The sequence below is a fragment of the Paroedura picta genome, chromosome 5 (genome assembly GCF_049243985.1).
Source record: "Paroedura picta isolate Pp20150507F chromosome 5, Ppicta_v3.0, whole genome shotgun sequence".
NCBI classification, from domain to species: domain Eukaryota; kingdom Metazoa; phylum Chordata; class Lepidosauria; order Squamata; family Gekkonidae; genus Paroedura; species Paroedura picta.
In genome coordinates, this window is record NC_135373.1 from 100,311,281 (window position 1) to 100,450,964 (window position 139,684).

The following is a 139,684-nucleotide window of genomic DNA, read 5'->3' on the forward strand; positions in this document are numbered from 1 at the left end:
TTGTAGAGTCTCACAAGCAAACAGCCTTGGAGTGGCCCAGCAGCCCCTTCTGGGAGCCAACTCCTAGGAAGGACCGAGAAGCAAGCAGCAAGAATCAATATTATAGGACATCCCATAAAAACTGATGCATAGCAGCCTATGATGGTTGTTATTTAGCTCTCCTTTATAATCCCTATTCTAATCATGCTCACAACATTCCTTCAACAAAGACCACTGAGGCAGAAGGAGGGTGACTGTTCCACCGCAGTGGATACAAGCGAGGGTATGGATTTTATTCGCTTAACTTCAGGCTTTCTCAACCAAGATTTCATGAAACTCTGGGATTCCTTGTTGGCCCTGGAAGGACCATTTTCTGAATGGGTGTGAGTTAGTTAATGTTTAATATCTTTTTAAAAATTGTTAACATTTATCAGGTGATATGACCAAAAATGGTAATGTCAAGCCACCCACTCCCAAGATTGCCAATGATGGGCCTGAAGGGGGTGGGAAGGGGAGGGACCAGGTGGGCATGGACACAGCTATGCTTCCCAACCATATTCTGCATGATCGTGCCACTTCTACGGTTTCTCGAAACATGAAGAAAGTTTCACGGGTTCCTTGATGGCAAAAAATTCAAGAAAGGCTGTCTTACTTAGACATCATTTTTATCTCATCCCAAGGGCTCTGAACCAGGTATCACTGGATCCTTGTAATCACATCTAGCAAATGTAGACCTAGTCTGTAAAGTAGCTCACACTCAGACATAGTGGCTTGTCCAAGTCAATGTCATGGATGAGAAGCTATTTGCTTGGTCCCTGTATCTGAACTAGGGCTGTAAGCCCAGTCAATTGTACTCCCTGCAGAGCAGACAGGAGGGTCAATCATCACCTATAATATTGGCATAATTTGGCTTGACCCTGCCAACCACAGAACCCATCAACAACAGTAAAACTCTGCAGGCAAAAACCTACCACAGACCCTATGTAGGCAGCCATTTCTTTGTTGATTCATCTGAGTGTCAAGGCCAGGATCTCCACTTACTCACCCAGCTGGGAAAATCGGAATAGCTCATCCTCATTCTCAGTGGTGTGGTCCATGTTGAGCTGTGTTACTTGCAACCCATCCACTGTAGATTTGCACAAGAGGGCACGGTTCGTTCCTGTGGAGAAGAAATGCATGATGCGAAGGTGTTGAAAAGGGGAAAGAGAGCCAGCAGGGAAAAGATGCCCTCCATACAAACTACCATTATGGCTCTAGAGGAGCTTCAAGCCTTTCCCTCCCTTTCCCAGGAGGCTGCATTACTTGACAGAGGTACTTGCAGCCCGTTTCAGTATTTATTGTATTATTATTTATCACATGGCATATGCATGTAGTATAACCAGGAGTTCCTACAGTCCCTACAAGATTGTCTGGCAGCCAGGCAAGAGACATTTGGAGGTGATTTGCCATTGCTTGCCTCCACGTCATGACCCTCACTTTCCTTGGAAAGTACTAAATACTAACAGTGTGACCCTGCTTCACTTCTGAGGTCTGATGAGATTGGGTATGCCTGGGCTATCCAGGGCAGAGTCTGCATTTACTTTGTTTATTCCATTGTCAATCCTGTTGAATTCAGATCAATTTGAACTCGGGTCTTCCTCTTTGGCTTTGGCCAATCAGGGGTTCTCTACCACGGAGCAGAGCCCAGATTCAAAACAGCCTGCTTTCTCAATCCGAATCTTAAAATATTGAGATTTAAAAGCACTCTAAGATATCACACAATAAAGGTAGAGTCACTCCGGATCAATCCTGCTTGTTGCAGAAGGAAACTTTAAATTGCCCAAAATCAAAATGAAAATCGCAACAGGGACTGAATCGACCTGGGATTGGAATAAAAGCTCTGTGCAGTTTATACCCAGGTCAGGTCAGCCTGTTTCAGTGGCCCTTTAAGAGGTATATGTCTCATGTACAGAATAAAGTCATGAGAACAACTATGGGGGGGGGGGGGGAGAGTGTGAAACTTACAAAATGTCAAGCACTGAGAGAAAACTGGTATAAAATGTTTTATAGATGGTATGCAACACCAAAAGGAATTAGCAGAATGTCCAGTCATTCTAATGGAAAACGTTTGAGATGCTATGAAACAATAGGCTCCATTTATCATGTGGTGGCCGTGTGACAAAAGTTAAAAAAACTCTGGATTGGAATTCATGCTATATTAAAAAAGATATCAAATTTCCCATGATTATTTGCTGTTAAGTGTTTTCACTGAAAAACTACTAGAAAAACTAAATAAATTTTTTTCCACGCTATGGTGTAGACGAGAATATTAATCGCCCAACAGTGGAAACTTTCAGACTTACCTATGACTAGTGAGATAAAATTGGAGAACTCTGTAAAATGGCCAAGCTAACAAACTTGGTAAATGGAAGACCTTTTGAAGACTTCCAAGATCACTGGCATGATTATTTAGACTATATAAGTAAGTAGACCTTTAGATTTGTATTAGATAGGGCGATTGAGATTTTAATAAGGTGATGTTTATGTTTCCTTTTTGTAATGCAGTTTTCTTTTATCTTTTTCCTCCACTCTATTATTAATAGTAAATAAAACTTTAAAAAAAGAGAGAATCAAGTAATGCAACTGCCCTTTCCTTCATTGCTCAATGCTGCACTCCGAAAAGGCTCAATTCAAAACAGTGCTAAAGAGGCACACACCTACATTGGCGATGTAAAGCTTGCTGTTAAGAATGACCGCCACAATCGCCGTGGCTCCTCCAGAGATTTCCTTTTCTACAGCCTTCAACCGCTCCATGATTTTCTGGTACTGAGATGGCAGCTGGTGGTGAGACACCCCCTAGAACACAACGTTACGGGAGCCTGCTTGAAAATAATCAGGGGACCAATTGTGGTACATTCTTCATGCAGAAATCATAAAATGTTCTTGGTGCCTTCAGAAGGCTCATCTCTAAACAACTGCTGTACAGTGGTCCTTGGAGAGAACATTCAGGGAGCCAAATGTCATCTATAGCACATGAGTTGTTCATTTAAGTCCTTTTAGTGCAGGGGAGAGTCAAACTGCGGTCCTCCAGATGTCCATGAACTACAATTCCCACGAGCCCCTGCCAGCATTTGCTGGCAGAGGCTCATGGGAATTGTAATCCATGGACATCTGGAGGGCCACAGTTTGACTACCTTAGCGAATGAGTGAATCTCTTCTTCTGTATCATGTCTGGTGAAATGGGAATTCTGATTCCCCTTAGTCAAACTAGGGGGGTTGAATTTTGCCAGATTACTTAGAGGAGAAATCCAAGGTTCTAAATTTGTGCATATAGTACAAAGTGACTGAATAAGCTCCCGGTCCTCATGACATCTTTTAGCTCTCCCTAGCAAAGTTAAACCAACTCTGAATAGTAAGGACTTTAGCTATTCTGTCATGAAGAGCCTTAAAGGCCAACAATAAGTGGCACCAAATGAAGGTAGCAATTTGAAACATAAACACTGGAAATGGGCCAAGACTATGCCCCCTGTCTCTGGGCTCTACCAGTAGGTCTCAAGGATTCTCCAAGGAAGAAATATTACAGTTAAGGCTCCCTGTTTCCAGGATTGCTTCCTTAAGATCAAGAGGATGTGTTACCTCTGGAAGCTGGGACTGAAGGCTGGCCTTTTCTGCCAAAGCATCATCAATGGTCTCCAAGAAACTCCTCTCCACCACATCAAAAGCCTGAGGGTGTCCAGTAGAAGGTTAACATAAAAATACATTATTAAAAAAACAACATTTTTTGCACAATCATCTACAAGGAATCAATCAAAAGTATTTCTTCTTGCACAGTACTTATGAACTAGTATGAGTTTCACAAACTTTTTCAGGAGCTTTTACAACAGACCAATGGTCCCTCACTCACTCCAAAGAACTTTAATCCTTTTATGGATTAAAAACTGGTTAATTAACAGGAAACAGAGAATGAGTATAAGTGAGTAATTTTCACACTGGCAGGTGCTAAGCAGTGAGTAATGGAGGGCTCAGTACTCGATCCGGTGCTTTTTAACGTGTTCATTCGGAGTTGGGAGCAAAAAGTGAAATGGCTAAGTTTGTGGATAACACTAAATTGTTCTGGGTGGTGAGAACCAAGGAAAGCTGTGAGGTGCTCCAGAGGGAGCTACTGAGGCTGGGTGAGTGGGCATCAACACGACCAAATTGATTCACTATGAGCAACTGCAAAGTATTGCACACTGAAGCCAAAAATCCTAACTAGATATATGTTGATGGAGTCCAAACTGGTGGTAACTGACCAGCAGAGAGATCTTGGGAGTCGTAGTAGATAACTCATTGAAGATGTCAACTCAGTGTGCAACTGCTATGCTGGGGATTATTAGGAAGAGGATGGGAAACAAATTAGCCAGTTTCATAATGCTGCTGTATAAATCTATGATGCAGCCTCATTTGGAATACTATGTAGTGTTCTGGTTACCGCATTTCAAACGTTTTCATAGCACTGGAAAAGGTACAAAAAAGGGCAACTGAAATGATTAAGGGGATGGAACATCTTCCCTATGAAGGAAGGTTTTTAGCCTGGAGAAATGAGGACTGAGGTGTGACATGACAGCGGTTTACGAAATTCTGCACAAGATAAGGAAGGTTGAGAAAGAAGTACTTTCCCCCTTTTCTCGCAACACTATAACTTGCAAGCACTTAATGAGGAGTAGGTTTAGAACAGATAAAAAGAAGTACTTCTTTCCTCAAAGAGTAATTAACATGTGGAATTCACTGCTGCAGGAAGTGGTAGTGGCTACAAGCACAGACAGCTTTCAAGGGGATTAGACAAACATATGGAGCTGAGGTCTCTCAGCGGCTATTAGTCACAACATACAGGTGGAACACAAAGTCTGGGGCAGTGATGCTCGGTATTCTTGGTGCTTGGGGGACAACAGTGGGAGGACAAGAGTGTTGGTGGACCTTCTGATGGCACCTGGGCTTTGGATGAGCCACTGGCCTGACCCAATGTAAGTTTTTACAATATGTTAATTACAATTACTACTACAGTCCCATCTCCTCCTCATGCTTGACTTATCTATAATTCATGTTACTCTTGCTTTTCCACACCTGTCTGATCCATCATGGCGAGGCAAAGTGAAAACCTAATGCAGAACTGTCTTTACTGTTTTGCCAACAGCAACAACAATATACAGATGCAAGGTATGACATCAAACTGAGGATATTACCAGATTGTACTTTTTGCCACTTAATATACTGACTCCCCCCGCAACACAGATCCTCCTCTTTCTTATGTGGCAAAAGAGGGGCAGCAGTTTACTCCTGATACCTGCATAGACAGATTTCAAGTACCTGTAGCAGGACTTTGCGCACATCAGCATCATCATGATCTGCATTCAGCTGGCCCAAGAGGAGCTCTGCAGAAAGCCTCTCTCCCACAAAATTCGTGATCCGGTTACCATCATAGCCATTGAAGACTCCATACAGGTAGCAGTTGTTCTCACCCCTGCCAAAAGGGGTCAGGGTAGAGAGGATAAGACAGGGTCATTCACCACAAAGCCTAAGAAAAGCAACCAGACTCATAGGACCTTGTAATAAATGTGATCAGGTTAAAGTGAAGCTGTTAGAATGAATGGGCAAGGATCCAGACTGAAATGGCTGCAGAACCCCTTCCTCAGGTCTATTCTATTTATGGAATATTTAATCTAGATACAGCCTGCTAATATTGTCTTCAGGCAACTTACCTAAATTTCAGCCAGTTATCCTCCAAGGGGTGAGTTTCTGTTCCTTTTCCATCTGCAGTGTATGAACGGTTAGGGGATGAACCCACACCTGACAAGTGGCAGAGGGGCAAGTCATCTGTCCAACTTGATAGCTGCTCCTGAGTAACAGCAGGAAAGAGCTTCAGTACAGTTTCTAGTAAAGGCAGGAATCAGGATCACCCAGGTGGAGATTTCCTTTCAGTTGCCACTTAAAACAGGGGACTACAAAAAGGTGAAAAGACTTCTACTAATCCCACCCACGTTCAACCAGCATCTAATGCAGGCTTGCTCAACATTGGGTAAGGGTTAATTTATACATAGACATAGACATTTATTTATTTATATTTATTTATTTATTTAAATTAGAAATTATTTGTGGTATGTTAACACCCCCCCCCCCCATGGCCAATGATGGGCCTGGAAAGGGTGGAAAGAAGAGATACAAATCCTTGCTGGCTAAGGCTTGTCACACGTGGTAGCAACTGGAATACAGAGATGTAAGTACTGTCATTTTAACTTAACTGAGGAGAGGGCTGAGGGAGAGGTATAGGCCTGCTCCCGGCCCTCTTTCTGGCATTGGGGTGGAGGCGATGAAGCAGCATAAGCCTGCCTCAATCCTGTTTCTGCAGGCTCTTTGGTGAAGAAGAGCAAAGAGCTGATATGGTTCTGTTCGTAAATCCTCTGAACATATTTCTATGCTGTCACTTCCAGGGATGTAGCAGGAAAGTGTGACCTGCTAACATCAGTTCCAGAGTTTCCTGAAGCCTGAAGAATGTTTTCAAGGGATTCTCAATGGTACAAAGGTTGGGAAAGTCTAATTCAGGGGTAGTCAAACTGCAGCCCTCCAGATGTCCATGGACTACAATTCCCATGAGCTCCTGTCAGCGTTCGCTACAAGTACGGAAACCCCGCCCCTCCACTTCGCTTGCTGTCTATAGCAGCTAACTATCTGAAAATCCAAATGTCAAGAAATCCACCTTTCTTTGTTCCTGCAAGCATAAACTTCCTTCCCTGAGGAAATGAATTCATATTGCCAGGTTGCAACTTTTCCTTCCTTACAGCAGAACAACTGCCGGACGAGCTGCATTTCCCCGTTTCACTCCTCTGCCTGGCAACAGCGACCTTACGCGTATCCTACATCCCCAAAGCTAGCTAGGAAAGGAGCGAGGAGAAGACGAACCACCTCACTTTGCAGAGGCAATACTCACACTCACACACACACACGCACGCCACGACAAAACCGTGCCTACCAAAGGACTCGGCGCTGTCCTGCTGTCGGAAGTGCAGGTGGGGACACTGGTCTGGCAGCCCGAGGACCGGGCATCCCTCCTCCCCTTCTTACAGGCAACTGGGTGCCCTCTCCTACTCTCCCCCTCCCCACATCTTTCTAAGTCTCCCGCCCCCCGCCCAGAAGAAAAGACTCTGCACCCCACCCCCCTTGGGCTTTGAACCGGGGCATGCGTGGGGGGACATCTTCCTCTCTATGGTTCCCCCCTCCCCAGGGAAAGGGCTGGGTCGCTCACACTCTGCGGGAGGCTCCTCCTGGCCGCCGCCATCTTGGTGCAGGAGCGACATCCTCCGCCCGAGACAGCGAGACGCGGGGAGGGAAGGACAAGAGCGGCCAGCACGGCCTGGACTCCGTCCCAGCGCCCCCCTCTGGAAGGAGGGCAGTACCGCAGGCCCGGAATAGCCCCCGCCCCCTTTGCGTGCTAAGCTCTGCGGAAGGCTGGGGGGCCCGCGGGAAACGAGAGCCGCCTCGGAGGGTCTTCCTCCCTGCTTGGGAAAGATGGGGGTGGGAAATGGCGCCCTCCGCCTTAATGGCTTGCATGGCCCTCGTTTTTCCAGCTGTGCCTTAATTCTGTACTATTCGGCCTTTACACCGCCCCCCCCCGCAAGGATTACAGGCGGAAATTAAACAGGGGTAGCTCTCAGGTGAGGAGAGAGCAGTTTTATTTAGACTGGATGGATGATGAAGACAAGATAGGCTGTGACCATATAGTTTGAACACGTTTACACGTAGCCTAATATTTGTTTGTGCCTGCCCAGCACAGGAAACATATACAAACTGCCAGTAGACTCACTTCATTTTTACCCAGCCTTCCTTCCCAGTGGGGCTCCCAAGTGGCTGATGTGTCTCTCTCGTTCCCCATTTTATCCCCCCCCCTTAACTATGAAGTAGGTGAGGCAGGAAGTGTGTGTAACTGGGCCCAGGGGTGCCCAGAGGGGAGTCACATCTGGGGCTTCCACATCCCAACCATCACACCGCACTGGCTTACAGTCATACAAGGCTCTCCCATCCTCTATCCTGCTCCCCATGCCATAGTTTGAAAGTTGTGGGGACAGGACCTTTTGGTCTTTAGCTCATGGAGCTTGTAAATAGCCATACACAGGTAATGAACAAAAGCACTAAATCTCTGTAGCAGTTGCATTGTTGTGCCAGTGTCTGCCTATTCTTTGCACCTTAAAAATAAATTCCTCCCAGAATTGTTCTGCAAACACTTAATTTGCATGCTGCGGGCTGGTTCCAGGTTGACTGGGCAGATAGAGCTCCAAGGAATTCCATCTACTCACCACCTCATGCCTCCTTTTGCACACCCCACCTGTTCCAGTCCATCCTGTTGTTCATGCTCATGTGCTGCACCACTTGTATGGAGGGGTGAGTGCTGCTGAAATGGCCACCAGGACAGTCCTCACTGCCCACCATCCACATGCCCTCCCTCAAGGACACTGGGCAGTTGGGAAGGCAGGTGCTGGAGCAATTGAAGCAAACAGATAGGGGAGGACATGCAGGCAGGAGGCAGGGAAGAACACTGGTGAGCAGCAGTAGGACTGACCGACAGTCATGGGTCCTGGCAGGTGCCCCACCTCCAGGTATGCTGACGCCACCCCTGCGCATGCTGTTTTAAACCATGTGCTAACATCCTGGAGCTTTTGCTTTGTGCATAATTTTGCATTTCTGGCAAAGAACATCATCATGGGCTTGGGCTGTATATACAAACCAGTGTGAATGAATGGGCAGGAAAACATTACAGGTAATAGGGAACTATGCCAAAACTGTGCCAAAAGCTGTAGCCTTTGCAGATATTATGTAAGGACCAAATGATGTCGCATGCAAAGATGGCCCCTTTTAAAGAGGAAGAGCTGTTTATGTAACTCCTTCCCTACCGATTCTATTCTCCACAGGTTTCAAATGCACGTTTAATTCAATTCCTGGTAAGAAAGCTGCCTAAAGAACTATTCATAATGGTAGGCAAGGAAAGGGTTTTGCAATTTGTACTCTTCCCCATTTTCCAGCTTCTGATCTCCTCTGGCTTCCCCTCTTTAATGGGAATCCGTGAGTTGTAGCTTGCATGCAAAGGGTAGATTAGCTCTGGAGACTGTCCTTTCTCCCAGGAGAGGGAGCTCAAACTACTGCTAACTTGTTTATAGAGAACATTATTTCCCTTTTGCCAGAGGATGCTGGTCTCTGGAGTCCCAGCAGTATCCAGACTTGTCTCACATTCTATTCCATGTCTCCTTATTTTCTGATGTGCCTTTCATGCAGTCACCTATGCAGAGTTAAAACTGTGGTTCTATTTACATTGCACTAGTATCATATGCCATGTAAATGAAATCCAGCAATGCCTATCTGCAAAGGCAATGCCATATGATTATATTTATTTGGAAATTCCATTCAGTAAATGTCCCATTTTCCCATTTAATCTTTATTTAGTCTTTATTTCAGACTGGCAGTCCATCTAATCCAGCATCTCCTTTCACACAATGGCCAGCCAGTTGCCTCAAGGGCAAACAAGGCAGAGGCCAAACCCCTCCCCCCAATGTTGATTCCCAGTCTTGATATTTTAGAGGTTTAGTGCCCCTGATACGGAGACTCCCCAGTTCCTTGGGCTAGTAGCCACCTATGGCCCTCTTCTCCACAAATCTGTCTAGTTTCCTTTTAAAGCATAGTTGTGCTTAGACCATTGTTCAATTATATCACCATGGCATTCCTGAATGGATCCTTAACTAGTTCATTTTCTTAGAGATGCATCTTTATCTTTTTTATTTTCAGCCAAAGTGACCATTCGTTTTATTTGTAATGATTATACTTTTATTATTCTGTACTTAAATAACAAACAATGTTGATGAAATGTTAGGAAAAAGTGTAGTAATTAAGGCATCTTCCTCCCAAGAGAACAAGAGTTGATTAAAGGTCCATTTGGTGGAAGACATGTTCTTTACAGACCATTTCCTTTTTGGCCCACTGCAATGACTATCAAGGCAATCTTGCTTGGTACACCATCAAGGGGCAAACGGAAATGTGAAGTTAGCCAAAATATTACTTTTTTCCAAAGAGCTCACAGAGTATCCATCAGCTGCAGTACACACTTCACTTTTTCCTGCCTTCATAATTTCATTGACATTTCTGCCAACAAATTAGATGCCAGATCATGTGAGGCTTACCCATACGGTTGCCAGAAGGCCTGAAGAAGAACATCCTGTCCCTTTAATAAAGGTTAAATGTGGACAGTTGATGCTTTTCCTGGCATAACATCACCTGATGTTTCCTGTGGATGAAACTGACACTAAACAGTTTGCTTGTATGAGAGAGAATTGCCATCAAGCTGCTTCCGACTTATATCAACCCTATAAATATAATGTCCTCCAAAAAATCCTATTGTTAACAGGTCTTGTAACCTGTGGGCTTCTTTGTTGGTTGGTTTATTATATTTATAGACCACCCTCCTTTTTGGCTAATGGCAGTTTACACTGAAGTTTGTAATATAATACAAAGAAAAACATCATGACTGAACGTACAATATGTGTAACATTATAACTCGTAACAGTTGAACAGTTAACTTTTAACAGTAGAGTAATCTGGTTACTCCCATCTCTGTCTGGTCTTCCTCTTTTCCTGCTGCCTTCAACTTTTCCTAGCGATATTTAGGAGGAAGGACATTTCTCTCCAGGCCTGTTTGGTGATTCTATGTCTCTTCTTGGTGTGTCAAAAGGGTTGGTTCCCCCCCCCAAAAAAAAAATGTTTAAGAGGGTATGTGTGTGTACAATTCTTTCACTGTTTTTTTTAAATACAGTAATTGGTGGGAGATGGCTTCTAATGAAGTTGTGTAGTTGACTTTTGCAGAACTGTTTTCAACCCCACACATTCAACTCAACCCTGCAGAGGAAAGATCTGTCTGAATTAATTGCAATGAGGATACTTCTGAATTGGCCTGAACTTAAATTTGCATTCGCCTGTAGAGGACCATTTTATCTCCCTCTATATAACTTGGATTCAGGTGAGTAGCTGTCATGGTCTGAAGCAATACTGTAGAAAAATGCCCCAGCTCAACTGTCTCCTGAAAGCCATCCAAGCCTTGAAGTTAACCAACTTATATAGGTAGATTCACATGGGTAACCATGTTGGTCTGAAGTAGCACAACAAAATTTGAGTCCAATGGGATCTTTACGACCAATGAAGATTTCCTCAAGGCGTGAGCTTTTGTGTGCATGCACATGAAAGCTCACACCTTGAATAAATCTTTGTTGGTCTTAAAGGTGCCACTGGACTCTGATTTTGTTGTACAACTTATATAGAATGAAGCTTGAGTCCTGTGGCTGGCACTTTTAAGACAAAGTTTAATTTTAGGTATAAGCTTTGGTATGTCTCCACACTTTTTTCTGGTACATTAAATTGACTTCCTCAAGCATTACATATAGGTGTGGGTGGGGGACTAATAAGAGTCAAGATGCGTAAGTGTAACTAGTATTAGAATGACACCATTGGTAAGTTCTGTGAATAGTGGCAAATTAGCATGCAGATAATAAGAGTTAATAATAGATGTGAGAATAAGTTGGAGCACAGTAGTGCCTTTAAGATCAACAAAGTTTAATTCTTCGTAGAATTATAGAGTTGCAAGGGGACATACGGGCCAAATAGTCCACCCCCTTGCAGCTGATTCCATTGCAACTACTCTGATGATGAAATCTCCCCCCCCCCAATATTTAGGTAGTCTCCTTTAAAGCCATTACCACAGATCCTATTCTCTGTTGCCATCAGGAACCATGTCTTGCACTCTTCCAAGTGACCACCTTTCAGATATTTAAAAAGAGCAATCATGTGCCCTCTCAACCTCTTCTCCAGGCTGAACGTTCCCAAGACTCTCAGCATTTCCTCACAGAGTTTGGGCCCCATGCCATGGATCATCCTCATTGCTCTCCTCTGCACCTTCTCATTTTTGTCCACATCCCTTTTGAAGTGAGGACTCCAAAACTGCACCCAGTACTCCAGATGCAGTCTGACCAGTGCAGTATACAGAAGAAGAAGAGCTGGTTCTTTTATGTTGCCTTTCTCTACCCAAAGGAGTCTCAAAGCAGCTTACAGTCGTCTTCCCTTTCCTCTCCCCACAACAGACACCCTGAGAGGTAGGGGAGACTGATAGAGCCTTGATATTACTGCTCGGTCAGAACAGCTTTATCAGTGTTGTAGCCAGCCCAAGGTTACCCAGCTGGCTGCATTGGAGCAAGGAATCAAATCCAGCTCACCAGATTAGAAGTCGGCGCTCCTAACCCCTGCACCAAGATGGCTTTGTGCAGTGGGACTATGACCTCATGTGATTTTTCAATATGCCTCTGTTGATACAGCCCATGACTGTATAAGTGAGAACTGAATGATTTAGTATGTGTCATGAGATAACAGCCCTGGAGGTCCCATTGTTCTGAGTGTTGTAATACCTTTCTGCAATCTCCCATTTCTGTGCTTCTGAAATTCCTTTGCAGTAAAACAGCTACTATATCTGTGTGCTAATTTGCTGGTATTCACAGACCTCACCAACTGTGTTAATCCAGAACAAATTTAGAGTCCAGTGGGACCTTTAAGGCCAACAATGTTTTATTCAATAATTTTAAAAATCGAATAAAATGTGGTTAGCCTTAAAGGTACCACTGGCCTCTAAGTTTGTCTTGCTGCTTCAGATGGCTACCCACTTGTGTCATTCCAATCATAGCTGCACATATGCATCTTGACTCTAATTAGCTCTTCCTGGCCACTAACCCCCCCCCCCCAATATGTAATGCTTGAGAAAATCTGTTTTTATTGTATCTGAAGAAGTGCCTATCTACACATGCTAGGCCTCTCAGCTCTCACTTATACCCAGAATAGAACTTTGTTGGTCTTGGAAATGCCACCAGACTCAAACATGGTTCTTACATCTCTTTGTTAACTCTTGCATTTATATGCCAATTTGCTGATATTCACAGGTCTCACCAGCTGCCTTAATCCAAGTTCAGTGAAATTTACCACCCAGTTACTCATGTAACTTGACTCTAATTAGCCCTCCCTGGCAACTAACCCCCTACACACACACCCATGTAAAGCTTGAGGGAAACTATATTTATCTGAAGACGTGTGAATGAATATGAAACCTTATACCCAGAATGAAACTCTACTGGTCTTAAAGCTACTGTCAGACTCAAGCTTTGTTCTATATAAGCTGGTTAACTTCCAGGCCTGACTGAAAGTTTTATACAGTATCGGTGGGGGTATTTGGCATGATTTTTATGCTGGGTGTATCTATTATGTTGGGAGGGAGGAACATGTCCTTTGTTCACTACTTTGTAAAATTCAGACAGATGTAAAAGCCAGGAAGGAACAAACCCCACATCTGATTACATTTTGTTTTGAATGTAATAACTTTATTGATAAGACACACCAGTAGTTACCACCTTCACTTTTTAAAACCACAAATATACAGGACATTGTAAACACAGGTGCCAAGAAGGCAGGATTTATGTTAGTTGACTTGGGAAAGAACAGACTAAAGAGAAGAGAGCGGGTTGGTTGGGAACTGGACATCTGGGGATCCTGGATAGAGCAGGGCACCCTTTTCATTGTCACATATGTATAAATATATATGAATAGTATCTTTATATATAATATATATACTATACACAGGCAGTAATGCTGCGCACAAGGGGTGCAGAGATCCCCAATGAAGTTGTCACAGGAGCTGTAAAATTGTCAGAAGAGAAAGTCGGTGTGGCGCATGAGGCAAAATGAACTGTGATTCAGCTTCTCAATTATGTTCCAGTTCTGTGTCCTGGCATCTGAAATTGCAGCTGTACACTTGGAAGGTTCTGGGGGAACTGGTAGGATCAAGCATGGAGGTGACATGAATGAGGTAAGTATATGTGCATGTCTGAGAGTCAAGGGGAGACCTCACTGTGCCTACAACAGCTAAGGAACTGGAACGACAAACAAGATGGTGGGCATTGCTGCCTGTTGACTTGCACGTGAAAACAGCATCTAGCTTAAAACGTGTGGATAAGGGCGTACATTTGTTCCCATCACTACCCTCTCTCCTTCCCAGCATGGCACTTAGGAGTCTACAGATCACCTGCTCAACCTGTGACCACCAATTCAAATCTGGGTCACATCTGGCCACCCACCATTTCTGGTCTTCACTGCTCTGGCCTTGCAACCTACAGAGGAGGGATTGAGCAGCTGGCCTTTCTCAGTGCCCGACTAGGGGCTGTGCTTGGCTCAGTGGCTCACAAATTGTGCAGATCCTTGTCTGTTGTACTGTTTGGCAGAGCTCAGTCCCTGATGCTGGTAATGCTGTTTAACCTTCATTCTGTTTGTGTGTTCACTTTCTATTTTCTCCATCTGAGTATATCATAACTAGAGCTTTGCATTCACACAAGAGAAGGCAATAACTTACAGTACAGTTAAGTGCTTCTGAATCTCACATCAAAGCTGCTTCACCTTTCAGGAGTAGGCGAGGGAAAAGGAAGTTTCCCATAGTAGACGCAGAAAGTGGGATAGAAAGCACATAAACCTTGGGGATATGCACTTGGGACGGATACTGAGCTGCACTTGGTGCATGCCTACTATATGTGAAAGTCAATCATTTGTCTTTAACACTTGATAAATTGCTGGAAGTGTTTCAGGCAACACATTTATCAAGGGGACTCAAAATATTTTACATCATTGTCCTGTTCTCCATTTTATCCTCACAAGAACTCTGTGAGGTAGGTTAAGTTGAGAATGTGACTCGCCCAAGGTCACTCAGCAAGCTTCCATGGTGGAGTGGGGAATATGAACTAGGGTCTTCCAGATCCAACTCCAGCTGTTAAACTATAGTTGTTTTGATGCTATATCCCTGTTTAGCTTCACAACTGCAAAGCTGCTTCCAATGGAACTATTAAAAAGCAATTACCTCACTGCAGTTTAGAATTATGGAAGGGACCTTCAGGATCATCTAGCTCAACCCCATGCACAATGCAGGAAACTCACAACTACCTGCCCACTCACAGTGACCCTCCACTTTCATGTCCAGATGATGCCCCCCACCCAAGAAAACCAGAATCCTTGGCCAGTCTGACCTGGGGAAAATTCACCTCCTGACCTCAAAGTGGCAACTGGCATTTCTCTGGGCATGGAAGAAAGGGCCACAAGAGCCAAGCCAGAATATCTGCTTTGCCTCACTTAGTGGTGGGTTATCTGAAGGTTGCCATTTTACTGAGATGAATTATGTCTCATGTTATCATGTACACTGTCCACCCAGAAGGATACCCTCCCCTACTGATTAAAACCCCCAAAAAAAACCCCTAGAATGAATGCATCACAAACAACAATGCATCACAAACAACAACTATAAATAATGAAACAAAAAGAAAACATGAGCAAGGAATTGCTTTGAAGCTTGATGTGGACTAAGAAGGTAAACAGAGGCTATCAACTGAGATATGACCAGGATGTTTCTTTCTGTGTGAATTCCCCTTCCCCCAGTAATGGAGGTTTGCATAAACTGCAATCAATGATTTCAAATATACTTAGCTGTTGGATTCTGGACAATGAATTTTTCAAAGCTGGCTATGCACAAGTGATGTCCTGGGAGTGGCATGGCATGTAACTAGGAAAAATATTCCTGTTTGGATTTAGGAATCTGTACATATGTGACAGTAAATGGGGTGTCTTGTAAAAAAGGGGCAGAGGGGGAATAATCTGTTTGCATGCATCTAGTTGGAAAGTCTTGGCCTACCTCTCCTCTCCCAATAAAATCTGTGCAAGGAGAACAAATGTTGAGGAGTAGAACATCTCCTGTTCCACCACAACACATGAAAGCATGCAGTCAACACCAATGAAACTTTACAACAGCACTGGATTTTCCACCAGTCTTTTCTGCCCTCCAGTCCCATGATTCGTTCCCTCCAGGGAGACAGATTAATATGAAGGGCCACTCTCTGACCTCAGTCATTTTTAAAAACTCACTTAGTACTCACCCACAAGCCTAAATATTAGGCCATCCAATTACAAGAGTGAGATGCTTTGGGGGTGGAGACTAGGGATGTGCAAAAAAACAAACAACCCATCCTGTATTTTTTAGGTTCAGGTATACTGAACACAAAAAAATTGGTATTTCCCAGTATTCCTGAATCCCAATATTGGGATGGTATTCAGATTCAGGAATGCTGGATTTTTTCATCTCCATCATAGCTCCATCATAACCAATGATCCTCACAGGCTATAATAGAGAATCAATCTGGGGAGCCTGTATTTTGAGGTAGAAGCACCAAAATAGCAGAATAGCTGCTGGTGCCTCTCCTCAAAATACTCCCCAATTTTGAAAAAGATTGGACCAGGGGATCCAGTTCTATGGGCCTCCAAAGAAAGTCCCACCATCCTCCATTGTTTCTCATAGAGAAGGGGAAAAGGCATTTAAACATTAAAGGGAACACAGTCCTTTTAAAATAGAAATATTTTTTGCATGCCACTGCCACACAGTGAATGCTGAAGTAATTTAAAGGGCTTGCAGTCCTTCTAAATGCCTTCTCCAAACTGAGAGTTCACTGCAAAGACATTCAAAGGGACTGAGAACCCTTTACATTCATTTTAACTGCAAATATCTGGCGGTCCCAGAAATTCTGGAAAGTAGTTCAGCCATTTCAGATAGCTGAAAAATAGCAAAAATAAAATTTGACTGAATTTTTTCCAGCTTGATTAGCTGAATGCACACCTTTATGGAAAACCCTTCCACCTCCCTCAAGCACTACACAGTATTGTTTTCTATTAGGACCAGACAAATGAGGATTTAGTTTCTTCCTATGTGCAACAGAAAGTGCTATCCTTACTCTCCTTCCCCACTAGCTTCTAGCTACTCACCAAATAAAGCAAGTCTCTAGCAAGGAGCCTCCAATGGGACCAGCTCTGCTTTTAGTTACATCATCATAGCAAAATGGTCAGCATTTAGCCAAGACTTGGGTCCCCAACAGGGTGCTCACAGATGCCATGGTGCCCACAGACACCAGTGCTTTTGCTCAGCAAGGCTTCTGATTAGCTAAGCAGTTTTTTTTGTTTGTTTTTTTGCAATGCTGCTTTGGCAGTAAATGCCACCTTAGTCCCAGGATCTTCACTAAGCGGAAGGTGCAGCATCCATTTTGTTGCTGTCTCTGCCTTCTGCAACACGGTGTCAGAATTCCAAAGGTATCTGCAGTCTCAAAAAGACTTGGCCTAAAGTCATACCACAAACTCTGTCTGTGTAATACCTTATTTTGGGATGCACTGGTGTAACATTAATGGATCTGACCTTAAATCATTTTTACACATTTACTTTCCTGTAGAATGCATGAAACTCTTAAGGCCTCAGCTCCTGACCCCAAAGTACATAGATCCAGAAAGGCACAGGGGCCAGACCACTAACCTCGAGAGGCCATGAAATTAGGAACTGGGATATAGGATCAGGCACTAAGCCCAGAGTAATGCAGCAGTTCACCAGGTTAATCCTTTGGATCACGTCCAAGATTACATTTCCCTCCTCAGGGGTAAGCAAGGGACCAGAAGCTCAAGTGGCATTGGGTAGGAGCAGACACACAGCTGAGTAACTGTGTTTTTCCACCTGATCTTTCAATGCACATCTTTTCACTGAGGGATCACTGTTATTTAGAGTGCCATTCTAAGATGCTACAGCCTTCTGGGTTTATTAATTTCACTGGTGGAACAGCGAATATGAGTAGGTTACCGATATTCCAAACTGATTAATCCCAAAGAATATGATTTTTTGGAACTGTGCTCCAGTAGGGTTTTTTTTTTTTTTAAGAGGCAGGGGGTGATATTAAGCATGGTAGCTGACTTTGGCCAACACAAGAAGCTGCCTGAGCAAATATTCACAGCAGGAATTCCAGCTGGTCCTTGATCATGTGTGACATGATTTGTTCTGCACTCGAACTAAATTGGCTTCTCCCTCAACTCCAGGAAAGCAAGAGAATTTACTGAATGGGACACGGCTCTGTCCCACTGAGTAAATTCCACAGGGTTGAACGGTGAGATTTAACCATGTTTAGAGCTAGCTTTTCCTGCAAGTCAGCCCAGTTGCTCTTCATTATCAACAACACTGGGATGTGGCAAGGTAGCAAGTGGTCAAGAGTTTGGTTTCACCACTTAGTACACAAAGCAAATTCACTGTCCTCTTGATAGAGCCTGGCTAATGCTGCAAATGTATCTTCCAGGATGTTTTCTACTAGGGTTGTGCGCTTCGGTGTCCGAAGTGGCCATTCCAGCCCGAAGCAACGAGCACCACGGCGTTGGGGGGGGGGGAGGGTGGCTAGTGTGCCAGTCGGCATACACGTGCAGATGCAGAGCTCTGTGCATCCGTGCAGGCGCTGGGTTGTGCACCACCACCGGCACCTCCCCTCCCCCCCCCGCGCCACTTGCTGCTTTGGGCTGGACTGGCCGCTGGAATGGGCTGGAACGCCGAAGCGCACAACCCTTTTTTCTACCCCAACATCTCTCTTAAGTCTTATAGTGTGAAAGCAAACATCTCATTTCTACAATCCTATATAAATCCTCTCTCGGGAGTAAACCCAGCTGAACTGAATGGGTCATACCTTTGACTGATCTTGGGAAGGATTGGACTGCATAACAATTCCCAGTGACCTGTGTGGAGTATGATTAATTACTTGGAATCATTGTAATTATTATTTCCCTTTCAGTGTATTAATTTATTGACTACACAAGTCAAACTCTATTTGGACATGATTTTATTTTGGGGGGGGGAGTAATTACATTGGTGTGCCTTGGTATACTCGGAGTAATTCTGTTCCATGGAGGCTTGACTTGCATAGCCAAGATACTTTACGATTTGCAGAGTGTTTCAGCATGTTAGGCCACTCTTGCAAATGTACCGATAAAGTTCATCCCATGTTGAGCAAAGATTCTGCCTGTTGAACAGACCATAGGTGTCCATATCTAAACCTGATGAAAGCCTTATTTAACTGAGCATCTAAATCTGAAAACAGCCTCTCTTTTGGTTTGGGATTCCATGCAATTACAGCTCAACACTGTGTCCTGTAATGAACAGGTCACATGTTGGAGCATTTATAAGCCAGAGCTCCACATGCCAAAAAAACACTGAGGGAAAAATACATGTTGTTTTCACTGTGTAAAAACAATCAGTTTCTTTGGTGGACACTGACATGTCCCTGCTCATGTTGATAAGTGACAGCAAGTTCTCTCCTAGACCCCCAAAACACACACATACTCTCAGCACCTTTTCTCAGTACAGTGATAATTAAAAACTGGTCAGTACATTAGCTTGTGTGACAGAGGTGTGGCGGAGGAGGAGTTTTTCTCCCCTCCTTTCCCTACAAACCAATACCCCATAGCCAACGCACATCCTCTAGCTCTTCTTCCTGTCCCTGCTCAGCCTGCCATTCTGTTCACAGCAAGGAGGTCATTCAATACGTCCGCCACATGCTCACAATGCTGCTGAGCACTTTGAAGAGAGAAAGACTGGCCAACACTGCAGTTCACACTTATGACAGAAGCTGTCCGGGGCAGATTTTCCATGGGGAAAAAATGCCGATAAAGATATCTGTGATAAAAAAAAAAATAACCTAACATGGAGAAAAGAGCCATAAGCATTAACTAGATTTGAGAGAAGCCAAAGTCTTCTTTTTTAGTTTAGAACTGTCAAGTTGGTGTCGGTGCAGGCCCTAAAGCCGAACTTGGTGAAAAGGTAATTGCAGGCCTACTCAACATCTCTCCCTCCATGCATATCATGTTCTCCCTCCACTGTCTTCTGCCACACTCACGCCTTAGCCTGATTGCAGGCCCACACACTGACTGACCCCCTGCATATCATACAGATTGGTCTGCTCACCCAAGACCTGTTCTTTCTTTGCTGCTTGCACTTCCACGAAGACTCTGGCCTGTCACCCATTCCAACCTAGCTGTTGTGCCTTCAGGTCCTTCCCCTCTTTTCCCCGTACAGACTCTTTCCCCACGGCAGCTTTCTATAGAAAGGGAAAGAAGATTCTCTCTTTAAACGTAGACAGTGAAACGTTTCAGATTCAACAATTCAATCTCGGTAGAGAATTCAGAGGAGCAGCGAGGCATTAGGTTTTCCAGTTTAAAAATTTACTAAATTAAAAACAAAGACCCTAGAAGGCTGGAGGGTGGCCCAGAGCCACCTGTTGCTCCAAAACACACGTGTCTGTTTTGCACCTTGGCTTGTTGGTGGCAGAGAAGAGTGGGCAGAGGGGAGGGAAAAGGAGAGGGGCTCCTCGACAGCTCTCAGTAGTTCTGTGCTTGGTACCCCTGTGTGTCAGCATCAAAAGCATCCACCGAAGGAGGCTGCTGGTACGTCCCCATGCTAGCTGTAGTGTCATCCTCATTCGTGTAGGGCGCATAAGGCATGCCGGCCTCCTGGCTTGGGTCCATGTAGTCCTGGGAGAAGAGAGCCGAATCGGCACCAAGCAGGTATCGCTGGAATGCCAGAAAGGACTGGCCCACCTTTAAAAGGAGGATGTGGCAGTGCGGGGAGGACGGTTTTTTAGGAAGGGGAACGAGAAGGAGAAAGACATGGGAGGGAGGAAGAAAGAGAGGGGAAACGTACCAAGAAGAAACAAAAGTAGAATTAGAAGTGGTTAGTGCACAAGACATCATTAGTACATGAGACACTGGAATTATTAACAAGTTGAACACAAGGACATTCCAAAACAGTAAGAAGGTTTTGACAGACTTCACAGAGAGCACAAGTCAGGGAAGAAACCAGAATGCACCCAAGCAACTCTTCCCTTGACCACGGCATTAAGAAAATGACGGCAGGCAAAAGATGTGCATTATGCAGGCTTGGGCCTTGTACAATCCCTTGCTCATTCCAGTGGCTGTGAAGGACGGCTGTGGGCTCAGTGAAGAACATGCTTTGTTGTGCTAGCATTAGAATGGCCTGGGAGAAAAGGTTTCGGCTCCTTTTCCAGGGGGCCCTGCACACGCAGACCCACCTACAGTAGTTCTTGGGGAGGCTCGGTATGCTGGCAGACTGGGGACCAAGGCAAGAAGCTCATTTTCCACACACAAGAATCCTCAAAGCAGTGGTCAAGAGGCTCAGCCTCATCACTAAAAGTTCTTGTGCTCTGTTCTTTGGCAAAACCTGGATGGAAAAAAGCTCAGAGATCACCAGCCACCTTCCGAACACCATTAAGTTGTGCTGGGGAAACAGCCTACCAGAAAGACACAAGAATGAGTAGAAGCAGAAGGTGTATTTTGGCACTGACCCATGGCAGTTAAATAATATTAAGGCTGAGAGAAAGGTACATTGGTGTGTTATTTGGCATTAGTCAGGGAGAGGGGCACAGAGGCATGGGGAGGAGAACACAAACAGGACATGTTCTATTTTCAGCTATTAAGCACTAAAGGGCAGGTAGAGGCTCTCCCAAATTCCAAGGCATCTTGGTGTCCTCATTCGCCTCACCACATCACTCTCTATAAACGTTTTCTGCCTCTTATCTTCCTTCCTGCTCCTCAGCATGGAGCTGTAAACACTTTCACTCCAACAATTTCGTCCCTGCTGTGTCCAACCTTTCTGGACACTGGCATTAGGGCAGCAGTGGTGGAGAGGCAGGGAATAAAGTGTGGTATTCTTCCTGAAAGGTAATTTCTCCAAGTCTCCGATGAGCCAGAACTGTCAGAGTGCTCTGTAGGGAGAGAACAGGACGTAACAAGGGGCATTAATGAGGGAGAGGATTTGGCAAGATCCCCTTGGGTAAAATAAGGCATCCGATACAATAAAAGAAGACAGGGAACACTGGGGTCCCAACGAAGGAATGACCCTCCATTTTCAAAGGAAAAATGCCTCCTTCAGGACCACTGCACTCTGGCTAGAAAGGCCTCAATACCAGCTGAAGGTCAAAAGCTACATTTAAGAGAAAGAAATGGGCAAAACTAGGAAAATAACAGAAAGTGTGCTCAGGATGCAGAAGTTTTGTGACCAAAGAAAAAAAAAATGATCCATTTGCCTGCACAAAATATGTGCTAGACAGCGGAATATCTCCTATGCTACAGATAAATATTGGATACTGTGTCAATTAAAAAAAAAATTTAGTGGACAGACTGAAGTTGTCTGTTTTTGTCAATGAGAAACTTCTAGTGAGTCTACATTTAAGTGTACATATGCAAATGAGTAGCAGATGGACCTTAACTCTACAGGGTAACAAATTTCCTGGAAATTCCTGCCAGTTTTGATGATGCGTATGAAAGTGTATTATGGACATGGGATCAGAGGGACCCTAGATTAATTGGAATGAACAGGGCCCAGAGGCATGACAATTGGGCCCTGGAGGTGAATGCATATGCATGATACATTCCAGGTTATTTATGTCTGTCTTTGGCCTAAGATGGCCCAAGCTGGGGTTCATCTCTGGCTGTGCTAGCTCTTCTTGGGATGCTTTGGTAAAAGAGACACAGAAGAAAGATCTGTGGATTAGATGTGGTATTTGATTTTTAGGGGCTAATTTTAATTGGGGATTTTATGTATATGGTATTTACTGTCACCCGCCACGAGCTTTGTGGAATTGGTGGGATAGAAATTCAAATCATCATCATCATCATCTGCACAAACAACCAAATATTCAAGTTAAATGAAATATGGCACATATGACTGTCAGGTAAGTTTTGGCCGTAGTCTGTCCCCCATGATCAATTTGGATATATGTGAAGACCTTTTGGATTGTGAAACCTGCAGGAAGGAAGCTCCACTGCATGTCATAGTTCTGGCATCTGAAGTGACAGGACCGAACCTCCATTGCTTAGCTGCATTACTTACCCAGGTGAAGATGGAGAAAAAAGAGAATGCGATGGCTGCCCGGGCTGCATCGGTTCCTTCGTTCATCGGATTGTCTTCTGGCTTCGAAACTCGCCACTGATCAGCCAGGAAACAAAAACTGACAAACCAGAGGAATGCCCATAAGCCTTAGAGAGAGGCCACCATCAAAATGAAGAGCAGGAGCAGGAGGAGGAAGAAGAGGAAAAAACAATGTATGTGTAAGTATCCATTCTTTCATTTCCCTAGCAAACACTAATATATGGCATCCCAAAGCAATTTACAGACTGGAGAACATTTGTGGAAGGATCACAAGGATCGTTTATGCACTGAAGTTTTCATGCCGGGCTGCAGGCTGGAGTTTTAGTCGTGGCAGGTTGCTCCACTACTTCCTGAACCCACAGGAAGGAGTATTTGGCCCGGTGCGCCTCATCTGTGCCCGATTTGTGCTAATGCACAGGAGCTGGGGCAGTGAAGTTCCCAGTGCATAAACAGTCAAGGTGACACAGGGGGAAAGGCAGGTGAGAAGGTAGATGCCCTTCCCACCCCCCACACCCCCTTGGTGGCTGTTTTTATTAGTAGATGTCTTGTACCAGCCATTTTTTTAGCTTAAAATCCCCCACCCCTACTGAGAGACCTTAGCTGAACCCAGCTCAGGGCAAAATGACATTGGTGAATGGTATGCACAGGGAAGACAATCAGTATGCGTGGGTTAACTGTGTCTCCCAACGACCCTTGCATTTGTGTTCCCTTAGTGAATGGAGATTGAGAAACATGCCATAGCTCTGCTCCTAAGTAAGGAAAAATAGACATTCTGTGACATGGGGAAGGAAAGACAGATCAGCAGCACTGAGTCTGTAGTTTAATTCACTGAGCCCCACTGAAGTGGTGTCACTTGCTCATTTATTCCTGTAATGCAGGCCTTCTGCAGAATTAAGCCATATTGTAAAGCACTGTCCTGGAAAGCACAGCTGAAGGACAAATGCCTCCAAAATCATCTGCAGAGGTATTACAGCAAGACTGCATACACAGCAGCTGGAATCTTGCCAAAATTGTGGAACTAGTTTCCTTATTCTTAAAAGAAGAAAACTGCAACAGAATCATTAATAGTCTTGATTGGTTTCTGGTATGACTGGATGCTTTTGACAGGTGGTTATGACAAACAGTAATTGGAGACACAAGAAGAGACAGACAGAAACATTTCACACATAAAAATCCAAACTCCAGAAATATAAGCACAGAACCAGAACTCTGCAGGAGAAGAGACAAATTGTCTTCCCCACCCAGTACTGCAATTATTCTGAAAAAGGAATGGCTCTTTGCAGTGCATAAACTCATCCTGCTTTCACCTCTGGTAAAAAATGGTTTTGCATGTGTTCATACTGATTAGAAACCCTACAAAACCTGCCAGACCAGTTGAAATGGTGAAATAAATGAAGCACATGAATCCACTGTGGGAAGCAGAACCTGAGCTACTTCCAATTCTCCTAGAACTATCACCTCCCATAAGAGGAAAACACATCATGAAAGCACAGGGGAGTGTGGGACAGCATTTTAAGTGGGAAGTAGAGCCTAATTTGGAACTATCTGGTTATCTAACTTCTTCCTCAGGGAGTTTCCTTTGCTGCATTTTGATGTGGAAATATTTTTTTAAATTTCAGCCAAACCAGGCTTGACACCGAGAATTTCATATTATCATAGAGAAGCAAGTTCAAACCTTCCTTCCTCCCTTTCACCCAGTCTGAATCAGCTCCACAGAACTACATGAGGAAACAAGAAACAAACAAGAACCAATATGGTTCTGCAATCCTGATCCAAATCAAGTCCCTAAATACTTGCTGGTGTCTCCCCCCCCCCCAATGAACTCCAAGGAACTCCATCCACAAATCTCCCAGTGTAACACCACACCAGGCTTTGACTCCTTTAAAAAAACATGGGAGAGTGACATGAAGAAGCTCTCCCTTGCTATAAACACATACAGGGCAACATCTCAAGTGTCTGCCTATATTGGCTTCTGTGACATCCATCTACACTGTTGTCTCTGGCCTTTTCCTAACCCTTGCCACTGAAGACGCTTCAGCCAGAGTTTTCAGGGTCTGGACTATGGGACCTTCTGCTTATGCTGTATCACTGGGCCACAGCCCTTTCCAGTTCTCCCAGAGAAATAATCAGGGCATCCATCCACTTGTGCTAGACTTCGACCAGAGTTGCAAGCATCATCATCCTGTTTAGCAACCACACATTGCTTGGAAACACTGAAAGAGCTTTATGCACATTATCTCTGTAATCATGACAACCACCTGGTAAGACAGGTCTAGGACGGCCCTTCCCAGATTCCAGATCCCTAAACAGAGATACAGAATCATTTATTGAATGCTGCCTAATAAGTTCTGCCACAAATTCACTGTTGCAGGGCACGCCTCTCCTCAGCTCATGGAGAGCTACAGTCACCATCGGCAGCAATCAAAAAGGGCTGCATGAATACTGTACGGCATGTGCACCATCTCAAACCACATATACAAGAATCTAAGATAAAACAATATTAAATTTGTAACTAACTTTCTGCTCGCTGTGTGTAGGGTTGCCCCTCCCTGCTACTGTTGAATGTTTAGCCAGGCCTTGTGCTTCTGGCATTAGGGGAAGGACTGCCCACTCTGCCTCTCGCTCAGCAGATTGGGGCAAGGGGGGATTGCCCAGTACCAGGAGGAGGGCCAGCAGGCTGTGGAGAAAGGTGAGCTAACCACTGCCGCCCCAGTGTGGCCAGTTTGCTCTTTTTTAAGGTAGCTGCCCAGATTCTGGAATGAAGAAGAAGAGCCTGCTTTTTACTACCCAAAGCAGCTTACAATCCCTCTTCTTCACACAATGGACACCCTGTGAGGGAGGTGGGGTTGAGAGAGCTCTGAGAGAACTGAGACTGGTCCAAGGTCACCCAGCTGACTTCATGTGGAGAAGAAGTGGGGAATCAAAACTGGTGCTACAGATTAGAGGCCACTGCTTTTAACCACTACACCAAGGTGGCTACAGGGGAGGCAGGGTTGTTAGAGAGCACCTTCCCTATAAGGAAAGGCTGAGGAGTCTGGGACTTTTCAGTTCAGAAAAGAGGCAACTAAGGAAGGGACATGATAGAAGTTTATAAAATTATGTATTGGGTATAGAGACCTGACAAAGAGAAATTGTTTTCCCTCTCTCAAAATACTAGAACTCAGTATCCAATAAAACTGATGGGCAGTAGGTTCAGGACAGACAAAAGGAAATACTACTTTACACAGAGCGTGATTAAAATGCAGAATTTGCTGCCAGAGTCTGTAGTGATAGCCATAGGAATAAATAACTTTAAAAGGGGATGATATAGATTCATTGAGGATAAGCCTATCAATGGCTACTAGCTAAGGTGACTATGGGGTACTTACAAATTCAGAGGCACTAACCTCTGACTCTCAGACAGGAGGCAACATCAGGAGAAGGCCTTGGTCTCTCTGCCCTATTGTTGGCCTTCCAGAGAAACTGGTTGTCCACTGTGTGAGACAGGATGCTGGGCTGGATTGGTCTGAACCAGCAGAGCTCTTCTTATATTCCTATGGCAGGCTCTTTACTTCCATCCCTAAAACGAGGCTCATACCTCGCGGAGACTCACCTTTTACCCACCACTACATTACATGACTTCTCATTCATATTACATCCCAGCTGTTCCCATACGTACAACAGAATTTGTCCGGCGGGAAGAAATTTCTCCCCAAACAGATGTAAGTTTAATTACAAAGCCAAGCAACGCAAAGCAAACGATCACTGACCCAAAGGCCCCCTTGGACTATTCTGCTGCTCACCAGCATCACCAACTACAGGAGAGCACAGTCATGCCCGCAACTGACACTTGAGTGCCTTTAGAATCAAACTCATAGAGCAGGGGTAGTCAAACTGCGTCCCTCCAGATGTCCATGGACTACAATTCCCAGGAGCCCCTGCCAGCATCTGTTTGCCAGACGCAGTTTGACTACCCCTGTCATAGAGTGTCATGAGCATATGAAGAATGAATGGGTGGTTTACTTTAAGGGGGAGCAGGGGAAAGGCTTTGCTGCACTAATGAAAGGAAGTACGAGCAACCGAACAGTCATGGTAGTAACTGAACAAGCAGGAAGATTTACTTCTCCCGAGGAACCTTGCTTCACTGCAGACCAAATGTCCCCTACAAATCATTTTTAAGCCTGAAAGTGTCACTTGAGAAGGTTTAATAGAAGCTGTTATTCATCTCGAGGAAGTGCCAAGCTGTTCCTGGATCTTTAAGTAGCGCGATCTGCTCCGCTCCCCGGTGGAGAATTAATAATGTGACCTAGCCTTCCTCACTCCTACACGGGCTGCATTTCTCGTTCTCTCATGGACAGGAGGGAGGGGGCTTCCAGAATGACACTTGCCATTCTTGGTATTATAAATGTATTAAAATATATTTTTAATTATATCAGCTGCGCAATTTATTAGGGGCATTTTTTTAGACAATCAAAATTCTCCTTAACTGATTAATCATCTAAGTCTAGTAGATCCAAGTTTCTGTAAAATAGGGTCACATAGGAATAGGGAAAATGTTTCTATAAACCTGCAGAAAAATTCAGGTTTGCAGCAAAAAAACAATAACCAAATTTGGTTTAAGGAGGTGGCACTGAAAGGGCTTGTGGTTTGATTCCCCTTCAATATCTTTTTAGCCCCCTTCTGCTCTTCTTCTGCGAAGCAGGGAGAGAGGCATTGGTATTCGGCTGTGCCACTGTTGGCTGTCATTCTGGGGTGGCATTCCCCACCACCTATCAAATCCCCCAAAGTGCACCACGGCTGAAAAAGTATAGAAACCCCTGCCTTAGACTATGCCGCAGAATCCTCTACTACATTTATTACCATTTTCACACAAGGAACATTTTGCGTCACAGTCCACTAATGTTGTCGGCTTACTGAGCCCCCTCCAAATGATGTCAACAACATTCCAAGGCTATTTTGTGATGTGGCCATTTTTAAAGCACGATGTGGTAAGTGCAGGAAAGTGGACTGACCACCCTCTATCGTGCATCCCAGGGATGAGCAAGCAACCAGCAGCCAAGGATAGGAACATATGGAGGGAGAAACGCGCTCTAGTCTGTTGAGCGCTGCACTACCCTCCCTGCTTACTCACCATTTCCTGTTCAGCCACCATCTTTATCTAAGTAACAGCTGTTGCCGTGTCCATCTCATCGGCCAAGCTGTCAAACCCCCATCCCTTCCGCTCCTTTTCTCACCCCCCACCCACCCACCCACCCCACCAGGCTGTGTGCCTGCCATTCAGCCTTCCCCACTTGCTTTGGCCTCTTCTTCCAGGAACACTTCTGAAGCATGGGCTGCTGCTGCTGCCCCCCGGGACATGTGCAAAAAGTTTTTGCTTTTCATTGTGTGTGCAAACTTGCACTGGAGCTGCCCAAGAGGGAGAAAACTGAAGATAGTGAGAAAGCATAAATGGAGCGGGGACCAGCATAGGAAAAGTAGTTGGAAAAGAAGAGAGAGAAGCCAGGTATCAATGAAGCGTGGGCTATGACCACAAGGTTTTTCTGCTGAAGATATCAGACATGCCACACAGATTGCGACGACTCTAAATATCTGCAAACATTCCACTGATTTCCTTAGCTTGCAGCTAACAGATTCACCGGCATATAATGCTGGTAAATAGCAGCCTCATGAGGTATGCAGCAGCCTCCAGAAGGTTCATGCTCTGGAAGTGAGAGTGGTCAATCTTGGGTGCTCTAGGATTTTCTTAATACTAATAATATCCCTACAGAATCTGGAGCAGAGTCAATCCACAGAGAAACTCACCAGACACACCAATATCGGAGAGCACAACTTTCTTGCGATCTTTGACACTGCTGATCTGCGGAAAGTAGACGTCTAGTGCCAAGTAAAGAAGGCAGCTGAGGAAGGCAAGAACTCCCACGGTGATACCATAACCACAGGCCTCCTGGTTGCGATTGAAGATGCAAAACTCTTCTGATTCATCTTGATGGTTAAGGTAGCCTTCATTCACAATGGAGCCAAAAACAACAATGGAGAAAAGCTAGGTACAAGGAGGCAAGAAAAGGGTTAAAAAAAGGACTCCCTCTACAATAAGAATCTACTTTCAAGGCATAATCCAACCATAGCCAAGCCCTGCAAACTTTAATGGATTTTGATAGAAGGAGGTTACACACACACATGCAGGCTTAACTCTCTCATTTAAATAAATGGGAATTTATCATGTTTCACCGTTTTTGGCCCATACAGCAGGTATTGCAATCTAGCACCTAGATCTGTGTGGACCCCAGTATGCTTTCTGTTTAACCTATTCAATGAAAAAGCAAGGGTTTATTTTTGAGTGACAAAAATCTAGTACTCATTTACCGCTATGATTCATTCACCCACCCAATCTTCCACCTGCCATCTCATTGCAATGTATTTTCCCCATCTGTTAACTCATTTTCTCCACCCCCTGCTTCCTTTTGTCTCTCCAACAGCAAGTATCCCACTTTCCATTAATTCTCCTGCTGCCTTATATTTCACTCTCCGTTCATCAGCAATCCATCTGTTCTTATTTCTTTACCTTTCCCACTATTCTTTTGGATTGCTACATCTATCTCTTCTGTACCATTATCCATTGCCCATTATCTTTCATGATTCAGAGATATACACATGGCCAAACAGCAGGCTGGCTAGTCAGCTTTAGAAGGAACTGAATTCTCAAATGAAGATTTGTCCAAAAAGGTTCCAAGACTATCACCTATAGCTCCTTGTCCCTTTACTATGATAATTATTTCTAAACTATTAGTACTATAAGGTGAATACTGCATGTTGTGTATGTGACTCAGCAGAAGGCTGAGCTTGGGGTCTGGAACAGGATCCAAGCTGCCCCGTTGAGCAGCCAATGAGTTTAAACTAATCAGGCGCGGCTGAGCCAATCAAGGTTCAGCCTAGGGCGTGTCCACCTCTGCCCTGTGTATATATTCAGGGGCTTGTCCAGGCAAGCCCCAGTCAACGTGGTTGCTTCCATCTGAAATCACTTCTTAAACAAAAAGAGCTGTTCTGCACGACTGCGTCTCGCTTGTTCCTGTTCGAACTCACTATTTTACACTGGCGACGAAGGTGGGATTCTAAGGAAACGAAGCTGCTCCTGCACGCATCTGGACAGAGCCCGCCATCCTTGGGGACCCTCTGCCAGCTAACAAGCGTGAGTCCAGCAGCACCCGACCGGCATCACGAGCCACTGGAGTGGAGCCCAGCCGTCTGAAGGGGGGAACCAGCTGCCAGCTGAATCGCTCAAGCCGGGCCGACAAGCACCGAGATCGCACGCCGCAGCATGGCTACCTTGGGCCAGATCGAGCAGTTTGACTCCAGCCGCCCGAGCCACTGGAGAAGCTATGAGAAGCGCTTCCGCCACTTCCTCACGGCCAACGAGATCACCGGGGCCGCAAGAAGACGGGCGGTCTTCTTGAGCACGTGCGGGGCCGCCACGTTCGACCTGGCGCAGGACCTCTTTGCGCCCGACGATGTGGACGCTGCGGACCTGGACGAGATCCTCCGCCGCCTCCAAGAACACTACGATCCACAGCCAGGGGAGATCGCGTGCCGGTATGTTTTCTACCAGCGTGGACAGCGAGAAGGCGAGTCCATTGCAGAATTCACCGCCGCACTCCGCAACCTCGCCCGTGACTGCCAATTCTCCAATCTGGAAGAGGCACTCCGGGATCGTTTTGTGTGCGGCCTCAGGGACGAGGCCACCCAGCGCCGGCTTTTCGGAAAGAAGGGGCTGACCTTCAAAGAGGCGCTGGAAGACGCGGCCAACGCGGAGGCCGCCAACCGCAGCGCCAGGACCGTCCGCGGACACGAGGCGTCGAGGCACCCACCGGTGGAGAAGCCAACGACGGCCGTCCACCACGAGGACCTGGGCGGAGACCTCGCGGAAGAGGAGGCCGAGGTGGACCACAACGTGGCCCGACCGCACCGCCGTCCAGCAACCTCAACGGGGCCCTGCGCTGGCTGTGCAGGCCCGCATGTACGCAGCATGTGCCGATTCCGCGACGCGACTTGCCGGGTCTGCGGAAAGAAAGGGCACATCGCCCGGGCATGCCGCTCAGAGCCGGATTCCGCGTCCCACCCCGTGGCCGGCGAAATTGCCTACCGCCAACCGAGGGCGGCCCAAGGCAACAGAGGTCAGCGTGAGGTGACCAGCCGCCAGCGTCGCCTGGAGACAAACAGCACCCGGACCGTCATCCTAAACTCCACGAGGAACGGACCCAAGGAGAAGATACGGCTGAGGGTAAGCATAGAGGGGGCCCCTTGCACCATGGAACTGGACACAGGGTCGTCGCTCTCTATAATTTCAAACGCGACCCTCAAGCGACTTTGCCCGCACGGGGGACCCCCTCTCCGCCCCTTGCCCTACATAGTCAAGGATTACATGGGAGGGCGAGTGCCGATCAAGGGGGTGGGGGATTTTCATGTTTGCTTCCGGGACTTTGCGGGAAAATTGCCCCTTGTAATAGTGGAAGGGGAGCGCACCAGCCTGTTGGGGTTAGACTGGGTCGAGCCGCTGGGAATCACGATCGGCGGTATTACTCAAATCCAGCGGCTCCAGACCACCGCGCTAGAGGACATCTGCGGGGAATTCCCAACAGTCTTTGACGCGTCGCTCGGTCGCTACACCGGGCCACCAATCTCGTTGGCCCTCGACCCCCAGGTGGCACCCATTCGCCTCAAGGCCCGGCGGGTCCCGTTCGCCCTGAAGCCCCGGATAGACGCGGAGCTGGACAAACTCCAGGCGCAAGGCGTGCTCGAGCCGGTTCCGAACGCGCGTTGGGAGACCCCGATCGTGACGCCCATCAAGGCAAACGGGGACATACGAATCTGTGCGGACTACAAGTGCACGCTGAACAAGGCGTTGCAGCAGCACGCGTACCCAGTACCGGTGATCAGCCACCTCCTCGCGTCCCTAGCAGGGGGTAAGGTTTTCGCCAAACTTGACTTGGCCCAAGCGTATCAGCAGCTGCCCGTTGACACGGCAGCCGCGGAAGCGCAGACAATCGTCACTCACCGGGGGGCGTTTAGAGTTAAGCGTTTGCAATTCGGGGTCAGCGTGGCCCCCGGAATTTTCCAGAACCTAATGGAGGACCTTCTCAAGGGGATTCCGGGGGTGATCCCATATTTTGACGACGTCCTCCTGGCCGGGAGAACCGTCCCGGAACTCGCCAGCCGACTCCGGGAGGTCCTGCACCGATTCTCCGGGGCCGGGCTGAAGGTGAAGCGGGAGAAATGTCGTTTGGGCGTCCCCAAGGTGGAGTTCCTGGGTTTCCTTATCGACGCGGAAGGGGTCCACCCGACCGAAGACAAGGTGAAGGCCATCCAGAACGCGCCACCGCCGAAAACCAAGCACGACCTCCAAGCCTTCCTGGGCCTCCTGAATTTCTATCATTCCTTCTTGCCCAACAAGGCCACCGTGGCAGAGCCTTTGCACAGGCTCCTCGACAAGAAAACTCCCTGGGTCTGGGGTCCCTCACAGAAGGCCGCGTTCGCCTCGGTCAAGCGACTCCTCACGTCCGACAGTGTACTGGCACACTTCGACGAGGCGCAGCCGGTCGTCTTGGCCTGTGACGCATCGCAACATGGCATCGGCGCCGTCCTAGGTCACCGCCTGCCCGACGGCCGCGAGGCCCCGGTGTCCTTCTACTCGCGGACCTTGTCATCGGCTGAGCGGAACTACGCACAGATCGACAAGGAGGCGCTCGCTATCGTCGCTGGAATTAAGAAATTCCACGACTACCTCTACGGCCGCCGGTTTACGATCGTCACGGATCACAAGCCCTTGCTCGGCCTCTTCACGACGGACCGCCAGACGCCCCAGATCCTGTCCCCGCGGATGCTGCGCTGGTCCATTTTTTTGCATGGATATGACTTCAGCCTCGTTCATCGGCCTGGCAAGTCCATCGGGCACGCCGACGCACTCAGCCGACTGCCGCTACCACAGGTCGACGCAGACCCGGCCCCTGCTGCTGAGGTGTTGCTGATCGACTCCCTGCCTCAGCAACCCCTGCGATCGGCGGACATCGCCGCGCACTCGGCCAAAGACCGCCTCATCGCCCGAGTGCTCAACTGGGTGTGGAGGGGATGGCCAGCGGGCAAACAGGACCCAGATTTTGCCCCTTTTACCGCCAGGCAAACGGAGCTATCGGCACACAAGGGGTGCCTGCTGTGGGGACACCGAGTGGTGGTGCCGCCCAAGCTACGCCAGCGGGTCATGGAGGCGCTGCACGATGGCCATCCTGGCATTGTGCATATGAAGGCACTGGCTCGCAGCTACGTTTGGTGGCCGGGGCTGGACAAGAACATCGAGTCCTGGATAAGCGGCTGTCGGACCTGCCAGGAGAACCGCCCAGAGGCGCCGCGAGCACCGCCGCGGACATGGGAGTCGGCCATGAAGCCTTGGTCCCGCCTGCACATCGACTTTGCGGGGCCATTCCAAGGGCACACATTCTTGGTCGTCGTGGACTCCTTCTCGAAATGGCTGGAGGTTGTTCCGGTCTCGGCCATGACGTCGGCCGTGGTCATCAGGAGCCTCCAACGCCTGTTCGCGACCCACGGGCTCCCCGACACGATAGTCTCCGACAACGGAGCCCAGTTCACGTCCGCTGAATTCCGGGCGTACTTGGGGCAGCACCTGATCCGCCAGGTGACCTCAGCACCATTCCATCCGTCAACTAACGGGCAGGCTGAACGGATGGTCCGGACAACCAAGGACGCGTTGTCAAAACTCCCCCAAGGAGATTGGCAGACGCGCCTCACGCAGTTCGTCGCCCGCCAGCACACCACGCCATCCTCGGCAACCGGGAAGAGCCCGGCGGAACTACTAATGGGCCGGAGACTCCGAACCCTCCTGGATCGTCTACACCCCGACCATGACGAAACCCGGGAGAAGGGCCACGAGAATCCCTCCGCGCCACGCGCCTTTGCCCCAGACGATCCGGTTTACGTCCGGAACTACAGCGACGGGCCCAGTTGGATCCCTGCAACCGTCACACACGCGACGGGACCCGTGTCCTACGGGGTCCAGGGCGAGGACGGCCGGATCCTCCGGCGACACGTGGACCAGGTGCGCCGCCGGGACAACTCCGTGCATCGGGAAGGCGACACCGCCAACCCCGTCCCTGACGCTACCCCCGGCGGGAGACCACCACTCTGCAGTCCAGCGGCTGAGCCGAGGGCACCCAGCACGGAGCCCGCAATAGCCGACGCGGCGGCGGACCCTGGGAGCGCGGCAGTACGGACTGAGGTCAGTCAACCCGTGCCGCCTCCAGAGCCGCGCCGGTCGGGGCGGAACCGCGTGCCCCCCAGATACCTACAGGACTTTATTCACCACCTCCTGAGTGACTATCTAAGGGGGGAGGGGTGTTGTGTATGTGACTCAGCAGAAGGCTGAGCTTGGGGTCTGGAACAGGATCCAAGCTGCCCCGTTGAGCAGCCAATGAGTTTAAACTAATCAGGCGCGGCTGAGCCAATCAAGGTTCAGCCTAGGGCGTGTCCACCTCTGCCCTGTGTATATATTCAGGGGCTTGTCCAGGCAAGCCCCAGTCAACGTGGTTGCTTCCATCTGAAATCACTTCTTAAATAAAAAGAGCTGTTCTGCACGACTGCGTCTCGCTTGTTCCTGTTCGAACTCACTATTTTACACTGCATATGCATATTTAAATTGCTGTTTTATGAAAAGAGAGGGATGACACATGGCCCCTGATTGGCTGCAGCTCCAGTGTATTTAAGGCTATACACTTGTCTTTCCTGCTTCAATGTTTAATGCATTAAACACTAGTACACACTGTCACAGTCATGGTAAACATAAGTGTTTCATATAGAATAAAGCAGCTCTCAGGCTCCTAAATATTCTATCTCTACAGTGTATGTTCTCTTTCTGCATCTAGATTTCTTTTTAAAATCAACTATACAGATTTATGTATGCAGTATATTTTAATAATAATCAAACTTAAGTATGAACATTTTGGTGTGTACACATCAACTGCATATTTTCTTATTTCCCGTTTTGTTTTGTCTAGTTTTGTTTTACCCTGTCCAAATAGAATTTCTAGGTGGTTTATAATTTTAAAAAGCAGTCAAATTAAAACAAATTCAAATGTCCTAAACAAATAAAAGCCAACACATTGAAATTTACAAAAGATCTGATTTTAAAAGTTTTCATCTGTATCCAGAGGACTATCTCAGTAGCTGACAGGCAGATGTGTTTGTCCATGGATCTCCTAAACTGGGGTGCTACAACAGAATTGACCCCTTTCTTTGGTAGCCACCAAAGTAGCTACTGAAGGCAGAGGCTCAGAAAGCAGGAACTCAGTAGAAGAGAAGCCTTCAGATACACTGATCACAACCAATTTATTTGTCATAATCAGCCATTTCCATCACAAATCAGAAGAATGAGAAGATAGAAAGAACTGTTTTAACACTAGCAAAATACAATCACAACTGGAGGTACCAGGGAACACCACAGCTATGTCGTAAATCACATGTAGTTTGCAAACTGCACATGTTCCCTGCTTTGGTATATTTTATTAATTTATAATTTTATTTTTATATGTAATGACTGTGGCTTTTGATCACCAGCAGTCTACCCTACATGACACAATAATGTTTTCTCAGCAGCTTAACAGTTCTGCATACCCCACTCTACAGCTGCTAATGGCTCTGGTAAAGCAGCCTCTTATGGCTGAAGGGAGCTGGTGGGTGTGTGTCTCCACGGGAACCCTGATGAGAGTGTCAGGCCAGGATCTGCAAGACCAAAGCTCCACTCTACCACAGAAGCTCACTGGGTGAGCCAGTCACACACACATACTTAGCCTAAGCTACCTCACAGGATTGTTGTCAGGATAAAATGGAGAAGGGAAGAATGCTGTTAGTCACTTTGGGGGAAACAGTGGTAGAGAGATAAAATATTTTGGATATTGGAGGGTGGGGGGCAGAAAGCTACAGCTGTGAATTGGCTGAAGGGAGTTCAGGATGGAGATCTCTCTCTCTCTCTCTCTCTCTCTCTCTCTCTCTCTCTCTCTCTCTCTCTTTCCCCCCGCCCCTCTGAGGATCTGATCTGAGGCAGTGCATTTGCCAGTATGCAAGAGTACCTCTGTGCCTCCCCTTGGGCTCTATCTATACATGTGTAAATAAGGCAAAAAGCTATAAGACAGCACAAACCCTCCGCAGTGCTCTCTATTCCAAAGCAGACAAACCCTGGTAAGCATTAAGCTTACTACTTTAGAAAAGAGGGGCTGAACTGTTTTTAAAGCACTCCACTTTACTTATTTTTCCAAGTGTGCTTTGTTTTCATGACAAGAGAGGAGAAACAGACAGCCAAAAGGGTTATGGACTGAGGGAAGAGAAGAAATGGAAGCCATGGACAAAGTTAAACATTGCATAAGACAAGCTGCAAGCCCAGTCCGCTGGAAATGTTGGTTAGACCTCATCAAATTTATAAATCTTGAGTGGACACCTTGCCCTAACCTGGATGGCCCAGGCTAGTCTCATAAGCCAAGCAGGGTTAGCCCTAGTTACTATTTGGAAGGAGACCACTAAGGAATTCCAGGGTCACTGTATAGGGGGAGGCCATGGCAAGTCACTTCTGAACATCCCTTGCCTTGAAAACCCCATGCGGGTCGCCATAAGTCTGCTGAATCTTGGCAGCACACAGATACTTTTTTCACTGAATCACATTTCAGCAGTCAAGAATTCAGCAGCTCAGGAATTCCTTTCCAGGCCCCACAGTAAGCTGAACGGAGGAGGAGGGATCATCGGTACCACAGACCATGTGATGCCCTTGTCTTGCCATCTATTATACCCTCCTGAGTATCATGTGACATCTCCACAACTTAGCCCATTAGCGTTTCTTGAACACCATACAAGGAAAACTGTCACAGTGCCTCAGCATCTTACTACTTAATTTAGGAAGCTCCTCTTGTTTTCAACTAAAGAATGTACATGCTTTGCTCTAAACTGCTAGGCCTTCAACTCCCCATGATCTCTCCAGTCACGAGGCGGCTATACTGCGTCTCTTGCTCTCTCCTGCTCCTTTTTAAATTCAGTTATAAAAAGGAAATTGTTCTGTTACATAATATTCCTCACAGGATTTCTACTTCAGAAAGAATGAAGCAAAAGCTCTTCTTGCATTTGAGGGACCAACTGCCAAATATAAAAGGGAAGCCAGTGGGGGATAAGGAGAAATCTTTTGAAATCCACAGGAAAAAAATTCAACTAGCCTTTTGGTAAAGATTATCCGACTCTCATTTTATTTGAATACAGCCATTTACCACTGCAAATTTGGAATATTGTTGGAGATCTAGGAGTTGATTTTTTCCTAAATACATTTTTACTATTGCATTTGTAGTTCATTATTACTGTTATTTGAATTTCTCTATCCTTAGGGGGATCCTAAGCATATTCTGGCAGACATCCTATGGCCCAACTTTCAAGACTGAGGAGAAACAACCAATCATTTTGATTGGTGAGCTCCACTATGTGTGGTGACAAGACATGATATTTACCACCACTACCCTTGGACAAATATACATTTTCAAGTCTACAAACGAGCACTAGAGGATTTTGGTTTAGCTTTAAAAGGAGAAAGCGAACTGTGGAGGTCACCAATTCTAGCACACACATCATTTGTGCATCCCTCTTCCACAATCTCAAAAGTCATTTGCAAGTTATTTTTAAAAGTTTGTTACTTTTTGGTACAGAACAAAATTAGAATCCACCTATAAGACCAATAAAGTTTTATTCAATGTATATGCTTTTTTGTGTGCACGCATGCTTCGTTAGATACATTGAAATGGAAGTTACCATTTCTACATAGGTAGAAGGCAAGCAGCAAATTAGGAAACAACTTAATGAAGACATTCAACAAATGCAAGGACCAAACAGGAATAACATGTATGGAGGTTAACTAACTCTATTCTAAGAACCTATGCCAGGCTTTTGCAACAGGGGGTTTGTGAAACCCTGGGGTTTCTTGACCACCCTGGAAAGGTTTCTACAGTTGGGTAGGAGTTAATTAACTTTAATATATATATATTAAAAATATTGGGTGATTTGACCATATATAATCATGTTGACCGCCTCATGGCCAATGATGGGCCTGGAGGGGTTGGAAATGGGAGGGGCCCGCAGTTATAAAAAATTTTGTTGGCCGAGGCTTCTCATATTAGCAACTGGAGTTCAGAGAGGTAAGTAGTCTCACGTTAACCTAACTGCACTGGGGGGGATGGCTGTCCAAGTCTTCTTCCAACCCCAATGGAGTAGGCTGCCAGGCCATTTCTGATGTTGTGGAGGCAGGGGGCAACATCTGGTGGGTGTGTCTGGGTGACGGCACTTCTGGTGACATGTGACTTTCAGGAGTGTGGCAGGGAAGTGTGGCCTGTCCATATCACTTTTGGGGTTTCTTGAAGCCTGAAGAATGTTTTCAGAGGTTTCTTAATGGTAAAAAGTTTGAGAAAGCCTGTCCTATGCCATTAATGCTCCTTGTTATGTATGCAACAGCACAGATATCTTGAGGTAAATACAATCTTTGAATAGCCCTCCAGAGGATTCCATGGATGTGGAATCTTTGTACACCAACACCCCAAACAAAGATGAATTACCAGCCATAAGAAACATGATTTCTGACAACACCACAGCTGACAGCTGGGAGGTGGGCTGGACTGGATGGTCCTTTGTGGTCTCTTTTAGCTCTGTGTGATTCTAACCTTGCCATCAAACTCTGCTATTTTGTTCTCATCCACAACTACTTCAAATTTGGGAACAACCTGTACCTTCAGATTAATGGGCACTTCTATAGCACCATAATATGCTAACAACTTCATGGCTCAGTTGCAGCAATACTTCCTAAACATCTGTCCACTCACACCTTTCCTATACCTGTGTTACACTGATGACATTTTTATTGTCTGGGCACGTGGTAAAGCAACCTTGGACATATTCCACCAAGCATTCAATGACTTTCATCTCACTATCAACCTGACAATGAACCAGCCTATGCAAGAAATACATTTTCCAGGCACACATGACAGACCAACTTATACCAGAAACCTACTGATCGACAAATATATTTACATGCATCCAGCTCTCATCCTAAACAAACTAATCAATTTTCTGTAGCCAACTGCATCTGTTTCAATCCTACAGATAGAGATTCTCACTTGAGGGATCTACAACAAACCTTTTTGAAATTAAAATATCTACCTGATGAAGTCAAGAAACACTAACAAAACCAGAATGATATCCAGAGAAAGCCTGTAAGAAGGCAAACATGCAAGAGGCAATAGCAGAACACCACAAGTAGTCACATACAGCTCTCAACTCAAAACAGTTCAACACATCACCAATTACTTAAAACTGCTACTGAATAACGACAGTTCTCTTGCACAGGCAAAATTCCCAATGTGCCCACAGCCTCAAAAAGGCTGAGGACCCCTAAAATAAGCATGCTCATGCTCTTAAAAAAGGGAAGGACAGTGCCTGTCAGAAATGACTGCAGATATTTGACCATTTGGCTTATAAGATTAGTCAAATAAGTTTCAACAAATGACTATCCTCTGATTTGGAGCTGGTTCCTAATGTGACATGGCCGGCCAGGCAAGCAACACCCCAACATGGCTGCAATCTGTAATTACAATGGGAGGTTGGAACTTATCAGGGAGCCCATCCAACCTATGCCTATAACCAGAGCCCTAAGAAGGCCCTAGTCTGTAGGACCATGGTCACATACAGTTTTAGAACTGGTTAGATAAAGCTACACAATTTAGTATCAGTATACTGGAAGTTCCCCTGAATCAAAAATTCTACACAATCTTATCCATGAAGCAACACAGTATAATCTAAGAAGTCCAGATCCTGTCTCAACTTTTGTAAAGGAATTTCTAAGGGACTACATCTCCCAACAGTAATAACACATTGCTGAAAGATCTAATAGAATCAACATGGTGCAATTTCCCCTAATATTCTGTCATTTGTAGATGGCTGATTACATCTCCCAAAGGAGGTCAATAAGTACCGTACCCAAGTCATAAGCCAAAGTATTCGAGAAAGTCTGAAGCTGTAAACCATTCATCAATAGACCTGCCTTATCATTGAAGATTAGAAGCCAGGCAAGGACTCTGCAGTAAAAGTGGATTTGCTGGACTTGAATAAATGGTGGTCAACCACTGAAATAAAGCTATTTGGCACTTTACTGAAAGTATACACTGGTTATCCGGCCAAGATACAAATCCAGCTCACAGTTGGTTGCCTACATCTCTTTTCTCTTGTGACACTAACTGAAACTGATTGAAACAAACACCAGTGATGCCGCATTACCACAAGTTCCATCTGTTACCAAATACCAAAGCAAGAAGCAGTACTGCCCCAGCACAGATAGCTTCCGAGATAGGAAGCATCATTCCTTATGGCAATTAAATGCTTTGGCAACACTGAATGCCTCTTTTATATTCCTCTCAGAAACCAATCACAACATCCGTTGCCTAAGGAACAGCAAATGATGAAAAGGTTCAAACTGCTTCCTAATTCAGTTCCTCTGCTCTTTCCTTCCCTTTGAATGGTACTCCAGAGCTGCTGCATCTTGCCCCTATCTGCTGCCCACTCCCCAGCTTAATCATGAATCCCACAGTATTAACTGATTTCCCTCCTACTGAAATAGCTCAGGATCAATGAAGCAAGCCATAATTCTGTTTCCTTGGAGACTCCCTGTCTGGAACCTTGATAGGATTCTATTATAGTGCCCCCCTCAAAGGCCAAGCTTACACAAGCAGTTGACAGTCAGTCTGAGCAAACCTCATCACACTCTCGCCTGTCCTAGAAAAAGACTGAAAATGAGAAGAGAGTAAGGAGTTCAGGTCCTGACTATTCTTGTACCTTTATAAATTGCACAGAAGGGATGAGACTCTTCCTATGACTGCAATGCTGAGAAGAGACACATCTAGGAAAAACTGCCCTTCCTGGGCAATTCTTAAACCCATAAGAGTGTTTTCAGCGTCTGGGTCTGGCAACCAAAGAACAAGAAAACATACAAAGAGGACCTGGCCAGCCTATTTCCTTCCCATGGAGAGGACTTGCATCTTTATGTGCTCTATGGCATGCAGATGAAGATTTCCCCAGCATATCTATCCAAGGAAAAACATTACCTGATTTCAAGTTGTATTAAGTAGTGTTTGTTCTTGAACACTGAAAAAACACAGAACCTTCCCAAGGACGCTCATCATCGCCCGAGAATAACTATTTCCACATCTCTTGAAATCTCTCTCTTGTGATTCTATAGAACGGATGAGCAGAAGAAATGTAATTTCCCCTGAATCATTCCTACAACAGGACTTAATTCTATTTTGTCATTGTGCGTGTGTACACAACCTCTGCATTTGGACAGTCCGTGCCTGCTTCGGAGCACTTCCTCTTCCCCCTATTTCATCTTTCCAATCTCTGCATGGCCTGTTTAAATGTCAGCAGTAAGAGCTGTTTCACTGTTTTTTTCTTACAAATGTACGAAGGGGCACTTCAAAGCATGTAAAAACCAACACAAAAACAGAACACTGACATGCCCCTCCAGGTAAGTTTAAAATAAAAATAACAGTTTAATATACCATCTCTGGTTTCACACATGCAACATCACAGAGAATCCATACAGGCCATTTCTGTATCACAGGGCAGTTCATATATGAAAAACTGACAGGTATTATTTCTTAGCTGTGTGTGGAAAGGTTTTCTTTGCTAACTCATGCTCAGTTTTTTGTCTCTGGACTGGCAGCAGCAGGAGACACACAGCTGGCAAAATGCTTTGGAAAGGCCAGGTAGGTTCCACTGTTGCTATGGATGCTAAGTGGCCTCACACACCTGCCTTGGGCCGTCCTTAAGGATATTAACTGCCCAGAGACGAAGAAATATTGTTCTACCTGATTTCACTAAAACAAGACTCTCTCTCTTCCCTCCCCGCCCCCCCCCCCCCCACTTAGTTTTGGTGCACATTTCTTCACTGATGTTAAACGTTGAGCACATTTTGTTTTGCTTTGCTTTTCAACCAGAGAACCATTAAGGCTTTTTGTATCTGAGACTGCATCTGGGAAGATGGTTTATGCTCTTGAACGCAGCGACAAAAAATGGCTGAGATTCAGAGAAAGGTCTTGAAGCACAGGAAAAAAATCACAGAAGGCTCAGGTGCTCATGTCATGACAATTTAAGTGCAGGCAAAGTAACTTCTAATAAATTGCTGGCTTCTAAGCTGCACCACTGAAGACCGGGGGGGGGGGGGGAGGATGTGTGGGGGAGAGGGTGTCCCCATCTAGTCTGGGCCTATGGTTGCCCAATTCAAGGTGGGGTCTCTCCAATAATTACAACTGACCTCCAGATTGTAGAGGAAGGGACCCCCCCCCCCAGCACCATTCCCAACGTTCCAGGAATTTCCAAGGCCAGAGTTGGCAATCCTAGGTTGTGCCTCAAATCAGACATTTGTAACTTTGTTTTGGCCTTTGAATTTATGTGCATCCTTATCAAATGTTTGTGTGCATCCTTGTCAGACTAAAACATGACATATTCTCTCCTCTTAGACTTGCAAAGTAATGATATAATTTGGCAGAAGGTTCATTATGGAACAAGAACATTTGACTGGGTTTGACATGTTCCATATCAATTGTCATGTTGCACATAGTGGCCCCAATAAGTGGTGCACTTGCAGAGAAAGAGGTCATGTTGGGTCAGGCCAATGGGCCATCCAATCCAACACTCTAGTGTCATATAGAGGCCAAACCCCAAATTCCATCAGTAGGCCCACTAACAGGGCCAGAATTCAAATCATGGTATATTTGTATTGTATATTTGCTTTGATGTGTCATATTTATTATTATTATTATTATTATTATTATTATTTTATTTATTATATATTACAGCTATAAGTAGCTTAAAGGCTGATGTTGACCCAGGCCTCTCTAAACCTCTGAGAAGACCTGCTTCTAAGGTACAACAGCAATCTCATGCTTTAGACCTGGAAATCATATCCTAAAGAAATACTTCGTTCAAATACTCTTATTTCTGTTATATTTTATTCAAATTCAAAAGAGTATTTATTATGCATACCAATAGTCCTGAATTATTTTAGCATTTCATCCGGGAAATATTGTGGATTTTCTCTTTTCCTTTTTTGCCTCAGAATAATCTGCTGACACACTATTAGTACAGAAACATCTAAAATAGTCTTCTGATAAAAATGTTATTCATTTTATGCTAGATATGCTAGAGCACAAAGTTGCTTAAAAGAATAAAATAGTTTTATTAGCAAGAGAAACAACTTTGTATAGAAAGTGAGAAGAGACCAAGTCCTAACTGTTGTCCTGCATTCATTCTGTCTGTTTTTCGGGAGGCAAGCAGAAAGGAAGTATGCTCAAAGGAACAGGAAGTCTCCCACTCAGCCAATCAGGACACTGAAGGAGATTATTTGAAAAAAAAGATATTAGGAAGTTCCTATTCTAACTATGCATCTCCCCTAATGCCTCGTGTAGGATATTCTTCATATGCTTTTGAATCACGCACCATACAGATCTTGTATATTCCAACATATTGGTCTCTGCATCTATTAGAATAATCATTATTCTCTGCCGCAGTGAGATTTCTGTGCCCCAGCATACAGATCACAGCTAATTATCTTTGATGCTTTCTTTATAAAGGGGATGAGTCATAAGATTATTACATAGATTTCAGATGGGTAGATGTGTTAGACTGCAGCAGGAAATAGGGCCAGTGCGGTACAGTCGTTAAAGTGTCAGACTAGGATCTGGGAGACTAAACCTTGAATACCCACTTTGCTGCAGAAGTTCATTGGGTGACCTTGGGCCAGCCTAACCTACCTCACAGGTTTGTTTGTGAGGATAAAATGCAGGAGAAAGGAATGATGTAAGCCGCTTTGGGTCCCCACTGGAGATAAAGTCTGGGTATAAATTAAATAAATAGAACAGGAGTCCACTGGCACCTCAGGAACAAGCAAAATGTATTCCATATGAGTCATAACTAACTTCTTCAGGTGTACGGATGTATAAATCCATCAGGCTCAATTTATATTCACAAAGGGGGGGGGGGTGAAAAAGAGGGGCTGGTCCAAAACAGGACCCCATCAGAATGGTTATCAGAACTGATTACTCAGTCTGAAACAAGATGCCATCCAAAGGCCCATCAATTCTGATATTTCTTAGAGATGGAATCTTGTTTGAACCAGCCTTACTCTGTGACACGTCCCCCATCTGTTGTGTATATGAAATGAATGTTATGGATTCCTAAGTATCTGAGACCATATGCACCTTTTATTAAGAAAAGGATATGCTGGAATACATTTTGTTAGTCTTTAAAGTGCCACCAAACTCCTGTTTTATAAGATCTGTAAGCAAGACTGGTCTTGTTTACAATGCATGCCCATTTACTGGTACGCTGTTTTTAAGAGGCAGTTCAGGGGGAACCCACCATTCCTAGTCTACATAGATTAACCTTTTTCACTCCATCTCTGCCTATAGGCATATATATGTTGCTTAAAGTAAATGGGGCTTGCCTTGCTACAACTCACATGTAATTCACAGTATAGCTGCCTCCTCAGATTTTTCACAGCCTTTCAGCTTTATATATAATCTATCATTTTTGGAAAAAAATTATCAGAGAAACACCTTCACTGCAACCCACCACCATTCAGTGTAAACCTGCTTGCAACTTCTATGTACTGCACAGAGCCAGGTCTGCTTCTTTACATACTGCTTCATATTCCTAGTCCCAGACTAAAAGGCCCATTTTAAATGCATCTTAACTTTTAAACAAACCCAGTTGTTCAAAATTAATCAGGATAGCACAGTTTATTTATGCTTTCAATTACTAGCATACAGTTACTAAGATTTCCAGTCAGCTTCTTCCTGCTCACATGACAGTTCCTATCAAAGAGCATATTTTTAAAGTCAGGAGTAAGATCTCATGACAGCATGTAATAGTGTCAAAATGGGAATGCATGACATATATTGCTGTTGTCCTACTAACAGTCTTATCAGTGGCAGATTAAGTGATATATAAATAGAAACAAAATACACAAGCAACATAAAAGAGTAAAACTGCCAACTTTTCTTCTGGGAGGGCTGTTGTGTTCTAAAGAGATGAATCTCCTATTTGTGGCATAAAGATGCAGAGAAAGCACCCCCCCCCCACATCTCCATCCATTTCGGCCAGTGAATATCTGCTTATCTCCGATTTTACAGGAGCCCTGCCAATAATAAAGGAACTAGTACCTCTATCCTTGCACTGCAATTCTATGCATGTTTACTTATGTTCCACCAAAGGGCCATGCTTATTTTTAAATTATCTATTCCCAAGTAAGTGAAAAGGCAAGACTCACTGGAAAACAAAATAAAGCTAGGCAGTAGGAAAAGAGGAAGAGCCAACATGAGATGGATTGACTCATGTTATGGAAGCCAAGGCCCCCAGGTTGCAAGATCTGAGCAAGGCTGTTAACAAAAGGGCATTTGGGAGGTCATGAATTCATAAGGTCTCCATTAAGTCAGAAGCAATTTTATGGCACATGACATAACAGACACATGTACATGCATGCGTGTGTGTGCGTACAGGCTTGAAGCTTTTGTGCTGAAGAAGCCATGGGAGCTAGCCAATGAAAAACAGTGGTAACTTTATTCCCCTATAAGTCTGGGTTCATGTTGCATTTGTTCTTTATTCTCATGCAATTGTCTTATTTTCTAGTTTTCTTTAGCATATGCCATTTCAAAAGCCCTTATTGTTAAAACAAAAAACAGCCTGGAGCTGTTTGTTTAAAATGGAAAAGTGCAGCTGTCTATGGAATAAACTGCTCCCAAGGCAATCTGGAAAACAGATTAAACATGCAACAGGCACATCTCATAACAATAAAGTTTGAATCCAATGGCACCTTTAAGATCAGCAAAGATTTATTCACGGTATAAGCTTCCATGTTCACACACACTTCTTCAGATACAATGAAATGGAAATTACCAGTCCATATATATGGGCAGAAGTTGACCAGTAAATTAGCATACAACACAATGATGGTGATTAACAGATCCAAGGAACAAACAGGGATAACAAGCTTAGTTTATATGGTTGCCATCCGTTTATGTTTAATGCCAGGGGAATACATAGTGAAAGAAAGAAATATGTCAAAACTAGTAAATAAGCCTGCTGCATGCTTAATGTAGCGGGCGCTAGCGAGGCTGGGGAGTCTGGCGGGGCGCGGCGGGGCAGGGGCGGCTCGGGCTGGGCCCTTGAGACCGGCTGCACGGCCTACCTTGGCCCAGGCGACTCCCGAACTGGCTGTGGGTGTCGGCGGCAAGGTGATGAGCGGCGGGGCCGGGCGGGTCGGCAGAAGCATGGTCAGAGGGTGTGAGGCCAGTCAGGCTGTAGGCACGTGGGGCAGAGGGCGGCAGCGCAGTGGCGGCCGCGGCCGGGTGCAGGCGCGGCGGGTGGCGGCACGTGGTGGTGGTAGCCGTGTGGGCCATGCACGGGCGTCTCGGAGGCGGCGGCAGTGCCGCGGCGGGCAACCGTCGGAGGGCACGCCGCGAGGCAGGAACCGGCCGGGCGGAGTGGCGGCGAGGGAATGCCAGCGGCCGGTCGGGCAGAGGCAAGGTGCGCGTGGCGGTGGCGGCTGTATGGGGCGTCTGCAGGCATTTCGGAGGCAGGGGGAGCGGCGGCAGCGGCGGCAGACCGTAGCAGGGCTTTGCGCCTCCCGATTCGTCAGTCCGGTGGGAAGGGACTAATCGTGCAGCGCGCTGCGTGCGCCTCGCAATTGGTCCCTTGCGGCTGGACTGACAATCGGAGGGCCCAATTGGCAGGCCAGTCATGATTGCCAGTCATGAGGAAGGGGCCTATTGGCACCCTTCCTCATCACGGACAGGGCCCTCCTTAGGTGGCCTTAACTGATTATTTTATCCGCTCCACAGGAGCAGTTAAAGATTGGAGATTGATGGACAGATGTATCCTTAACTGTGGACACCCACAACAAGGCTACCCACCGGAATCTATCTCATTACAATTATTGTTTCATTTGCTGATAAGATGAGAGGCTTGTTTTAAAGCTTACAGGTCACACTTTGCTTTTCAGACTTCATATCATCAAGAGGAAGACTATAAAAGAGAATGATCTTCCCATGGCTGCAGTCATTATTCAGCTGCTGGTGAGTTAAGTGTGAAAAATGTAGCCTCATACACAACATTTTACAAATAAATCTCCTAATGCCTCTTAGAAGTACAAATGTCCATTTGCTTATGCCAATATATATGGCTGATCTCCTTTCTCCAGGGTGGTGGACAGAGAGTAGCAATAAGAGAGAGAACATCAAACCACCAACAACTTGCTTATGGAGTCCCACAGGGAGTGGCCCTCTATCCTATTTTATTCAACATCTTCATGCGCCCTCTTGCCCAACTGGCATGAAATTTTGGGCTGGGTTGTCATCAGTATGCAGATGACACCCAGCTCTCCCCCCTGATGGATGACCACCCTATCTCTCCTCCAGAAGTATTAGCCAGCTGCCTGGAAGCAGTAACAAGATGGCTGAAGCAGAGTTGTCTGGAGCTCAACTGTTCAAAGTCCTGTGGCTGGGTAAGAAGGGCCCATGCAAGGAGGTGCACCTGCCCACCCTGGATGGTGTGCAGCTCTCAATGGTCACTCCACCAGGAACCTGGATATGATCCTGGATGCTTCCCTCACAATGGAAGCCCAGGTCACAAAGGCAGCACAGCTGGCATTTTACCATCTCCACCAGGCCAAGCTACTAGCACCCTACTTGGCCCCAGAACACTTAGTCACAGTGATCCATGCGACAGTCACGTCTAGACTGGACTTCTGCAACTTGCTCTACACAGGCCTGCCCTTAACCTTGATCTGGAAACTACAGCTGGTCCAAAATGCAGCAGCCAGGGTCCTTACATCAACACTACTGAGGTCCCACATTCTGCCCATCTTCCATCAACTGCAATGGCTACCAGTCAAATTCCAGATCAGGCTAATGGTTCTGGTAATTACCTTTAAGGCCATACACAGTCAGGGCCCAGTGTACCTTATGGACCGCCCCTCTGCTTATGCCCCCCTAAGAGCCCTTTGCTCTGCCACCACCAACTGGCCCAAAAGAAGCCCACTTGGCCTCAACCAGGGCCAGAGCCTTCTCCGTCCTGGCCCCCACCTGGTGGAATGAACTGCTGGAGGAGATCAGGGTCCTGACAGATCTAAAACAGTTCGACAGGATCTGCAAAAGGGAGCTCTTCCACCAGGCATTTGGTTGAGGTCGACCAGAATCAGTATCATCTGCAGGGCCCCTGGTCCTCCCTCCCAAGAACTGTTATGTTCAGTTAAGGTTGTTGTTATTATTATTGTTACAGTCTACTTATATGTCATGTTATGAAGAAACAAGTTCCATGTTCCAAGTGAATCACCCTGAGCCTCAGGGGAGGGTGGTATACAATATAATAAACAAACAAATAAAACTGTGTGTACAGGGTGGCTGGCAAGTGCATGTATAATGAATATGCTCCCATTACACTTGGTCTTCATATTGACCGAATAGGAGCACCAAGCATATTTTGCATGATGTCCTATAGCATGCGTGAACAAGAACACTGGGAAAACTCAGTGGTCAGTTTGCATGAAACTTATACACGCTTACAAAATACCCTCTTGATAAATTGTTGGCTTCCGAGTACCCATGGACATACCATCTAAAAATGGCTTATGATGGGGGAGGCAGAAAGGTGGGGTACAAATTCTGTACATAAATAAAAATAAATGCGCTTCAAGAGTCACACACAACATGGTAAGCTGCCAATAACCCGTAAAAAGGACAGGAAAAAAGGAAGAAAATCCTGAAATGGAAAGGTTCTGAAGTTGCTCCCCTTCCTGCAATCTCTCACAAGCTCGAAACAGCTACTCCTTTGGCAAATAAGATTCATTTTCAGACAACCAGGCAATCAAGCTTTTTCAAATAGGTGAAATACGCGTATTGAAAAGCAGAATGAAACAGCAGATTCACTAGAATTAAGATGAGTTGTCTCAGGGTTATTTTACTTGCATGAGGATAAAAGTAGTAAACTACTCTTCCTTGTACCTTCAATAGACATTGCAGGTGAGTGCAAGGCAATCTACAATGTAAACATTGGCAGTGGAGATTCCCTTCACAATTACCACCAATTGAAAAAGCCACATAACTAATGTATGGCCTATGCACCACACCACCTAACACTTGCACATGATAAGATGTATAGCTATTAATATTATACACATAATAATAACCTTTTAAATTACTAGAATACCTCTGTGCATGTCGCTCCCTGTCACTGCTGAACCTTAGCCACTCCCTATGTGTCTGGAGTCAGCTTCCCACAAGAGGCACAGCAGGTTAGGTGAGACCGTGCCCAAGACCTTACTCACTTCTTCAGAGCATGCAGTGTGTGGCACATTGGGAAACAGTGCTGAGAAGAGCCACAGGTGGTGTGGCAATTAGACACATGTAACTCCTTGTTTCAGGTATCGATCAATTAATTTTCTCTTTGAGGCCTAGTACCTGGAGCAAGGAATAACTTTACCTGCTCACTGTGCAACCTTTACTTATCAGTACTTTTAAAAGAACTACAAGGGGTGGGGGGAGCTGTACTGCTTCCCGGTTCAGAGCAAGCAAAGAAGTTCTAAGCTGCTCTCTCACAAGAATTACACTTGTTTTCCCATTAATCTGAAAATGGATGTTGCAACACACTCACAAATTTGCATAGTGGATCCCTAGTTATAACATGCAAAGGAACTAATTCCCAGGACTATCAAGTAAACTACTTTTGATTCATTCCAAATGCTTTTATAATCCAGTGGACAAGTATACATCCTTAGTTAGGAATAAATCCCACTGAACCGAGTGACACTTCTGAGTAAGCGTACATAGCGTAGGCTGCAGACCTTGGGAATAAATCTCAGCATGGATTATTTGCAAGTAAAGATGCACATGACTGGGAGCTCTTGAGACTGGCAAATATCTGAAGAAATATGCCACGTTATACCTTATCATATTATTTACAACCTTTTTGTCTTTCCAAAGCAGAACAAGCTGAATAGCACAATAGCACAGAAAATCTACAAATACTATCCTGTCTTTACCACCTGCTGAGATGGATGCTCCTGGACTCTGGACATAACAGGGCTGAAAGTCACTTCCAAGGTCAAGATGCAATAGACGGCTGGTACTCTGGGGAAACAGGAGCACATCCAAGAATATTTTGGATGCTGGCTATCTTTCGGGAGCTGAAATGGCATCTGACCTCATAAAGAATTCAATAAAGTGGCATTCTGAAGAAAAAAGGAGCACACACTGCTGAAACCCTCTCCCCACTCTTGTACTCAGGAAACCCTGCAGCAACAGAATGAAGTCACAGCTTCAGAAAGGGGAGAACATTCTGTCCCAGTTTATTAAGGACAAAAATGTCCATCTACTGTCACCTCATGGGCATCATAAATTGAAAGGTGTTGCATTACTGCCAGTGCTCAATTCAAATTTAAACCATTCATGCAACAAAAAGGTTCTTCCAGCATGTCACGACGGATTGCAGAGCCGGATATGTACTGGGAGAATATCAGTCGAGTGCCTTCTGCCCTCTGGTAAAGAAACTCTAGCGTAATGTGCTATGCTGCAAAATAAGCTCAGGAGATGCTAACTCATCCTGAATTCTCAAGGCCCTGCTCGAATTCTGTAGGGCTCACCCCCTTTATCCAAACACGAGTTCCAAAGGGAAGGACACAGCATTGGACAAAAGTGGGTGGGGACAAATGGATGGTGCTCATGAAATAAGAAACCCCAGAGCAAAAATTTCTGTTGGCTTAATCTTATCAATTTTAACAGGCTAAACGACATTCACGCCCCAATCTCCCCCTATCTAGCCCAACTTTTTTCATATCTCTTCTCCTTAGCCAGCACCACCGCACAGCACCCTCCTCCTCTCTTAGGAAACAAATCCTTCTGTAGCTTCAAGGTTTGCAGCCTGCTGCCTTAATCCCAATGACCTTCTTGCTTATGCTACGAGCACATAGGCGGCCATGGCAAGAGTGTCACAAGATAAGCAACCTTTCCCCCACTACAGCTATCCCAAGGGAAAGACAGGGGGGGAGGGACCCCTTGCTGCCTGGTCCCATGAACTGCATCTTTTCACGAACATAAACAAGACCTGCTATTATGTGAGGACTATTGCACGTTAAAGTGGGAGTAAATACGCTGCAGATTTGGAATGGGTGAAAGCTGGGAGAGCCCGCATTTTACCCAACCCAACATCTCCCTTGTTTCCTTGCCCCCATCCTGACCTAAGCAAAGTGTTAACGGTACAGTTATAAAAAGAGTCATGATGCAGAATCACATTGGTAATTCTCTCCTACTTCCTCCAATTATACAGCTTTATATTTAAAGATTAAAACAAAAGGTTTAGTCGTTCCCTAAAAAAAAAAACAACCTTGTATTTTGGGGGGAGGTCACAACACAGAAAGCAAAAGGGGCCCCTTGCTGTACATTATAATTTCACCCCTGTCGACATGTGAGGAAGGGCAGGGGCCTGGTCATGCGCTGCTTCTTCGCTGGCTTCTCCCGCGGCCACCCCACCGGCACCAGCACCAGCACCACCCGCGCAGCCCGGGCTGGTAGGGCGGGCATGGAGCTCGCAACCAGCGGCGGCAGGAAACCGAGCCGGGAGAAGCAACCCGAGCCGGGGGCACCATGAGGGCCACCGCCTCGCTCCCATTTTAGAGGTCATTGTGGGCAGGCGCTTAGTGGCCCCCGGCCAGCCCCCGGCCAGGGAGAGGCGACAGAGGTCCAAGCCCCGCCGAACGTCGCCTCCCGCTCGAGGGCCACCGCCAGCATCCGCATCGCCCCCCCCCCCCGCTCGGCCAGCACCCTTCCCTTCCCTTCCCACCCAAGTGTCCTCCTCCCTTGCTGCGCTTGCCGTCGCCGGGCAGACGCGGAGCCGCCGGGGACGCGTCCTCCTTACCCAAGAAACCATCCGGAGGACGGTGTGAGGCTGCCGGACGAAGGTCTGCACGTCGAAAGCGCCCCCGGCTTTGCCGGCTCCGTACGCGGCGCCCGCTTCCATCCTCCGAGGAGCCCCGCCGCAAGACCCGCCGCCGCGCTGCCTTCTGCTCGCCCTCCCGGCGGCTCACGAGCGGCAAAGTTGACGGCGGCGAGGGAGGGGGGGGGGCGAGAGCCCCGCCGACGCGCGCCGCGGAGGGGGGGGCGTGTTAGGCGCGGGGGCTAGCAGGGCATGGCAGCGGCGGCTTGGCCGCGGCTCTCCCTCGACGACGCCCGGTGGGCTGCAGGACGAGAGGAAAACACGACCCCGAGACGGAGCAGCGGGCTCGACCTGGCGCGCTCCCGCCTCGCAGCAGCCGAGAGGCGGGCGCGAGCAGCCGAGCGGGGAAGGGGTGGGGGGGAGAGCGCGCCCGCGTGCGCGTCCGGCCCCGGCGGCTTCGAGGGGGCGGGGAAGGCGAGCCCTTGACAGGCCACTGCAGAGCGAAGAGGCTCCGGAGGACCCCGCGCCTGCTGTGGACAGCTACCGGGGCGGCCAATTCCCCCCCCCCCCTCTGTGGAAACTCCCCGGAGCGCCTGCACGTCAAGCCAAAGGCAGGACTTTCGACATTTGCCCGGTCACAGGCCACGCGGCCTTCACTCTAGGAGTCCAGAGGCACCCGGGAGACATCCGAGGGAGAGTCCGGCCGAAGCCTTCCAGAGGCAGAGCGTCTGCTGAAGGGAGTCCTCAGGGCAAGCTCAGGTGCTGCTCTTGAAGGCCCCGTTAGTGGGCTCCTGCTTCATTCTGCTCAAGCAGGCCCACACAACCAACCCGCTGCAGTCCTCTCCTGTGGTGGTTCCTGGCCTGATTGCTAGGAATGGACCAATGGGACTGTCGCTATGGCTTTGGGCATGCCTAGGCAACTGACTGTCTGCTGGGGACCAGGGCCTGAGGGCAGAAGGATGTTCAGCAGGTGGTAATTGCAGAGAGATGACTTCCTGATAGTGAAGTAGGGCAGGGGTAGTCAACCTGTGGTCCTCCAGATGTCCATGGACTACAATTTCCATGAGCCCCTGCCAGCATTGTAGTCCATGGACATCTGGAGGACCACAGGTTGACTACCCCTAAAGTAGGGTACCCGTCAGAGCCTAGGACAGGCTGTCTGTGTCCCTGGGTTTAAAAGAAAAAGGGTTGAGTTCAAGAAATGCAAAGACTGCTGTGGGGTGAAGCGTCTTGGGGGACAAAATCTCTCCCAAAGTCTGTTCTGAGGTTGCAGATCTTGGCCTTCCCCTACACTACACTTGTGAATAAAGCAAGTAGGAACATGCCACGTTTCTGTATTGCATTCTTCCTCCAACGGCAATCCGCAGAAATAGCTCTCCTCTAGAGCTTCTCACCACCCATAGTAAGGAACCTGCACTGGGCTTCAGTTCACAAGGTTATGTCTTCACCAAAATATTATTATTATTATTATTATTATTATTATTATTATTATTATTATTATTATTATATTTATACCCTGCCTCCCCCCGAAGGCTTGAGGCGGCTTTTTTTTCTTAATAATAATGCAAAAGCTATTAAATATACTCATACAACACAGATGGATGCTACTCTAGTCTATACATATACATGGGACTTCCACTAAACAAGGTGAGGCAGGCCAACTCAGGAAGCACATCATTAAAGAACATTTATTTAACTTTATATTTTTACCATACTGTGCCTCCATATTTGGATTTTCTGCCCCCCAGCTTTCACAGGCAGCCTCTAGGGTAGATAGCTATTTTAAAATGTTTGAAAAGTAGGGCTAACCACAGTGGCTTGGGACTTTTCTGGAGATTTGGGGGAAATGCCTGGGGAGAGCAGAGATGGAAGAGGCTTAGTGGGGATGTGATGCAGCATTCTGCCCCTGAAAACTGCCATTTCCTCCAGGGAACACTGGGTTCTGTTGTTTGTAGACTAGGGACTTGCAAGAGTCTTCTCCAGCACAAAAAACTCTATGGCTAGTACCAAAAACTGTTTTAGATAAATCTAACTGGCAGAAAAAATCAGAATAGGGTATAGGTTTGCCAGCTGGGGAGGTCATGGTTTGGGCCTCAGCAGAGTGTAATGCCGTCCAGTCTGGAGATCAGTTGAAATTCCAGGAGATTATTAGCCAATACCTGAAAGTTGAGTGATGAATGACCTGTCAGCTACATGTGGCAATGAAGAGAAAGAAGCTGATGAGGTGGCTACTGCTTTCAAACAAAACTTTCTTTAATAAATAAGAGGCATAATGTGTTCTGGATACACCCTCGTTTTCAAAATAACAATTTTTCTTCAGTGGCTCTTTAGAGTTGAAATATAAGATTTGTTGGATTTGTAAAGGCAGACTGCTTAGGAAGAATATATAAGATGAAGAAGATTTTGTCTGAAAGTAGTAGCTGTCTTGTCAGGTCCCTTCTTTTCAATACCATGTGGAAGTTGGCAAGCCTGGTAGGGTGGGGGGAAGGGAACTGCATGTTTTCACCTTCTGTTTCCTTGTTGAACATGAAATGAATGAACAGACCACATTATTCATTAAACTTCCTTACATTTTAAATGCTCTAAGTCTGATCTGTCAATAAACACGTCTATTATTATTATTATTACTAGTAAAAGAGCCCATTGTATCCTAAATACAATGGGCGCTAGGAGGCAGTGGGAGAGTAAAAGATTACTTACCCGGCGCTGATTTTGGTGTCTGGCGGCGAGTTTTAGCGGCGGCTTGATCGGCGGCGGCGGAGGCGGCTTAAGGGCGGAGGCGAGGGCTTGATCAGCGGCAGCAGAGGCTTGAGGGCGGAGGCGGCTTTACAGTGAAGGCTGGCGGCCATTTTGAGCGGCGGCTTGATGGCGGCGGCGGCTTGATCGGCGGAGGCAGAAGCGGCTTAAGAGCGGAGGCGAGGGCTAGATCGGCGGCAGCAGAGGCTTGAGGGCGGAGGCGGCTTTACCGCGGCGAGGCGGCTTTACCGAGGCTTGAGGGCGGAGGCGGCTTTTTGAGCGGCGGCTTGATGCGGCGAGAGGCGCTTCGCGCCTCTCGCCGCGCCAAGCCGCCGGGCAGGGAGCCCCCGGCAGCTGCGCTTCGCGCGACTGCCGGGGGCTCCCTGGGCGGCGGGCTGACGCGTTGGAGGTGCTTCGCGCCTCCGACGCATCAGCCCGCCAGCAAGGAAGCAACTGCGAGCCGCGCTTTGCGCGGCTCGCAGTTGCTTCCTTGTGAGTGGGGTGGGAATCGACCGATGGTCCGTCAAGAGGAAGGGGCCAATCGGCACCCTTCCTCATCCCGGACCGAGCCCGCCCTAACTCCTCCTACACAGCCCTTACGGCTTTATTTAGTCCGTGGCGCCCGTGGCGCCACGGGCGGTGTAAAGATTATTTAATTTTTAGACCGCCCTTCTCCAAATAGGTTTCAGGGCGGTTTACAACATAAACAGTTAAAACACAATAAAATCCCCATAAAAACCCCAATTAACATCAACAACAAGTTACATATAACATATAAGCGGCGGTGGTCACAATTCTGATCGTAGTTACCCGACTTCCCCCCAAGTTCAGCCTGGTGGGGAGAATTTGATTTGGTCTATTTGATTTGGTCTTGCTAACTGAAGCACGATAATGTGGGGGGGGGGGAGTGGAGATGGTCACTATCCCTGGAGCTTCACAGCTTGAATGTACAGAGTTGCAGTAGATCAACCTGGAGTGGTTTGTGGAGCGAAATGCCTTACATGCACACCAGGTACAGAATGCTAGACATAGGACTCCATCAGGAGGGTGATACTGTCAAGGAAGAATCCTGTGCAGGACCCCATGGGTTTTCAAGGTAGTACGTGCAAATCATCAAAACATTTGCTTAAAAATAATAGGAAAAAAAGAATACCTAGGTAAGTATTTTAATCAATATAATACAGTACACAAAAGACCAACAACATAAAATACGAAAAAACCAACTTCCTGCTTGACACTTGATGTATCAGAAGCATGATGTTATTCGCCCAGAAGCCCCAATTCAAAGTCTACCCTAGTGGAAAGGGGGCAATGGCGCATTCTTTTGTCCCGGCTCCTCCACTTTTGAGCAAGGATGGAGAGGTATGCTGTGCCTTCTTGGGCACAATCCCAGCCCCTTCCAGCTGCTCTTGGGGAAGTTAAAGAGGAAGCACCGCAGCCACCCCATTCACAGCATGGCCATGAGAGGGAAAGAGATGGAGACTGGCCTGACTTTGTTTTTCAGAAGACACCACTGCAGGCTTCCTTTGGGGAACAGAGCAAACCGGCAGCCAGCCCAGAGTGCAAAAATGGTTCACAAACCATCTCAAAATATTTCTGTGCTGTCACTTCCTATGCTGTGGGCGTGGCCTGGTGAAGTCACATCTGGTGGAAGTGTGTGTGATGCTGCTGTCGGTGACATGTGACTTCTGGGGGGTGTATCATGGAGGCGTGTCCTGCTAATATCACTTCCAGGCTTTCTCAAAGCCTGAAAAATGTTTCAGGGGTTTTTCAAAAGTAAAAAGGTTGAGAAAGGCTGGATTAGGTACACCAGAAGGCTGAGGGGGAAAAAGACAAACTGTAGAAATATAAAAACAGATTTCTTTAAACACAAAACGCCCCTACATCTAAGGAAGTCTGTGTGTACTGTAAGCACCCTGCTACAAAATACTCATATGTAAATGCAACACCTACAAATGGTACAAAATATGCACATTTTGTATAAATACTTCTAATCAGATATAATATCTCATGATTCAGTAATCATCTCTGTATAATATGCCTCATGGTAATCTAAATGATACTGATTACAGTTACTTGTGTGTAAGCATACCACCACCACCTGTAAAGCTTCAGAACCATAACTCAAGGTACTTTGCAAGGTTTTTAAATGCTCATATATCACTCCTTGTCATCTGCAAATATATAAGTCCAGTAACAGAATATTCTGAGATAAGATTAAAACAGCCTTTGGCAGTTGTTTTTCAGAATAAAAGAACGTGTTTAAAAAGTGTTTTCCATGATACCGCTAAAGCGCTCGCATTCCCATTAAGTATTTCTTTATTTCAGTAGTTTTTCAAAAGATTAATGCTAAATTTGATCAGGGCATGCTTGAAGATTAAAGAGTTTTCGTTTTGCTTGGAGTAAAGTCATGGCTGTATGAACAATGCATTTTTGAGGATGTCAGAATGCTTTTCTTTGTTTTGTTGTGTAAGATAAGCATGTGTATTGTTAATGTTGTATGACCATCATAGTGAAGTGCTTTCCAGGGTTTCTGTAGTAACAAAGCAAGTACCTGCAGAGACATGAAACAAAACCTTTAGATGCACCACTAAGGATGCTGAAACGAAGCAAAACAGTCAACTCTGAGATACAGTCATGAACCTCTTTTATGTACTTAAAATATTTATATCTCAACTTTCAATTTTGCAGGACTCATAAACCAGCTTGTGAAGGAACAGACCCACAGGCCATCCTTATTCCTTCTTGTTGGCCCCTGAAAAGTGAGAAAATCCCATCTCAAGTCTCTGCTTGGTGGCTCTAAAGGAATGTTCAAACTGACTCCATCCAGTGACTCTTGTCTGTCGAGCGCAGCCATCTCAGTCCCTCCTCCCAAGGGTTTATGCCCTGCAGAGTGGTTCTATCTTGCAGGTGTTCATGATTAGTTGACCTGGGCCTTTTATTGCTTGAAGAACACCCATCCTGTTTTGTGGAATTGCTTAGGAGGGAAACCTGTGGTTTTGGGAAGGGAGGAGGGTGGGTGGAAGGATGAGGTAACCTTCTGGAGAGTTTCACCAAGATGAGTTCTGATTAGCTAGGCTCATTGTCTCACTACAGCATGCCTTAAACTAGCGATCCCCAACCTGTGGGTTGCGGACCACATGTGGTCCTTTGACCCCCCCCCCTGGCCCTTTACTTCATCCCCCCCCCGGCCCTTTACAACACACTTCAGGTGTCATTGTCTCCCATCACTCCCAGATGGGACTATCTCGTTGCAGAGAAACAAGCTCAGGGTTCCCATTGATTTGTCATTGTCATGAGTTAAAATTTCCATGAAAATAAAATGTTCCTTATATTCATTGTTGTGGCATATCTGTATCTTATTTCGAAGGGATGTTTAAACATTACCATAGCAATCAGAGAGCGTTAGGGCAGTGGTTGAGAGTAGAGGAGTAAACTAACACCCCCCCACCGGGCCTCAGTAAAAGGCGTTGACTGGTCCCTGGCGTTGAGTGGTCCCCGGTGATAAAAAGGTTGGGGACCACCGCCTTAAACTATACCTGAGTCTAGTGATTAAGAAAGTTTATGCTAGCTTGGATTCTACAAGCCTCACATCTATGAACTGCTGCAGCTATCCTAGGGTAGACTTCAAAACCAGAGTTCAAAAGCCTCAGTTCTTTGACGCTCGACCTTCCTTACGGTCCAACTTTCACAGCCATATATTGCAACTGGGAAGACCGTAGCCTTGACTAGACGCACTTTTGCTGGCAGGGTGATGTCTCTGCTTTTTAGGATGCTGTCTAGATTTGCCACAGTTTTCCTCCCCAGCGTCTTTTAATTTCTTTGCTGCAGTCCCCATCTGCAGTGATCTTGGAGCCCAGGAAAATAAAATCTATCATTTCCTCCATTTCTTCTCCATCTATTTGCCAGGAATTGAGAGGGCCAGATCTTCGTTTTCTTAATGTTGAGTTTCAAGCCAACTTTTGCACTCTCCTCCTTCACCCGCATCAAGAGGCTCTTTAGTTCCTCTTCACTTTCTGCCATTAGAGTAGTATCATCTGCATATCTGAGGTTGTTGATATTTCTCCCTGCAATCTTGATCCCAATTTGTGACTCATCTAACCCCGCCTTTCTCATGATGTGCTCCGCATACAAGTTAAATAGGCAAGGCAACGGTATACAGCCTTGCCGAACTCCTTTCTCAATTTTGAACCAATCAGTGATTCCATACCCAGTTCTCACTGTTGCTTCTTGATCTGCATAAAGGTTTCTCAAGAGACAGATATTAATTAAATGTATAAAATTAATTCCCAATATGGGGCTGTTGAGAAAACGCATAGCTCCCGATGAAGCTTCAGGGAAGCCCACTTGCTACTGTTTCCACTTCTTCTTGATATTCTGCTTAGGTGCAGCCTATCACCTGGGAGGCATGCTGAGTCAGGTTTAAATGCTTGCACCTGACATCCCCTTATTAGTAAGTTAATTGATCCTGCAGCTACTTAGATGGCGCCTAGCTGCCAATATGCTCTAAAGCTCATGTAAGTTTCCCTACAGCACCATTCCTTATACCTCTTCAAAGGATTCTTTGTCTATAGCAATATATCCCCCTTTTCTTATGGCCTTGGAAATACCAGATTAACTAGTTATTAAATCAACAACACTGTTTTGCAGAAAGATGTGCTGGCAACGTTACAATATTTGGAGAGAAGCCAACCTGCTTCTTTTAAAATCTACTCACTCTGTGTTCTTTAAATACAAAACCTCCTCTGTAGAAGGATATTGCAAGGGAGGTAATCTCTAATCTGCTCCAGTCTGAAAATTAAAATGAATTTCAGAGAGACTTCTGGAACACGTTTTGTGCTGCACAGCAAGATTAATGCCCCTAGATTTCACTGGCTTGTTTTTAATTAAACATTCTGCATTAGTTTATGAACTGCATTACAGGTGCAATTTCATGTGTGAAAACAGAAATTATTCCCCCCCAGCAAAGGGTTATAAAGTTTTACTATTAATAGCAGCATTCAAACAGTGCAGTCCCCTTTACCTATTCCCAGATCTGGAAAAGTTTCACCTACTGAGAGCTAGTTTGGTGTAGTGGTTAGGAGTGTGGACTTCTAATCTGGCATGCTGGGTTCGATTCTGCGCTCCCCCACATGCAACCAGCTGGGTGACCTTGGGCTCGCCACGGCACTGATAAAACTGTTCTGACCGGGCAGTGATATCAGCGCTCTCTCAGCCTCACCCACCCCACAGGGTGTCTGTTGTGGGGAGAGGAATGGGAAGGCGACTGTAAGCCGCTTTGAGCCTCCTTCGGGTAGGGAAAAGCGGCATATAAGAACCAACTCTTCTTCTTCTTCTACTAAATTTTTGTATGTTGGTCTGCTAAGCCGAGCCAATAGGTATGTTCTATTGTCTCTGAAAGGAGACAAAACTGACACCTTTATGTAGCTCCATCAAAAGCAATGTCCTTCAAACACTGTCAGCTGCTGCTAAGAAGAAAGCTGAAAAATGAGACATGGAATGAAACCAGTCTTAATAAAAGAAGGAGCTCCAACACCACCACATATGGCAAGTTAAAAGGTCCCATATGCTACACCCCTTCCCTTTAGCTAACACACGTCTGCAGATACCATGGCTGAACTCTATCATGCTGTGGGCAACCTTGGTTCCGTAATGGGGTTGATGTAACCTTAGATGTGACCTATGATGTTTCAGTGGCTTCTAGCTCATCTTGGAATTCAGACTCCATATCATTCATTTATTTATAGTCACTGACCAGCATCAAAACAAAGGTTAAAGGCTCCATATCAACATGTCCTGAGCAGAAGTCAACTCAACCATTTTCACTGCTGAGACCTAATGGCCTTTTAGCTTCTGTCCTAGTATGGATCCATGCTGAACCAGTACCATAATTCCTGTAAAAACAACAAATACAGTCATAAAATCAGTAATAATATTATTAAACGGTGAATCATTAATCTGATGGATGCCTGTAATTGTAATCCGCAGAGGCTCAAACCAGTACAAACCAAGGAGGCTGGTACAATGACCATACATAGCCAGTAGATGTAAAGTCCCACTAAAAGCATATTTATTCAAGACTAGGTTCCTCCCCTGCTTGTTATACCATCCCCCAAGGGTAGTCATAAGTTTTCATACAAGTTACAGTTTCCAGTTATAAAAACCTTTTCGTGCAGGGGTCGTCAACCCCTGGTCCGTGGCCCGGTACCGGGCTGTGAAGGCCTTGGTACCAGGCCGCCGGCAGCCACGCCTGCCTCTTCCGCCCCCCCTTGCAGCAAGAACCTTGCCAGGCCCCGAGCGAAGCGGCCGCCAAAGCGGCCACTTCGCTCGTGACCCGGCTAGCTTCTTGCTGGGGGGTGGGGGGGGAGGTGCGGCCTCCAGCACACCAGTGGACCCAAACGCACATGCCCGGAGCTGCTGTGCATGCATGTTAGCGCCACCTGCTGGCAAAAACGTGTGTGTGCGGCGCCCGGGCCAGCAGCTCTCCCCCACCCCCAGAGGCAGTCCTCAACCGGAAAAAGGTTGGTGTGTAACATCTTCAAGTAAATACAGTATTAGCTGCAGTGCATAGTTGCTAATCTGAGAAATCTCTGGACATACTAGTAGTCTACTCAGTAGCCTACTGAGGAAATTACTAGTAGTCTACTCAGGAAATAATAGGAATACCATTATTTAGCAAAGGCTTGCTGCTGAGGTCAGCTTTTGGCCCATTTACTGTAAAGAACAACATGCCTCAGGAAGCTGTTGTGCATACTGATCAAAGGAAAGGGAAAATCACTTCTTAAAATAAAAAATGAAATTAGCTCTAGGATCAGGAAAAAAGTGATGTGCTAACTTTCCAAAACAGGGGAAGAAATTAGTTCAAACCAAAGATTTTTCATTGAAATATGGCGCATTATTAATATAACACTAGGCTGTAGAATACTAGATTTCTCTTACCCCTGGTGGTGGTAGCTTTGGGGTTTCCTTTTTAGATTGAGTGAAACAGCTAGATCACAAATAAAGGTAAAAGTAGGCTTGCCAGTCTCCAGGTGGAGCATGGAGTTTTCCCAGAATTACAACTGATCCCCAGACTACAGAAATCTGTTCCCCAGAAGTAAATGGCTGCTTTAGAGAGTGGAGTCTAGTTCTAATTATAGAATCATAGAGTTGGAAGGGGCCATACAGACCATCTAGTCCAACCCCTGCGGCATTACATCCTAGCTGAACTCCCTCCTTAAGTCAGACTCCAGGGAATGGTAAGGGATAGGAAGGCCTGAAGGCCTTGTCCATTGGGCTGCGATGGGTTGGACATGACTTTGCAACTAACAACAACAAAGTCACCTCACCAAAATCTCCCATCGCAAAAATCTGGAATGGGGCAACCTGATATCTAAAGTGACTGAGCATGCATCCAATATCATAATACAAAATTAACACAGTAATGGCAGATCTGTTATAAGAGATGGACAGCCTTAGGGCCAACTAGACTCATTCCTGAACCCACCATGGGGAATGTGGTGCCATTTTACCTCAGTTTCCAACTTTTTCAAAATGCCATGGGGGGCTGTCTCCTGCTGGAAACCATGATGCAGGAGATGAAAGGTATTCTCCTCCCCTCCTGTGGATGTTTTACTATACCTACTTTCCCCCCAACACCAGAGGTTTTTCGGGGAAGCTTTTAAAAAAATAATGGGAAATGCTAAATCGTTCCACGATCCATTAACAATCCATTAACACAATCTCCCAGTGATCAGCTTTAACTCTAGCGCCTTTCTAATATATATTTATTCTTAAGAACAAGATATTAAAATATTAATATCTAAAAGACACAAAAGTAAAAAACAGGAAATACATAACAAATCACATATATCAAAAATCATTATGTACTACCAGGTATAGAACAGTAAATATTTCTCCTCAACCTTTATTACAATCCTCTAAACAGATTCAAGTGGGTAGCCGTGGGTAGTCTGAAGTAGCACAACGAAATTTGAGTCCAGTAGTACCTTTAAGACCAACAAAAAAAAATCTTTGTTGGACTTAAAGGTGCTATTGGACTCAAATTTTGTTGAATACCTAAGACATTCATTAAATTCTCATGAAAGTCTCTACAAAATACAGTTGTCCTTATTTCAAACATTTTAAAGTTCAAATTTCATAACCAATGAATTTTATATTAATTTCATCATAACTACATATCCTATGTTACACATTTCATCATTTTTCATACACTAGCCACAGCTAGAAATATAAAGATATTTTTGTTCAAAATCCACTTTCATATAACTTCAGAATCAAAAATTCTCACCCTGCTTCCATATCATCAAATACTAACAGCTTTAGGATAGTTTAGGGAGTAATTCTAAGCAGGTCTACTCAAAAATAAATTCCACATCATTCAATAGGAAAGTGTTTTAGGACTGTGCTGTATGATGCTTGCACAGCTTCAAATCCAGATGGCCTTAAGACCAATATACCTTCAACATGATCTTCTGTTTGCCAAGAGTTAATAATTCATCACTGATCTTCTAGCTTTCTGTTAATACCTGTTCAGGTTGCAGTTCTGATCTACTTAGCCAACATTATACACAGTGCCCTATCAGAAAATTCTGGTTTAAATCTGTGAATGACATTTTGTTCATTGTGTGGAATACGATAAGACAATACTATGGTATTGTTTATATTTTATATTGTAGTGTAGCCTTGTCATGACTGCTAAAGCAGTTTTTCAAACTGAGCTTTATATAGTAACTTTTGCCATCTCATCCTTACAAAATACCAGGAGCCAGTCATATTTTGAAGAGAAACTAATATCTGTATGAGAGCTGGGACCATGGGTCAGGACCCTTAAGTCGATCCAGCAGTGTTCCTTAGAGCTCCTATAGATGGTCCTGAAAGTATTTCACAATATGAAAGCCATTCCGCACCTGTAAAATATAGCGTGCACAGTGCAGCTTACCATTAGTAGACACTATATTTTTGTCATTTTGAACAACGTTGTCCATATCCTGCAAAACTCTCACTACATCCACCACTTTGTAGCGAAAGTCGGGGTATGCTGTATGTGCCTGCTATGGTTCTGACAAGACTGACCTGTGGAACATCATCAGATTGTATCAGAGCCTTGAATAATTGTTGGTTTTAATCACCACTTGTGTTTTACGGCATACCTTGCATTTCGTTCCCATGGGATCCTTTCTGGATATATAAGAAGGTTGGGGGAAACATACTAACAGACAAAGCAGAACTGTCAGACCTTCCTCCTAGTTTCAGAGCAGGTCTGCACAAAAGACCTCACTAGTCTGCCCTGTTCCATCTTCACTGAATAAGCCCTGAGATGAGGGATCAAACATGCAGCAGCTACTGTTTTTATGACGGAATGACTGCTTCATAGCATGCAATTATATCTTCTGAGGGCAAACATGTTATATAGAAGATCCACACTTAAATCTCCTAACATTGTTGTTTCAAGCACTGGATTCAAATGGAACAGTGGTGTTAGAGAAAGGAGAATTTCATCCTCCCACCATTTTCCCAGTCTAAATCATTACCTCAAAAAACTATTCAGAAGGATGGGATGGACCTCAATTTTCCCCTCCAGAGCTAACACTAGCTTCACTGTGTGTTTAATCAAGGAAAATTATTTGTGTGTTGGGGAAGGAATGCCTCATGCCACCTCCCACAAGTGCCAATGTTCCAATCAAATTCCCACAACTTTAAAATACCAACAAAAATGCCAGAAGTTTCAATATAGAGCTCCTTTGTAATATGTAGTTCAGATGTGAGCCCCATCTTATGAACACTTATTTGATTTCCCAGGCCACGCTCCATATTTGGAAGGTCACAAAACGGGGATACCCCACATGCATTTTTGGCCCTGGAAGATCCTATGCTTTCATCATTTCCATTATTATAATTTGTCATACAAATCAGGGAGGGACTCTTCTGGACAAGACCACCCTTAATTGTGCAAAACCACCATGGTGATGCCAGTTTTTTTTCCCCTAACAAAAATTCAGCATCTCAGAAGTAGCACATCCTAACTTTTTATTTGACCATCTTCATGATGATGGAGAGCACAGAAAGGTAGAAAGTAGTAAAGACCACACTGGCGTTCTTCATCTGCTTCACAGCTGGGTTGGTACCAAGTTTTGATATTGCATTTCTCATTCTGCTGTTGTTCTGGAATCTCACATGTAAAGGGGTGGCTGTGACCTCTAAGCCATACTTTCCTGGTCCCGTGATGATGTGCTCACTTGCCACAACAAACTTAAGCATGGCAGTGGATCGGGGTATGTCTTCAAGGGTACAAGGAGCAGAACCCTTGAAACGGTTGCACAAAGGGATGCGGGTAAGTGGGAGGCAACAAGTGATGTCATCTAAGATGTTTTCTTTGTATGCTGGACAGTGTGTAGTCCTGATGCTTTTAAAAAATTGGGTTATTTCATCTTTCACTGCTGTAACTGACTGACGGAATGCTTCCTGTAGCCCGTCAAGGAGCCCAAGGAAGAGCGCAATGGCTATTTGTTGCATGACTGGCCGCAACGCTGTCTGGTAGCTTTCACTGTTGTACTGGAGAAAGGAATCCAGGCAGGGGTGGGATGGGTGTGCTGTTGATGATGTGGATGGCAAGACTGGTTGTCTCAGGAGTTCCAGAGTCCGTCTGGCAACACAATACAGCAAGGCATTGGCCAAATAAAAGCAGCAGCTCTGGACAGCCAACTGGGATTGCCAGATGATTTGGACCACAGGGAGCAGCACTTCCCTCCCAAGTTTCCTAAACAAAACTGAAAGCATCATGCTCGACATCTTTAGGCTGCACTGCCAAAGGATGATGATCCCAGCCACATAGACAGAGACACAACAGAAGATGAACCTTGTTATAGTGCTAAGAGGATGCAGCAGTGTCCTGAAGACCTTCTGACAGAGATTATACATTAAGAAAAGTGCTATCAGATGGGCTTGGGGCAGCCCCCATGTCTGTTCTGCCCTCATCGAAGTCTGTTTCCCAGATGGCTAGAAAACTGCAGGTTCTTTCTTGGTAACATTGATGTAAAGTAACACTTATCCTACCACAAATCCTTTGACTTCTCTTCTAGCCCCAGCTTCAATGTTGGACACTTCTCCTCATAGGCTGAGTGATATCATCACAGTTGATTACATCAGAAAGAGGACTAAATTGTCATATTGAAGCAGAGTGACCATCTTCTGTGTCCAGACTTTCCTGGATACCTGAACATAACAGTTCCAAAAAGACATGGGACCCCACTTGCATCACTGCCAAGAGATGAATGCTGCTATAATGTCATAGCTTCAGAGCCCATAGTGGAGGCATTCCTACAAGGAAGATCAGCTGTGGAAAGCACTGTTTGTCTTGAGCATATGAATATGAGAAAAGTGATAGCATCATGCATAAAGAGGTCTATGCAACAGAACAGATTGGGTTTTGAAATGATTAGATAAATTAATGGAATCTATGAAGTCTAAAGGTCTTGAACCTATGGATTTCAGATCATTTACGTGGTCTATTCTAATTGCTGTCATTGTCATTATAAAACTTTGACAAAAAATGGGTCAGGAATAGAGAAAAAAGTACATGGGCAATTGGATGCAAAGAGAAAATTTGTGGGTGCAAACAGAAAGAACTATACAACTAGAAAGCCTGCACATGCTGGATATTTTTAGTCCACAAATGATAGTGCACACTATTATTAATGTATTGCTATGCATGACATTCTAGGTCAACAATGGCTTCATGAGCTCTGACTTCATGAAGATTCATTAAATAAATGTTGTTAGTCTTTCAAGCGCCACGGGACTTCTGGGTTGGTTTTTTTAATGTCAGAAAGTCATGCCATTGACAATCATTCATTTAGGGCCTCCTCTCTAGTTCCTAGAGCCTCTTGTGGCGCAGAGTGGTAAGGCAGCAGACATGCAGTCTGAAAGCTCTGCCCATGAGGCTGGGAGTTCAATCTCAGCAGCCGGCTCAAGGTTGACTCAGCCTTCCATCCTTCCGAGGTCGGTAAAATGAGTACCCAGCTTGCTGGGGGGTAAACGGTAATGACTGGGGAAAGCACTGGCAAACCACCCCGTATTGAGTCTGCCATGAAAACGCTAGAGGGCGTCAACCCCAAGGATCAGACATGACTTGGTGCTTGCACAGGGGATACCTTTACCCTAGTTCCTATGACTATAAAAATATTGGCTCAAAACAGTCTCATATGTTGCTTACTTCAGCTCCCATGGATTTACTACCCTAACACGGCATAAATATATTTATTCTTGTATTTATAGTCCACTTTTCTTGCTGAAACTCCAGCCAGATAAAAAGGAAGCTGGCAACTTACAGGTTTTGAGTCTAGTATTTTAAGTTTGCATTAACTAGGTCAGCTGTGTAAGAAATAACATCGAAAACAGCTATGGTTCAAGAGCCATGAAATCCAGGATATGTAATTATACACCTTTAAGACCAACAAAGTTGATCAATAATAAAACAAAACTTTGTTGGTCTTAAAGGTACCACTAGACTCGAACTTTGTTCAGCAGTACCTACTCGTGTCTCTAGTTTTACGAAGCTATTAAACTCAAGAGTTCCATGTCCTTTATTATACTCGGAATTCTTAAATCGTCACATTTGTTTAATAGCTTCCTTTATTATACTCACAAGAAATGGCATGAAAGTACTTGATAAAGTCCAGTGCGTGGAGTGTTCTTTTACAGTTCTTTTACGGGGCTTATTTCTTCATAGCAAGCACACTGACTCTATTATCCCTGTTTACTCAGAAGTTACTCCTACCTAGTTGTTCCCAATTTGTATAACGCCGCTACAACTATAGACTTAATTTAAAAAGTGCGCCTTTCGGAGATGTTTGAGCACCGCCGGCAACCGTACTTCATAGATTAATTATCGGTTCTCAGGTTGCGACGTTTCAGTTTTAAGATCTCGCGAGTTCGAACGCGGCTGGAAGCTTTGAAAGGCGCATGCGTTAGTACGGCGCGCCGACGTGTCTGCGTACGAGGGCGAGGGCATAAATAGCGCGTGCGCGGGCCCTTCGGTCTCTTCTGCGTCGGCTCGGACTCAAAATGGTGAGTTGTATTTCGAGGGTGGAGAAAGCGTTATCCGTCGCCATCGCTGATGTGGTCGTTTCGGCCAAGTGGGGCCCTATCTCTTCTTGTTGCAGGGCTTTTGTTTTCGCTAATTTGACGGCAATTTGGGGTTTTTCCTACTCCGCATTCGATGAGGGCACGCTAGGCCTCCCCCGAAGCCTAGGCCTATTTGGTGCAGCGAGGGATCTCCCCTTTATTTGTGTAAAAACTATGTTGTTCCTGAAGCTTCTAAAAGTGCTTAGGCTGGAACGTATTGGCAGTGGTCCCGCTTAGTCGCTGCCCCATCCCTTAATAACGATTTGGAAATTGGAATGCGTGAAGGATAATCTTTTTAGCCTTTTCATTCACAAGGTCCACCCTCCGAAAAAACATCAGTGGGGTAGAACATAGGCCTCTAACTCCAGGAAGGGGCCTGCCTATCTAGAATTGTTAATGCCATCCTATGAGAATGCTCTCTTAATAGGACGTTATGGGTTACAATGTGGTGGATAGCACATATAGCTAGTGGATAGCTAGGCCGTAGGGGGAAGCTGTTTATTAAGTAGGAGATGAGTAGTCTCCAGTGGTGTTTGGCTATATTATTGATGGGTGGTTGTTGTAGAAGGGGAATTGATTTTTATACGAGCATAATAAACTTTAGGTAAGCAGGGTGTAGCCTGGTTGAGGCAGAAGTTGTAAAGTGGCATTAACGTGACCCTGTGTAAATTGTGCAGTGATTTAGCTTCAATTCCAAAATGAGCTTATAGTGTTATCATTCTAAAAATTTGGTTGTGTATTTGATAAGTAGACTGTGTAGATGTAGAAGCACGTGGTGGCTTGCACTTCAGGAAACTGATGGTGATTGGAGGAATGAGTTCTTGAAAAAATTGTGTCCTAGCCTTTTCCTAGGGGTCTTAGAACATCTTATCCTCACAAGAATCCTGATTTGAGATAGGGCATGATCTGGCTGCAGCTACCTACTGAGTAGTAACATACATATTTCTTTCTAGTCCCATCGCAAGTTCTCGGCTCCCAGGCATGGGTCTTTGGGCTTTCTGCCTCGCAAGCGCAGCCGTCGCCATCGGGGCAAAGTGAAGAGCTTTCCAAAGGATGACCCCAACAAGCCCATCCACCTCACAGCATTTCTGGGGTACAAGGCTGGCATGACCCACATTGTCCGTGAAGTTGACAGGCCTGGATCCAGTACGTATTTATCAGTCTGAGGTGGGAGGCGGTTGGGAGGGAGGGACCTGAAATTAATACTAGACCCTTCTTTATTGCTTAAGAGTGCTTCTCAAATGCACCCAGTACACCTTAGTCCTCTGATAAGCTATTGCCATCTCAGTGTCGCAGATGAGTCAGAGCCTGAAGGATGTTGGTGTGCAGAGGCAAGAGTTGCACCAGACAGTTTCCAGTTTGATTTTATGCTACACTAATTCATAGAAGATGGTGGAAAGCTATAGTTGCTAGTTTACTTTGACCTGCATTAAAAGGTTGGACACAGGGCAAATGCCTATTACTGTCTGTTCCTAGCTCACATCTTGGATACTTCTGTGGCTTTTCAGAATAGTGGCCTGCTTCCAAGTTTGGTGTTATTGTGCTAGAGAGCCAGTTTGGTGTAGTGGTTAGGAGCACATGGAACCAGCTTGGGTGACCTTGTGCTCACCACAGCACTGATAAAGCTGTTCTGACTGAGCAAGTAATATCAGAGCTCTCTCAGCCTCACCTACCTCACAGGGTGTCTGTTGTGGGGAAAGGGAAGGTGTTCATAAGCTGCTTTGAGACTCCTGGTAGAGAAAAGCAGCATATAAAACAACTTTTTCTTCGAAGCAAGTAGCATGTCCCTTTAATCTGACTGTTAAGACTTTATTGCTAAAGTTGCTTTTGAGCATAGGATTTAAGGTTTCCTTCAAATGGAGCCTTGTGTTTTAAAATTGGGCTGATGCCACTTAATCAGCTCCACAAAATTCCTTCCCCCCCCCCCCAGTAAATAGGCTAATATTTAAAATGCCACAAGGCTTCTGTTCATGTTTGCTGCAACTAGCTTATTTTGCTGTGTCCCCGGAATTTGTTATTTTAGAAGGTTCCCTCACTTCTAACAAAGTATAGATTTGTTACTGGGTATTGACATTAACTGTCCCATGTATTTGTATTTCCACAGAGGTGAACAAGAAGGAAGTTGTAGAAGCAGTTACTATAGTGGAAACCCCTCCCATGGTCATTGTGGGGATTGTGAGCTATGTGCAAACTCCCCGGGGCCTTCGCACCTTCAAGACCATCTTTGCTGAGCACATCAGCGATGAGTGTAAACGTCGCTTCTACAAGAACTGGTATGAAGGCAGCCATTAATTTTTCTGTTCAGAAAGATGTGTTATGAAGATGATGCCTAGGTAATATAAACTGTTCTAGAAACATTTCAGAATTCAGAATTTCCACATTGCAGACATGAGGGAAATAATTGAAAGAGCAAGCCCTAAGGTTCAAGCTCAGCATTGGTACCAGGACAGTCTTTTGAAGTTTCTTAATAGAAACTGTACAGAGTTAAGATAAAGATGACAGTAGCCCTCTACGATTTGTAGATGAACACTACACATGATGATCTCCTCGACGGGCGGGCATAAGAAAATCGCCTTTGGCGCTTGTTGCTGATTGTCGAGTACTGAGTGTAGTAGGCTATCTTCAAGGGGTGTATCCTGTTATCACTTTTGCTGGCGGGAAATAGACTTTCAGATGGCACAAAAGTTGTGTTTCTCCTGTAAATGGAGTCCAGAACACTGCAGTGTTAGCTTAAAAGGGAAATATTGTGTTAAAGAGCTTCACTTGCACGTAGCTATCAAATATGAGGAATTGTTAAATACTGCAGTTTTTTGTCTCTGTTCAGCACAGAGTATATTAACATTCTTTGCCTGCATTTATGGCAGCTCCGCTCAGCTTTGGCAGCTTTGCCTTTGTCTGATGAGCTCCAGGCTCCGCTTGTCGGTGGAAAAGTCCGTAGAAGCCGGCAATGAGCCAGACCCGACCTTGTGTGGCACAGCGTCTTCCACTCAGCCACCTCCCTGGGTGGGTTGATGAAGGGCTGTGTCAATCCCCCTCTCTGCTCCTCCTTGAAGGCATAAGTCCAAGAAGAAGGCTTTTACCAAGTACTGCAAGAAGTGGCAGGATGATGAAGGCAAAAAGCAATTGGAGAAGGACTTCAACAGCATGAAGAAGTACTGCCAGGTCATCAGAGTCATAGCGCACACCCAGGTCAGTAATGGGGCCAAGTTACTGAGGGAAGAAGGCTGAATGGAATGGGGACTGTTATATGGTACTTGGTGCCCCCTAGTCCAGATGCTGCAAGCGCTACATTTTGGGCAGGGCCCTATCTAAAGCCAGCTCTTTGACTGTTGAATTTGACCGTTTTCATGCTGGAATCCCCAATGTGAGAGTGAGGCAGCTGCTATCTGAAAGACTGCCAATCCTTGCACTGTGTTTCTGTGCTTTGTCCTATTTCTTCATTAACATTGAAGTCACTGCAAAGCATTGTTGTTCACTTTATTCAGCAAGATCTGTGAAATCTCTGGAAAAATTGCTATAGTTTGGGAAGGGTATTATTTTTTCTAATAATAGCATTTGATTCCCAAATCCGATTTATTAATCTTTGGCAGTGAAGCCACGCATTAAAATTGCAGAAACAATTAAAAGGCAGCATACATTGGGGTTGCGCTTGAAATATTGACTTGATGCAGGAAATTTCTGAAACTGCAACCATGGTGCATAAAACACAGTTTTAAAAAATACCTGTTTTCTGGGCCCTCAGATGCGCATGCTTCCTTTGCGGCAAAAGAAGTCTCACCTGATGGAGATCCAGGTGAATGGTGGCACAGTGGCTCAAAAAGTAGACTGGGCCCGGGAGAAGCTGGAACAGCAGGTGCCTGTAGCGACAGTCTTTGGCCAAGATGAAATGATAGACGTCATTGGTGTCACCAAGGGCAAGGGGTACAAAGGTAATTTACTTTCCATCTGGCGCTGTGGCAAATACGACTTCCCACTGACTTTGTATATGTGCCCTGGGCATTGGGAGGGGGGATACATGTGCCGTTACTTAGTAGAAGCTGTTCAGTGATGAGATCATGGAATATGCACTGGGCACAGTGCCTGATACCTGTGAGGAATCATTCCATGCTGCCTTCCTTCTGAGATCAGCTTTAGAACCAATGGCTGGGAATGAGCTTTGCTCACTCAAAAATACTTTGTGTATGTGTATGTGAGAGAGACTTGTGCTTAAGTCCCGCAAAAAGGGAGCCATCAGATCCTACTGGTGATAAGTGTACGGGTATAGGATAGGTAGCGAAAGCTCTGTCAGCTGCTCCTCGATAGAATTAGGCTTCCCCTATATTAACATGTTCATTTCTTCCATCTTGTTCCTAGGGGTTACCAGCCGATGGCACACCAAAAAGCTGCCCCGCAAGACTCATAGAGGTCTGCGCAAAGTGGCCTGCATTGGCGCATGGCACCCTGCTCGTGTGGCCTTCTCTGTAGCTCGAGCGGGTCAGAAGGGCTACCACCACCGCACGGAAATCAATAAGAAGGTATGGGTGTGCTATGCAGTGTACAGCTGTAAACTGGGATGTGAGTATATGTGCTCCATAGAAGTTACTGCATGGATGCAGAGGAGCAGGAACCTTTGAAGCAGAGAGAGCTGGATTTAAACCTGCAGACAATTTTGGGACTTACTTGCTAAGCTTATTTGCAGGACTGTTGGCTTCAGTTAACATCTTCCCTGCAGTTCATACAAGAAATGCAGAGCCTCTGAAAGGCAGGTTTATCTTCACTAAGAATAAGAGCAAATCTCTCGAAGGTTCTATGATAGTGTTGGGACAATCTACTTGTGTTCCAGTAGGTGGCAGTGTTACTTTATTCCTCCTCCGCATTCATTCTGAGGGAATAAACCTCAATACCAGCACTGGGAGGCAGCACTTTGAAAGCTTTGGTCTCTCTGCCATGCTTCCAGGCTTCCAGAGTAATTGATGAGCCACTGTGCAAGTTAGTGCTAGACTAGAGAGACAACTGGTCAGATCTAGCAGGGCAGTTCTTATGTTCTCATTGCAGTGGTCCTTTATACTGTGGGAAATTCTGCTTTGTAAGACCCTTGCTGGCCTCAGAATTTTTAGAGCAAACAAGCTGCTTGGGAAGAAGGATCCTTGCTGACAGTTCCTGAATTCAGATCTAAATATGTCCCTTAGTTATGAGTGGTTGTTGCTCTTTTTGCCCATACAAGAATGAGCTAAAGCTGTTTTGTAAGAGTGATAAATCATGGAAAAGACAATAACTGTAGTTGAGAATGCAAATTAGAACAAAATTACTTCCTTATAATTTATTTATTATATTTATATTAATCATAGTTGTAAGGGAAACATATTAGATCAGTACTAGTCCAGGTGTAGAAAGTGCTGGCATGCTAATGATCTGCTGGTAACCCTCACATTTGGGAGATGTTGGGAGGAATTTGGTTCCTTAGTGGTAAAGCTCATTTTTAGAGGGTGGAAATTGAGGTTTGGTTATCATCTTTCCATAGTTCATTAAGAGCAACTCTTCTCCCCTGTTTTGACTATGTAGATCTACAAGATTGGCCAGGGATACCAAATCAAGGATGGCAAATTGATCAAAAACAATGCTTCCACTGAGTATGATCAGTCTGTCAAAAGCATCAACCCTCTGGTAAGTGGTTCCCTTGGGAAAAAATGTGGGTTGTGGGTAGAATATTTTTAGCAGTAGCCTTTGCATTGTGTGTAGGCCAGGGCTTGAAGGCCTGCTTCATGAAATTCTAGTACTTGAGTTATTAATAGCCCTGGCAGCTCCTTTGCTTCAACATACAAGCAGATTCCCTAGACTATTTTTTTGCTGTAAATCCTGCATGGGGTGAAGTTAATAACTTCTGGCGCCGTAGTTTGCCGTTGCTGCTAGGAGATGGCAGAATTAATTAGGGACACTTAGTATTAAGAACTGCCTTCTACATTGACTTGCTGTTCTCATCATACAGGGCGGGTTTGTTCATTATGGTGAAGTGACCAATGACTTTATCATGTTGAAAGGCTGTGTTGTTGGGACCAAGAAGAGAGTTCTCACTCTGCGCAAGGTGAGCAGTTCCAGGGTACTTTTGGGTCACACTGGATCCCTATTGCCGAGTCATTCTTCTAGTCACATTTTTTTAAGGTGGCGGTATTGTGTGTGTCTGTCTTCCTGGGTATTGTGAACTTGTGCTGCTGTACGTGAGAGTTTTCAGGATGAGGGGAAAGCTCTAGAATAGGCTGTGACTCTCCTACCCTGTCTCCAGTGTTTCCATGTGACACTCTGAAAAGTTGTAGTCATTATGGTTGCCAATTCATTCTAATGCCCTTCTTTCCCCTTAGTCTTTACTTGTACAGACCAAGCGTCGGGCCCTGGAGAAGATTGACTTGAAATTTATTGACACGACTTCCAAGTTTGGTCATGGCCGCTTCCAGACAGCAGAGGAAAAGAAGGCTTTCATGGTAAGGTTACTTCCTTGTACTTTCACTTGCTACATGCATCCTTAAAAGCAGTGTTGATATGCTCCTTGTGTTGAATTGGGCCTGTGTGTGGTGGCTGAGCTGCTTTGAAGCAGGAGAGCAGGGATATATTCCCCTAAGTGTGAAGGGGGAGGCATCAGAACAGTGTTTTTCCTGCCAAGTGTTGGTTACCTGCAGAAGACCTGTTCTGGAGATTCCAGCTAAATAAGGACTGTAAGAGTAAAGAATGCAAGTTATAGCTGCTAGAACAGCCTTTTTCAATCTTTTGACTGGAGGAACCTCAGAAGTGGTGACATGCCCCTTCCAGAGAAGTGGGTGTGGCAGTAAAATGCAGGAGCCAGCCAGTTGATCAATCGTTTACTGTTTCCATGTTGGCGGAGGAGACTAGTCCTGTAGAGCAGAGGTAACCAACCTGTGGCCCTTCAGATGTTCATGGACTACAATTCCCATGAGCCCCTGCCATAGTTTTCTAGCAGGGGCCCATGGGAATTGTAGTCCATGAACATTTAGAAGACCACATGTTGACTACCCCTGCTGTAGAGCAACTGGGGAAGTGGAATCCAATGATGTCAGCGGCCATCCAAACATCTGGGAAAGGCCACATAACCTCTGGGGAGTTCTTGTGTAACTCCAGGGTTCCCAGGAATCCTGGTTGGGAATCCCTGTCCTGGAACGATGCAATTAAATGATCTTCAGATAGCATTAGCAAAGTTAGATACAAAGATAGCAAATGATAGTACTGCCTTAAACATTTGGTTTCCAGCCCTGACCCTGTTGTAAAACATGAATGTCTTAAGGGTTAGAACAAGCCTTTCTCAGATTTTGAGAAAGTCCAGGAGTGGCACTATCATCTAGAACAGGGGTATTCTCTGGCAGGGGCTCATGGGAATTGTAGTCCATGGACATCTGGAGGACCGCAGTTTGACTACCCCTGATCTAAAATATGGTTGAGAAGCATAGCTGTGTACATACCCATCCAGGGTCCCTTCCCACACCCTCCAGGCCCATCATTGGCCATTTTGGAAGGTGGGGAAAATTGACATAACATAACACCTGATATAAAAAAATTAACTCCCACCCATTTGGGAAAGTCTTCCAGAGCTGTCAAGAAGCCCAGGGGTTCACAAAACCCTGCTTTGAGAAAGCCTGGATTAGAATCACACATAAAGTAGAGTTGTTGAATGTGGGGAGAACTGTGGGATGTAGTAGCTGTTAATGGATGAGCTTTTCTCATATAATGTGCTTGAAAACTTCTTTTTAAGGCGTGGTACATTTTAGATTAAATTTGAGGGGCTTTTACGTGCATTTGACAAAAGGCTGTCTTAGATTTTACTCAAAAGTTTCAGTTTATTCAGATGTTCCCAAGGAAATTATACTTCCCGTTCCAGGAGTGTTGAATTTATAAATCCTACTCAGGGCTGCAGTAGTTAAGGCATAACTAATTTAAGTAATCATAAGTTGGCACTGTTTACATAAGTGCTTTGTTAGGGCACATCAAGATCCATCTTGTCCAGCATGTTTTGTTAATCAGCAACTAACGGGCAGGTCGCCAGTAATGTAGTCAGCACTCCATCTTCATTGGGGTTTTCCTACTGTGTAAGTCTTAGTTGCTATGTCTTTTATGACCAGTGGATGGCAGCACAGTAGTTTGAATGATCCTGTGTTATTCTCCTGCTGCCTCTTAAAGAAGCAGGAAAAACCCTGGCCTGAACTATCCTCCTTGATTAGTGTGATGAGGTGGAGGGTCTGTCTTGTACAATGACATGTTTGCAACATTTTTTTTTTCAGGGACCACTCAAGAAAGACCGTATTGCCAAAGAAGAAGCAGCATAGTGTGTGGAAAGTTGTGGCAGTCTGGCTTGTAGTCTCTAATAAAGCTACAGATATTTTCCAGAAACACTTCCTGGCTTGTGCTTTATGAATTATTGTTGCTGTAACCAACTAGGGCTTTACAGTGGGTTGGGCTTACATCCCATGGGTATGTACAGGTAGGATGTTAGACAACAAAAGTTCTCTTTTCAGTAGAAGAAAATAGGTTTTCATACCCTTGTTTTTCACTACCCGAAGGGAGTCTAAGCAGCTTACAATCCCCCTCCTCTTCCCCCACAACAGGATACCCTGTGAGGTAGGTGGGGCTGAGAGAGCTCAGATTGAGCTGCTCTTTGAGAATCGCTCTAACAGGATTGTTGACTAGCTCAAGGCTAGCCACCTGGCTACTGTCAGACTGGATTGGCCCTTTCTACTGGCTAAAACCAATAGGGGCCCTCCAGCTGTAGATGCTCTTGGTCCGGGGACTTCATGCATGTTAACCATCTTTACCCTGCTAGTGGTTGTCCCTGTGGGACAAGTTTGGAGACAGTGCATTTTATTTTATTTACAGGCTTAATTTGTACTATGCGTTCCTCCCCAGTGGGGACTCAGAAGTGGCTTTCCCATATTCTCCCCTCTTCCATTTTGTCCTTACAACTGTTTGAGAGAGGTTAGGCTGAGAGCGTTTGACCAGCCCAGGTTACACAGTGAGCTTCCATGGCAGAGCAGGGATTTGAATCTGAGTCTCAGATTTGGGGCAACGCTTCAACCACTACACTGCCTCTATAATAGATGGACCTGTGAATACTGCTGAACTCTCATTTTTTCTCTCTAGTGCCCAGTGACCACAGATCTTTGTTCTTACCTGCCTGAACAGATACATTTCCATGATAACAGGTTGCACTGTGGCACCACCCAAATTTGAACACAGCAGGCTGTGCTGTACACTCTGTTTCAGGGTACTGCGTATTCCTTCCCTGTGCCATGATTGTTTATTTGGTAAACATATGTCCCTACTTCCTAGTCTAAAAATACCCATAGTGGCTTACAACAGCAGTCTCTGAGCATGTCTACTCATTCAGCAGGGCTTACTCCCAGGGAAGCACTCTTGGGGCTGCACTGTTAGTGTGGGCAGTCATGCACACGATGCAATACATGCGTTGGATAAATCTGAATTCAAATATATGTAGCTCTTGAGCTAGAGTTGAATATGGGGCATTAATCCATTGCAAGGTTCTCTTCAGTCTTAAGCGTTGTAACTGTTTGGTGTTGATCTTGTGTTGCAGCTTCAGAGACACCTCAGTAGCCTAAGTGCCTGCTGTTAGTGTTGAGGCCAGTGGTTAAAAATGAGACTTCAAAGGAAGCAAGTCAGGTTGGCTGTTCTGCTTAAGACTTGCGTCTTTGGTACACGGGGACAGGAGTGGAGATGGCACGCTCTTTTCTTTTGAAATGTCCGGACAAAACCGTAACTAGAGGTTATAGAACTACATGGACCATTTCATGAGCCTGTATTCAGAACCTTGAATGGAAATAGTCTTCAGTTTGGGGCAAATGGGCAGCTGAGTTGCTTTTGGACAGTGGTCCATGGTAGAAACCTGATTACAAAATTCACTAGCCTTAGAGATTGCTTTGATCACTTCTGCAGTCCCCACTTGTGCTGGCATGGTTTCAGAAGAAAAGGCAGAAGGAAAATATCAGACCTTGACAAATTTTTCGGTGGCTTTGTATCTAGCCTCATATTTCAGCCTTCAAGGTTATATGTATGATGATCATATTCTCTTCAGAATTGCTTCTACAAACATGCTCAGCTCCACAATGTCATCTTCTGGCAACCTGGGATCTGCCAAGATCTGCCCAGGTTCACAAATTCACAGCTGAGTTTGAGGGGCTCTTCGCTTGGTTTCATTGCTCTGGTGTGGCAGGTCCTCTTATCTAAATACCAAACAATGGGCATCTTCAGGGAATTCTGTGTTTCTGAGCTTAGTTCGTAGTAGGTTCTTGAAATGTAAAATACAACTTTTAGATTAGAAGGGCTGGTGACAGCATAATGTTCAATACCATGAATAAAGTCCCACCTTCAAATGCCTTCTATTTATCTGGACCATAAACCTATAATGTAGTACTAAATAAATTTCAGAGTATTTCTGTTTTGCAGAGTCATTTATGGCCCTTTGGGGGTTGTGGAGAGGTTTGAACCAAGGGCAGCCTACCTTGGAGTTCACTTTAACTGCTATTTATCATTGGGCGTGCATGTAGTGAGATCCTACAAATGTACGATTATCTGGCAGCCCAGCAAGAGATGTTGGGTGGGTGGTTTGCCTCTACGTCATGAGATGTTTTCTTGGAGGTCTCTCATCCAAATGTTAACCAAGCTTGACCCAGCTCAGCTTATGAAATCTGTTGAGATCATGCATGCCTGGGCTAGCCACTGCTTGCCTTTGAGGCTCCCCATAGGGGTAATTTAAAGTATAGGAGGCACTTTGGTTAGTTAAAACTTCATGCCTGCACCCTCCTCTCTGCTGCTGCCCTCAGGTTCCCAGAACCTGCTTGCTTGTAACGCATGGGAAAGATGGATACCCGTGCGAGGTAGTAACCGAGTACTATTATTCCTTCATGGCTTTTTCTACTCCCTGGACTTTGCTGTCTGTTGCCTCCCCCCACACTGGAACACTACAGCAGGGGTAGTCAACCTGTGGTCCTCCAGATGTCCATGGACTGCAATTCCCACGAGCTCCTGCCAGCAAATGCTGGCAGGGGCTCATGGGAATTGTAGTCCATGGACACCTGGAGGACCACAGGTTGACTACCCCTGCACTAGAGGACAAGTGTCTCCAACGAGGTTGGGGCAAGGGAGCGAGATGCCCTGGCTCAGTGGCAGGCCATCTCCGACACAGCGTCACTTGCTGGCATCTTTGGGTTAAAGGAATAAGGAAGGGGTGGAATGAAAAACCTGTCCGAGACCCTGGAGAGCCACTGCAAGTCTCAGTCGACTGAGGTCTTCAAATTGGTCTCAGTATTCCATGGAGGCATCACTTGAAAATCTGAAGGCTGCAATCTTGGGGAATTAGTAAATTCTACTCCGTTAAATGGTATTTTCCTTAGGAAGTGTTGACTTGGACAGTAGGAAACTTTAAGGATCATCTTGTTACTAGCTTCAGCCTTTCAAATAGCAAAATAGATCAAGACAAGATGGCAAATTCGGCAGCAACCCCTTGAAAGCCAGCCTGGTGAAGAGCGGAAGCCTCTAATCCGGAGCACCAGGTTTGATTCCCCACCGCTGCACATGCAGCCCCCTGGGGGACCTTGGGCAGTCACTGTTCTCAGAACTCTCAGCCTCATGCTCCTCACAGGGTGTTTGTTGTGGGGAGAGGAAAGGAAGGCGATGGGAAGCCGCTTTGAGACTCCTTGGGGTTAAAACAGGAAACGCAGGGTTCCCAAACCAGCTCCTGTCAGCCTCAGCACAGGGATCAGCAGTAGCTATGGGTAGACAGTGGGTTGCATATGATGCACAGAATCCTCAGATGGAAGAACACATTGTAAGCATGTTAAAGATCCCTTCAGTTTGTGACTGGAAAGAAAGACAACATTCTTGTTCTGCCTAAGCATTGATCCAGAGGTCAATCTAGGCAGCTCAGGCCTCAATAAGTACAGATGGCCAAGGGAGAAGCCCTGCTGCTACAAACTCAATGTGCCATTAGGTGGTGGTGCGCTCTGCTTTCAGTGCCGTTGGTGGCCTTGTGCTTTTCTTCACAGCCTTTCCGTGGCTGCTGCGGATTCGGCATCCTGTGTTTAGCACACAGTCTCCACAGCAACAGGAGCAATCAGCTGAGGTCAGGGCTCAGGACTTTGCTGTGAGCTCAGCCTGGAAGAGCCTGGCCGGGGAGGACCAGCGGCTTCTTTCCAAGAGCCGGAGATCTCAGCAAAGGGGGCAGAGAGCCAAGTGGTCTTTCCTCTGTTTCAGTAATTTGCTGGCTGCATGCACTCGCCTTTTGTGGACATGATGCTGTTGAAACACCGGCAGCCATCGTGATGACAAGCTCTGCAGAGTGGGGTTTGGACATACCCCTATCCCTGCATCTGACAGTGAACTTGAGCATCGGGAAGGTTTTGCTATCTCCGATCAGTTTCGCCCCCCTTGTTCTTTCTGCAGTCAGATTTGCAAAGTTGCCCAGGATGGACGTGGATCCTGAAATACGATTTGACATCTGTGACTCCTTATGCTCAGGACCTCCTATTCTTCAGTGAAGGAGTCCAGTGTGGCACACTTGAGGCTTCCAGGAGCATTTTACAACCGTTCTTGTAAGAGGTTCGCTGGAGAGTGGATGTATCTACCAGGAATTTAGGATAAAACACCCATAGCCAGAATTGCAGGCTTCTACTTCAGTGGGGAAGTCATCCACAGATGGTTCGGTCACGCCTCTGCTCCCTCAGGTAGGGTAGGGCTATTCATACTCAAATTATTGAGTGGCCTTAATGGGTGACCATGGGCTGGCCTTACAGTTTCTAGTGGCCCTCTGCTCAGTTAGCAGGCTCCTGGCTAGCTCCACTCACCCACCCATGATAAACCTTTTCCTAATATTTAATCACAAGAAGAGTGAAGGAAAAGTTTCAGGGGCTGTGCCCCCAGTGCAACAGCCCTGAAGACTACAAAAAGGGACTTCAAGTAGTCAGCTGAGAGCCTGCCCAAGGTCTTTGGGCTGGGGCCTCAGACTAAGAAGGATCTCAAGGAGGTGGCTGACTCCCTGCCTGAGGCTTCCAGGCTGGGGACTCAGAAGCTGGCGTACACAGATGTGCAATCAGCAGCCTCTGCAGAGAGCCCCCCTGAGATCTGAAGGGGTGCATTTCTCTGCCACGACCCAGGACTGGAATGCGGACACCACAGAGCACTATGGGTGTTACAAGGGGCCAGCATGCCCTAGTGGTGAGATTGCTCTAGTCCCTAGGAATCCCTAGCTATGGGGCGGAGCCCATGCAGAAGCTGAGACCACCTCATGAGTGGGGGGATTCTCCAAGGGGCCAGGCAGGAAAGGGGCCAGGTCAAGTACTCCACACCTGGGCACAAGAGGAAGTGTGTGTGAGGACAGAAGGCAGCCTGTGAGTCACCATCCGCCATAATGGTGGCACCCAACTTCTCCCATCATGGGGCTGATTGTAGCTTTCAACATAGGGGCCCCCACAGATGGTGGCTTGGGCAGGCTCTGTCCAAGCAATTGTGCCTCTGGCTGCGACGCATCTAGCCTGTCATCCAGGCCACCATCCACCTAGATTTTCTCACAGCTCCCAGGCCAGTGAGCAATCACGATGGCTGGCCCCACCAGCCACCCAGTTTTCACACTTCTTCTAGGACAGGGAGCAACCTCAATGGCCACTCCTGTGCCTCAGCCCTTCCCAGGGACCTTCCTGCATGTCCAGGGCAGCAGAGCACATCCTTTCATAGGCTGTTGGCGGCAGCATACGGGGGACATGGTCCTTCCTGCTAATAGGAGCAATGCAACCCACTCGGGGCCACTGGTCTCCACATGCCTTCTGTCAGGCTCCTTACTTGAGGCCTGCTGTTTGTGCAATAGATCTCTGGAGGAGGGGAGGCAGGAGGAAGCTGGTCATTGCTACGCAACATCACTTGCCAATCAACGGCTCCTGCGTTAGATCTGACTTCAGACATGGTGGATGGCAGGTGGTCAGGGAACAAAACCCAGCCACGGGAATGCAAACCACTCAGGGCAACTGGTCTCCCCATTTCATAGGGGAAAGTAGCATCAGATTGCTGTGAAAGTAGGCCCCCAAAACCTGGAGTAACTTTAGAAACGGGTTCTACAAAGCTAAAGAAACAGTACTCCTCAGAGAAGTATAATGACCTCTTGAGAAGGAAGGACTCCCTGGAGAAGAGCCTAATGCTGGGAGTGATTGAGGGCAAAAGAAGAAGGGGATGACAGAGAATGAGGTGGCTGGATGGAGTCACTGAAGCAGTCGGTGTGAGCTTAAATGGTCTCCAGGGAATGGTGGAGGACAGGAAGGCTGGAGGATCATTGTCCAAGGGGTTGCGATGGGTCGGACACGACTTCGCACCTAACAACAACAACGGCCCTACCTGAGTGAACAGAGGTGTGATCTGATCATCTGAAGAAACCTCATGTAGCATCTGACCTAAGACATTCTATTGTGATTGTGGGAGGTCCCTGGTAAGACCTATGTTTCATTCTAGCCCAATAATATACAGGGTTGGGTACCAAGCCTTTTGGGGCTAGTGCCCCCATACCCTTGTTCAAAATGCCATGAGTGCCCACAAGCATAGTCAAGTTAGAGGGCTCTTCTAGTCACAGTACAGCAATGGTGTCTTTTTCTGACAGGTTATGACGCCCCATTGCAGTGTTGTCTGACTAGCTGAGGCTTTCTGGGACAAGTCGTTCCTTGCAGAACCCCTGCAGTCTTTTAGCTTCAAAAGGCCCGGGTCTGAACCTGGTTACTTTCTACATGACACACCTGGGACCTTTCGGCATCACTGAGTCATTATCCTTCTCTGCGGAGTACTGTTTCTCTAGCTTTGTAGAACCCATTTCTAAAGTTACTCCAGGTTTTATGGGCCTACTTTCACAGCAATCTGATGCTGCTTTCCCCTCTTCCAACAAGAATTGGAGCTATTAATCTTTCACCTGTGTTTATAAATATTAAACAACCAGTGATATTTCACAGTTGTTTTGCACCTTTCTCAGGGTCTCTCCCTAGTCTGTTTGCCTTCCTGCCTTCTGGAATCATGGCTTGCCTGCAAGGAATATTTCACGCTCTTCAGGGTCCTGACCCATAGGCTGAGAACCCCTGTCCTAGAATCACAGCACAAAAGTGCTGGGTCATGAAAGCGCTTGGAGAGCATGATCATAAAATCACGGATGGGATCATTGTGGGACTGGCAAACCTTACATGCTTCACAAAGATGTCTTTCTTCAAAGAGTAAAAGAATGGGAATGGTTTTGTCTTTTGGCACCTTGAAGGTTTAACAGGAGTTAGTTTTTGGTTTGCCACAAGATGCAAGCACAACTCACCCCGCTACAATCTCCATATTCTGAATCTGAGGACCAGAAGCTGGATGGCTGTGGAAACAGGTTCGAACTTTAATTTTCAAGGAAATGGGCATCTACCCTCTAGGAAAGCCTTTCTCAACTGTTTTACTGTTAAGGAACACCTGAAATATTCTTCAGGCTTCGAGAAACCCCAGAAATGGCACAGGCATATGCCAAATGTGGTTGGGAAGCATCCTGGGCCCCTCCCCTTTCTACTCCCTCAAGGCCCATCATTGGCCATTTGGGAGGGTGGCTTGACATGTAGGTCATATTACCTGATAAATGTTTAATAAATGTTAAAAATATAAACAAATAGCCCTACCTGAGCGAGCAGAGGTGTGACCTAACCCTCTGAAGAGAAGGGGAATATATATATATACTCCCACCCATTCAGGAAACTCTTCTACGGCTGTCAAGAAACCCTAGGATTTCAGGAAGCCCTGGTTGAGAAAGCCTGTTCTAGGAGTTCCACAGTCCTTTAGAAAAATCAACCGCTGCCACTTAGTTTAAGTGAATGCAGAGTGCCTTTCTGGACACAATCGTTTATCTTGGGTAATATGTGAAGCATGCTTAATTCTTCAGCATGTGTCTAGTGGCTTTACTGAGCAGTGTTAAAAGCACTGGAACCCAAAGCTTGAAGACTGGCAGCAAATATCATAATGCCAACCAGGCTTTGCCTGTGGGGCTCTTTCCTCTCCTCAACGAGCAATAAATTGGGGCATCCATTTTCAGGTGGATTCAGTCCTGGGACTTCTTATGTTTCGAATTGCACTGATTGCTCATGACCACATGCTAACGGATAACCAGTGATGATATCTAACTCACCACTTCTTGGAGAGAGGAGCAGAAGAGTGCTTTTCCTTCATGGACCTGCTGGGTATTATGGTCTAGGCCAGGGGTAGTCAACCTGTGGCCCTCCAGATGTTCATGGACTGTGACTACCCATGGTCTAGGCTTCATTTCTCTTTGCAGGGGCTGCTCTAGAACTGTCAGCCTGGGCCCTCTTGCTCTGGCACCCGTCAGTCCTTCACTGTCTCACAATCATGAGACCATGGTTGTGGCTCTGATCTGCATGGAGAGCCTTCCCCCCCATCCAGTCCTGTTAACATTTAAGTCAAGGGAGCAAGCTTGCAAAATGAACCAGCAGTAAGGTAGAGCTGCCTAGACATCCCCACCATGGGGGCTATTGATGTCTGTGCATACGTTTGCCTAGGAAACCTGATGCCTGGGAGGGACCCGTCCTCTCTCCTGCCTAGCAACTGAAATGGTAGCAGCGGGACCTTCTCGGTGAAGGCTTTACACTATGTTCAAGACTGCCTCTGGCACATGAAGGGGGGAGGAGGGGGTTGAGGTTCTGAGTTTTCCATTGCCACAATTAGCTTCACAAGTACCTCCTCTGACACTACTGCATTGAATCAGTCTTCTAACTTTGATCAGAGGGACAGGTGGAATGCTCCAAGTATGCTTAACATGGAAAAGGAGTTTATTAATATGCCCAAGGGTGGTGGTGCTGCCTTGAGCAGCCCGTGGCAGTTCTCCCGGGCCTTGGCTCCCCTTACTTTTTGGGAAACGTGTCATTACTCTCATCCTGTCCCCCCCCCTTGTTATTTGATGCTGCAGATCTTGTGTGTGTTTGACGCTAGGCTTGTTTTTGGTGTGTGTGTGCACACACATTTTAATAGTAGCTTGGTTTGACTTGTGAGTCAGGCAAGTTTAAAACTGCTGCTTTTCCGTCGCCTTAATTATTATTTATTGGTCTCTGACAGTAGCTACCTAGAGGCCTCCACCAAGCTGATTAAACACTAAACTGGAGCTGGGAGATATTCCTTTCTTCACTTGGTACATTGACAAGGTGGAGTGAAGATGCCATTCTGATTTCCACAAAGGCTTGAATGATTTTGCCCAAGGCCAAGCGTGTTGTAATCTTTGCAACTTGATGGACGGACAGGCTCCTCCCATCAGCTCCTTGGTTACTTTTGGCTGTATTAGAGTCCTTTTCCACTCCCCCCCCCAAAAAAAAATTAAAAGGTGAGCAGCCAACGAGAGAGTTCAGTGATGCACCTTGCCTCAAGGAAACAGCCGGTCCTTATAGCTGCGCTCTCCCGTAGACTTAGGCTGGCCCGAAACCCATCAGAAGTGGGCTCTGGATGCTCTTAGGCCATGTGCTGCTCTGATACGGCAGAGGTGAGGAGGGCAGTGAAGCTCTGCCACACCGAGCCAAGATTCTAGATCATCTTGAACTAACAATTTCCTTCCAATCTTCACAAAGGCTTTTTCATCTGCGCTAATCGCCCTCATTCGTATTTATACATTTTGTTCCTCCAGAATAATCATCCAGAGCAAGGTGTGGATTGAAGTTGGTTTCCATTAAGATGCCAGGTTGGGGCAGCTGGGCCAACCCTCTGGACTGAAATTATGTATTTTTCCCTTGTGAACGTAGCCTGTAATCCTTTCAGTAAATCGGGCCATGAGTCATTGGGTGGGGGAGAACTGGAAGAAAACAGAACGAGCTCCACAGTCTTCAGCGGGTTTATTCTGATTCTTGCAGCCAGGTGCCATCCTGGGTAGAGCTCCTGTTAAAGAGTCTGGAGGCTGAGAGAGGCAAGGTGAAGCCATATCTGCGAAATCCAGCCTGAAGCTGTTCAAATCACACATGTCCAATGTAGGCTCCAACTGACGGATGCCGTTTGCTCAGGACAGAACGGTGCCCCTTTTACTGTTTGTTTTGGGTGATTTCTGTTTCTAGGCACACGCAAAAAGAAATCCACCTGCCAGAGGCTGTGTCCATAGCATGAGGGAGCCATCGGCAGAATATTATCCACCATGGGCCAATCCTCCCTCTTTGATGCAGCAAAGTCTAAATATGTGGATGGGAACTGAATGGATATTCTTCCTGTGGCGTATCCTGTTTCCGTTTTTCTTTGTTCCCTTGCTTGCTTCCCAAGTGTTAAATTGTAGAGGGTAAACTTGTGGAGGCAACAAGTATATTAAGTATATCATATAGTGTCATGCTGCATGGCCATGCACAAAGACATTACAGAACATGAATAAGGGGGCAGTGTCCTCATGTGCCACAGGGTGTTAAAGTTGCAAATGGGGGTCCAGAATTCCACCCATGGCTAATCCAAACATGCAAACAAAAATGAATGCAACGGATATTCTAGTTGTATTTCTATACTTCAAAGCGGGGGGATGGGGGGGCTTAGAGGGTGGCCTTAGATGCAGGGAGAGGAATTGGACATGTGGATAGGGGTGAGAGAAAAGAATAAAGAAATCTGCTGATTGTTAATGAAGGCGTTTAATTCCTGAGGAGGTAAGCATTTGTGTGTTAATGAGACAATTTTTTTTTGCTCTGGGTTTGTTTGAAAACATCTCAATTTCCTAGAAAAGTTCCCTGTTTCAGCAGTCTTCATGTGACTGTGGTTTGAGGAAGCTTCTCTTCTTTCTTTCTTCAATTGAATGTCATGAGTTCCTTTGCAGTCATTGTCAAAATGCTGGTTAGACTTCCCCAAAATGGTACTATTGATACCGCCTGCCTGAGCAGGGACTTGGGCGGTCATGGGGGATTTTTCTGGAGTTTCCAAGTGTGGCGTCACCATCGATAATTGTTTCCTTCCATATTACCATTGCTGGATTGTGTCTCTTCCACACAGGGGTGACCATAAACCTATACAATACCAGTAAGAAATTGGCCAATGTACATCCAAACCCTTGTTTCTTTGCTTGAAATCCAACAATCTAGCCATACCAAGACTTCTTGGAGTGACAGGTGTGTGGCAGCAAGTTCAGCAACCAGTGGCTGAAACCCTTTGGTGCCCGGGTATTCATAAAATGTTAAAAGGTCATATATGCATACCCAAAAGAGATGCTCCGCTTGAGTTATACAGTCCCTGTCTCCTCCATGAGGATCATCTACAAATCCTAGTGGACATTCAGCACTTGGAGAGGGGAACACATAGGCATATGGGATTTTAGATAGCTCTCTTCTCCCCATAAAATAAATAAAATTTGCAATGGTTTTCAAGGGCTTTTGTCTGTTGTTGGAGGAGAGTTTGCACTGCGCACTCTGCCGCAAGGATGAACTCACAGCCTAGATTTTTCCCCGGGTGCTTAAAGGAGCACGTGGCAAACTGGAATAAAACCTAACATTAAAGCGTTGGCTGTTGGCCATCAGGCACAAGGGTGTCATTGAATGTGTGCTTGAAATGTGTGCATATCATAAATAATACCTATATAAATAAAGTTGCCTTGGGTGGAGTGCTCCTATTTTTTTTTTCTTGTGGATGGGGGAGGTATTTGATGACAGAGTAGTAGGGTTACCAGTATCCAGGTGGGGCTTAGACGTGTCCCTGAATTGCACTTGATCTCCGCACAACGGAAGCCAGTCCCTCTGGAGGAAAGCTCGACTTGAGTCCAGACAAAGAAGACCTTTGGGGCTCTAAACTTCTGGGTGTGTCAAGGAACTTTGACTCCCCACAGCTTATGCTTGTTGGGTCTCTAAGGTGCTATGGTCTTGCATCTACCTGTTCTTCTGTAGACCAAGACAGCTACTGTCTGCCTCTTTCTGAAGGAAACTGCTCTTGTGTTTCCATTTAGTGCCTTCGGCACTGCCTCTACAGCCCCAGGACTTTCTCAGGTTGAGGTTCGCAACTCAAGGTGTACTCCTAAATGGCTGTATTGTATTAATGGCTAACATAAATCCACAAGGTACATGAAGCTCCCATAATCGGAGTTCCAGAGCATTGGTCTATGGAGGTGATAGTCCAAAGGCTCAGGGTGAGGTTTACACATCTCCTTCCTGGGCCTCTGTTAACTGGAGATGCCCAGGACTGAACCTGGGCCTTTTTCCATGCAAACAACGTGCTCCAAAACCGAGCCAGGGCCCTACCTCTAACTATGGGTAGAGCTTATGCAGCCTTGGTTTCCCAGTCAACAGTTACCAAAATAAAACAAATTCACGCCTTCTTTGGGATGTGCTTAGAGTTGCTTGAACACCAGCTGGTTTGGATCCTATCCTGATTGCCAATGGCAGATGATTTTTGGATGACTGGTTCAATTGCTTATAACCAATTTGCAGCAGTTTAAAGGACTGCTGTATTCCTCGGGAGCACAGCACACTCGGCTTGCACACTTGTGGGTTGTGTCACAGCCCAGTGGAATCCCCCCTGCTGTGGACTACTGTGTTCTGCAGCCAAGAAACAGAGTTAAAACAATAATCAAGCACATACATTGCGGCAAATCAACACTCCTCCCTCCCAGTGCTACCCTTTGTGGTTCCTTTCTGTGTTCTCCTAGTCACTTGCCAATCTGTTTGGAGTGGGGGTTTTTCACAGAAGCAGTTCTGTCAAGTACTATCGGAGTTGTGTCCCCTCACTTCTGTTTTTTACATCTTAGAAAATCAAATCAAAAACGTAAAAGTGTGATACATAGTGCAAATTATCCCAAAATAATATTTTGAAATGGAGCTCACCCTGGTAGTACTGGGCAGAAAAGTTACCCTAAGCTCCCTGTAATGGAGGCTGCATTGTTCCAGGAAAGCCCATTTTCTACTAGGCATGGACAGTTCTGCTGCACGTGAAGGCAGCTGTCTAAATGTTTCAAGAACGGTTATGGCACAACTACAACCATCCTTTGAGGGCATTCAAGTTGCTTGCTGTTGAACCCAAGAAATCTGCAGGTGGGCTTACCCTGACTACAGCTGTCAGGTAAACTTAGCTGTGAGCACAGTCACTGCAAAATTCACAGCATCCCTAGATGTACACTCCTTCTTCCCTTAATCATGACCTTACAGTAGTTCTTCTAGGAAGGGCCAGTCTCCTTGGTTGTGCTCAACCCATTGACCTACCTTTCTTCCACTGCACCTTGGTTCTTTGTGAGCAGCTCCTTTTCCTTGCAGGCTACTGATGATCTGAGGAGTTTGTTCTGGGGTTGCCTAGCAACCTCTGTGTGTGTTCTCCCATCTCCAGGCTGATGCTTAAGCTGAGTGGGAGCCACTTTGCTATGGTCAACTCCCACACAACATTAGCAGCATCTCGAAACAGGAACCAAATAGGCTTGGTTGGTAACATGGCTTTCCAAACTACAGCCCCTCTTCCTTGAGCAATGGATGGTGAGTCCAGGCAGCACTAACAGTCCCATACGCTTCCTTCTTCCGCTTCAACAGCCTTTTGAACCTATTGGCATTCCTGGAATTTTGTGAAAGCTTAGCGGGTGCCACCTCAAAATGGTTGCCACAGAGGCAGGGCTAATTTCAAATACTGATAGGTTCAAACCCCGGTGTTGCCCTACAATGGAAGCAATGTAGGTTCCCCTGCAAACAATATATTTCCCCAAGGAGGTGGAGGAAAGCCCCAGATCAGCTCATTTATTTGGGAAAGACATGTTTGCTTTGAGTTTCTAAATAAAGAGAAGACTTTGATCTTGGGGTAAGCATACAGAGAGGCTTCCAAGCTCAGAGATGTAAGGGAAAGGGATGGGCACAAACTGGCTCACAAACTAAAATTTGGCATGCATTTTAGCTGGTTCATGTTTTGTGAAGCAATGTTTATCAACTGAGGAGCCGTCACAAATGTCCATAAACATTTATGTATGTTGTGTTTTTTTTGCAGGGATCAGAAAGCAGGAGTTCAAATGGAGCTATTTAAGCCCCTGATTTCTGTTCTTCATGAAAAAGAGCTGTTTCAGCTTTCTGTCACTCTTTCTGTGGAGATGAGAGATTTCCACAGAATTCTCTCTTCTCCCTTGAATTCTTATATCCTGTCCCAAACATACATATTTTTGTTCCTTAGAATGTGGTCATCCTGTCCTGCGGAGGGGGGGGGGAGTCCCTCAAAGTTTGCTTTAGGATGCTTTAGGATGCTTAGGGCTAATCCTGCGTTGAGCAGGGGGTTGGACTAGATGGCCTGTATGGCCCCTTCCAACTCTATGACTCTATGATTCTATGAAAGTGGTAACTCTAGCCAATAAAAGAGATCATTTCTGAAGGGGGATTGTCTTTTTTGTAGAATCGGAAGTTAAAGATGCAGCAATGCATTGTATGTGGTAGGGGACAAGGGGACACTGTTTCCTTTTTCTATTGCTGAAACAGACCCCTTAAGCTCCTCTGCCTGATCTTTTTTCTTTGTTCTGGGCTCTTAGTATTAATTTCAATTTCTGGTCTACCCTTCTCTGTCTCTAAGATGCAGTGTGCATAGCAACAGAGAAATTCCTGAAGATGCTCTGTACTGATCCACTACCTAAAAGTATCAGAATTGTCCCTCAAGGGACAGGAGAGCTGGCAAATGCTGACTAAGACACTGTGGTTACTACAAAAGTCTGAAAATGGAACAGTTGCACATCTTGCCTCCAGATTGGGGTTTGGAAGTATGTTTGGGGTTAATTTAATATTTGCAAGTGTGGCAAAATGTGGAAAACTTCTGCACTCCCGGATTCAGTCCTGTGGTGCCTTGGTCTGAATGAGGGTGCCTGCTGTTACCATGAAGAAGGTTTTGTGGTTGGGTTTTGAAAGAGAGAGGTAGAATTTTCTTGTCAGTAATTATACCCTAGTAACCAGGGTGGGTAGATTTATGTGTAAACTGGTTTTTGGTTGGTGTTTTTTTTTCATTTTTATAAACAGAGATGTATTTTACACACTTGCAAAAACAGTGGCATGACCTGACACATTGCAGTAGTTAATTTTGCCTGGTAGAGTCTCATCATGAAGACTTGTAGGACAGCTTGTTTTTCCCCAACCGTTAACATCAAGGTGTTCCTACATCATGTCTTCAAACCGATTAGAATTCAACAATAGCCCACAATGGATCTCAAGTAACAAGTACACAGGTGTCAATGGGAGAGGATTAGAAATATACAGGAATACGTTTGCAACAGCATGGAACCTGTGGCATTAGTTGGGTTGTTTGTGTGTGTGTGTGTGTACAACAGAGCAAAAATGCAGTGAGATCAGTTCTTGAATCTGGGCTGGGTTCATTCTTCCACTGAGTTCTCTTGTGCAAGTCCCAGTAAACATTGTACCCCAACTGGAACACGGGAGATGAAGGGGATTGGAGAGAAGAACTTATTGCAGTATAATAGATGCTGGAAGGCTCCTCAAGATCCAATCCATGGCAACTTCAATGAAATAATTTCACCACAAGCCACAAGATGCATGAGATGTCTGCCCAAGATCCTGAAGAGAGGTGTTGGTTTGAGTGAGAAATAGGACTATTCTCTCTACAGCAATAGGTGGAAGTTCATTGCGTCTGAGTAGATGTGCCTGCAAATAACATCACATAAAGCAGTGCACTGCAATACAGATAGATTTGGGGATTCCTTCCCACCCTGTTGTTCTATACTTCCTCTAAGCAGACCTAAGTTCCAAAAGAATGCCCAATGTGTTGCTAGTATCATGAACACGGTTTTCAAAGGGAGGGAAGTGAAAATATACAGAATGTGTCTACAACAGCATGGAACTGCTATTAGCCGGCACATGGATGAGGTGGAACTCATCTGGCCAAGGCAGGTTCAAGCCTTCGTGACTGTTCATTGCTGTCCTTTCCATATCTGCTTTGTAATCCACAGCTGCCCAGAGTCCTGTTTTGGAGAGGAAGCAGGATATAAATTTGATAAATAAAATCAATGTGCAGCACTTTGCATTTTGGACAGAGCCTGCAGCTCCCTCATGGGTCCTTCCATCTTCCCACAGACGCTCCTCTAATTTACCCAGGCACTACTGTCAGGTTTTCTTCCCCATGTTGACCACAGTTCCCGTTCCCTGAGAGAAGGGAGAAGGCATGCAAATGCTGAAGGCACCAGGTGGCTCAGTGCTCCCTCTTCAGCTGATGAGTCCCTCTCCAGCCCTGTTTGGCTTATGTCCCACAGCTGCCTCTTGGAAGCAGAGTTCAGAGCAGCCCTGACGTGTGTTCACTGCTGCTATTGCCTGAACAGGCTTCTTCTCTGAAGCAGGGCCAGAAATTCTTCACACCCATTTCCAACAGGCCCCAAAGGAGGGGAGAGAGGGAGGGAGGCAGCAGCTTTGACCTGGGATGAGGGAGCACCGATCTGCAAGATCTACAGAGGACGAGCAAGACACATTTTCCTTAAAACCTCTCCTGTCTTAAGTCTGGACACAGGGAATTGTCAGAGCAGAAAAGGACCCAGATGCCTTCCGGGTTCACCGCTTGCCACCAAATATCAGGGATACCTGCCCTTCTAGCCCTTCACTGATCAAACCATGAAATACAAGTCACAGGGTGCCACAGGCAGAGAGCATGGCCAAAGTCAAGAAGGGCACATACGAGTTACAGAAGGGAATAGACTAGTCACCCTCTTAGCCCTTATCCCATATTGCCTGAGATGTTCCTTCCTGAGCTGGATAATGTTACTATTGTCAAACAAAGGGGAGCCAATGGTGCCTATAATGCTGACGGCTTGTTAATGATGAAATTGCTAGGGCAAAAAGGGCTTTAGAGCTCTAACACTTCAAAGATCATTTCTCCCTGCAAAGATCAGCTTTATCACGGTGAGCAGCAAAGTATTCATGGAGACAAGACAGCAATCTCTAGGGACTCTGCACAGAGCTACACTAGAGATATATTCAGATTGAGCAGTTGTCCCACGGCTCAGGGATGGGCAAGTGAAGCATATTTAGCATCGAGGAGAAAATGCTCAGCTCCTTCATTCACACTATTATGATTCTCAGGATCATATGACAGTTAGACAATAACGTCCTTTTATTGCATGTAATTCATTTGAATATTACACAGGAGCCTCATGAAAGCATTGGCAGATACTGTCCCCCTCTCATTTTTTCCTTCACAACAATCCAATGAGGTACATGATGCTAAGGCTGCCTGGCTGGGAGCTACTCAGGGAACTTCATAGCTGGACACACTTTGCAATTGGTGCCTGTCCTGTCTTCTGTCCACTGCCTCCCACTGCAGTAGTTGCATGGAATGGGGTAGAGATGCTTCCCCCACCTGCCAAGAAGCCAGTGTGCTCTCTGCACCGAGACAAAGAATCAAATCAAAATGCTCACCATAAAACTTCTGTTATGGAGCCGACAGGCACAATCTGAGATGCTTCATTATTCTTTGTTTACAATTGGCCTGAGCCTTCGGGGAGGGTGCTATATAAGTATAATTAATAAATGAATAAAAACCATCAGGATGTGACAGAGCAAAAAATGAGTGTTGCCAACTCAAGGTTAGAAAATCCCAGAGATTTGGAGATCAAGAATGAGTTTGGGGAAGGGGAGGGACCTCAGCCATGTTTCTGCCTATTGAGGGGAGCAGTTCACCTCCTGAGCAGAATAGAACTGCTGTACTCCTGAAATGGGCTATGGGCAGTGGTAGGACCCTACAGGGTTCCAGACTGCTGCTGAGCAGGGCTTCCCCTGTTAATGAGCAGCTGCTTGTGCCCTCAGCTGAGGGGGAACACTGGACCTCAGTGGTGTATAAACACTTTCCAGTGCAGAGATTTTTCTCCATGGGAACAGATCTCTGTATTCTGGAGGTCAGTTGGAATTCCAGGAGATCTCCAGGCCCCAATGGATTGTTGACAACCCCAGGTGAGACCGGCACAAGCAAATAGCCTGCCTGTTGGGCTCAGTTCCTCCTGGGTCCTTTAGAAATTTAGACGAAAAACAGCAACAGTCGTTGCCTGAAAGCAGTGAGTGTTGTTGGATTGTGGTTTTTTAAAATCAAAATCTGCTCTACAGTGACCCTAGTATTGCATTATTTCAGTGTGGTCCTGTGTTAATTGATATTTGGTATCATTTTAAATTACTGTGTCATTTTAAATTGTGTGCTTGTTTAATGAGTTAATTGTTGACCGTTTATTATCTGTTAACCCCCGGGCAGCATCAGTGGGAAAATGAGGCAGAATCAATCAACGAGTGCATATATAATTGAATCAAAATGCTGCAAAACTGGAGTATTTGTGCCATGAAGCAGAGTGCTGAATAACAAAGTGACCCACAACAGTATACCAGTGAAAATGATTTGTTTATCCTTCCTTCCATATAACTGTGTATGTGCTTGTATCTGCTACATGTGGAAACAGCTAGAGCCTGAAGACACTGTCCACTGGAACACTTCCTCAGTGTAATGAAAATCCAGGTTTGGCGTGCCTTACACAGATAACTCCTCGCCCATTCCTACAACAACTAGCAGGAGCAAAATGCACAGCTAATATGTATAATTTGTATAATTCATGCAAATTGCAAGATCCGGCTTTTCTTGAAACACAAAGGTTGTTACCATAAAACAAGAGGTTTGATTTATGTGTGTGAAACATTTAGAATAAGAACAAGACATGAACAGAAAGAAAAGGAAATATTGCTCATTTCAATAGGAATTAAGAACCCCATGGATGTGTGTGTGAGTGTGTGTGTGTGTGTGTGTGTATGTGAGAGAGAGACCCCCTGTCTGGAATAATTTGTTACATGACTACATTGGCTCTGTTTCTGCCCCTGAAAACTGCCTCTTCACATTCACACACATACACATGCGGGGAACTGAGAGATGCCTTTCCCAGGTGTCCCAGTTACCATGGAAGCGTTCCGCTATGGCTGAAGCTCTTGTGGAATTGGGCCTATGGGCAAGAGCAGACTGTTTCTTTTCATAGGGCCCTTGTATCCTAGCCCCTCTCTATCACCAGATTCCCATTTTGTCACGGAGCAATTAAAGGTGTCAGGTTCCGGGCAGGCAAGAGGGAGTGGGGAGAGGGGTAGATCACGGAGAAGGAAGGCCTAGTTGGAATAGAACAGTAAACTTTTTTGAGTAGGGATTCTGAAGCGGAGGCCAGGGAAACCTTATCCAGAGGCAAGGAAAGAATCCCGCCACACAATTCTGAGGGAATGGCTGCACTCAAGCGGTTAGTTTCATATAATGTGAAACATACACTGATTATATCTGTTCGAAGTTACGCATTTTGTACCATAATTGTGTGATGGCTTTCACAGCACAAGTTGCAGGTCAATAAACTTTCACTGCACCTGCTTGACTTTACTAATTTTAATGTGGGTTGTTTGGTTTTTTGCCCTATCTTCTCCTATATTCAGAGCGATTTGCCTCATAAAACCATTAAAACATCATCACAAAGCAGTCACAAAAGTGTCCTCTATATCTTCTCTTGTGGCAGGAGCCTCTTGTGGCGCAGAGTGGTAAGGCAGCTGTCTGAAAGCTTTGCCCATGAGGCTGGGAGTTCAATCCCAGCAGCCGGCTCAAGGTTGACTCAGCCTTCCATCCTTCCGAGGTCGGTAAAATGAGTACCCAGCTTGCTGGGGGATAATGACTGGGGAAGGCACTGGCAAACTACCTCGTATTGAGTCTGCCATGAAAACGCTGGAGGGCGTCACCCCAAGGGTCAGACATGACTCGGTGCTTGCACAGGGGATACCTTTACCTTTATATCTTCTTAAATAGTGTTACTGAAGCAAGTGACTGAATTTGTGGGGCTTCTGGCACTGAACTACATGAAATAGTGTAGTCAAGACAACATTTGGGGGCTGCCAGTCTCCTAGGGCCTAGGGATCTCCTGAATTGGAGCCCCCCCCCCATTTTCAGTCTCAGAAATCAGGAGAACTTACCAGGCGCTGGGAGGGAAGAAGCATCAAGTAAACATGATGTGCTGATGTCACCTGGAAGCAACTCAGGCTCATTGGTGATATTGGGAGCAGCGCTCTGGTTTTAGACAAAGCTCAATGGTAAGGAGCTAATTCTACCAGCATATATCATTAATTTTTGGAGGTTCTTCCCACAACCATGTCATTAGTACACTCAAGTTTGAGTTATCTGTAACCATAGTTGGGTGTCATGATAAACTGTGGCTTGATCAAACCCCAGTTAGTGAATTGTATAATTATTGGAGTTGTTGTTGATAGGTGCAAAGTCGTGTCCGACCCATCGCGACCCCATAGACAATAATTATTGGAGTAGCACTGTCTATTCTGGCCACCTGGACAGCAGTATGGGAGGTACAGATGAGAGTTTCCAGACTACAGAGATCACTTGCCCGGGAGAAAATGACAGTGGATTCTCTGGCATCCCTGCTGAGCTGCCTCCCCTTGCCAAACACTTCCCTAGGGTCCACCCCCCAGCCCAGATCTCTAGGAAATCCCCATGCCAGAGCTGGCAACCCTAATGAGGAGGCCACCCTCCTTACTGGGTGGCAAGAATCTGTCAAACTGGGGTCTGTCTGCACAGATCAGGATGTGTTACTTATGCCTTGTAGACGAAGCAGAGTTTGTTGCCCAAACCTCAGTTGAAACAAATAATGGTTTAACACAACATCTAAATTCAGCCTCTTTGTTTTCTGAGTCCCCACCGGAACTGAAAAGACTTTGCATTGTCTTTGCTTTAAGATCTCTTTGTAAATACAGAACTCTTTTGGAGAATGGGCAGCTGAAGTGAGTCAGTTGGGGGGGGGAGCTGAATGCCGCCTTCACTCTGCTTAAGTCCCAGGGCCACAAAGTTAAGAAGCAACTGTCCAAGAGGAAGGAAGGAGAGAGGAGATATGCCCAGAAGGAGAAAACTCACATTCCCAGACGTCTCCGTACATTTTTCCAGATGAGTGATGTGAGGTATAATGGCCAACAACAGAAAGGAAATACCCTTCTCCCAAGGGCAGGCAGGCTGGCTGGCTGGCTGGCTTGTCCCTATTAAGCAGCTTGCATGAACTTCTGTGTTGTGCCATTTCCTCATGCAGGTGGATGTTGATTCATTATTTAAGGAGATTAGAATCCCACCTGTGTGCACAACGGCCAGCAGGGGCTGCCATGACTCAGCATTAACGAATGACTGTTCTTGCCTCTAGCTTCCCTTCCTGCTGGAAGGGAAGGAAGCCAGAATGCCGGTGCTTACTTGGTAAAAAGTTGGGAATAGTCTCCCTTGCTTCTAGGGTTGCTAGCCTCCATGTAGCTGCTGGATAGGTCCCACTATTACAACTAGGGCTCCCAGGTCTGTCAATGCTGCCAGCAGGGAAAGAGGGGGAATGTTCTGGGAACTTAACCCAAAGCCAGAAGGACTCTGGAAATTAACCAAGATGTTGACATCATCTGGAAGTGATGTTGTCACACCACGGGGGGGGGGGGTGATTTCTGGCTTTTGAGCAAAACTCTATGGTAGAATTTGCTTCTAACCATAGAGTTTTGCCTCCCGATGGATCCAATGTGCCGACATCACTTCTGGGCCAGGTTAATTTTGGGAGTCCTTCTGGCTTGGGTTATGTCTGGGGGGACCCCCGGCAAGACCAGGGAACCTGGCAACCCTCATTATACTTCATCCTTCGGTCTGCATCCCCAAAACTCCATGTATTTTCCTGCCCAGAGCGGACCACCCTACATACTTCAAAAGACTGTCTTTGTTATGGAAGTGCCTTTCTCTGTAATTCCAAGCTTCATTTTTCAGAAAACAAAGGATGAGCCCAGGATGGCTCTTCATGCCCCTGATTTACTTCTGATATGGTCCTTACTACTGAAAAGATCGCCTCTAGGCACCTTTGCCTAGACAATTGTGCTTGTGCTGATGATACTGAATGAAACAGGGATTAAAGTTTGAGTCCAGTGGCACCTTTCAGACCAACACAGTTTTACTCAAGTGATAAGCTTTCATGCACACAAAATTTATCTTGAATAAAACTTTGTTGGCCTGAAAAGTAACACTGGACTTAAACTTTGTTCTTCTGTTTCAGACCAGTGTGGCTACCCACCTGAAACAGAGATTAGTTACGGCAACTGGCAGCAGCCAAAGTACAAACTATAATGTGTGGACAAGGCTTTCTGTCAAGGGTCTCCAATCTTGGCGAGACTGTAGGTATTTTTGGAATGCTGGCACTGAAGAGGAAGCAGGACCACAAAATGGCTGCCATAGGGCCATTGGGAGGCAGCAGTTTCAGAAAGGGTGCTCCCTGCAGGCACCAAAGTAGTCTGACTCTTCCCTTCCTTCAAGAAGATGAAGGAAAGCCAGGGCTGGCTAGTCACTCTGGGGGAGAGCTGCTTTAGGGAAGAAGAAGGCAACAACAGCAACAACAGGTGCCAAGAAACACACTGGTAGACGCCCCGGTACCCAGAGGCACCACACCGAGAAATAACTGTTCACAGTTATATGTGGGCTTGGAGTCGTTTAAATATTGGGGATGAATTTGTTTTCTAATTGACAGCCCAAGGTTATATATATTTTCCTCCCTGAAGCACTTTCATTACAAGTGTATTGACTTATTGCCATTGCTATGGCACCAATTAATGGTGCCTGAGAAAACTTTCCTATAGAATCGCCGAGGGTCGGACATGACTGAATGGATGGCATCATCATCAACCTGAGAAAAACCCCATTGCTCTAAGCATTTCCATGCTACGATTTACTGTAATGTAGCATGCACAGGGCAATTTAATTCTTTTTTTCCCCTCTGATGCACAACCCTGTGAACGCACAGCAATGAGGTTGCTGGTTAGGATACATCAGCGTTCCAAAGGCGAGAGGAAGTGGTGGGGCTGTTAGAAAGCAAGACCACCTTATCAAGCTGGTCAGAGTGATGAAATTGATGAAGTGAAGTAGTTTTGCATGTCGCAAGACACACAATGTTTTCAGCATCTTCCATGGGCACACAAAGTTGCCCTCTTTCAAGGCTTTTGTGCCATCTGCTAGCTGAAAATTGGCCTTGATAGTTGGTGGCCACCAGCTAGTTCCTTTATCTGTGTGAGACGGGATGGGAAGAATCAGAGAGAGAGCTGGCATGTAGTTGGCAAAGTGGCCAGAAGCAGTCATTTTGCAGCGGGCAAAAAGCAGGAGAGCATGCGGATTGCTTGTGGGGCATTGATATCATTTTTTAAGGTTTCTGCTCCCTTGTGCTCAGTTTAGAGTTGCCAATCTCTGGGCAGTGGCTAGAAATCTTCCACTATTTCAACTGATCTCCATGTGACAAAAATAATGTCAACTGGAGAAAATGGAAGGTGGATTCTATGCCTCCCTGAAGTCCCTCCCCTCCCCAACTCCTGCCTTCTCCAGGCTCCACCCCCAAAATCTCCAGGTAATTCCCAATCCAAAACCAGTTTAGCGCGTACACTTGTTACAAAATATCCATCTGGGATGTTCTCTCCTCACAAAGGAGCCAACCGTACTGAGGGCCATCTCTACCTTAAAAGCGTTTTGAAAAGTAGGGGACTCAAAACAGCCGGAAAAGGGGTGCCGAGTGGTTTGTCTTTCTGTTTCCTGGCACTTTCTGTAAACCACCCACAGTCTCAGACTCACACTTCCCTGTGAAAATTCAGCTCCACCGCAGAATGCCTTCACCGACTGATTTCATCTCTTCTGGACCTCGTTTTGTTTGCTAGCTGCCTGTGAAAGGAATGCAGCTCACGTGAGGGTTTGGGGTGGATAGTAGTTGAAGAAATCTGAAAAGTACCCTGGCTTGAGGTGCTCTCAACAAAAGGTGTGGATGGCTGAATGTGGTGATTGGTGGGGATGTTCTTTTGGCCCAGATTCCTTTCCAGTTGTCTGGCAGCCATGCCTGTGCTCTCCCTCTCCGTCTCCCTCTCCCTCTCTCACACAGAGAACAACATGGAACTTGCTTTGGTGGTGACATCATGGCTACAGTCCGAACACTTCTCCTGCCTGCAGCTGTTCCTCTTTTGCACACGGACCAGGCAAGCCAGGACCCAACCCCACCTGACTAAAAATATACTTGCATCCCCCTTCATTCTTCCCCCCAGGGAAAGAACAGCCTGGCTTTGGGCCTACAGTGCTAAAATTACACACGCACACACTCGCACTGGCTATAAGGCTGTACACTGAGCTCAGTCCCACATTTATAAAAGAAAACAGGTCCTGGAGTTTGGCCAGGTTTTTGGAAGCTGATGACACCCCATCCTCTGCTCTGGTGAAAAGAATGCTGGATCATCAAGTTTCAAGTTTCAGCTGAGCAATAGCAAAAAGGGCCTCTGGAGTTCTGTTAAGGAAACGGGAACTTGAACCTGATTCAGAGGGACAAATCTCCCCTCCTTTAGAAATGACATTTGTGTTTTTTGCTTTCCAGGTCCAGTTATGAGCTGAGCTTGAGGTTTGCAAGCGGCAGTTCAGAAGGAACCCTCTCAGCACCCAAAGTGACTGGACTCACTTGGGGGAGACATCCATAGTTCCTAGGAGATAAAGAATTATTGGGGATCCAGTTCAGCATTTTAGGTGCAAAAGGTTTTGCTTGCGATGAGCATCAACCTAGTTTTCTTGTTAGGCTTGTCGGGCTCTCTCCTGACTCTCCCAGGATTCAAGAGGGAGAAATGTTCTCATGGAGCTCCAGTTTGCCAACCCACCTGGGAAACAGGCACTTCCTTTACTTATTGAGACTCTCCCACCCCCCTTGGTTATCAGGACTGTTAATACAGCTGCCAGCTCCAGGTTGAGAAAGATGGGGGGGGGGGGTGGAGCCTGAGCAGGGCAGGGATTGGGGAGGGGACGGACTTGAGTGGGTTATAATGCCACAGAGTTCCCCTTCCAAAGTGACCATTTTTTCCAGGTGATTTCTGTCATCTGGGGATCAGTTGTGATTCCAGGAGATATCCAGGCACCACTTGGAGGTTGGCACCCTAATTGTTAACTGGGGTTAGTGCCTGGCTGAACCTTGCAGTCACCAGAAAAGAAAACAATGGGTTAAGGAGCCTTTGAGTAGACGCTGAAGGAAGGAGGTGCTCGTTCCCATTCCCATTTTTCAGTTCGACACCTAAAGCAGCAAAGGACAGGGGATGACAGAGGTGGGAGAAAGAGGCCACCATGTTGTACAAAGCTCAGCATTAATATCCAGGCACTTCGATCCCGTTTCTTCCATGCAACAATGGATGAACTCTCTGCACACCTATCAAATAGACAGTTTTTACACAGAATTTGAGGTTTTGGTAGATGGATCCAAGTTTTAAAAGTTTGAGAAACAACCTGGCTCAGTGTCCTACCCAAGAAAAAAACAAAGCAATCTATCTACCTGGAGAGCTGACTTCTACTATGGCCTTCTACAGAGATTCTCACCTGAGTAATTATCTGGATGGATTGAAGAAGACGCATTTGGCCAAACCGCAAGAGGAAATCAGGGAGACAACGGTATGGCCTAAGGTGAAGAGGTGTCTGTGTGAGCCCATCTCTTGCCCTGATGTTCAGGTGTTCAGGCAGGAAGGCCTGACTCACCCAGTGGAGAAAGTGCTTCTTTCCTCTGACAGCGCAGCCTGGAGCCTCAGGCATCTAGAAGGGGGCATTCTCTGTGAATTCTTGCTAGGAAACAAGAACGTCATGTTAATCACGACATGATTTTGGGTGGAACGGCCATTGCAGTTCCCCCCTTCCAAACATAAATGACATAGCCTGCCAGGGTCAGCAATTCATCCACAGCCTCCTGCCATTCCAAGTAAAGTATTGCAGTAGTTAATATACCGAGCAAGGTATATTTTTTTTTGGGGGGGGGGTGTTTTAGTAGAAAATCGAGCAGAAAGAAAGAGCCTAACTTGTTTTCAGAGTGCTGCAATTCCTGTTGAAGTCTTCTCCTTTCATAGCCATTCATGGGCCCACTGTTGATTCTGGGAAATGAGGCCAATGTGGGTCAGACATTGAGCTCATCAGGAGCAACCAGCTGGGGTGGTGAAAAGTAGGGCCTGCACAACCGATACGTTCTTGCCCATGCTTCCAAGCAATAAAATGAGTATACAAATGACCTGGCCAAGATCAGGGTGATGTATGAGCCCAGGGGCTTCTCAACTGGAATCTAAAGGCTCATTCCCAGATGCCCTGCTACTCATCTCCTCACAGGGAATGACTCACAGTAGAACCTGTGAGTTGTGTTAACTGAGAAATGTTGCGTCTGAAGTGATGTCAGGAGGTATGAAAGTTCTGTCTCTGGTGTCTGATGCGTGACGACTAACTCACACTTGCCACTCACTGCTTGAGCTTCAAGTAATTCAGCAAGGAGCACTGCATCATAACTCTCCATCCACCCAAAATATTTTTCGGTGGTACAGTCTTATCAGGTCACAGAATCAAAGAGTTGGAAGGGGCCTTACAGGCCATCTAGTTCAAGCCCCTGCTCAATGCAGGATCAGCCTAAAATATCTAGAATAAATATCTGTCCAGCAGCTGCTTAAAGGCTGCCAGTGAGGGGGAGCTCACCACCTCCTGAGGCAACCTGTTCCATGACTGATCTACTCTGACTGCAAATTTTCCTGATATCTAGCCGGTACCATTCCACACATAGTTTAAACCCATTACTGGGGGCCCTTATCCTCTGCTGCCAACAGGAACCTTTCCCTGCCCTCCTCTGACAATCTTTCAAATACTTAAAGGCTGAACATTCCCAAGCCCCTCTGCCTGTCCTCATAGGGCTTGGTCCCCTGGCCTTGGATTGTAATATAGGATTTATTGGGGTTTTCTTATCCTGTTCTTCCACCAAGGAGCTCAAGGAGGCATACATAGTTCTCTTCCTCATTTTATTCCCCCAAAAGACCTTGGGGTGAAAGACAGCAATTGACCCAAGGCCACCCAAGGCCATTCATACCAGTGTAGGAGATTTGAACTCTGCACTTCTCTCATGCTAGTCCAGCACTCTGCCCTCTGTGCCATACTAGTTTGGATCATCTATTCTATCCAAACAAGAAGGATTCTTGAAATGAGGGGTCTCTAAGGCTGCTTTTCAATAAAAGAAAAATGTCTTCTCAATAAACTTTGGCCCATCCTATAGCTTCCTTATACAAGTTGCCAAATCACTTTTAAAGTTAGTTGAACAGATAATGCATGTGTTTCTCCTCCACTTGGCAGTATTGAGTTAGTCTAGTCTAGAGGCAGGGATTCCCAACCAGGTGCCAGGAAATCCCGGCGTTCTTCCATGATCAAAAGGTTGAAAGAGGTCCAGAGGGCCACAACTTCTGGGATCAAATGTAGCTCTTAAGAAAATCAACAAGTATATCAGAGGATAGGTGGGAGGGTGGAATAATCAGTATGTGAAAGGAACTGTAGGCAAAGATTTTGATGGGACTAAAGAGTGTCTTAGAGATGATAAACCATTTTATGCTAGTGCCCTAAAGCATGTATATATTATCTTATTGTACGCACTAAAGATAAAGGTAAAGGTATCCCCTGTGCAAGCACCGAGTCATGTCTGACCCTTGGGGTGATGCCCTCTCGCGTTTTCATGACAGACTCAATACCAGTTTGCCAGTGCCTTCCCCAGTCATTACCGTTTACCCCCCAGCAAGCTGGGTACTCATTTTACTGACCTCGGAAGGATGGAAGGCTGAGTCAACCTTGAGCTGGCTGAACTCCCAGCCTCATGGGCAGAGCTTCAGACTGCATGTCTGCTGCATTACCACTCTGCGCCACAAGAGGCTCTTATTGTATGCACTACTTCCTCTTAAAGGACTTGCAACAACCAGTGTTTCGGCTGCAGAAACTTTATGGATTAAAAATCAATATGTCAATTATCAGGGGCTTTCCGCACCGGGATCCATGTAGCAAATTATTTGCTGAACGGAAAATCGCCATTTAAAATAGTGGAATTCGTCATTATGCATACCTGCCTTTGTAGTGGAATCCAGTTGCATTTCTATCGTTTCCCATAGACTTCCGGTCTCAGCAAAAATCGCTAGCCAGGAACCGCTCTTGCCAAGCTCGTCCCGCCCCTGGCCATCAAGCAGCCAATGGGTGGCCGTTAGCATGCTCCCAAACAGCCCCTTTCCCTTTAAGAAAGGTTTTTTAAAAAAAAAACACACACCCGTTGCAACGAATATGCGTTGATTCGTTGCAACGGAGAGACCCATCCAGCTAGCAGGTGGTTTTTGAGCTGCTGTTTCACCGTTGCCACGCTCCCCCTGAGTGAAAAAAAAAATCCCCCCCCCACAGGCACGATTTTCTGCCGAAAACAGTGTGAAAAATAAAGGGAAAATAAATCAGCAAACGGGCTTCTGTGTTGCTTGTGCTTAGTGACTGTAAACAGAGGGACTGCAGACGGGGAAGCCTCACTGGCTAAACGGAGGCTCGCCGGTGCATTGATCTCCACTCGCTCGGAGAAAAAAAAATGGCGATCGCTTCGCCCGAAGATCAGACTTTGTAGAAACCACAACAATGGTAATGCACAGAACTTTCCCGCTAGTGTTGCAGATTGGTTGCAGGAGTGTAGCGCTTTCCGGAGGGTGATTCCACTTTTTGGGATTTCCCTGAAAGCGCTACAACGAAGCGCTTTTTGCGATCCGTTTCAGGAGTGTTGCAGACTGTCAACGACGTTGTGCATAACGGCAAAACTGTAGCGTTTTCAATTAGTAATCATTGTGCAATTTTGAAGGAGTGCAGAAAGCCCCTCAGTATTATTAAGTTTATATATATTTATATATCTTATATCATTTAGGCAAATGGGTGTTCTTTTGCTGACCCCTGGTTGACCTCTTGCTCTGAATTGTATGGAATCCAGCTTTTTAATTGTGGATACTTTCTGTCCCCTGTTCTAGGGGATCTTTTGCCAAGGGTGGGGAATGAAGTACTCAATGGGAATGGCAAGTTTTGCAACATGGGTCAAAGTTGTGTTCTGGGACAGAAGCCCTGCAAACTCCCCCCCCCCCCAAAAAAAGTGGCCACCCGAGAGTGTGCTCTTGAACGCTGCAGCTGTCCACATGCTTGGTCTTGTGGGGCCCACATGTGTATGCGCTGTACTTTCTGGCTCCTGTTATGTATGTGGACAATATAGTTCTAATCACCACTAAGTGAATGAAGGGTCCAATCCAACCAATAAGAGACTCACAAACCTATGGACCAATGAGAGGGCTCCGTTAAGGACCAATCAGATTCCTTGGCAGGCCAGTGCGTGTATACAAGTTCAGTGGGTTCCATTGCTTACTGTCTGGTGTTTCTGGTTGGAACTGAAGTTAATAAAGAGCTGATTGTTTCCAAGATCTGTGTCTGTGACTACCGAACCCGCAGACTTATTAGCTCCCTCCCTGCTTTCACATATCAGCTTCAAACTCACACCCATTTCCTCTATCAGGTTTTGTGAATGAAGCATATTGTGCAGTGAAAACAACTAGGGGAACTGATCTCTTTCGTCTGGAGATGAGCTCTAATTCCAGGGGATTTCCTGGAACAGCTCTCAGGTGGATAGGCAGCACTGGGAACAGTGGCGATCCAGGCCTGCAGTCGACATGTTCTATATTTATGTTCAAGGGAAAAACAGATTAGGCCTCTCAGCATGGCCCCAGTGACCGAATGGTGGTTCCCCTGCTGGAACGGAGGCTGGGAAGCGCCACCCGCAGTCTGGGCTGGTGCCCTCATGGCATCCTTTTCCAGGAGCCCAAGCCTCATAGCTGAAGTGCCAGCAGATTTGAAGTGTGTCGGCTTGTCGAGAGAAGACTATTGCAATTGCTTCTCCTTGACAGACCCTTTGCCTTGCTTGAGGGTTGCCAGGGACAATTAGGGCCAAATCTCTCACTGCTGCATTTGCAATGGTGACTTCAGCTGCAGTAGCTTCTCTCATTCTAGCACGGCTGTGGTTGGAGAAGCTGCGACCGTTGACATTCTCTCTTATGGCCATCTTTTAAGCAATGCCAATGCCCTTTCTAGTCATGAATCTAGAAACACTTCACATCAGAATTTGCAAAAACGGAGTGGAAGCTTAGGAGATCAATGTTTGACGCTAACTCTTCCCAACAGCTAGTGCCCAATTCCAATCATTTATAGGAAAGGTATTTGAGAGAATAGTGCCCAAGTGAACTGTTCAGCTTCAGGTGCACAAACAGCCTCCTACGCACCCTTGTGTCCAGCCCTTAATTTGCACGCTTTCGCCTGTCTCCAGCTGAAAAACCAGAGAACACCCTCAGGGCTTAGTGAGGGCAGCAGGCCAGACAGGGTGGCTCCCTGATCTCTGCCGCTGGCCTAACACAGAGCAGCACATTCAGCCACTGATTGCAGCTGATGGAGAGGAGAAAAGCAGAGGCATGTGACGTTGGTGGCAGCAGCATCAGCCAGCTTTTCTGCACAGCGAGTGCAGACTATCACAATGGCGAAAGCTCAGAATCTCAGCAGCAATATCCGTAAATGTCCATCACCATTCTGAACTCGTTCCAAAGCTCTCCCCACAAGGGGGAGAGGTACGACTGCAAGCCAGCACAGGCAGTTGCACAGATCCAGCAGAAGGCTGCCTGCCCGCCCGCCTGCCGCTAGGCTCCCAGGTCTGGTCTCTTCACACTGAGCGCTCACTTCCCCCAGCAAACAGGTGCTCAACACTGTCAGCAACTGACAGAGATCGTCTGTTCCGAGGGGGAAAGAAAGAGGGGCCCCCGCTTCGCCTGCATATTTGTGGATCAGAGTGCTGAAGCGCAGCCTTGCATCACTGAGGTCATTAGGAGTTCTCATGCAGGATTCTTCTGCGTAGGGAAGATTTAGCTCTTTGCGCCTGAACAGACATGAACGCATACAGCTGCCTTCCACCCAGCCGGACCACTGGTCTGCTGAAGTCCGTGCAGTCTGCTCCCACTGGCCGTGGCTCTTCAGCGCCTGAGGCTCCATCCATGCAGTGCAGGCGTCTCATGTTTGTTGGGGAACAGCAGCAAGACATGTGTGAGAGGGGTTTTGTGTCTCTCAGATGCGCACCACTGACTCTTTTCTGTTTGCAACCAACGCACTTGGGGAGAAGCGGCTCTAGCCTCCCCACCCACCTCTGCACAAACTTGTTCCTGTCTGCAAGCAGGCCTCGTGGAACTGGGGCAGGCTCCCTTGTAAAAATCGTCTTACTTGCCTCCCTATCAGTTCCACAGCAGCTCCACGGCTTTTGTTTGGGCCAGTGAGACGGAGAACATCTTCTGGGGCCCCCTGTTAAGGACGTCCCCAGATTGAAGGCAAGTTCTGGGAGAACTGAAGGCGACCCCAACTGGGACTGTCTTAAAAATGTTGATCGGTTTAACATTTTTTTCATTTTCAATGAATTTTTTTGAATTGTGTAAATAAATAGACCAACAAATAAACATGACGTTGATGCTGATGGCGATGGAGATGCTGTCGGAAGAGGCGAAAGCAGCCCCTTCTCCGTGCACCCCTCCCCTCCGGATTCTTTGGACTGGAGATGCTGGGGAGTGAGTGCGGGACTGTCTGTGTCCCACGGAGCTGCAGACCCTCCCCATGCATGCGTGTGCTGGCAGAGGCTCATGGGAATTGTAGTCCATGAACATCTGGAGGACCACAGGTTGACTACCCCTGTTCTAGAGGACATTTTTAATGTGGACTGTGGTGGTACAGCCTGATTGTCATCAGATCTTGGGTGGGACGGGAGATCACCAAGGAAGACTTTGCAAAGGAGGGCAATGGCCAATTAGCTCTGCCTGATTGCTTGATGAAGAAGAGTTGGTTTTTATACCCACTTTTCACTACCCAAAGGAGTCTCAAAGTGGCTTAGAAACACCTTTCCCTTCCTCTACGCCCAACAGACAGCCTGTGAGGCAGGTAGGGCTGAGAGAGCTCTGGGAGAACGTTGACTGGCCTGAGGTCACCCAGCTGGCTGCAGGGAGAGGAGGAGGAGGGGGGAATCACAACCGGCTCTCCAAAATGCAGGCTGCCACTCTTTACCACAACACTACGCTTGCCTTGAAAGCTCTGTGGGGTGGCCATAAACCCAGGGCAGCCTCCTGCAGCTCTGCCAACCCCACAAGGGCCTTTCAGCATAGTTTCAGCTGGCATGAAAGGAGCGGAGAGCCTGGGACGGGTGTTGCTGGCCAGGTCGTAGCTGAGTGGCCCTGATGGAATTGCTTGCTCTGGACCGAGATGGCCCTCAAAGCAGCAGTGGCCGAGGCTGCAGAGACCTTTGCCACGGTTTGAGACAAATGGCCACTGGCCCACCGGGACGTTTGAAGGGAAGTGCCGGTCTGCCCTGATCCTCTCAAAAGTTGCTGACTCCTTGCTGTTCTGATTTGAGTTTTGGAAGACAGGGAAGTCCACTTACAAGACGATGCTGAGCTGGCTATGCAGATGGAGGGTAGGACACATGTCGCTGTGCAAGACAGCGCCCCAGCATCTCCAGGCAGCAGTGGCTCTGCCTCTGGCATGCCACTCTCACTGAGCATGCCAGCACCGTCATGCAGCTGGATGGCCGCCACGGAGAGGGTTGTGACAACACATCCGAGTGTCCTTCGGCCAGCGGACGAGGAGCAGGAGAGACTGCCGGAGAAACTCAGATCCTGTTTTCATGCCTATGTGCTGGAGGAGATCAGGGCAGCGGAGGGGGGTGTGTGTGGAGGAAACACAGGAAGCTGCAGGGACATAAGCGGAATCATTGTTCAAAGATGCCAACTCTTCTGGGAGGAAAAAAAGAGATGCGGAAAGGCCACGCTTGAATCTGACACATCGTTTTGCCAGGATATCCCCAGCCACTCTTCCATTTTTGGGCACTCCACTATGCCAGCTCCCACTCCCCCGCTGGGTGCTGTTTGTGCCAGCTGTAGACATGGCCGTGGGAGGAAACAGAGCCCGCATGCACCCTTTCTGGAATCGCCGGACTGAAATGGCTTCTTGCTGCCCTGAGGATCGGTTGTGGGCATGGAGCGCCACTGGAAACGCAGGCAATTTCCCTTGAAAATAGCCTTGGATCTTGTATCTGAGGAAGTGTGCGTGCACACAAAAGCTCACATCTTGAATTAAATTGTGTTGGTTTTGAAGGTGCCACTGCACGATACATTTGTTCTGCCGTTTCAGACCAACACTTGAATCCCTTGACGGCAGGTGTTTTGCAAAGGAGGACCCTGAGCTGGTCAGCACAAGGCCTGGCTTCTTCTACACAGCAAGAGTATTGTGTGTCGCCTTCATTGCCACTGCAAATGCCAAGCCATGTGCATTGTCCATGGAGCTTCCACAAACAAGTTTTCTGCCCACTTCTCTCTGTCCTCCCTCACATCCGTACCACTCCCCCTACATTCTTCCCTGCTGTACCAATGGGAGTGCTTTTTCGGTGTGAGTGTGTGTTTTTAATGACAACCTCTAGAGTGTTATCATGCTAGAGCAATTACCGATGAAATTTGTTTTATGATGGGAGTAAAACAGTGACTGCAAGGGTCAGATGGCCAGAAAATAGTACCAGTGTGGGTGGGACCTTTGTCCAGCATCCCTCCAGGCAGCAAGCCCAGACTCGGCTTTTCCCAAAAGGATCAGAGCAAAGCAGGTTTGCAGAAGGACATATGGAGGACGGGGAAAGGGACAGTCGCAAGAGCACAACAGTGTGTGGATGCTCCCCCCCCCCCCCCAAAAAAAAAAAAAAGGAATGCCATTTGGAAGCAAAAGTGGAGAAAAGCCTTTACAGTGAAGCAGTCCTTGTCCAGGCAGCCAAGTTGGCACCAAAATAAACATTAACCAGATGTATCTTTGGGATGGGAGCAGATGGACAGTTAGCTGCAAGATCTGGTGCTGCTGATTGCACTAAGAGATGCACATGGCATGAATGCACTATTTGGTTGGTGGAGTTCCACTCCACACCTGTCTATTCATGCCCATTTTTTCCCATCTGTTCAGATGAGATGTCTTCCTCTCTTTGGAAAAGGCAGACTGCAGGTTTGTACAGCCTCAGTTTGCCTTGGGCCCGTGCAGAGAAGGGCTAGAGTGTTTAATCAGCTGTGCCCAATTTTTTCAATTTGAAATTGGTATCCCTTCTTTGTTATTAACATTTTTAAAGGAGGGGAAATATTTTTTTTCTGAAAATGGGTGTTAGAAGGAAAATCCACATCCCCCCCAAAACCCCAGTTCCTCTTGCGGCTGCTACAACTGGATGACATTCAAGTGTACTTGCTTTTCTTGGTGGGGGAGAAAATAACTATGGTGGCATTTCTTCTGCAGAGGATTCAGTTGCCACCCGGAGGACAGGGAAATCCCTGGGGCTCCTTTCTAACCTGGCTACAGCTGCTGAAAGACAAAAAATATGTTGTCCAGGAAACCCAGACCCTAATGCAACTTCAGGCTGTGGGCGTGGGTCTTTCTGCCATTTCAAAGGGCTCTGCTTTCCACTTCACAATGCCAAGACAGCTGTCTCCCATGCAAGTCTCTCGCACACAAGGAGCTCTCTGTCCCACAGGCACAAAAGGAAACTTTGAGGAGAAAGGCCACAGAGAAGGTCCAGCTAGCTTTCTCACAAGACACAGGGAGGAAAACATCAGCCTGTCTGTCTCTCTGGGCTGTCCACTGATGCAAGTGCTCAGCTATCTCTGTCCCGGGCCAGTTTACAGGGCCACAAGCAGTTAAAAGTCATTGTCTCCCCGCTAGTTGATGACTCTGTCCACTGTGGCCTCCTCCCAGGGCTGGGTCTCTGTCCAAACCCCCCAAGCAGTAGAGGCTGCCAATGTGTTGCAGAAGCTCCACTCATTTCTGGCCAGTGACTATATGGGAGGATGCAAAGGGCACAGGCGTCACCCATGGCTATCCCCCAGATCCCTGCTGCCACCAGCCAAGTTAAAGATGACTCCCCCCCCAAGTGCTGCTGGGGCTTGGCTTGCTCCTGGTCACCACCACTGTGGAAGTACAGAAGTGGGCATGTTGGTTTCTCCCCCTTGTGCAGCATTTAAAAGGACCCAATTGCCTCAACAAGCCCACTTCTGCATCCCCTTGCTCTACAAAGTCTTCTGTTCCATTCACCCCTGCCCAGCAGCACTGCCATAGGGGTTAGCTTTGCCCTGTTGCACCAGCCCTGCTCAAGAGCCTGGCTCTAGCAGTAGGCCTTTGGGTGCCAGTTTAAGTCAGTCGAATGCTTTCTCCACAAGGAGCCTCGGGGAATGTAGATTTGTCAGGAGGGGAAGGATCTAGAGTATGCATCTCAGCACCCTGGGGGGAAAAACATGAATTTCCAGGGTTCCTTGGCAGAAGCCAGAATAAGTAAATCATCAAATTGGATGCACTTTGGTATATGGGATACTAGCTTTCTTGTGTCTGTCTGATGAAGGGAATGTTAACTCTTGAAAGCATATACCTTGGAAATGCTTGAGAGCCAGTTTGGTGTAGTGGTTAGGAGTGCGGACTTGTAATCTGGCATTCCAGGTTCGATTCTGCACTCCCCCACATGCAACCAGCTGGGTGACCTTGGGCTCGCCACGGCACTGATAAAACTGTTCTGACCGGGCAGTGATATCAGTGCTCTCTCAGCCTCACCCACCCCACAGGGTGTCTGTTGTGGGGAGAGGAATGGGAAGGCGACTGTAAGCCGCTTTGAGCCTCCTTCGGGTAGGGAAAAGCGGCATATAAGAACCAACTCTTCTTCTTCTTCTAAATTGCTGCTCACCCTGTTTCTAGATGTATGGACTGGTGTCTTCCATTTCAATGTATCCGAAGAAGTGTTTGTGCACACGAAAGCTTATACCTTGAAGAGAATGTTGTGCCACTCTTCTGCTGCAGCCTGGCTACCCTCCTGACACAGGCAATTCGAGGGACCTGTCTCCATTCTATAAGCTCTGTTCCAAATAACCCTCTGTGGTTTTGGCTTTGGGGGCTGTTAATAATCCTGCCAAAGTGCCTTTTCTTCATGCAACGTCGTCTACTCCAGTTCAGGCTCTTTCCTGTGCGGCTTGCCTGCCAAACGACAGAAGCAATCCATCATTTGCTTGGCCTATTGGATTCCACCTTTCTATAGTGATTCAGAAAATCTTTATTGGCGTCAGAAAAGTAAATCCACAATGAATAAGTTCACTGAGAAGGGCATATAGGATAACAGTAATAGTACCTTATTTGATACCAACAGTCTCCATCTGTGGGAAATTTATTCCTAAAATGGCCAACACAATTTTGGCTATTGCAAAAATAGTTAATGGGTGTTTCTTTTCTATGCAGTCATCTTTCATTTTATTCACATGCTGCTTTAAAAACTTAGGACAACCAAGCAGTAAATGCGGCAAAGTATTTCTATAGTGATCTCTGGGGAAACATACTGTGGGAGGAAACACACGCCCACCAAGAGCTGCCAGTGTAAAATTGGTCAAAGTCAACTTTTTTTTTACCATTCCAAAGAAAATGCAGCCATAAGAGGAATTCTCTGGCCTTGGGGGCTGTTCCAGATGCTCCTTCCTGACCTCACCTTGACTGAATGAAATGTTTCTCTTTTAGAGAGTGCCACATCACTTCCTTCAAGAGAGCTCCTTCCTTCGTCCCACTTCCTGCTCCGGGTTAACATCATCTGCAGCTGGCTTCCTCTGGTGCTTCCGGCTTTTCCATGCCTGACCCGCCGCTCTGAGGATCCAAGTACCCCGAGGTCTCCTTAGGAGATCTTAGGGCAGCTTCACACAGACTGCTAGTGTTTTGCTTTTACTGTTTCTCAGAGTGTGCAGCTTTAGACATAACTCTCAGAAGCACCAAGTACTGTTACCACATATTGCCATACTGATATCCTCCCACCCACCACTGCATCAAAATGTGGTTGCGGGAAGTGGAAATGCTCCATTTTGGGGAAGTGGCATGTAGATGTGTGTCATGAGTTTCCCCATTCAGGCGCAGCTTTCTCCTCCAAGGAAGAAGAGTGGGATGGCTGTGGGCAGAGTATTCATGGGGTGGTGCTAGGCTCCAAGCCCCATTCCGAGCCCTTTAAAGGGCTCTCCCTCCCATCCCAGTTGAGCTGCAGTCTAGCTTTATGTTGTGCTGTAGCTGGGAAACAGGAATGGGGCAGTATGACTGTCATTGCATTGGTGGAAACCAAGGGAGAGGGGAGGCTGGCGGGCTTCAACAGCAGCAAGCAACTTTGGGGACGAGGCATGTGGAAGCCATTCCCACCGGTCTCCACGCTGCCTTCTGCTGTGGCTTCCACAGTGGAGGTGCCGGTTGGCCTCCTCCCTCCCTGTGGAAACAGGCTGTGTCATTTCAGTAATAAAATGCACTGTTTTCCTTTATGACTCATGAGATCATATGGATGGGGTGGGAGCCTATGTGTATATGAGACACGTAACAAGTTTCTGCAAAGTCTAGGAAACGATGAACAGGGTTTGAGAAAGATCCCTTGGAGAGCTGCTGTTGCCACCCAGAATGCACTACCAGGCTGGATGAACCAATGGTTGGACAGGAACCAGGCAGCTTTGTAGGCATGTTCTTAGGCATCTTCTGGGGAGTGGGTTCCATTCATTCCATAAATGCTGTACAACAGGGAGAGATCAACACATCCACTCTGGACCTCCACACTGTATCTCCATTCTCTGAGCCAATGAGGTCACCTTGCTGCTTCCTATTAGCCCCCGAGGTGATTATACACCCTCTGTTGAGCAGGGTTGCGGGAGGGTATATTATTCTGCTGCCATCATGTTGTGGTTCTCAACCTGGGGGTCAGGACCCTTTTGGGGATCAAATGACACTTTCACAGGGGTCGCGGCTGGGTGAGCAGCTTGGTCAGGGGGGTGGGCACTGCCACTTTTGCGCTCCTCTTGAAGGCGCCCGCCAATTTATATACAATTTATAACCAATTTATATACCATCATGAACAATGGATCTCCATGTCTTTGGTCCGTTTCGGTTTAAGTTCTGTGAAAGAACACTTGCGTAATTTTATAGTTGGGGTCACCAAAACATGAGGAACTGTGTTAAAGGGTCATGGCCTTAGGAAGGTTGAGAACCTTCAACCCTTCTAGGGTATTTTATGATTTTATGGAGTTTTATTGTGTGGGTTGAAATTCTGTTACCTGCCAGGAGCCGGCAACGGGAATGGCGGGCTAAAAGTCAAATGATAAATAAACAAACTAGAAGACTGTCCTCACAAAGGACACCTGATATAAATGCTGCAACAAGAGGACTGTCAGTTGTTAGAGGATGTGTGCAAGGAAGAGTTGTAAGAATCCATGCTATGGATTTTGCAAGCTCAGAATGCAGGCGGAGCACTGCGTATTTGAATGCCCCCAGGTTAAAGCAACAACAACCCTGCTTTTAGAAAATTAGCATGCCAAGGAATCTTCTCTCTGGTATGCTAACTCTTCTGCAGGGAAAAGAATGCTTCATATTGTCTGTGTGAGTGCAAGGGCTGTAACGACATGCCTTGCAAATGGGCAGATCAGGCCAGATAATTTTCTTCGGCAACGTTGCATAAGCAAATGGATTGACTGTGAGCTGAGGAATCAGGAAGTCTAGAGCCCAAATGCCATCTCCGGATTCGCTCTCTTTGATCTTAAACAAAGCCCTTTTTACAGTCTGTGCCTCCCTTTTTCTGTCTGTGAGGACAGGGTAGTCTTCCACTAAAGAGCCCTGTGGAGTTTCATTTACAAACACTATCGGCTTCTATTGGTTAATGGAGAAGCAATCGGTAAGAAAAGCAGTGGGCAGACGCTACAGTCATGTTAAGCCGGGCAAGGCAGGCAAAATGGCCATGATAATTTCACAGGGGATGGGAGATCTGGGGGACTAGAGCCAGGAGCACAATGTGCAGTGCATGCAGCCAGGCTTTGATGCTGCACCCATCCGGGGTACAAATTGCACATGCAGGCAAGGGGCTGCATCCCATGAGAAGATCTGCAGCATGGGGGATACAGAAGGGCAGGCCTGCAATGAGGCCGGGATAAACCAGAAATGGAAGTGTGGAGTGCAAGTTCAGGTAGGGCTTCACTGACTGAGAAGCAGGAATCACAATGGGATAGGGCTGACAGCCTCTAGGTGGGGCCTGGATGTTTCCTGGAGTTACAGCTGAACTCCAGGCTGAATAGATCAGTTCCCTTGGAGAAAATGTCTCCTTTGGAAGATGGAATCTAAGGCATCCTCTCTTTCCCAAACCCTGCCTTCCCCTCCAGGCTCTGCCTCCAAATATCCAGGAATTTCTCAGCCTAGAGTTATCAATCCTATAATGGGGGACAGGAGATGGTGTTCCAGATCCATTGGAATGGAAATTCCAGTGTAGAAGAGGGGGGGGGGGACTGCAACTCAGCATAAGAGCATGCGCATTGCATCCAAAAGATCCCAGGTCATACCTTGACATCTTCAGTTAAAGGATCTCAATAAGTGCTGGGAAGCACCTGCTGCCGGTCAGAGTAGGCAATACTGATAATTTGACTAATTACAAGGAAGTCTAAAGAGCCTCTTGTGGCGCAGGGTGGTAAGGCAGCAGACATGTTCAATCCCGGCAGCCGGCTCAAGGTGAACTCAGCCTTCCATGCTTCCGAGGTCGGTAAAATGAGTACCCAGCTTGCTGGGGGGGGGGGGTAAACGGTAATGACTGGGGAAGGCACTGGCAAACCACCCCGTATTGAGTCTGCCATGAAAACGCTGGAGGGCATCACCCCAAGGGTCAGACATGACCCAGTGCTTGCACAGGGGATACCTTTACCTTTACCTTTAAGGAAGTCTAAAGGCAAAGTGCAAGGATTCCAGAGGTGTAGGAACATGGGCGGAGTGCATGTTGGAAACACATTGTGAGAAAATATATACAAGAGAAGCTGGCGTCTTATGGTGCCCATGCATTTCTTTATGTGAAGAAGAAGAATTGGTTCTTATATGCTGCTTTTCTCTACCCGAAGGAGTCTCAACGCAGCTTACATTCACCTTCCCTTTCCTCTTCCCACAACAGACACCCTGTGAGGTGAGTGAGGCTGAGAGAGCACTGATATTCCTGCTCAGTTAGAACAGTTTTCTCAGTGCTGTGGCAAGCTCAAGGTCACCCAGCTGGCTGCACGTGGGGGAATGCAGAATCAAACCCTGCTCACCAGATTAGAAGTCCACACTCCTAACCACTACACCAAGCTGGCTCTCTCCATAAAGTCCATGTGAACTGCACTGGCAAGTTGTGATGCTGTAGCCTAGGTGATCATGATAGCTCCCAGGTAGGATCAAGCCAGGTAACTGTACCACTAGGCACTATCTAAAAATAGAGTTCAGGAGAAGCCAGAGACTTAGATGGGAATGGACAGAAAGATGGTTTCTGAAGTAACAAGTTTATTTGTAGCCTGGGGCTGGGGTGTGGACTTGGGCTGCAGAAGGGATTACTCTGTTCAATGTGGCATTGTGAAACATTAGCTCATCGCTCACATTCCAGAAGACAGGAACTCTGCTAAGGCAGTAATAGGCCGGATGCTGGGCTTCCAAGATGAGAGGCTAAGGATATCCCCTCTCCTCTTTGTGCCAATAAGTGATGATACCGCCTTGGACCCCTGGAGTGCTGGGTCTCTGACGGGGTGATGGTGGAAGTGTCAACAGGTGCTCCATGAAAACCTCGGCTGCTTTCCTTAATCCGTTCTCAAGCATGCTTCATTAGCTTCCAGTCTACTTCCCTGCGCTTGTCTTTCTGGATTCTGGTTGTTTTGGTTATCATGGATAGAAGCATTTGACAGGAGCGAGGCCTGTTCCAAACAGGACTTCCTTGTAGGTGGGCAGAAGGGGGAGGGGGGTGCCCTCGCACTCAGCACCACAGGGCAGATCTGAGGCAATCCTGAGCTTCTGTCTGGGGGGGGGGTGCTCAGGACAATGGAAATCACGCCCCTCCCCTGGTCCTTTACTATTCAGGAGGGAGTCAATATTTCTTCATCAAAGACTCATCATACTTAATAACTTGGGGAGGAAGGTACAAATGTTAGCAGTCAGGCCAGGGGGGCCCTGCTGACCTCATTCACCCCCAGGGCCCTCCCTAAGCAGAGGCCAGGGTTCTCCCAGGGTTCATCAAGGCAGAGGAAGACTGAGGGTTACATGGTACCTTTCAGGGAAGCTTGTCAACCAGGCTTGTCCTGAGGAAGCCCTGACAAGCTCCCAAGAAATCCCCACTTGAAAACCAGTCTGATGTACAGTATACATTTGTGGGAACTTCCATGAACTCAGGGCTGCACCTCTTCCATTGTGGGTCCTAATTCTAAGTAGACACATTATGATTTGTCTTTATAGTTGTTTCATGCCGGGCCCTACAGCACAGTGGACATTTCCTTCCTTACCATGTCATAGTTTCTGCCTCCTGCCCCCCTTTTCTACCTGGAAGACCTGATACCCATTTTGCCCACTTTTCCTCCATAAGAGCCTGTTGGCCCAGCTCCTGTGTCTTTAAGAGTAGCTGGACACATGAGCCTTTCTCTGCCACTTATCTCCACCCTAAGGAAATGGCTACATTTCTTCATGCCAGATTAAATGCACAGGAGCCCTGTCAGGAAAATAACATGGCAACTCTAGGAGCAGTTGTTGGCTGGAGATACCACCTGTGCCTCTCTTGGGGCTCTCTCCATTTTGGTGTGCTCTTCTAAGGCTTTCTTTCCTTTCCTACCTGCTTGCCTATGAGCTAACCTCAAGGCATTTGCTTGATGAGATTCCCAGATGCATGCACAAACAATAAAGCAGGGGAAGGTGGTATTATTCTGGAGCTCCCAAAGCCATTCCCTTGAGCGTAGTCACCCTTCCAGGCTCTTTCCTGCCACTCTTCAGGTGTCCAACAGCTAGAACTGCCATCTGGCTACTGGATCTGAGTCATCTGCCTTCCTGTGTTCCCTGCCTTCTAGAGCCTCTTCTACGTCAAACGGAACTGCCGCAAATAACAACAAAATGAAGAAGTCTTTGCCAAAAGGTGATAAACAGAAAAGCAGTTGAGGCTGCTTGCACTGCATGAGCATTGCAAGATGTGTGATCTGCCCCCACACTGCTTTTGCATTACCTGCATTCATGCAGGTCAGTTCCTGCCACTAGCATGAGGAATGGCTCAGCAAATTTTGTACAACCACATTTGCTGCTTGTGTGCCGCAAGGGGACTGTTTGGGTGTTGCAATAAACACATATGTGAAACAATTCTTCTGTGAATCTAAAGTATTTACACAGAGATGAAAGTGCCTTCTGCTTCCCTGTCCAAATTGCTGTTCAGCTCTGACTTGGGGGTAGGAAATGCTACCACATCTCTGGACAGATCATAGAATCATAGAGTTGAAGGGGCCATACAGGCCATCTAGTCCAACCCCCTGCTCAACGCAGGATCAGCCCAGAGCATCCTAAAGCATCCAAGAAAAGTGTGTATCCAGCCTTTGCTTGAAGACTTCCAGTGAGGGGGAGCTCACCACCTCCTTAGGCAGCCTATTCCACTGCTGAACTACTCTGACTGTGAAATTTTTTTCCCTGATATCTAGCCTATATTGTTGTACTTGTAGTTTAAACCCATTACTACGTGTCCTCTCCTCTGCAGCCAACAGAAACAGCATTACTCAATGCTGGTGCAAAGAGGCAGCAGAACTACTACTCTTTAGAAGGCTGCCCAATGCTTCTCTGCATGAGTCCCTGAACGGGCATTTCCTCCTTCCAATCAGGAAGCATACTCAGAAAATGACTGAGGCAGAACTAGTATTGGACTTTATTAGGTGCCAGGCCAAGGAGTTTGCAAAGGAGAATGGCAACATTGTCACCATAAGCACAATGAGCATTTGCACTCTGGATGGTCTAGCGGGGCATGAATTTGATCCTGGACTGTGAATTGATACTGAGAACTCCCCGTGCCCAACTGCCCACGGCTGAAAACAGAATGCAACGCCCTGCATAGAGCTTTGGTCTGCTCCTGCAGGGCTCCTGTTTTGCTCTTTGTATATTCAGGCTGTTACACACATGGCTTGTGAAAAACATACCTGCTCTGGGAGATTCTGTCCTTGGCTCAGAGTCTGCCCTTTACTGCAGCAGAGGAGTATAGCCAAACATTCCCTCTCGATGAAATCAGCAGAGAGAGGTCACTTCCTGTGGAGCTCAAGATCTGTCTTGCCTCCCAAATCACAGCGGTTCTTCTGGCAGCTACTGTGTGACACTGGCATTGTGTTGGCCCTTTTCTGGTTAAGATTCTCCCAGGCTCTGGACTCAGCTAGTAGGGCTCCCAGATCCGATTTGGGAAATACCTGGAGGTTTTGGGGGTGGACCTGCGGAGAGTGGGGTCCAGGAAGGGACTTCAGTAATACCATAGAGATACATCCATGTTCCAGAGGAACTGAGTTCTATTGCCTGATCCCCAGCCACTATCTGGATGTTACGGAGTTGCCATCTAACAATTAGATGTTATGGAGTTGCCAGAAACAGCCTGAAGATAAGGACCATTTAAAAATGCCGCAGGAGTCTGATTGAGTGTTTTGACATTTGAAAAGGCACTAGGGCAGGTGAGGGGGCGACGATTGGTGATGGAGGGGGGGGGGGAAGGGCCTCAGCAGAGAAATACCCACCCCAAAACTGGGCCTGCCCCATTGCCCAGCATTCAGTCACCTCCACTAAGCTTGTCCTCACGATCAGGAAAGTGGGATGGGAAACTGGCAGCCATCAGGGCTGGCCCACACCAATGCCCATGCAAGGATGGCAGGGTCTGAGCAACGGGATGGGGGCCCAGGCCCCAGAGAGAGGCCATGGGGGGTTCATGCCAGGCAGTTGAAGGGTGTTGCACCATTGTAAGCAGTCACCAGGCCTAATTTCAGGTGTCAGGGGTGTGGGCCAGTCAGGGGATTTATGAGGACCGTGCCCTAGATAACGCCATTGCTGGTGGGGGCCAGGACAACAGCACAGGCTCCTGCTATTCTGAGGGTGACTGGGCCCTTGTGGCCTTCAGCTTACAGATTTTAGAAGACACAACCCACAAGGGAAAGAGACTGGGGGAAAGGTAGCAAACGGAGATTGCTCTTTCAGTGCCAGCCAGCTTTTATATCCAAACTGATCTTCTTTTGGTGGGGGTCTTGCAGGGCCGGTTTAACCTTGTAGCAGACCCTGCATGGTGCCTCCCCCCTCCCCCCATGGATCAGGACTGTGGCCTCTCTCCTCCCCCATTTTCCCTCTTTAAGGTCGCTTGGAATGACACCCCTTTCCCCTGTGGGGGGGGCTCCTCCTCCCCCAGTCTGGCTGCTCCTGCTGCAATTGTACTTGTCTAGGACCCTGCACATCCTTACTGGCAGGGGTGCTACGGACCCCCAAACCCTTAAACCACTGGTAGTATCTTTCCCTTTGTCATGTTTTCTCCAAACAATCCTGTGAGGAAGTTCAAGCTGAGAGGGGGTGCCAGGACCTAGGCCGTGCCCAAAATATCCAGGCCAGAGTGGGGATTTGAGACACACCTTCCAGATCTCAATCTAACATCATACTGATTCCATCACTTGGACTGACAGACCGTAGTGTAACACAGGGGTAGTCAACCTGTGGTCCTCCAGACGTCCACGGACTACAATTCCCATGAGCCCCTGCCAGCAAATGCTGGCAGGGGCTCATGGGAATTGTAGTCCATGGACATCTGGAAGACCACAGGTTGACTACCCCTGGTGTAACACACTGATGATGCAACCTCCTAGTAGGCCTTAGGCCTCGGGCTGATGGCAAGGCAAGCCTGGCTTCCCCTTAACGTCTGCAGACACTGTTGGGGAATCAGCCACCCTTTGGCTGTGAATAAACTGATGTGGTTGACCTCTCAGGGAAAGAAATGGAAACAAGGATGCCAGCCTCCAGGTGGGGCCTGGGGATCCCCCAGAATTAAAGCTCATCTCCAGGCTACAGAGAAGAGTTTCCCTGGAGTAATGGGTGCTTGGGAGGATGGACTCTATGGCATTGCACCCCATGGAGGTCCTTGTCCTCCTCAGACTCCTCCCCAAATCTCAAGGAGTTTTCCAATCTGGATCTAGCAACTATTCTCCCCTCCCCCCCTCATCCCTTGCCAGTGGCCAGAGGGGAGCTGGCATCCCTAAATGGAAATACAGCCACCATGCTGCATGTGATGTGTGAAGAGTGGGGATCCTACCAGCTCCTAAAATGAACAACTACTCTACAGAGTAAAGAGCAGGCCTTTCTTTATCTCTGCCTCTTTTTACACAGCAAGTGTTGGCAATATGGTGGAAGAAAGCATGGTGTTTAATTCTCCAAGTTCTTTGTTCTTGGGAAGAGAGTGAATAAGTGAGCTCTTTAAAGGAGGTCTGCATAACCTGTACCCCACCAAGGCAAAGACATGTAAGCCACTTTGAGACTCCTTTGGGTAGAGAAACGTGGCATATAAGAACCAACTCTTCTTCTAATAATAAAAATACCTCTAGCTCTTTTATTTGGTTCATGCAGGGATTTCAACTAGAGAGGTCACACCTAGCCTAGTCCCCTGTGCTATACCCCCCTCCCCCAAGTGCAGAGGATGGCTCAGCTATCCTTCCCCCAGATTCTTCAAAAGGGAAACTGATGGATGAAACACAATACAAATATTCTCCCTTCTTTATCAGTCTTGGCTTTAAAATTCTGCCCACTCCACAGTCTGAAATCTTGTTTCTATTTTTCCGAATCACTCCTTGAGTTACAGCCGCTCAAGATAAGTCAGGTGGGCCAGATGGTAGAAATAAGAGGCCCTGGGGTCACGTGTGGCACACACAGCATGAGTTCCTTTTTCCAGGGCCTGCTGTTGGTGTGCTGGGAGGGGTGTGCTGGGAGGAAACTGAAAGTGTCACATAGCATTTTCTTCTGTTGTTGGCAGCTTAGGATGCAGGTAAACTGTATAAGGTCTGGTGTTATCTCTGCTGAAAGACAAACAGAAAGGGGAAAGTGAGAAGGAATTCCTGATCAAAAAGGCTCGTTATCTTCTTTCCGTTTCCTTTGCCCCACAGAGATATGGTGGCCTCAATGCGCTGTTGTTCCTCCCAGGGCTCTCCCTCCTCCCTTTCTTCTCACCTGTGGTACCTGTGCAGTCACTTGAAACCACATTCCAGCCCACAGCAATGCTCCTCATTCTTCAGACCCGCTGCTTGCTGGATGATTACTACAATGAGCACTACTCCAGTGCAGGCGCTGTGTAGAGTCACAGAGATGTGGACAAATAATTGAGCACCCAACAGTTCAGTGCACGTCCTGCTCACCCATCACAACTGACTTTCAACAGGCTATTTATGAGAAGCTTTAGATTGTCTGGTGGTTTCGATCACCACATGTTCAAACAATATCCCCATCATATCTAGTTTAACCTTAAGAATTTTCCAAAAACAAAAACACAAGTTCCCAGTTTTCAAGGTTAAGGAAAAACATGTGAATATATGCAAACTGTCTCTGCTGTAAGCCCGGAAATTAAAGACCAGGCAAGGCTTCCAGAACTGACATAGCAAATCCAGCTGAATGGTTTGTGGATCAGTGGTTTGTCCATCCATCCATCCATCCATCCATCCATCCATCCATCCATCCATCCATCCATCCATCCATCCATCCATCCATCCATCCATCACTTTTGTATCTTGCCCTTGTTCTACAGAGCTTGAAATGTCATCCATTGTTCTGCCCTCTTTCATTGTAGCCTCACAGCTGGCCCAAGGTCACCTAGTAAGTTTTCATGATAGAGTAAGGATTAGAACCGAGGTCTTGCAGAGCCTACTGCAACATTCTTAACAATTATACTATACTGGTTTTCTTTGCATTGAGAAGAGTCAATTCCCAGCATCTATACTTGAAGGATGGCAGGTAAGCAAGGGTTAGGAGAAAGGTTTTCTGCCTGAGAACAGGCAATACTAGGGCAGGTGAGTCACCAGCCTGAGTTGGTATAAAGTTGTTTCATGTATTCAAGCCATTTGTTTAGATTCCAGAGATCCCTCTGGAACTTATCATATGCTGTTTCAAGAGTCAACGTGGTGCAGCAGATAAAAGTTGGGCTAGAATCTGGGAGTCTCAGGTTCAAATTCCCATGTTGCTGTGTGGAAATTCACTGCGTGAGTTTAAGTGGTGCACACTCTCTCAGCCTAACCGACTTCAAAGAGCTTTTGTGATAATAAAATGGAGAAGAGAATGATTTCACCTCTTGGGTCCCTACTGAGGAGAAAGGTGGGATATAAATTCAGTTCCTCTCTTTTGCTTCTTAGCTATGCAGAGCTTACAGTACAGAGCACCCTCATTTCTCGTTGCAGTTCTCAAGCTTTGGATGTCTGGCAGGACACGTAATGAGGGGGAGAGGGGAAGCTGTGCAACTCTGTGCCGTTCTCACTTGGCTGAACACTTCTGAGGCTCCATGACCAGATACTGTTCCTGTGGTTGGAGGAAGTGGTTTTGCCTTTACCTTGACAGCAGTTTCAGTTCTGTGCTGGAGAAAGAGATTAAGATCTCCTTCTACACTGCAAAGCAAAATCACTGGGGTTATTGTGCTCATTTAGGAAGGAGAGCCTGTCCTCACTGACAGCAAGAAGAAGGTCATGGTGGGGATCTATACGTTTGGTGAAATGAGATTCCCTGAGAGGGGAATGAAGCACATATAGACTATAGCACTGTTTACGCACACAATTTGACTGAGAGCCCATTCTCATGACCAGACCAGCCCATGGCTCCTGCAGAAACAAGGCATACTACGGTGGCTTCCATTCTGTGGGGAGGGAATGGCTTTTAGCATGTGCACAATTCAGCCTTATGCCAAATGGCTGGCATGGGCTTTGAACTATTGTGAGAATCAGCCTTCAAAATCATGACAAACTCGGGTATTCATAAAGGCTATGGGGGGGGGGGGGGAGGTTGGGAATCCAGAGGCTGTGACTAACAAAGTCCCCAGGTGACTATCAATGGTAAACTTGAATTCTGAGGGACTGTCCTAGTAAGGTAATAGCACCATGACACATGCTACACAAGCACTGATGGGGAAGGGGGATGCAAGAGAACAATGAGAAGATGAAAAATACGCTGTGAGGGGCTTTTATGATAAAGAAACTCAACATCAGAAATTGGGATATATATTTGGTATAAATAAATCACAGGCTTCCTGAAGTGTAGGTAAAATACAGCCTGCCTATTAAAAATGTTTTTTAAAGGAGAATGCCTTCAAGAAAACTCTTGTTCTAGAAAAGTGGGAGAAAGCTAGAAAAGGAGTCTGAAAAGTCTCAGTTTTTGAAACAAATGTGAATCTGATATGAAGCATATTTAAAAATGAGGCATTTGAGGTAAAGTCAGTGCATCTGACTCCACAGAAAGGCACAAACTAGCTAAGAGGGACCTGATTCCTCACAAATTGCATGCATTAGTGAGTGCATTCTTTTGCTGTCGTTTTCTAAAATATATGTTTACAGTACTATATCCCACAGAAAACCAACTTTTTTCATAACAAATGTACATCAAATGGTACTGTTAAATGGTATCAAATTCCGTCATGTAAAATTTTTAAAAATGCCAACTTGAGGTAAATATTAGCCTTGGATTTATTTCCCTACTGATGTTCATACTTCTCAGAATTCTGGGCATAATCTATATAATAATTTCATCTCCTTGGAAGAAAGACAGATTACAAAACCTGTAATAAACAAAACCATGGAGTTATGGGGGGGGGAGTTGCTCTCCCACCCCAATCGTTACCAGGGCCAAACCTGTTTTGCTTCCGAGATCTGACAAAACAGGGACATCCAGGTCAGGAGAATAAACCAAACAAATTTTCATTTAATTTCAGTTTGGTCTTGCACCAGGTTTCCCAGCCACACACAAATACATGCCATGGGGGTCACAGCAATTTCTAACTGCCCCCTAATCTGTTCCATGACTTCAGCCAGCATTCTCCCTCGCTTCCACCCCCCTCCCTACAGTCTGAATTGTTCCACAGACTTCTTCTGCAGACCAGAGCCCAGGCAAGTTGTCTGGTGCTAGTGACCTTTCCTAAGGACAATGGTTGCTATTGAAATGGGTCTGGAATGCTAAATGTGACCATAGATGCAAAGGCATCAGTCTTGGCCATGGACATATCGAGACTCAGAGGGTTCCTCTCAGCTTCAGGACAGCTGAAAGCAGGGGGCTAGCATTTGGGGGAAGTAGAGAAAGGGGTCTTGTCTTTCATTTAGACCCAGTTTCCCATGCTTCTCCATTTGGTGTGCCAAGCTTTGGGGGTCAGATAGCTGTCTTTCCACTTAGTCACTTCCATCCCCTCAGCAAACGCAAGCCTGGGAGAAGAAATGGAATGCAGGCTGCTGTTTATCCATAACAACGTGGGCTTCCATTGGGGCAACGGACTTCCCTCCTACACCATGTGATCCGGGAGCTGCTCTGCTAGAGCGGGACCACCTCAGAGGTCATGGAAGAGTTCAGCCTCTGTGGTCCAGTGAGCCCTTAGTTCTCCTACTAAGGCGACTGTCAATCGAAGACAAAGTAGGGCCTGACACATGTGACAGAATTGTTAAAGGGGAACTCGGAGGCAGCGCAGATAAACGGCGAAGGGCCGCAGTCTGAGGAATCCTTGCTTCGGATTCCGTACTCTCCCACTGTCTGTCGGCATTAGCGCTGGTCACATCACATTACTATAACCTTAGGAAGTCCTTGCAAGTGAAAGGGGGAAGCCCGCTAAACCCTGGCTTTCTCCCTTGATGAAGGAAACGTCTCAGTGAATGCATTCAACGTTTAAAGGTAAAGAGTGGTTAAAGCAATTCTCATCCCCCGTCCCCCCTCCCCGAAACCCTGTTAGAGCACTGATGCAAGTCAGCTCTCAGGCAGGAGGGTTGTTGCTGCAGTGGAGCAGCCAGGTCTGTAGCACATTTTCAACACACCAGGGCCAAGACTGGGACCGTGCAAGGGTTAAAACACCGGCAATCTCTGCAAACAGGTAAATAGCAAGCGTGGCTGGGTTACTATCTAGGCCAGACTGTCAGGCACCAAAGGCTCAACCTAGGCTCAGGCTCTTGCTTCCTGTGCCACAACAGCTGCAGGTTGGAGGTAAGAACAACCACCAGGGCCAGTTTCAAATTGGTGGTGGGGGGTGGTCTTGCGCATAGAGTGTCCTTTCTCCTCTCTGCCTACCACCAGGTCCCTCCCATGCCTCCCTCGCCACCTGCTGGCCCACATGCCTGGGCATCCTTCCCCTGTGCCCTCATGAACCCCTTTGCCACCTGCACTCACATCTGCTGGCACTACACACCTGCCTGTTCCCTCCCAATTCTGAGCAGTGCATACTGCTGGGGTCATGGATAGCAAAGTGCTTCTGATCCAGATGGCAGGGCAGGCAGCAGGGCAGGCAGATGGTGAGTGGCGCTGGACCCTGGTAGGGCTGCAAACCCTGGGTTAAGATTTGGTAGGTGGGGCTTGCGAGGGTGAGATTGGGGAAGGGGATGGCTTTCAACAGGGTAGAATGCCATGGAGACCAACTTCCAAAGTGGCCATTTTCTCCCAGATCACCATCAGCTGGAGATCACTTGTCATTCTCAGAGATCTCTTGCCAACCCCTAGGGTAAGGGGGACCTAAACTGTGGTTCTCCAGATGTCCCTGGACTACAATTCCCATGAGCCCCTGCCAGCAACCCTACCTGCAGGGGTCCTGGCAGCTGCACTATTTAGGGATGCCAGTCCCATGTGGGACCTGAGGATCCTCCAGTTTTACAGCTCATCTCCTGGCAACACAGAACAGCTCCCCTAGAGAAAATGGCTGCTTTGGAGGCTCTATTCTCCCCAGGCTGCATCCCCAAATCTCCAGCAGTTTCCCAACCTGAATATGGCCACCATCCTTCTGCACCCATCCTCCACCAGTGGTTAGGACCGACTACCCATCCCACAGCTGTCTATGTACTTTTCAAATAATCTCTCCTTAGTGTTGTCTATGCTGCCTTCTTTTTCAGGCACCGTAAGATGCATTAGCCCACAGTCCCTATGTAGGAAAGGCCTAGGCACGCAAGGATATGTTTGTGTCCTCATGGTTTGTGTGTGTGTGAGGGAAGGAGTAGTTTAAGCACACAGGGAAGGAGAAAAAATAGTATCTGCTGGAGGATGTTCTGTAGAGAAGGGGTGGGGAGGACAGATCCCAACTGGACCTGGAATCCCCCAGCCTTACAGCTCATCTCTAGGACACAGAAGCGAACAGACCACCTGAGGTTTCTCTGTCGGGGACATGTACATCCAATGAGCTGATCGTGCTGGAAACAGAGACCTGGCCCCCCTGTGGAGCATTTCTGGTCCAAAGAAGGGCTCCAAGGCTCTTGCATGATTCTGGTGAGCTCAGGGCAGCCCCTGGCTTGCCTTGGCTGGGAAACAATATAGAGCCTTTCAGGTCAGGGTGAGATTTGGCTTGGGCTACTGGTTTGACTAGAGCCTCTTGTGGTGCAGAGTGGTCAGGCAGCTGTCTGAAAGCTTTGCACATGAGGCTGGGAGTTCAATCCCAGCAGCCGGCTCAAGGTTGACTCAGCCTTCCATCCTTCCGAGGTCGGTAAAATGAGTACCCAGCTTGCTGGGGGGTAAACGGTAATGACTGGGGAAGGCACTGGCAAACCACCCCGTATTGAGTCTGCCATGAAAACGCTAGAGGGCGTCACCCCAAGGGTCAGACATGACTCAGTGCTTGCACAGGGGAAACCTTTACCTTTACCTTACTGGTTTGACTCTGCTGCTGGCCCATCACCAACAACAACTCTGCCCTTTGGGCCACTGTTTATATTCTTACCCTCTCCAATGCAGCACCCACTAGGGGTTCTGTTAAAGTTTTGTTCAATGAGTTAATTATGGTAACCTGTCAAATTTATATTTATTGTTAGAATTGTTACTGATATGTTTGTTACTGACCGTTATTAATGTTACTGACCATTATTAATGTATGACGTTCTATGTATCCCCATGACGTTCCCATATAAACCGCCCTGGGCCATATGGGAGGGCAGTATAAAAATCTAAGAAAATAAATAAAAAACCAAAAGCTGGTCAGGGCTACATCAGGAGCATACATCCCTGGCACCAGAACACCCTGGCTACCGATCCCCTTCTGAGCCTAATTCACGGGGTGGGTTTTGTCTTTTAAAGCTCCAGCTGGCTTGGGACTGGGGTGTTGGAAGGATCTTCTTCCATACACTGATGCCCAGGAACTAAGATAGTGGGGAGAGGCCCTCTTGACTGCCCTGCCAATTAAAGATGTTCATTTGGTGGCTACATGAGCAGAGGGCCTTCTTGGTCGCAACCCCACAATTAGAGAACCACCTCTGCAGGGAGATGTGCCTGGCCCCATCCTTGTTGATCTTCAGGAGACAGCGGAAGAGAGCTTTGATTTATCTAGCTTTTCATTATTAGCAGTCTTAACTGACAGCTTTAAATTGTGACTTTTATAGGTTTTAGAGCTGATAGCTCTAATGTTTTCCCTACATTTAAAATAACGTGTTATTTATATTGTAAGCCACCCCGAGTTCCACAAGGCGGTCAATAAATGTTTAAAGAAGAACTATTAGGACCTGGTCCCAGTGCTGTCCATCCCAGTACAGGGCAGGCAAGCGCCTTCACCTTCATCCGCTGGTCTCCTGTGAGCCCTGACTCATGTTCGTCTGAGGGGCTGGAAACCACATCAAAAGGCTTTGCTGGCAGCAGATGGCCTGCTGGCTACAGCTTGAGGAGCAATTAAGCAAAATGGCTCTTACTGGGGAAAGAGATGCCTTTTCTTCCAGTCTTCAAGGGCTTCTTCAGAGGCAGACAGAAAGACCACCCTGCAGCACTCCAGTGAACTATAAAGCCTGGATGGTCTGAGGGTACAGGCTGAGGAATGCCGGGAATGCCTTTTGCATGTAATGTGCAAAACCTGTCACCCATTAACAAGTCATTGACCTGCCTCTTTATCAGCTCTTTCCCCAGGGGGGTGGTATTGCTCTGTGCTGGCATACAGATATATGTGTTGCATAAGGCTGCACAGGGGAGGGTTTGAAAGGATGCAATGTTATGAACACTCCTTCCCCTGAGCTCAGGGATGCTGGGGTCAATCCCAGCAGCGCAAGAGCCCTTCCCCTGCTCTGAAAAACAGCCACGACTGACACCTGTCATGCAAAATATGCCAGAGACCTGGCTTCTCTTTCACCTTTTCCAACACTTGCGCACCTTTCTTGGAACTGTTCCCCTTTCTCGTTCATTAGATACGGTCTGCCTGGCACATTATAGAGACTTGGGTCTTGGTTCACAGGAGTCCTAGAAGCCTAGAGACCCATGTCAAACAGCTAATTCCTTCCCCAGTTTGATGACCAGGAATGTCGTTGGAAAGCACTATTTATTCCTCCAGTTTGTTTTTGCCCAGGTGAAATGCTGATGCCAAACTGAAAGAGTTAACACTAGATAGTAGCTGTATACAGATAGGGCAGCTGCCCCTGCCCAATAATGGCTACAGAACTTCTCAGGTCCCAAGTAGGTTGCTCCAGATGGTGCTATGGAGGTGCTTAGAGGTGCCCTTCTGTATTCTGACATACCATGGTGGACAAAAAACAATATGGCAGCCACATGAGGCAGGGCCAACCACAAAATGCCAGGGAATGAGGTTAAGCATAATTCTAATGGTAATTCTTCAGCATTTCAGGCAGAAGCTCTGTTTAAAGGATGTCTTTTAGGTTACACTGCCAATCAGATTTCCAGCACCCAAGCAGAAGCCCTGCTGGGCTCTGCCAACCTAAAAACACCTGAGATGGGCACCAGGAAAAAAGCTGGCCGGCACAATGACACCCATGGGAGCCACTTTGGGGACCGAGGTTTAGGTCCTCCATGCTGCATGGCAAACCCTCCCTGGTTTCAGAACTTTTAGGGGCAAGTTGTGGGGAAATTATGAGGTTCAGTGCCATGATGCTATGCCCTGAAATCAATCAGGTCCGTAAAGGTGGGCAGGATAGAATACAGAATATTGGTCATACATTATGAAGAACAACATATTATTTATTTATATTTATTTATCATACTTCTGTACACGGTCATCAATGTTCATGGCACATACCACATAAGCAAAAAGGACAGGTCCCATTCCAAGGAATTTCTTCTCCAAAAGAAGAAATTTTACTTACATTTTACTTACATTCAAGGTTGGAAGTCCAAAATAGTATTATCGTGGTTATCCCTCCCACAACTTGGCCTGGCCTATATGCCGGGTGGTGGTGGGATGTTCTGTGGAAATGTAAAAACGGGTATCTCTTCAGATAAATTAGTATGCAAATAGCTTGTTTTTTTCCCAGGGGAGAAAGGGCAGCAGCCAGGCAAGATAGACAGGGATAACAAGGGCTGATCTATGCAGGGATACGAACATCCTTATAAGGGTACAGGCAGGAATGCAGAGCCAGACAATCACAGGAAGGCATGCTGCCTGCTTAACAATACGTATTTTCTCCTTGCAGAGTCCAAAGACACATTCATGGGCAATGCCTCATCAGCTAGTCCTCCACCTTTGTTGCAAACGGCAACCTTTTTGCTCAGGGCTCTTTGGAGCCACTGCACACCCAGGCCTCTGCCAGGCCCCCAGAGGAGTGGGGATGGGCTTTTATTGCCACCCAAGGAGCTCTTTGTCTCACTGCTTACATTCCTGCAGACTTGGCGAGTACAGCTAGGTGCCTCCTCATGGGGAAGAGCTTTAGGAGAGAGAAACTTGTAGGAGCAGGGCAGAGAGGAAGGCTGGGAGAGCTGGCAAGCTGCTGGTGTGAACGTTTCGACGTCACACCTTGGCTACACAGTGTTTTCTTGAGATAAGTGTGACCTATTCCCACTCGATCCACAGCTGAAGCAGGAGCCGACACGTTGCGTCTGACTTGACCTTCAATTGTGGCTCAGAGACCTAAGGAGACAATAAACAGTCGTGGTCCCACAACAGCTCCCCTCAACCTCACTGCAGCTCTAGCATCCTGCCAGGTTCTGGAAAGGTCCCGGCAGCCATGGTTCATGGTCAGTCCCTGTGTTTTTAGCCACATTGGCAGGGATTGAGTTTACTATGGCTTTGCTGAGGACACCATGTGTTAATTTGCATGGATCGCGCATGCAATCCCAACCGTCTGGAAAAGCTGCAATTGAGCACGAAATGTTGGTCCATGCTGATTTCAACACCAGCAAGGTCACTGGGCAGGGGAGGGCTGGCTGAAGATACTGATTTGGAATTAGTTGTAAGGGAATGCATTTTCAAGCATGCAGGTTCCAGAGAGACAGCTGTGTTGCATTTCCACTGGAAGCACAGTTGCATCCTCCATTGGCTTCAACGGGCCTTCTGAGGCTGTCACTCTGTGTATGGGATGCTACTGCTAATATGTTACAGCAAAACCAACAAAAAGAGTGTTGTGGCACCTGGAAAACTAACAGATTTATTAGAGGCTGATGTTTTGTGAACAGGAGTTCATTTAATCAGATTATAAACTCTGGCCTTGCGTCAAAAGAAAATTATGCTGTAATAAGTATGTTAGTATTTAAGAACTTTAAAAAACATTTCACCCATTCTTACTGTTGGTACAGCTTCCCTTGGGCTTATCTGTGGTTCTTTCTCACCTCTTTGATGGGGAAAAAGCGCAGCGGAACATCCATAGTATCAACTTTATTTTATACCAAGTTAACAGTCATGCCTTTCACCAAAAAATCTTGAGAATGAATAACTTGGTGAGCATGTTTTTCTTAGAAATAACTAACCGTCACACCCTTTAACCGCTGTTTGTAGGATATGCCAGGAGTGGGTGGGACTAATGTATCCTGTAGTGGAGCATAGGCATGGTATCCTGCTACTGGATTTGGTTTGTGGTGCCAGACTAGGGCAGTTTAACTACCAAAAATAAATGCCAGGTGAGCCAGGGGATAAAGAAGGTTCTCCACCCTATAGATAAGGGGTTAGGGGGTCATTCTGGCACCTGCGCCTGCTAATGAATGATGGGAAGGGAAATTGACTCAAAGGGAGCTAATTAAAATGTACATATAATTTCCATCCAGGCTCATAGCAGCTGCTTGTTCATTGTTTGCGATTTTAAAAATAAAGGCTTCTTGGCAGGGGGTCTGGGGGTGGAGGCAGCTCAGCATCCTGCTAAGACACGGAAAAGATGGGGAGAAACTTGCTAATTCAAACACAAGTTGTGGCTTTTGTGTCTTTCTCTTTAAGCTATCAAACAAGCATCTCAAAGGTTGTACCTTGTTAGCAAGGTTCAAAAATCATACAGAGGTAGTCCAGGTTATTCACACACACAGAGAAAAAATAACTTCTGTACAGATTCTGTTTAGAAATAGAGTGTGAATATGTATGTATGTAAATGTACTCATTCTGAACTGAGTTGTTCTGTTTGCACCCTATTCTAAAGCTGGTCTAAGAGTTTCCACAGAATTTGAAAGCTTTTTTGGGCAAGAAGCCTGGCTGGGGTTACCATCATTAATGCATCTTTTGCAGCTCCATAGCTGGCAAATAAAAATGATTTATTCATGCTTCATATGAAGAAGTGCTTCACCTGTTGAATTTTTTTTTAATTTTATAACTTTTATATACTGCCCTCCCTTGCGGCTCAGGGTGGTTTACAATGAAATTCATGGTGCAATACACAGAAGTTCATCACTGAGGACATATAGTAATCAAGAACATATAATAATTCTTACAGTAGAGCTCCTAACAATAGAATGTTTAACATTTAATTATACCATTATAATTTTACAACTCATTATTTTGAGTTGCATGTCTGCGAGACATAGTCGGTGGTGAAAGGGGTCTCTGGGCTCTGATTGGTAGAATTGCTTCCTTGACCTTGACCAAAAATCCAATGGAAGAACTCCATTTTGCAGACCCTACAGAAGTATTTAGTTCTGGCAAGGCCCTGATCTCTTTTGGGAGCTCACTCCACCAGGTGGGGGCCAGAATGCCCTGGCCCTGGCCAAGACCGAACAAGTCTTCCTAGGGCCAGGGACCATCAGATTGGTGGGACCTGCAGAGCGTAATGCTCTGTGGGGGTCATAGGTGGAGAGGCGGTCCCTCGGGTACTCAGGACCCAAACTGTGCAAGGCCTTGAAGGTGATTACCAGAACCTTAAGCCAGATCTGGTATTCAACTAGTAACCAGTGCAGCTGTTGGAGTTTGGGCTGGATGTGGGCCCTCCAAGCTCCTTGTAAGAACCCTGGCTGCCGCATTTTGGACCAGTTGAAGTTTCCGGATCAGGGATAAGGGTAGGCCTACATAGAGCGAGTTGCAGAAATCCAGCCTAGAGGTGACCATCGTGTAGATAACTGTGAGTAGGTGTTTTGGGTCCAAGTAGGGTGCTAGTAGCTTAGTTTGGTACAGGTTGAAGAACGCTAGCCTTGCTACTCTAGTGACCTGTTCCTCCATGGAGAGAGAGGTGTCGAAGATCATGTCCAGATTCCTAACTGAGTGTGCAACTGAGAGTTGCACCCCATCCAAGCAGGGCAGGGATGCTTCCTTGCCTGGACTTTTCCTATCGAACCACAGGTCCTCCATCTTTAAAGGACTGAGCTTTAAACATCTCTGCTTGAGCCATTCCATTACTGCTTGTTAGACAGTTGTTAAGTAGACAAAAGCCAGACAAAAGGACACAACCCTCAGTAACAGCATGGTGAGTAAAAACTGATTACAGTATCAAAAGTATATCCACAATCATGAGGACTAGAGCTCTCTCTCTTTAAATAACCAAAGCAGAGGCATTCAGGAACTCTGCTTAAATGGCAAGATACAGCTTGGAGCTCTAGTCAAGTGAAAACTGAGAAGTCCTTTGGCTTCCTGTAGAAGTCCTTTGGCTTCCTGCTGCAGACCCACCATTTTCTTCTCATGTTATTCCCAAAGGTGTCCTGTCTTCCAAGAGCAGCATTCTGGGTGACCAGTGGCTGCAGCATTAGTGGGGTAAACAAACATGTGGGTTCCAACCCATTACTACTTACATGAGAAGATTTCATGCTTACCTCTGCTTTGGGCACTCCCACCGGGGAAGAGAGGTTCCATAGCTCAGTGATAAATGCACATGGCTTGTTTGTTTAAGGTCTTAAGTTCAGTCTCTAGGGTCACTCATTAAAGGAACCCATGAAGAAGGATCACTCAACATCGTCATCCCCAGATCCAACAGCTCTGCGTTAGCTGGAGCAAAGCCTGACCAACAAACACATGTTAGAACGGCAGTTCCAAATAAACCTTCCTTTAGGGTCCTATTCATGAATTCATGGAGTAGCAAATCCCTGAAGTAGTTCACTGATCTTGTCTTCTGCTTCCATTCCAGAGGGAGTAGCTACAACCACTAAGGGATCCATTCTCTACAAATATGCTTCATCTTCTTCTAAAATAATCCACCCTACTTTTCGTTGTAATAAGGTCTTGGCTATGGGAAAGGAAGAAAGCACATATCACTTTGCACACGCACACACACACACCTCAGTGCCATACACTCACCACAGGGAGCCCATCACGAATCGCCACTACAGATAGAAATTCTCGCATTCACCGTTTTCTGGAGAAATTCCATCCTTCTCTGCCTGTATGGGGTTACAAATCATGACATACATAGAAGGGATTCCACAGCCTGGCCTTCATTTTTTACCTGTTTGCAAAGCCGTCTTGTAACTTAGGGAGAATGTACCCTCCCTTTTCTTCCTCCCTCATTTCTTTTCTGTCTGCGATTCAGATTGTAGCTGCTGTTCTCCTGTTTCCTCCCCCGCTCCTTGTGGGGATCTGGTGTTTTCCCCCCACGCCTCTGCTGCATTTGGCACACCGACTACGGCAAATAAAAGGAACATTCCAAAGAACCTGCCTCCAGATTCTTGGCAAAGAGATAAAACACACACACATCCCCTGCCAAAGAAAGTATATGAGGAGTAGGAGAATTCACAGAATTCACCTGTTCACTGCATTATAAGTTAAACATATGGTCAGTGAAATTCTGCAATGATCTTTGCAACAGCAAGTCTGGACATCTTAATGGAGTTTCTTCTTTCCTTTCTACTAGGAAGGAACCTGGTGGTGGTGATGGTGGGGAGTCATGAGAATTTCAGTGGTTTAGATGCTGCAGTGAGGGGGGGGGGCACTGTTCATCTCAAGGTATCAGCTCCCTTTTAACTTGCTCCAAACAGGATTTTGTAAAATCCTTAATTAGAGAGCAATCCCTTGTTTTCACTAAGGTTGGGGAGATTATACAGCAAGAACACAAGATCTGCAAAAGTGTGTCTTTGAACCTGCTGTTTACAGCTCACCCCCTCTTAAAAAATCTCTCATGTTTCTGCCTTGTGAAAATGCATGTGAAAAAGTGGGCTCTAAATTCACAAAAGCTTATGCTGGAACAAATATTAGCTAGTCTTTTAAGTGCCACAAATCCCCTGCTTGTTTTTTTAAAGCAAAAAGACAGTCATCCTACCAGTGTGATGTTGATTTAACAAAGCAGAGCCTCAAAAACGTTGTTAGAGTTTAAATAATCAAAGAGCGCATAGCACCGGGCTGCTTAAAAAAATAGTTTTATTAAGAAGAGAAACAAACTGACCTTGCTGTTGTCTGGATTAGGAACATGAAGCCCTATGTCACAGTGAAAACTCTTATTTCAAAGTTCTCTGTAACCAGTGATTGAAGGTTATTAATTTTTGATGAATTTACTGAATAAATTTACTTAACTGAAGATCTTATGGGTCAAAATGTTTTCTTTTGGACACTCTCAGTGCCATTCCGCACCCGAGAAATAAAGTGAAATGCTTACCTTATGCAGATGCCATATTTTTGGCATTTTACACAATGTCGCCAACATCCAGTGTCCAAACAATAAACGGGTAGTGTGCTGCGCTAGACAGGTAGCTACATCTTCCATTTTAAAGTGCTACCTGGGGAATCGCATAAAGTGGATTCCACAAAATATGTAGCACTAGCCAGAAGAGAGCAACCAGCAAGCCACATGCCAAGACAGTGTGTGGAGCCGAAGTAAGACTATCTCCGTCTCCCTTTTCCTCAGATGGGTTTTTTTTTTAAGCAAACTGCATGGAGCAACAAATAGATATTAAATCATACAGGCAAAACAAAGCAAAAAACAAAAGAGAAAGAAAAAGAAATCCCCCCACCCCCAAGTTAAAACACAAAGCATACCTCCCTAAAAGCATACCTCCCCCAACCCCCCCAAAAAACGGGAACAAGATTAATTTTTAAAAGCTTCAAAGCTCTTGATTCCAAAAGGGGTGGCACTAACCAAAGCACTATGAATCTATGATTAGATGCATAGGAGTCTCAACGGGGAAGTTTTACTTAAAAAAAAATAGCTGCCATTTTGGGCCCTTTAAACCATGGAGAAAGGTGATTGGCTGCCTGGCTTGACTGACAGGCAGAAGAGAGTCACATGTAAAGCATGTTGTTCTCTTCCGCCATTTCAAGCAGGCGTGCAGAGGAAAGTGAGAGAGCCAGAAGGTGAGTCCGGGGGGCAAATTATTTTTTAATGTTACGTGATTGTGCTGGTGTAACGCTATATTTTTCCTCAGTACTTATTTTGGTATATGCAAGCTATGCAGGTTTAATGAATGAATGTAGTTAAACCTAATATGACTAGCTGACTAATACTATAGTCCTATGTGCAGCTCATTCTACAGACTCATTCTAGAATACTTAAAAAGTTGCCGCAAAATATTTGCCACTTAGAATGGCTGCAACTGTACTGGCTCTGCATGGTACTTTCTCTGCCTGCTTTTGTTCTGCTTTGTGCTGTATCCTAACAGGCCTCCCTAATCGTCAGCTTTCCCCCTGAACCATCCAATGCTTTTGCACAACATCTTGGATTCAGTTGACAATCAACTTTTACTGTCACGTGTGAACAAATAGTACATTCAGCTGCAGCATTGCTGTCCCTGATCCTTAGACATGGAGGCTGGCTGGTTTGGAGGGAGCCTCCCTATCAATCTATTTTTCAAAACATCGCAGTCCTCTGATGCATACCTATGCCTGCATCATGGAAGAACCAAACTGTGGAAATACCAGTGCAAACATGACCAGACAGAACACAATCAGGGTAGTCAAGGCTGCACTGACGAGGCTGTGTAGGTGGCCCAGAATCAGAACAGAAGTGGGTGCAGGAGGAAACTGAAGTGAAAGGCTCTCTGTTCTAGAGCAAACCACCCCACATGTGGGATTACTGCCTCCTGACATTTACCCCCTACACACACACACACACACACACACCTCTCTCTGGCTTGAAAACAACAAGAGGGTCAAAATGCTGGAAATCCCCTCAGCCTCCTCATGTGGAAAGCAGGGGGTGATCTGGGTAGTGATCTCACCCTCTTTGTGTCAGTGTAGGAGATTAGTGATGGGGGGGGGTCAAGAAGGACAACAGGAGGGGGATGACGGGCAGGAAACCAAGAACACATCAGACACTCTATATTTAGAGCTTTTTATTCAGCAAAGGACAATATTCCTTGATTTTGCATTGTTTGGGAGAGGGCAGAGGGCAGGAGAGCTATTGAAACCCTTTGTCTTTAGAGATGCCACTTTGTCTGGGTCCATGGGGGGGGACATGTCAGCATACTCAAATATGCATGCTTTGGGTGTTTTATTACAGAAGATGTCCTGCTTTTTTCTTTTCTTTTTTTTTTTTGAGGGGAGAAGTCTCTGTAGCAATTCATAGAATCATAGAGTTGGAAGGGACCTCCAGGGTCATCTTGTCCAACCCCTTGCACAATGCAGGAACTCACAACTACCTGCCCGCCCACGGAGACCCCAATTTCATGGCCAAGTGATCCCTCCACCAAAAATCTCTAAAATCCAGCCTGGCCTGGAGGAAATTGTGTGGCTCTTGTTTGGGGCATGCTGTAATATTGTTCTGTAATGCAGTGCTAATGAACAGTCTCCTGTAGTTTCATAGCTACACTAGGCCACCATTTTTACCATTATAGAGATGGCAAATTGTTTATTTTTACACAATATAATCTTTCTCTTATTTTGCTCCATTCTGATCAGTCTTACTCCCATTTATGATTGGCCACAGGGAGCTTTGCTAGAGAAAAAGGGAAAAAATTGAACCTCCCCAAATCAGTCAAGGCAAAGAGGGGAAAAAGCATACCTGGAAGAGCTCAGTCTTCTAATGCCAAACCTATGGCTCAAGTGTTGACTGAAGACACATTGTGGTTTAGCATTTGATTTTGTGCACATATTTGGCCAGTGCAGTTTTAGTGATATCCTCAACGTCACAAAATCTTCGTAAACTGGCAAATTGGAAGATTCAAATGGGTAGCCGTGTTGGTCTGAAGTAGCACAATAAAATCAGAGTCCAGTAGCACCTTTAAGACCAACAAAGATTTATTCAGTGTGTGAGCTTTCGATTGCAAGTACCCTTAGTCAGACTATGAACGCTTTTCATGACAGGGACATGTAAGAAGATCATAGTCTGAGGAAGAGTGCTTGCATTCGAAAGCTCACGCTCTGAATAAATCTTTGTTGGTCTTAAAGGTGCTACTGGACTCTGATTTTATTGTAGCAAATTGGAAATGAGATATAAAGGTCAGAAATATTGAACCACTGTATCCTACAGGCCCAAATAAAGATTGTGGCTTCAAATAAAGTGATAACTGGTAACTCTTACGAAAAAGACAGAGCCTTTGGCTACCTCTACCCAAAATACAAAGAAAGCAAGTGGAAAAATGCCATGAAATTGATCAGGAGAATCCCACATAAATAACCCCAAAGACAAGAGTAAAATGCCATGTACATCCCACAAAAGTGAAGCTGGTGAGGGTTGAGGGGAAATCTGTTTAACCTCCAACCACTACTTTTGATTCCTTAGAGGATAATTTCATAATTGGACATGTGGTTCTAATTTCCCCTCTCTATATGGGCATAACAGAGCCTCTTGTGGTGCAGAGTGGTGAGGCAGCAGAAATGTTGTCTGAAAGCTCTGCCCATGAAGTTGGGAGTTCAATCCCAGCAGCCGGCTAAAGGTTGACTCAGCCTTCCATCCTTCCGAGGTCGGTAAAATGAGTACCCAGCTTGCTGGGGGGTAAACGGTAATGACTGGGGAAAGGAATGGCAAACCACCCTGTATTGAGTCTGCCATGAAAATGCTAGAGGGTGTCACCCCAAGGATTAGACATGACTCGGTGCTTGCACAGGGGATACCTTTACCTTTTTATATGGGCATAATAGCTTCTCTCATATAGTTTTCCAGTACAAAGTTGAGTGCAGGAAGTGAAGCAGAATGGTTCATGGACACTGTCTGGACCAGTGTAATACCCCATACAACTTTACCCAGACAAAGATAGTGGCTAACAACACACGCTAAGCCAATTGGCAAATTAGCTTTTTATAAAAGAAATATGTAGCCTTGATTGCCACAGACTGCAACTGCTAGTCAATACTGAATGCAAAGCCAGAAATCATTCAGTATTTGTGCCCTGTCTTACAAGCCAATATTGCAATATGTGGGAGCCTGTTTTCACACAACTTTCCCCTTCTACAAGAAGACATGAGAATATAGGGACACAAAAATGGGCTGTCAGGGAAGAAAGATCTGAGGCAAATTTGAAACTGATACACGAGTGTGGTAAGCTATGTGGTAAGAGTTTTCTGATATGATAAAAAGCCAACTTCATGATAAACAAAATCACATTGTATACCAAAAGGGGATTATAAGAGTATAGGCCTCTGATTTACCTGTACCCAGCATTGAGGAACAGAAGAGAGAGACAAATGGCCTCCACTTAGTAATAATCTCGGAATTTCTCCTGGTCTCTATGGGAAAGACCATAGAGACTAGGAAAAGCAGCCTAGATATTCTCCTGGAAGTGATATCACATCTTCTTCAAATTCCACCCTCCTCATACCCTCCCTCCTCACATCCCCCACAAAAAAATATCCCAGCGTTTGCCAAGGCAGTGTCCAGAACCCTATAAAATGAAGAAGTTATCAGTCCCTGACTTGTAGTCTGAAATGTTAGAGTTCAGCAAGAATTTTACTACACTATGTTAATTTATTGCACAAATTTATTGCACAAGGTTCACATTGTGGTTCTTTTCTCCCACCTCCCTTAAAACTTTTACATTATAACTGCCATGTGGCCACTGAATTGGTCCAGATGGCAACCATTGATGTCCTATGTCTCATCACACAATCTAGGTTAATTGAAATCATTCCACCTATGGATCCTGTCACGATGG

General features: G+C 46.3%; 3 protein-coding genes, 3 long non-coding RNA genes and 1 other non-coding gene across 9 annotated transcripts in view; 2 read left to right on the plus strand and 5 right to left on the minus strand.

Moving 5' to 3' along the window:
- TAB1 (TGF-beta activated kinase 1 (MAP3K7) binding protein 1) overlaps positions 1 to 7,359 on the minus strand; it is a 12,515-nt gene extending 5,156 nt beyond the window's left edge. Inside the window, exons 1-6 of the mRNA XM_077339460.1 lie at positions 7,238 to 7,359; positions 5,697 to 5,833; positions 5,305 to 5,458; positions 3,595 to 3,681; positions 2,676 to 2,814; positions 1,025 to 1,138 (exon numbers count right to left, since the gene is read on the minus strand). Of these exons, the coding sequence (XP_077195575.1) occupies positions 1,025 to 1,138; positions 2,676 to 2,814; positions 3,595 to 3,681; positions 5,305 to 5,458; positions 5,697 to 5,833; positions 7,238 to 7,270 (664 nt within the window). The 5' untranslated portion in view covers positions 7,271 to 7,359. The remainder of the gene's footprint in view (positions 1 to 1,024; positions 1,139 to 2,675; positions 2,815 to 3,594; positions 3,682 to 5,304; positions 5,459 to 5,696; positions 5,834 to 7,237) is intronic.
- Positions 7,360 to 13,363: 6,004 nt separating this feature from the next.
- SYNGR1 (synaptogyrin 1) lies at positions 13,364 to 52,306 on the minus strand. 2 transcript variants are annotated; one of them, XM_077339461.1, is made up of 4 exons: positions 51,845 to 52,306; positions 28,613 to 28,850; positions 22,793 to 22,938; positions 13,364 to 20,481 (listed from the first exon to the last, which is right to left on the minus strand). In XM_077339461.1, exons 1-4 carry the CDS (start codon positions 51,944 to 51,946, stop codon positions 20,263 to 20,265), a joined length of 705 nt encoding a protein of 234 aa, XP_077195576.1. In that variant the 5' UTR covers positions 51,947 to 52,306; the 3' UTR covers positions 13,364 to 20,262. The 2 variants fall into 2 exon arrangements, with proteins under 2 accessions (XP_077195576.1, XP_077195577.1); XM_077339462.1 differs by having other exon boundaries at positions 20,326 to 21,665; positions 51,845 to 52,305.
- Positions 52,307 to 56,899: 4,593 nt separating this feature from the next.
- On the minus strand, positions 56,900 to 67,499 carry LOC143838322 (uncharacterized). The gene is made up of 4 exons (XR_013231339.1): positions 67,245 to 67,499; positions 63,540 to 63,673; positions 60,354 to 60,492; positions 56,900 to 57,152 (listed from the first exon to the last, which is right to left on the minus strand). It is a non-coding gene; the product is annotated as an uncharacterized LOC143838322 (long non-coding RNA).
- Positions 67,500 to 67,516: 17 nt separating this feature from the next.
- On the plus strand, positions 67,517 to 76,095 carry RPL3 (ribosomal protein L3). Its single transcript, XM_077339463.1, has 10 exons — positions 67,517 to 67,666; positions 68,677 to 68,869; positions 69,828 to 69,996; positions 70,777 to 70,912; positions 71,466 to 71,652; positions 72,077 to 72,237; positions 73,265 to 73,366; positions 73,689 to 73,784; positions 74,059 to 74,178; positions 75,985 to 76,095. The coding sequence occupies exons 1-10, from the start codon at positions 67,664 to 67,666 to the stop codon at positions 76,027 to 76,029; spliced, it is 1,212 nt and encodes a 403-aa protein (XP_077195578.1). The 5' UTR covers positions 67,517 to 67,663; the 3' UTR covers positions 76,030 to 76,095.
- LOC143839217 (small nucleolar RNA U83B) lies at positions 71,760 to 71,852 on the plus strand. The gene has a single exon (XR_013231672.1). It is a non-coding gene; the product is annotated as a small nucleolar RNA U83B (small nucleolar RNA).
- Positions 76,096 to 86,339: 10,244 nt separating the features above from the next.
- Positions 86,340 to 88,973, minus strand: LOC143838323 (uncharacterized). The gene is made up of 2 exons (XR_013231341.1): positions 88,906 to 88,973; positions 86,340 to 86,727 (listed from the first exon to the last, which is right to left on the minus strand). It is a non-coding gene; the product is annotated as an uncharacterized LOC143838323 (long non-coding RNA).
- A 31,267-nt stretch (positions 88,974 to 120,240) lies between these two features.
- On the minus strand, positions 120,241 to 135,544 carry LOC143838325 (uncharacterized). Of its 2 annotated transcripts, none has more exons than XR_013231344.1 (3): positions 133,484 to 135,544; positions 129,645 to 129,733; positions 120,241 to 121,431 (listed from the first exon to the last, which is right to left on the minus strand). It is a non-coding gene; the product is annotated as an uncharacterized LOC143838325 (long non-coding RNA). The 2 variants fall into 2 exon arrangements; XR_013231343.1 differs by having other exon boundaries at positions 129,634 to 129,733.
- Positions 135,545 to 139,684: the final 4,140 nt, after the last annotated feature.

What these genes read in the sequence shown, in the direction of transcription:
- SYNGR1 (XM_077339461.1), bottom strand. Translation starts at nt 51,946, where the DNA reads ATGGAAGCGGGCGCCGCGTACGGAGCCGGCAAAGCCGGGGGCGCTTTC. An exon ending in TCCTCCGGATGGTTTCTTGG is followed by an intron (nt 28,851 to 51,844) that starts GTAAGGAGGACG and finishes CCTTGTACCTAG; the next exon opens with CTTTTCTCCATTGTTGTTTT. An exon ending in CTCCGATATTGGTGTGTCTG is followed by an intron (nt 22,939 to 28,612) that starts GTGAGTTTCTCT and finishes CCTCTCTCTAAG; the next exon opens with GCTTATGGGCATTCCTCTGG.
- RPL3 (XM_077339463.1), top strand. An exon ending in GAGTCATAGCGCACACCCAG is followed by an intron (nt 70,913 to 71,465) that starts GTCAGTAATGGG and finishes CTGGGCCCTCAG; the next exon opens with ATGCGCATGCTTCCTTTGCG. An exon ending in GAGTTCTCACTCTGCGCAAG is followed by an intron (nt 73,785 to 74,058) that starts GTGAGCAGTTCC and finishes CTTTCCCCTTAG; the next exon opens with TCTTTACTTGTACAGACCAA.